Source organism: Hemiscyllium ocellatum, chromosome 8 (assembly GCF_020745735.1).
Source record: "Hemiscyllium ocellatum isolate sHemOce1 chromosome 8, sHemOce1.pat.X.cur, whole genome shotgun sequence".
Taxonomy (NCBI): Eukaryota; Metazoa; Chordata; class Chondrichthyes; order Orectolobiformes; family Hemiscylliidae; genus Hemiscyllium; species Hemiscyllium ocellatum.
Window position 1 is genome coordinate 88,607,015 of NC_083408.1, and position 144,179 is coordinate 88,751,193.

Genomic DNA, 144,179 nt, shown 5'->3' on the forward strand with positions numbered 1-144,179 from the left:
TTAGGCAAGAATTGGGGCATCTAAATTGGGATCAGAAGTTCTCAGGGAAATGCACGACAGAAATGTGGAGATTGTTTAGGGAGCACTTGCTGATAATGCAGGATAGGTTTGTCCCACTGAAGCAAGGAAGGGATGGTAGGGTGAAAGAACCTTGGGTGACAAGGGATGTGGAACATCTAGTCAAGAGGAAGAAGGAAGCTTACTTAAGGTTGGGGAGGCAAGGATCAGATAGGACTCTGGAGGGTTACAAGATAGCCAGGAAGGAACTGAAGAATGAATTTAGGAGAGTTGGAAAGGGGGCATGAAAAAGCTTTTAGCAGCTAGGATTAAGGAAAACCCTAAGTCATTCTACACTTCTGTGAGGAACAAGAAGATGGCCAGAGTGAGGATAGGACTGATCAGGGATAGTGGAGGGAACTTCTGCCTGGAGTTAGAGAAAATAATGGAGATCCATAATGAATACTTTGCTTCAGTATTGACTACTGAGAAGGACCTTGAACTTTCTGAGGACACCGTGAAACAGACCAATATGCTAGAACAGTTTGATGTTAGGAAGGAGGATGTACTGAAAATTTTGAAAAACATAAGGATAGATAAATCCCCTGGGCCGGACGGGATAAACCCTAGGTTACTCCAGGAAGCAAGGAAAGAGATTGCTATGCCTTTGGTGATGATCTTTGCATCCCCATTGTCCACTGGAGTGGTACCAGACGATTGGAGGGTGGCAAATGTTATTCCCTTGTTCAAGAAAGGGAATAGGGATAATCCTGGGAATTACAGACCAGTCAATTTTATAGCAATTGTGAACAAAGTACTGAAGAGCATTCTGAGAGACAGGGTTTATGATTATTTGGAAAAACATAGTTTGATTAGAGATAGTCAGCATGAATTTGTGAGAGGCAAGTCATACCTCACAAACCTTTTGAATTCTTTGAGAATGTGACAAAACACTTTGAAGGTAAAGCAGTGGGTGTGGTTTACGTGGCTGTTAGCAGGGTGTTTGATAAGGTTCCCTATTGTAGTCTCTTTCAGAAAGTAAGGAGGCATGGAATACAGGAAAACCTGTCTGTCTGGATTCAAAATTGTCTGGCCCATAGAAGACAGAGAGTGGTGGTCAATGGAAAGTATTCAGCCTGGAGCTCGGTGATCTTTGGTGTTCCGGAGGGATTGGTTCTGGGACCTCTGCTCTTTGTGATTCTTATAAATGACTTGGATGAGGAAGTGAAAGGGTGGGTCAATAAGTCTGCTCTTGACACAAAGGTTAGTGGAGTTGTGGATAGTGTGAAGGGCTGTTGTAGGTTGCAACGAGACATTGACAGGATGCAGAACTGGGCTGATAACTGGCAGATGGACTTCAACCTGGAAAAGTGTGAAGTCATTCACTCTGGTAGGTCGAATTTGAATGCAGAATATAGAGTTAAAGGTAGGATTTTTGGCAGTATGGAGGAACAGAGGGATCTTAGGATCCATGTCCATAGATTCTTCAAAGTTGCCACCCAGGTTGATAGGGATGTTAAGAAGACATATGGTGTGTTGGCTTTTATTAACGAGTTTAAGAGCTGTGAGGTTTTGCTACAGCTCTATAGAGTCCTGGTTAGATCACACTTGGAATATTATGTTCGGTTCTGGTCACCTCATTATAGGAAAGATGTAGATGCTTTAAAGACGTACAGAGGAGATTTGCACCCAAAGGATGCTGCCTGGACTGGAGAGCATGTCTTATGAAGAAAGGTTGAGGGAGCTAGGACTTTCTCATTGTAGCGAAGAAGGATGAGAGGTGACTTGATAGAGATGTATAAGATGTTGAGAGGCTTAGATAGAGTGGATAGAGATTTTTTTCCCCTGGCGAAAATGAGGGGACATAATTTTAAACTAATTGGAGGAAGACTTGGGGAGATATCAAAGGTAGGTTCTTTACTCAGAGTGGTGGGTCCGTGGAATGTCCTGCCAGGGACATTAGGGACATTTAAATGACTCTTGGATAGGCACATGGAAATTAATACAATGAAGGGAGGTTAGTCTGGTCTTAGAGTAGGATAAAAGGCCAGCACAATATCGAGGGCTGAAGGGCCTGTAGGGCTGTACTGTCCTATGTTCTGGATGTAGCAATAAAATAATTGCGTAGCTTAAGTCTCTTGTCCTTTCTCTAACTCTCCTGCAGGCAAAGGCTGAATGAAATGTGGAAAGCTTGTTGATCACACATTAGTTTATTGACTTTTGAAAGAAAAACAAAGAACATTCACTGATACCCTCGAGGCTTCCAAAAATACTGTATTGCTAAAATATCAGGTTTCCAGCATAGCAAAAATATGGGACTGCTGTCAATGTTATTAAACGTTCAATAGTAAGAGCATTATCTATGTTAATCAATACAAGAAATATTTTTCCTTATTCTTCCATGTTGCATAAAATTCACAGCTCCATGGAAAAGCAAAAAAAAATTGATGTACTTGAATAATTGATTAAATATTATTTTGCTTTTAAAAAAAAGTGCAAAAGAGATAGTTGACCTTCACGTAGCGAAGTTCAACAATATAGCCGACAGCCAAATCAGATGAATCACCACTTAGCCTGTTTTTGTGTTCACTGAGGGATAAATATTAGCCTGGCCACCTGCTGCTTGTAATGTGCTGTGAGATCTTTAACACCCTTATGAATTGGCAAACAGGGTCATGGTTTATTTCTCATTCAATAAGATTGAGGTTGAGTACTACACAGGAGGGTCCAACTAGTTTATATGCCCACGCCCAGCAGTGAGTCTCGAATTCTCAACCTTCAGAAACCCAGACAAGAGCACAAGCAAAACGTCCAGCACGGATTAATATAAATTCGTCATTAGTTTGACATTTGCACAACAGAAGCCTTTAACATTGTACACTATTTCCTTGTGGCTTTATCAGTTATCTAATGACATGAAAATAGATTTGATGGCAAAACATCTTTTGAGCCTTCATAATCGTTGTCATAGATTATGATCCTGAACCTGTATATTGTCATGAACATGGAGCTCACCATTTCAACCATGTTGACACTATGGTCAAGAAAGCATAACAACATCTCTACTTCCTCAGGAGGTTAAGGAAATTTGGCATGTTCATAAAGACTCTTACAAATTTGTATAGATTCATCATAGAAAGCACTCTACTTGGATGCATCACTGAGTGGTATGGCAACTGCTCTTCCCAAAACCAAAAGAAACCACAGCCCAGTCCATCACACAAACCAGCCTCCCAACCACTGACTCCATCTGTATTTCCTGCTGCATCGAGAAAGTAGTCAATGTAACCAAAGATCTCTCCCATGTCAGTTATACTCTTCCACCTTCAGCGCAGGAGATATAAAAGTTTGTATACACATATGAACAGATTCAAGAACAGCTTCTTTTCTGCTGTTATTGGACTTTTGCATGGACATCTTTTATGTTAATTTTGATCTCTCTCTCCATCTTCTCGGTGGCTGTAGCTTTGTATCCTGTACTCCGTTCTGTTACCTGATGCACTTCTTTAGTACAATCTGCCAATAACAGAGTGTAAGACAACACTTTTTCACTGTACCTCAAACACATGACAGTAATAAATTAAATCAAATCATCAGTGTTACCAGGGAAGACCCTGTCAAAAGTGAGATGCTACTATATAGCAGTGGCTCTTTTCACTTTGAGTGTTTTTCACATAATCCATTGCAATGCAAAAGAAAGCCATTCAGCCCATTGAGTCCACACCTGTTCTCCAAATGGGCCTTGGCCACTTTTCCCTCGTACTATGCACTTCCTTTCTTTTCAGTTAATAATCCAACAGGCCTTACCCCTTCCAGGCTGATGGGAAGGAAGAAAATGAGTGGTGTGATTTTCCTGTCTTTAAATGTGGTCTGGTAGGTAGGATGGGAAAATATTTGGGTGCCTCAGGTCTTGGGCATGAATGCTGACTTTTACAACCCACTAACAATGAAGGCCCTTACGTCATCAATTAACAACTACTCCAAGACCTCATCTCATCTCATCACTGGCAAAATTCCCTTTTGTGAGTGGGTTGGAGTGAAAGCCACCCTCCAATTGGCCCTCACTGGTCCTGTCTTCATGGGTTTCTGCAGGCAGCAGTTCAGGACACTCTGAAGATCCCAGTGGCTGCTGGTCTCCATTGGGATGGGATGGGATGGGATGGGAACTCTCAGCTGTAGCTTGTGATAGGAGCAGGCTAACAGGCTTCTTACTGTAAGTGCGTGAATGACATTTGAATGGTATTTCCTCTGGTAGGAGCGGCTTGTGTCTTATTCTTAAAGACACCACACCACACTTTGGCTTACATTTTCCATTTTTTTCTTCAATGTGTGTATCCGTGAGAAAGTGTATGAAGAGAATAGAAGCAACCACACAATAAGATATCAGTCATTGGTTAATGTGTTATGCTCGTGGATTTGGCCACATCTCCTATCCTAAAAAGGATGAGGTCCAAACTATGCCCAGAGCTTTGAGCCAAATTGGTGCTGATTTCCCAATGCACCTTGGCACTGAGCACCATTGTATTTCTGGCAGGCTTCATAACACATTGAGTATATTGTTGCTCTATGGATCAGTCTTCTCCTGTACCTTGCCCAGTGAAGTGTTCACCAACTACTCGACAACAGAACATAATTCTCGAACACACCTTTTCCCAGGGTGCAGCGCATACATGCCCACTCTCTAAGAAACATGTAGTGCCCGTATCTGAGCTGGCAGCTGTGAGACTGGTATCAAGTGTAGATGTGTCTCCAGCATTACTGTCTTGGTGTTCCTCCACTGCCTGGCTACGGTCCACTTCTTGGGTATCTGAAAACGAAATGCACAGGGGTAATGGTGAGAAGAGGGTGAACATAAAATGGTGCAACCTTACATCATACGCAACTTGAAAGTGAGAAGAAAATGTAGGACGAGGGTGAAGTGGAGTGTGAGAAGGTGGATTACCAACCAGGATACTGGTCTATTATAGATTCTGCCCTGCTGGTCACCATGGCATAAGCTGCAAATGTTCTTACAACGGCCAACATCATCTCCTGCAGGAAGGTTTGGACATACAGGCATGCTGCCCCTTTTGCCTTAGGTTGTCACTGAGTCATAGTGGGGTACAGAAGGAAGCCATTGGGCCTGTCTAGCTCTCTGTCTGTCTATCAGTTACATTCCCCTGCTTTACCACTTTGGCCCTGCAAGTTTATTATAAATGCATATCCAATTACTTTTTAAAAATCATTCCTCATCTTGTTGCATCCTCGTGGGCAATGTTCCAGGTCATTCACTGTCATAGAATTAGAATCATACGGCACAGAAACAAACCCTTCCATCCAACTCATTCATGCCATCCAAGTTTCCCAAAATTAACTAGTCCTGTTTGCCTGCATGTGGCCCATAGCTCTCTAAACCTTTCCTATTCATGTACTTGTGCAAATGTCTTTTAAATATTGTAACTGTATTTGCATCTACCACTTCCCTCTGGCAGTTCATGCCACATACGGACCACCCTCTGCATAAAAAAGTTGCCCCTCAGGTCCCTTTTAAATTTTTCTCCTCTCATCTTAAAAGATATGCTCCCCTAGCTTTGAACTCCCCTACCAGAGGGAAAAGACCTTTGCTATTCATCTTATGACCTTATAAACTTCTATAAGGTCAAACTCTTATGCTGCAATCAAAAAGTCCCAGCCTATCAGGCCTCTCTTTATAATGCAAACCTTCCAGTCCCAACAACATCTTTGTAAATCTTTTCTGAACCTCTCCAATTTAATAATATCGTTCCTATAGCAGGGCGACTAGAACTGTATACAGTATTTCAAAAGTGGTCTCACTAATGTCCTATACAACCACAACATGATGTCCCAACTCCTATGCTCAGTCATCTGAACGATGAAGGCAAGTTTACTAAATACCTTCTTAACTGCCCTGTCTAGCTGTGATGCAACTTTCAAAGAACTGTGTGCCTGAACCCCCAGGTGTCTCTGTTCGACAACATGACCCAGGACTCTAAAAGTCTTGAAATCTGTGTACTCTAGACTTTGTACCATCAATTGATGGGAACAGTTTGCTCTTGTCTACTGTATCTAAACCTGTTATAATCCTGAACACCTCTATCAGATTTCCTCTTGGTCTCCTTTTCTCTAAAGAGAACAACCCCAATTTTTCTAACCCATATAGTATTTAAAAACCACTATCCTTCGAACTATTCTGGTGAATCCCTTCTGCACCCTCCTTAAGAACCCTCACTTCCTTCCTAGACCAGAACTGTTTGGGGTCTATTTGGGGTCTAATCAGTGCTTTATAGGCTCAGCATAACATCTGTGCTAATGTACACAATGGATGGACTTACAGAGCTGATATTCTCATGTGCCTTGCCAATGACTCTCTCAGAATATTGTTCTACCTTCAAAACGTGTTGTGCATGCCCCCCCCCCACCCCCACCAAAGTCTCTCACCTCCTACACCTCTTTCGAACTGTGCCAATAAATCTACATTGCCTCCTCTTCTTCCACTTCACATGGAATATTAGCTGGCATGCAACGCATAATGGTCAACTTTCCCAATCAATGGCCTATTGAAATCTTTTGGTACCACTTTATCTTGCAAGAGAGAGGGAAGTACAAGAATTAATGTGATGCAATATATTTGTATAATGTCAGTATAGCGTATAAGCAGTGTAAGTCTGTAAGGGTGGGGTAGAGTATATGAATGTTGGATTGAGTCCTGATTGTTACAGCTTGTTGGTAGATGAGTGATAGAGGTGTGTCGAATTCCAAAGGCTTGGTTGCTATCTTTGGTCAAGTTAAAGTTGCGTTCGCTGACCTTGTGCGTTGCCATTGTATCAAGCTCTGAGGATTAAACTCCTTGCAATGTATTCCACATTACCTGCTCCTGCTGCAGAACCTCATACACCTCCTAGATACAAAAAGTTTTCTGTCTTTTTCATTTCTTCCACTGTTATTCCCAGTGCAGTATGTAGATACTTTGGAGGGCACTACGTCTCATGTTGTGTTATTCTACATTGCTCCTCAGGTGAGATTCACATCTTGTTTGACTGTTAGCATGCACTGTCACCACAATCTACATCTCCTTTAGAAAGTGCAGGTTAGTTATGGTTTTTTTTCCCCCGTTGGTGTGTGCAAGCAATGAGAAACAAGTTCAGTGCTGCCTGCACAGAGCAAGCATGCTAGCGATCAGAGAGCACAAATTGCAAGACTTAAAAAAATGGGTATGGCTTGTGTACATAGCAACCACCCTGATATCTCAGGACATTTCATTGCTTGTTCAACATAATGAATAGGTAAGTTATATTCTTTTGATTCTGTCCCTTGTTTTCATTGGATTTTGCCTGTTTTCAATTAGCAGCAGAATAACTCTATGTTACATCTTTTACTCAGCTTTAATTGTCAAGCAAATTTATGAAACAGTAGAAGAATGAGGGAATATCTTCAAGAAAAAAATATTGTATTCCTTCAAAGATCTCAGGATGTCTGAAAAGATTTTGCAGCCTTTATGTACGTTGAAGTGCATTCAAAGTACCTTTTGTAATGCAAGATAATGTTAAGAGCTTCTTTTTTAATAAAACATTATAACAGGGTATTTTGATAAATCAGGCAAAGTCGGCCTAATTTTGTGAAATCATGTTTGACCAATCTGTTGAGGAGGTAATGTACTGTCGATAAAGGGGAACCAGCCAATGTAATGTATTTATATTTTTAGAATTTGATAAGATTGAAGGTTATCACAGGGAATAAAAGCTCATGTTGTAATAAATAGCACATTGGTATGGATAGAAGGTTTATTGGCTATTCGGGAGAAGAGAGTAGATGTCAATAGATCTTAACCAGGTTGGCAAGGTTTAAAGAGTGATATGCATAGGGATCAGTGTGGGAACCTCAACTGTTTCTAATTTATTTAAATGACTTGGATGAAGGGATGGATGGTATGGTTGTCAAAGTTGCTGATGACACAAAGACAGGTAGGAAGCAAGATTGAAGGGATCGCAAGGAGGCTACAAAAATATATTGATAAGTTAAGTGAGCGGGCAAAGATATGGCTAATGTGGCGAAATATGAAAATGTCCATTTTAGCAGAGAGAATGAAAAGAAATCATCTTATTTGAAAGATAAGGGATTATAAAGGTCTGAGATGCAGAGAGACCTGGATGTCATCTTGTATGAATCACAATGGATTAGTGTGCAGGTGCAGTAAATAATTATGGAAGCTAATAGAATGTCATTATTTATTGAGTGGAATTTGATATAAAAGTAGGGGGGTTATGCCCCAGTTATATTGGGCACTGGTGAAACCACATCTGAAGTACTGTGTAGAGTATTGCTAACCTTATTTAAGGAAGGATGTAAATGCATTAGAGCCAGTGAAGGTCTAACAGACTAAAATCTGGAATGGGTAGGGGATCTTACGGGAGGAGGTTGGATAGGCTAGATTTGTGTCTGCTGGAGTTTCGGAGAGTAAGAGGTGACAATCACAGAAGTGTTACAGCGCAGAAGGAGGTTATTTGACCCATTGTGCCTGCAATGGTCCATTAAATGAACACCATTATCTAGTGCCAATCTCCTGCTTTGTCTCTTCACCCTTGCACTTAATTTTAACCAGATAATCATGTAATGCCCTCTTGAATGTATACATGTTCTGATTGAAACATATAAAATCCAGAAGGGCCTTGACAGTGTAGGCGTAGAGAAGATGTTTCCTGTCCTGGGAGAATCTAGAACTAGGGATCATTGACTTCAAAATCAGGGGTCGCCGATTTAAAACAAAGACTTGGCAATTTGTTTTCCCCTCAGAGGGTTGTACGTCTTTGGACCTCTCTTCCTGAACAGGAGTTGGAAGCAGAATTTTGGAATATCTTGAAGACAGAAATAAATTGATTTGTGTTTAGGCAAGGGGCAGAATGGTGGACCAGGTTGAAGGGCTGAATGGCCTACTGCTGCCGATTCACATATCCATATTTAATAATGTGGTGATGATTGGCTGGGACATGGGACAGTTATACTGCTGACACTCAGCCGCTGTCTCTCTTCCTATTCCACTGATGCTAAAATTGTTGTTGCATATTCTGGCTGCATCTCTGATAACAACATCTGAATATGGCTGCCTATATTGGGATTGCATGATGCCTCACCACAAGGTTTGCCTCAAGTGGCGTATTCCTCCTGCTTAGGTAGCTTATGGATTGGTGTGATTTCTATTGTATATAAGATGGTTTCTCAGTGGCACGGTGGCACTGTTGCCTCACAGCACCAGCGTCCCAGATTCAATTCCAGCCTTGGATGTGGAGTTTGCACATTCTTCCCATGTCTGCATTGGTTTCCTCCCACAATCCAAGTGCAGGTCAGGTAAATTGGCCAGGCTAAATTGCCCGTAGTGTTAGCTGCATTAGTCAGAGGGAAATGGGTCAGGGTGGGTTACTTTTCAGAGGGTTGGTGTGGACTTGTTGGGCTGAAGGGCCTGTTTCCACACTGTAGGGAATCTAATCTAATTGAAAAAAGCACTGTAACTAGAGGGTGAATAGGGAGACAAAAAAACCAGAGGAAACTATGATGTGATTTCTAATCCAATGATCATCCCAAGAGATAAATAATTTCAAACACAAAACTATTGCAGCAGAAGATTTTTAAAAGTGTGTTTTTGGGATCTCTAATCTTTATTTGATTCTCTGGAATGGTAAAATGCATTTTAAAAATAGAGTATATTGAGTATTGCACTCTTAAGTCCTATATGGAAGGGATTGGTGGGATAATGAATTATTGCTCATGAATTATTATGACTTGTTAGTAATTGCTTTATCTTTGGGAAATGTCAGTCAGAGAGACCTGGCCCCACAGATAGTGGAGAGCCGAGGAGTAAGCTCGATGCACTGTTACGTATTTCTAACCAACTGACTTGTGAGACAGTAAACAGCTCAAAATCAGGTGACCTGCTACTCCATCCAGAGTATTGGACAGAGGGCAAGAGGAAAGAAGTAGCTGAGGAGAGAAAACAAGTAAAACAGCCAATTATCTGACTCACTAATGATTAGTTTCATTCTTGTTCTCTCTGTAGTCACACCTGAGGCCATTGGTTTTTTGTCAGCAGTTGGAGTCTTTGTTGTCTTGTTGGCACTGCTCTTCCTCTTCATCAACAAAAAACTGTGCTTTGAAAAAGTCGGTGGACTCCCGTGCCTTGAACTGAAGCGAAAAAGAAAACGAGTACGAGAAAAAGCTGGAATCCACAGAGGTCTTGGTGAGTCTCTTGCACTTTCAACAGTATGATGGTGAATATTTGTGGGCTTCCTTTTAAGGAATATTTCAAAATGTAATTTCACACTCAACTTCAAAGTCAGACAAAAGAATTCATATTAACTTTCTTTATGCATCAGTTTAGGTTTAACCTGGGGAACTGATTGAAGAAGATAATGACATAAGGGAACCACATCAGTGTTGGACAGTAATGCAGTGCTTGTTTCATCTCACTGCGTAGAGCATAATTTCTTAAACCACTAGACTCACAAGTGCCTCAAGCTCTGTTCCCTCAACACTGGCAGTGTTATTGAAACTGAGTTGACAAAAATCTAAGCAAAGCGGGGTGGTAAAGTTAATAGTTATGAATACAAAAACAAAGTGAATGGTTTGATATTTAGAAAAGTTACAGCATACAGGGAAGCCATTTGGCTGGTTCCATCAATGTCAGCTCTCTGCAAGAATGTCTCATTTATTCCATTCACTTGCCTATTCTCCATAGACTTACAATTTCCTTTCTTTCCAGATAATTATCTCATTCCCTTTGAAAGCTCCGATTGAATCTGCCTCCACTACATACTTTGCATTTTATTTCAAATTCTAAGAAATCTCTGCTTTAAAAAACGTTTCCATGATGATAAATCTTAAAAAGAAGCTGAGTTATAATGTTGTCTCCTATCTATGGATTTGAAAATATTTCCAATAATGTCAACAGGTAAACATTTAAGATTCTCAATTTGTTACTTTAATCCATTTATTTTAGAAATACCTCAGTTAATGTCTTGTTTAAATTCATTGTTAAGATAATAAGACAAGGGTATTATATGAAGGTCTTCAATACTCATCTGCTCACAAGTGTCTTCTGGCCGCATAATTATGAGTAAAGGAAGCCTGAAAAGGTAATTAGGGATTGGAACGTTCAACCATAACGAGGGTTTCAAGTGGAAGAACTGTTAACATATCTGATTGACACTTCACAAAGGAATTTAAAATAGGCAATTCATTTTAATTAGAAATCAGTCATTGATTTGTTTTGGGCTATGACTGCACACGTTGCATACAAGAATTAACACTAACTGCTGCAATGTTTTGTATTAAACAATACACATTGATTTCTGTTTATCCTTAGCAATGACAAATGTGTTTAGCTACAGGTTATACGTCCTAATTACTGATCAATTTTTAATTGTCTGAATCAGTCATTAATAAAACTTTTTTTTTGTTTGCCATTTAGAATTATTGGCATTGTGACAACCCTTGAATACTTGGCTAATTTTATGCCTGCAGCACCAGTGTACAATAACATAAGAATCAATAATAACGCTAATTTAGTGATGCAATAAAAATGTAGTTTAATATTTTTTCTATTGTAAAAGGCCGCCAGGGCAGGGTAATCATAGTAATTTGCCATCACGACCACTGCTAAGTTAAATGTTCTTTTTAAGTTAGTACACAACCTTGGGATCTGCATTGCTGAGAGCCCAAGTGAGCCAGCATATCACCACGGTTCGGTCCACTATCTAGAGTATTTAATCAAACAAGCAGAAAGCCCAGTGTATATATTAAACCTAAAAAAGGCTCAACCCTATTTGCCAGTTACTTGATTTGTTTTTATTCTTTAGTTCTTTTCTTTCTTTGCCCTTCCCTTCCTGGAGATGGTGACTCATACTTATCATTATGCTTCCATAGTTGCTGGCAGCTCTCCAGTACTCAACCAATCTGTCCACTTATTTAGATAAGCCCAGCAACATACAATAATTGGAAAAATCATAGTGCAGAAGGTATCCATTGTGCACATACCACAGTGCTGATTCCTCAACTGAAGCTGGCTTGAATACTTCCCCTTTATATTCTTCCTTTTCAAATACTTATTTAATTCCCTCATTAAGAATTTTACAGTTTTACAGTCCCTCCCTCAATAGTCATTTGTGGGGAAGCATTGCTTGTACTAATTGCTGTTTGCAGAAAACAATTTTACTAAATTGTCTTGTGTGCTAGTGATCGCCTCTGTTTCTCATTTTCTGGATTAGTGGTGCTGGAAGAGCACAGCAGTTCAGGCAGCATCCGAGGAGCAGCGAAATCGACGTTTCGGGCAAAAGCCCTTCATCAGGAAGGGCTGATGAAGGGGTTTTGCCCGAAACGTTGATTTCGCTGCTCCTCGGATGCTGCCTGAACTGCTGTGCTCTTCCAGCACCACTAATCCAGAATCTGGTTTCCAGCATCTGCAGTCATTGTTTTTACCTCTGTTTCTCATTTACCAACCAATAGAAATAGCTGTCAGTACATGCTCTCTCAAACTATTTCTTTAATATCGAAAGTCTCTTTTATTTTCCCCCTTATAGGATCATAGGAACATGAATAGGTCATTCAATACAATTGCGGCTGATTGAGCTTCAAAGCCTTTTATTCACCCTATCCCCATAACCTTGTAGTCACTGGTAATCAGAAATCTATCAAATACTGCGCATCTGGAGTCCTCTGAACTAGAGGATTCCAAAGGTTAACAACCCTCTGACTAACTCCTCTGCTCACTCCCCAGCTCAAATCTAAGTGGCATCCCCCTCACTTTTCAATTGAACCTCCTGGTTCTAGACATCCCCAGCCATAGATTCATAAAGCACAGAGAAAGCCTTTGGCCCATCAAGTCTGCACCAACATAACTGCCACTAAAAGTGCGCTCACCCCAACGCACTTATCCCATATCTTTGATTATTTGAAGTACTCATCCAAATATTTTTGAAAGGGTTACAAGGTTTCCAGCCTCCACTGCCTTCCCAGTGCTTTCCAGATTCTCACCACACACTGAGTGAAAAAGTTTTTTTTCCAAATCACTTCTGAATCTCTTGCCCCTTACCCAAAAACTGTGCCCTCTTGTGATTGACTCCTCAACCAAGGGGAACAGCTGCTCCCTAATCACCCTGACAACATCCTGGTGAACCTCCTCTATTGCTATTACACTCTTCCTGTCGTGAAGTATCTAGAAGTGCACACAGTATTCCAGTTGTGGCCTAATCAATGCCCTGTACAATTCCAGCATTACCTCCTTGTTCTTATACTCTATGTCAAAGCTGATGAAAGCAAGTATCCCATTTGTCTTCTTGACTATCCTATTGACATGCTGTGCTGACTCCAGGGATCTGCTAATAATTCTGTTCCTCTAAGCTACCCAGTGTCTTGCCATTCATTAAATACTCCCACATATTGTTTCTTCTTCCAATATGTCTCACCTTGCACTTATCTGGCCATCTGCCTACTAGTCTGCCCATCCGACTAACCCATCTATAAAAATCAGGGGAAACATCTTACCTCCCTGTATATCCCTTTAAGGATTTTATAAGTTTCAATAAAATCATCTCTCATTCTTTGACATTCTTTGAGGATACAGGCACAGATTGTCCAATGCCTCTCCCACCATCCCAGGGCAAAAACTGAGAGTGCTGATGAAGTTCTAAAGAAGGGTCATTGCGTTTGAAATGTAAACGCTCTTTTTCTCTTCACAGATGCTGCCAGACATGCTGAGTTCCTCTAGTTCTTTCTGTTTTGTTTTAGGTCCCCAGCATCTGTACTTCTTTGTTTTGTTTTACCAAGTCTGGTGAACTCTGTTGCACTCCCTCTATGGCAATAATTTTTTTTTGAGATAAAGAGATGAAAACTGAACAAAGTAGTCCAGGTGCAGTCTAACCAAGCTCCCATACAATTAAGGCGAGATTTCAGTACTCCTGTATTCAAATTGTTTTACACTAAAGGCTAATATTCCATTAGACTTCCTAATAGCTAGCTCCACCTACATGTTAGCCTTCAGTGACTCTCTGTTTTCAGAAGAAATGGCTAAAATTTTGCATCTTTCTCCATCCTGATATGATTCTCAAGAATCTTCACTGTATTTCTTCATGGTTTCAGTATCCTTCCTAGATTGGGATGTGCAGAGCTGGTTTCATTGCGCCTGCCATGATCTCACAGAAGTATAAATTCATTTCTTGCTTGTGATTAAAATGATTTTCTGTGAAAAGCTGGTAGCATTAATGTCAGCAGATGGACTAGCATTGAGAACATCGTAGCAGAGTCAGATCCTGACTTTGCTCAACCTTTTCACATGCACTTTCCATCAGGAATACTGGAAGTGAAGCCCTGATGGAATATTCCTCTCATCCCAGCAGCATCAATGCCATAAGTGGCTGGCATGAAGTTGTACTTGGTCATAGAGTCATACAACATGGAAACAGCATGGTCCAATCAGTCCATGCTGAACATAATCTAAGTTAGCTAGTTACACCTGCCTGCTCCTGGTCCATATCCCTCCAAACCTTTCCGAAACAGGCACTTATGCTGATGTGGAAAGAAGGTAAATGCCTTGTTTTCAGGGACGTGTGGGGCCTGGTGTTTCATGAGTCCTGAACAGCACTGTCGGATATATGGAAAATGCTGGTGTGTTTCCTGTTGATCCTCCTCTGACAGCCCCAGTCGAGAATGGCGCACAATGCCAAAGAAAACATAAACTATGAATATATGCATGATCACTGTTTTCCTGACACTTTATCAACAGCATGAAAACTGAGACTGTTTGCACTGCCATTGTGACTTAGTTAATAGAACAGATCAACTCTCACTTAAATTAAGGAGTATAACACTGCTACTTGAAGTGGGACACATTTTACTTCAGGAACTATATACTTAAACTTGAAATTCCTTGTTGACATTTTATTGAAAATACTTATGATTTGTATATTAGCAGCCCACTAATGCTGGACCTAAAATCTGAAACATTTTTATTAGATATTTGGAGCAGAACACTTGATTTTATTTAGTTGAGAACAATCACAGGAAAAGGAAGCAAGGAACAAGAAAGTAGCAAAATGCTTATGTGATTCAGCCTTTTCTCAGTAAAATGCTACTTAAATCTTCTTTGACAGACTTTGTTCCTGCTCTGAGTGCCCTGGTTGATTTTCTGCACTGGTGTTCCATTTCCTCTCCAACCTTCCAAGAAATAATGAGTTACCAAAGACATTGCATAGATTTCATGTACTTAAAAGTCTGTCTCTGAGGAATATGGACTTTTTTTTAGCTTTATTAAAATCCCATCGATGATATCCCCACCCCCGCTCATCTTGCCCTTTGCCATGACCCTCAATTCTTGCAACTGGGAAGTTAAGGATCGTCTAATCTCAATCAGCCATTTCAGGCAGTTTCTCCCAATGAAGACTTATATTTCTTACCATGCCAATAATTTAAATTGTATTAACATTTTGTTGGAGGAGAAAGTGAGGTCTGCAGATGCTGAAGTATCAGAGCTGAAAATGTGTTGCTGGAAAAGCGCACAGGTCAGGCAGCATCCAAGGAACAGGAAATTCGACGTTTCAGGCATAAGCCCTTCCGAAACGTCGAATTTCCTGTTCCTTGGATGCTGCCTGACCTGCTGCGCTTTTCCAGCAACACACTTTCAGCTTTAACATTTTGTTGGTCTTGCCAACCTCTGCTGTTGCCATTGAATTTGCCGGAGTGTTAAAATCACAACATTAAAAATTGTGCTTCACTCTTGTGGGACAGAAACACAAACCATTATAAGCTTATAATCAGGGATCAGATTTTGCAAGCAAATGAATTCATATGAGACGTGAGATCTTTAGATAAAAACTGGAGGCCTGTAGAGATTTCTTTGGCTATTCCTTTTGAAAACACAAGCTAAAAGTTGCTGATAGCAGTATTCAGATTCAGAACCTGCAAAGTTCTGTTACTTGATTTGTGGATAATATGACAGCCACCAGCACTCAGGCAGTGTATATCAAAGGGAGCATACACTTCCTGCTTTCCTTCTTTATTGAGACTGTCAGATTTGGAGGAGAAGTGAGGATGAACATTGCAATTAAGAATCATTTCTTCTAGGTTCTGGTACTTGAGTCATATATCCTTTGACCTGCGTGAACTAAAACTGCGGACGAGTTTTTAGAATCCAGTTGGACACATGGGCTATTTGACTCAACTGACCCATACTGATGTTATTGCTGCACTCACATTTCCTCCCACCCCACTTCATTGAAACCTATGATAGGAGCTTCTGTTCCTTTCTTCCCCCACATTTTCCTCTAGCATGTCTTTAAAAGGAGCCGTATGTTTCATGAGCTTTCTCTTTTATTCAAGGGAACCCCCATAACTGAATGGCCATTTTCTGTTTTTCCTCTTTTACAGGATTTAAGCAGTTAGCATTCAACTGGTTCCCAATGCCAGCATAATACAGTTTTGAACATATTCATTAATATTCTTGCATGCCTTTCTTATTGTAATGTATTACACTAAAAAAAAACAATTCTTTCCCTCGATTGCACAAGACTACCTAGTGAGAATGAATAGTTATATTTTTGTCTTTCTGTATTCGACAACAAAGAATGTTTTAAATTTGACCTTAATGTCCAAACTTTCTTTTGATGCCTGAATAAATTCATGTCTTTCTAAAACTGCAACACAGAAATCATGCAAAAGCAGCAATTTAAGTTCCAGTGAGCGCTCCATATTGTACAGCAACATATTTATTCATATTGAAATAAGTTAGGGAAGACTATTGGAGACACATTATAATTGATATAAACATTAATAAGAATGGGGATATAGCCAGAGCTCTATGGCACAGATAATGTCATTCCTTTATTTAAAGAAGGTGATAGAACAAGTCCCAGAAACTATAGACCATTAACATTGTAAGTAGGAAACATATTTGAATTTTTATTGTATGTTATATTAGAAAAACATATAAAAACTGAACATATGATCAAAACTGCCAGTGTAGAATTATAGAATCTCTGCAGTGTAGAAGCAGTCCATTCAGCTCATCTGAAGAGCTTCCCACCCACACCTACCTTTCCCTGTACCCCATCCCTGTAATTCTGCATTTCCCATGGCTAACCCACCTAGCCTACATATCCCTGGACACTATAGACAATTAGCTTGGACAACCCATCTAACCTGCACATCTTTTGGACTGTGGGAGGAAACTGTAGCACCCGGAATAAATTCACACAGACCTGGGGAGAATGTGCAATCTCCATACAGACAGTTGCCTGAGGGTGGAATTGAACCCACGTTGCTGGTGCTGTGAGGTGATCATGTTTCAGTGGATTTTAAAATGGATGGAAATGCTGACCAAACTTATTAAATATTTAGAAGAAATAATGGAAAGGGTAGACAGTGGTAATGCAGTAGGGATAATATATTTGTATTTTCACAAATGCTTTTGATAAAGTTAAAACGTAGAAGTTAGGGGATAGATAACCCGTTGAAAATCAAGCTGGCTACAACGCAGAAATTAAAGAGTCAGGGTTAAAGATAATTACTCAGATTAGCAAAAAGGTGGGAAGTTGCATTCCCCAAGGATCATTACAAGGGACCACCATTGTTCATATTTGGGAACTGGAAATCAAAACAGCTAGTGCAAAGTTAGTACACAACACCAGGTGTAGTTAATTCACAGGGGCTTATGACAAAATACAGGAATGTGAAGTGCTGCATTTTGAAAAGGCAAATCAGGGCAGACTTATACACTTAATGGGAAGGTCCTGAGGAGAGTAGCTGAACAAAGAGACCTTGGAGTGCAGGTTTATACTTCCTTAAAAATGGAGTCACAGCTAGATAGGATAATGAAGAAGGCATTTGGTATGCTTGCCTTTATTAGTCAGTGCAATGAGTATAGGAGTTGGGAGGTCATATTGCAGCTGTAGAAGACATGAGTTAGGCCACTATTGGAATACTGTGTACAATTCTGGCCTCCCTACTATAGGAAGGATGTTGTGAAACTTGAAAGAATTCAGAAAAGACTTATAAAGATGTTGCCAGGGTTGGAGGGTTTAAGCTATAGGGAAATGTTGAATAGGCTGGGGCTATTTTCCCTGGAGTGTTGGAGGATAAGAGGTGACCTGATAGAAGTTTATAAAATCATGAGGACATGGATACGATAAATAGACAAGGTCTTTTTCCCGGGGTGGGGAGGCAAGAACTATAATGCATAGGTTTAAAGGAGAGGGGAAGATTTAAAAGGAATCTAATGGACAGTTTATTCACACAGAAAGTGGTGTATGTATGGAATGAGCTGCCAGAGGAAGTCGTGGAGGCTGGTAAGTTACAACTTTTAAAAGGCATCTGGATGTGTATATGAATAGGAAGGGCTTAGAAGGATATGGGCCAAATGCTGGTAAATGGGACTAGATTAGGTTAGGATATGTTGTCGGCATGAACGATTTGGGGAGAAAGGATTTGGAGAAGCAAAAATTACTGAAAGTAGCCCAGGAAGTTAGTAAAGCTGTAAAGAAGCAAACAAAGTTGAATCCATTTGGAGAGGAATAGAAATGGAAAGGATAGAAGTTACAGTAAACGGATTCTGATACCTCGAGCTCACATTAAGTTGGATGTTGTTCAGGGAGCGCTGTGGACAAAAGCCTACCTGTTATCATAATGGCTTGCCCAGCAGCAGTTTAACGCCGGGAGCAGAATAAATCGCTTTAATGAAATTATCGATTGTCCGACCATTCCAAGAAGCCTTGGGTTCTGTGGTCTCAGTGAAGGGAGGCACAGAGAGTAAGGTAATGAAGCAAACAGGAGGGCTACACTGGGGAATAACTATTACAGGGGAGAGGTGCCTCTGATGGGCTTAAGGGTACTGAAAATCAGATTTCCTCACTCCTCTTGTCTAACAAGATCCTGTAGAGCAGGTACTGCGTGGCTTCCAGCACTGGCGTAGGCCTTCCCCTGCCACTGGTAAAATACAAGTGACAAGGTGGGGGGCCTTCAATAGGCATTAACTGGCCACTTATAGTGGTCTCAAGGCCTTGTGGGCTGTCATCACCTCACCCTGTTTGCTTTTTTTCATTCATTCACAGGATATGGGTATAGCTAGCTCAGGCAGCATTTATTACCCATCCCAGGTTGCTCAGAGGCAGTTAAGAGTCAACCACATTTCTGTGGGTTTGGAGTCACATGCACATCATGCAAAAATAACTCCAAGGATGCTGGTATCCCATCAACAAGTCACTCTTTATTTACTCATGGAGAGTCCTTGACACTGATCCAGCTCTGAGTGAGCAGGATGTCTGACACTCTTGTTCTTATCCCTGTCAGCCAGGGCTTCCTGATTGGGTCTATTAATTCGGTCATACTGTGGTTACTATCACTCCACAGACCAGGTAAGGATGGCAGCTTCCTTCCCTAAGGAATATTACTAAATCAGATGTCTTTTCTTAACAATAGACAACAGTTTCATGATCACCATTAGACCCTTAGTTCCATATTTATTGTTTATTGTATTCAAGTTCCACCATCTGTAATGGCGGGATTTAAAACCGTGTCCCCAGAATGTTACATGGGTTTATAGATTAATTGTTAAGCAATCATACTATAGGTCATGGCTACCATTCTGCAGTAGTTCTGACAGCTCTGGGGATGGATGGTGGCTGGATGTCTGCCTGTTGGATTATTCCTGTCATCATCTCCTCCCCAAGCTGTCAGGCTTTCTGTGAAGCATTCCATATCCTTGCATCAAGAATATAAACTCATTGAAGATGGTGGAAAGGTAATTTACCAGAATTTTATAAGAACTGAAAGCTCAAACTTACCTAGAAAGATAGACAGCCTGGGGCTCTTCTCACAAAGAGACAGGGTAGAGAGATGGTTTGACTGTGGCCTTTGGACTTTGACATAGAGGAGATGTTTCCACTTGTTGGGTTACCCCAACTGGAGACCATAAACACATTCAATATCAAATTCAGGAGTAACTTTTTCTCCTTAAGTTATGAGGTTTGTGAGTGTTGGACACATTTGAGAGGGAACGCGATAATGACCCGGAAGATAGAAGTATTATGCTGTGTTGAAAGGCCAAGTTTGCGAGGATCTGTATTAGCATTTGTACAGCATAAATTTTGTCAGTGGACCAGTTGGGCAGAATGGCCTCTTTCTGTGTACAATCATACATAATTGGATGTAGTTGTTTATTGTAGTTTATACTATCCAGCCATTACAGTAAATTGAAAGGTGCAGGGGAATGGATTGTGCAGGGAGACCCTGCAGGTAGGTGATGGTTGGTTTTGCTGTTCCCCATGTGGTGAATGATCTTAGCACTGCAATTAGAAAGAATGTTGGAGAATGATGGGCACTCCTTTTCTGGGTGGAAGGGCGGGGAAAATGAAAGAGCCAGTCAATTGAGTTTGACTTCATGCATATCTTTGACTTCTACTTTAGACTGGGACTGACAGAGGCCTGTGGAATGTGGTATGACTGTTCTCCTGACTGTGGGTAGTAGAATTGGTGAGACCAAAAGGCTAAAGACAAGAATGAGGCTCCTTAGTGCTGTTAGATGTTGTTTGGTGCAGAAAATGTTTCATTTATATTACTTCCTGTCAATGAAAAGTAATTTTAAATTGCAATAGTTCCAAAAATTAAAACGTATGTTTTTCCTAGTTCATAGGTACAATTTTACATAGAAAGTGGGTGTACAGGAATACACAATGGATTGAATTGTAACCTAAACCAAAACTAACGGGTTTGGTGGTATAGCTCAAAAAATTATGAAAGTGCATAACTTTTGCTGAGGCTGCCACTGACCTTGACACCTAGTATGTTAAAAATCTGGCAACAAAGTGATTTGAGATTACACACCTCAATATTCCTTCATGGCTGTCACTGTGAAATTGCAGCCACTTCTCTGGATGTCTTATAATGTAAGTAAAGAAAATGAAATGTGACTGAGGATAATTGTCAGATCTGCTGCTTGTCCTGTTCCGAATTTGAGTTAATAGGGAGCACACATGTCGCTGTGAGATGCTGGAGAATTACCACTAGCTGTGGAGCTGTAACTAGAATGCCAACACCTGCAGAAAAACAAAGACAAGAGCAAAAAGAACAAGAGAATTGTTGGGATATTATTGTTGGGACTCGATAAGCTCTCTGTAGAGAACTTAAAAGTCAGAATTGTTTCTAATACTTGTCTTTCACTATTTGGAATACAAAGCTGGGATTTGTATTGGGTCTCTAACTTAGAAAAGTCCTAGGCCGCTTTGTGGAAAGCTTTAGGAGTAGTCAGTATGGTCAATTGTTAGTTGCAATTTGAAGCTGGATGTTGTCTAGACTTTTCTGCATGTGGGCATGGAGCCAATCATAATTGAGTCCTACATCTATCACTGATGGATGGAAGGTTATTGATGAAGATGGATTGATGAAGGGCAGATTATTGAGGAGCTCATGCAGCATCTGGGAGAATTGACTTCTAATGATGCCAATTTCCTTTTCTTTGCCAAATTTTGAAGAATGACTTTGTCTTCTACTTTCAATGGGATCAAGATAAAACATTCAAATAGTCAGAGGGCGGTGGTGGTGGGTTGTTTTTCAGGCTGGAGGCCTGTGACCTGTGGAGTGCCACAAGAATCAGTGCTGGATCCACTACTTTTCATCATTCATATAAATGGTCTGGATGTGAGCATAAGAGATATAGTTAGTAAGCTTGCTAATGACACCAAAATTTGGAAGTGTAGTGGACAGCGAAGAAGGTTACCTCAGATTACAACAGGATCTTGATCAGATAGGTCGGTGGGCTGAGAAGTGGCAGATGGAGTTTAATTTAGATAAATACGAGATGCTGCATTTTGGGAAAGCAAATCTTAGCAGGGCTTATACACTTAATGGTAAAGTCCTAGGAAGTGTTGCTGAACAAAGAGACCTTGGAATGTAGGTTCATAATTCCTTGAAAATAGAGTCACAGGTAGGTAGGATTATGAAGAAGGCCTTTGGTCTGCTTTCCTTTATTGGTCAGAGAATTGAGTACAGGAGTTGGAAGGTCATGTTGTGGCTGTACAGGACATTGGTTAGGCCACTGTTGGAATATTGCATGGTCTCCTTCCTATCAGAAAGATGTTGTGAAACTTGAAGGGGTTCAGAAAAGATTTACAAGGATGTTGTGAGGGTTGGAGGATTTGTGCTATAGGGAGAGGTTAAATAGGCTGGGGCTGTTTTCCCTGATGCATCAGTGGCTGAGGGGTGACCTTATAGAGGTTTACAAAATTATGAGGGGCATGGATAGGGTAAATAGACAAAGTCTTTTCCCTGAGTCCAGATCTAGAGGGCATAGGTTTAGGGTGAAAGGGGAAAGATATTGTGGGTGGCACGGTGGCACAGTGGTTAGCACTGCTGCTTCACAGTGCCAGAGACCCGGTTTCATTTCCCGCCTCAGGCGACTGACTGTGTGGAGTTTGCACATTCCCCCCGTGTCTGTGTGGGTTTCCTCCGGTTTCCTTCCACAGTCCAAAAATGTGCAGGTTAGATGAATTGGCAATGCTAAATGGTCCATAGTGTTAGGTGAAGGGGTCAATGTAGGGGAATGGGCCTGGGTGGGTTGGGTTTTGGTGGGTCGGTGTGAACTTGTTGGGCCGAAGGGCCTGTTTCCACTCTGTAGGGAACCTAAGTAATATAATTAGTGGCCAGATGCTTAGTCAAGGAGTTGTGTTCTGAGCAGTAATCTCATGAAGGAGAGAGAAGTGTACACTAATAATATTGTATCAGTAAAATTCTGAATGGAGGTGTGGCCATAAATAGTGAGGAAAAGGATACCATTTTATTTGTTGCTCAGACAGCTTGCTTGGCTAGATAGCTGGTTAGCAATACAGAGTGATATGAACACTGCAGATTCAACCCCCTCACTTACTGGCAGAGGTCACCCTGAATTTTTCACCTTCTTAATCCTTAAATTAAACTCACCATTACTTATCTCTCATGAGATAGGAGCCCACAGTCCTCTGGAATTACGACAATGTTCACTTTTATGTTCCATTTCTTGTGATTGTTTAAGATTGTATAGAATTTGTTTGAGATGCTATAGAATTCATATTTTAGTCAACTTTCCAGAACATCCTGCTACTTTCTCTTTCATAAATAATGTGTGAATTGTGGAAAGCAACTTTCCTAAATTAATACATAGAACATAGAACAATACAGTGCAGAACAGGCCCGTTAGCCCTCAATGTTGCACCAACCTGTGAACTATTCTCAGCTCGTCCCCCTACACTATCCCATCATCCTCCATGTGCTTATCCAAGGATTGTTGAAATCTCCCTAATGTGGCTGAGTTGACTACATTAGCACACCCTTACCACTCTCTGAGTAAAGAACCTGCCTCTGACATCTGTCTTAAATCTATCACCCCTCAATTTGTAGTTATGCCCCCTTGTACAAGCTGACGTCATCATCCTACGAAAAAGACTTTCACTGTCTACCCTATCTAATCCTCTGATCATCTTGTATGTCTCTATCAAATCCCCTCTTAGCCTTCTTCTTTTCAATGAGAACAGGTTCAAGTCTCTCAGCCTTTACTCATAAGACCTTCCCTTCAGACCAGGCAACATCCTGGTAAATCTCCTCTGCACCTTTTCCAATGCTTCAACATCCTTCCCGAAATATGGCGACCAGGACTGTACACAATATTCCAAATGTGGCCGCACCAGCATTATGTACAGTTGCAGCATGATATTGCGGCTCCGGAACTCAATCCCTCTACGAATGAAACCTAACACACTGTATGCCTTCTTTACAGTACTATCCACCTGAGTGACAACTTTCAGGGATCGATGTACATGGATTCCAAGATCCCTCTGCACATCCACATTGCCAAGAATCTTTCCATTGACCCAGTACTCTGCCTTCCTGTTATTCTCCCCAAAGTGCATCACCTCACATTTAGTTTCATTGAACTCCATTCTATCTTACCTAGATAGATCTTAAGAGATGAGTAACTCCTCATTTCTGTATGTGTTTCTTTGACTGTGGATTGGCTTGTTTTTCCCTTGGTCTAGTACTCTGTCACAATGTCTTTTGCCACTTGCAGTGTCAGTGGCTGCTTCCTGGAAGTGAATGATTTTAATTGATTATAATCCTCATTCTGTAGCTCAGAACAAAGTAACTGGCATGTTGACAGATTAAAACGTCTGGATCTTAAGGCAATCAAGCATTCTGCAATCAATTAGTCATGGCTTCTGAAGAACTTCTGAGGAAGGGTCCATTCACGCAGTCCTTCTCTGATTGGATGTCGCAGATATCTGAATCATTCCAACAAGCTGGGAGTTCCATTTCCAACAGCTTTCTAAATCTTCGTCAAGGTGCATCCACTCAAACATCAAACTCTGTGGTTTCAAATCCCTCAACAAATGCAGAGCAAGAGGATCAGGAACAAGACCAAGCCCTGAAAACTGACTCCGTTTTAGACTCTGACGGTGGTTCCCCAGGCACAGAAATTGATCTACAGCCTGAAACTGTCACAGAGTTGGAATCTTCAGAATACCAAGCTGCTGAAATGGGATTGCATGATAACGAAAGTGCAATTGATAGACTTCAGCCAGATGCATATGATTTACAAGGTGAAGACATGGGACAAGTCACTTCAATTTCATACAATGGGATAGATTCAACAGATGTAACTGTTGTAAAGGCCAGTATGTATAGCAGTGCCGATTTTTATGACAACAAGCGCCTGAATTATCTGACTGTTATTCCAGAAGAAGCAGAAAACCTCAATCCTGAAGTCGGATCTGATCATAACTATGCCAATGTGAAGTGTGAAGCAGATTATAATGAAACTGATGTGAAGTTTCAGGCAGGTAAGAAGTAAAGGAAAAGCTCCCCAATAAGTATGGAGATAACTTTCACTTTTGTCCATCTTTACATCAATTATCAGTTCATACTGAGATCCTCGGGTATCATCTTCACTCATGTTTGAGTGAATGTTTGGGATGATTTTAGAAAGATGATACAATGTTTTTAAGAAGATTTTTCTTTTATTCTTTCTTGGAATTTTGGTGTTGCTGGCAAACTCAATGTTTGTTACCTGTCTTTAAATGCCCTAAGACTAAGTGGCTTGCTTATTATTTTAGAAGGCAATTAAGGGCATTGCCATGGGTCGCGTAGGCCAGGTAAGGACTGCCTAAGGAAATTTCCCATTTACGTTTCCGAAAAGAAAGTTATGGTCAAGGCGGGTTTTCATAGCAATTGGTACATGGTCACCATTCCTGTGATTAGCTTTTAACTCCAGATTTAATATCTGAATGTTAAATTGCACCAGCGGCCATAGTGGAATTTGAACTCGTGTCCTCAAACCATTATTTTGGACGTTTTGGATTCCCAGTCCAATAACATCGCCACTGTGACACCAGCTCCTCCTTTTTCAGTCAGATTGTACAGAATTGGATACTACTTTGTACAGATTTTAGTCTAGGTTAGGTGTTTAAAATATAATTAACATTAACATTAAATTGTAAGTGTAGTGAAGTGAAAGCTAATGAGTTGTAATGAGAATACTTTAAATCTGAATGCTGTTTAGCTGTATTGGGAGCTGGTGAAATCATTAAGAGTGTGAAAGTTTATGTGGGATGTGAAATTATGGATTAAAAATATGAAATTTCACAATCCTTGCTTCTTGTCCATCGCCCCAAAATTTTTCAATTTCTGTATCTAAAGTATTTGCCCAGTCTGACTAGGTTTTATAAATAGTTAAGAAAAACACATTCAATTATGGTCATAGGGCTTCTTAACACAGATAGGAAGTACCTGTCGCACATCCTCAGTTCCATTAGCACCTGCCAACAGATTTTAATATTACAGCTCCCTAATGTTTCCTGCATTAGGATCAAGGAGGAAGACTGGTCTGATAAAGCCCAGAGCAAACAAATCCAAAATATCAAACACAAAGATGAGTTGCTTTTTAGCTGAATTTGAATTTGGCTGTAAATGTTCTTTTAAAGTTAGAGGTGCTAATGGAAGTTGTCAAAGCTTCGGGTGGTGGCCAAGAAACAAGGACTGCAAAGTCTTATACTCTTATCCGTAACATTCACATCGTACATAAAATTTCAGACCCGTAATGATTTCACTGATTCCCACCACAGATTAACCCTTCCATAACAGTATGGGTTGATCAGTCCATTGTATAGTCCACCAGGACAATTCCTAACTCATGTCCCATCCACATAAGATTCTTGAGCTACTTTATAGTCAAGAGTGGCTAAAGTGATTTCCCATTGACTTGTTCAACTTATTTTTATATCTTAGAAACACCTTCTCCTCTGTCGGCTGTATCCAAGGCCAAAGAACCCAACCTGCCATTTATGTTTTATGTGATATTCATTTGGTACAAATATCTCCATTGTGCATCATTATTTAGAGAGGATGATAGTAAGGGCAGAATAGCCTTGTAGCAAATGGTCCTCCCTTTTCATACTGTAGCTGACTTATTTTTCCTGTTGACACCAATTCCCTCAACTCCCTTTGTATGATTGGATGGGACCAATTTTACTTAGCATTCTAGTCGATATTTGCAGTGGAGTTATAAAAATATTAAAAGCTTTCAAATTTCAGTTCTGTAGCAGAATTGGCACAACTGAGTCAATGGCTCACTTTCTTACACAAGTAATAAGGTTCTACTGCGTCTGGACCCTTCATATCCATTCAACATTACTTTAAAGTCAACTTTAAATGGGCTACCTGCTCACATTAGAATAATACCAATTAGAAAATCCAATCTAGTTTTGTCACCTTTGTTTTGTGCAACTAATATGCTATTTGATTCTTTAAAAAATGTTATTTCTAAGAGTTGGGACTTTCAAACAAAGAGTTACTGGAAATCAGATTATCCTGAAGTTGTTGCTGGGTTTCTCTGTTAATACAGTGCAGCTAATCCATGCTTTATTGTCCGTAGTCCGTTTCCACTTATGTTTTCTGGATGCAAATGTTGCCTCCCTTTTGCGAATTACATTTGTGTGCTGAACTTTAATGATGCTTAATTTTTTCATTGACTTTTTACAATGGAAAACACATTCAGGTACTGCAAGTTCTAAAGGGAAATTAATCAATGGAATCACAGTGAGTGAACATGTAAGGATCAGATTTCTGAAAGCTGTGCTGTTGCCTCATAATATCTATGTTTAGTGGGTTGAAATCTTAATGAACAATATAAGCTTCTAGTTTGTTCAAATCTGTTAGCTTGGTCTAATTTTTTTTTAAGATTAGATTCCCTATGGTGCAGAAACAGGTCCTTTTGGCCCAACAAGTCCACACCGACCCTCCGAAGACCAACCCACCCACATCCCTCTGACTAATGTACTAATGCACTAATGCACTATGGGCAATTTAGATTGCCCATAGTGCTTAGTTTGTGGGAGGAAACTGGAGCACCTGGAGGAAACCCACACAGACACTGGGAGAATGTGCAAACTCCACACAGACAGTTGCCTGAGGCTGGAATCGAACCTGGGTCCCTGGCGTTGTGAGGCTGCAATGCTAACCACTGAGCCACTGTGCCACCCTTTTGAGAGCTCAGATTTATTTACATATTATGAATGAGCTCTTTGCCCCTATTTGTCTAGGTGTTAGGAGCTCAGCATAGTGGGGCTCATTGATAGGGTGATTGCCTATGACCAGTTGTTAATAGTGAGTCAAAATAAATTGATGCTGTAGGGCTCAGTATGTTTGGTAAACCTAACAGATGGATGATAAAGACTGTCTACTGTCAAGAGATGTAGAGAGGTACACTTTAATCCTGCTGATATGAAGACCAGAAAATTGAATATGATGGAGAGGAAACTGGCACTATTTGATGTTTCATGCTTATTGAATGTCATTCTGGAGGGATGTAGAGGAAGAGAATTGAGGATTAAGGATAAGCATATTTATTAGTAGTTCGACAGCAAAGATATTTAACAACTTGGAGCTTTCAATCAAATTGTGAACTGACAGACACCCCACTGGTAAAGAGAGGCTGTGAAATGAGTCACAGCCCTAACTGTGTTAGCTCACACTTATATCAACAGATGGGGTGATATATCAAGTAATTATTCTTTCTTAAATACCTCATCCAAAAACATCCTAAAGCATCCATTACCTCTTGAAAGAACTCCACAAATGGAGCTATCTCTGAAAAGTATAAAGGCCATGAGACATATTTCAGAAAGCTGGGGTGATGAAAATTGGATTTGACTGAAGGCAGGCACACGTTTGCATTTCCTCATTCCCCACTGGCAAAAATGCTGGGTGCCATGTTCAGACGAGAACTTGTGGAATTGGCTAAGCTGGAGGCCATGCTCATGAAAATTCACTTGCCCTGCTATCTTCTGCCTTCAGGGAATGCATTCTAAATAGTATAAAATTGCTAACTAAGAACATCTATTCCTCCATAGTTTGTACTATTTAGATTGTAGTCCTTGTATCCCTTGATTTCCTTCCACAAATGTACTCTCCCTCACTGTTCTCTGGATTGAAGTGCATTTGCCACTTCTTTGTTCACATTTTCTTGTAGTTGGCAATTTTCTTTCTCATTGCAGCCAATTTTTGAATCATTTGCAAACTTCTTAATTGTGTCTCCTGCACTTCACTTCAAATTATTGAAATATAGTACAAGAAGTGGGGAACCCAATATAGAACCGTGCAGAATTCCATGGAACCAGCCTTCCAGTCACAAAAAGAACCTGCTGAATGTCACACTTTGCTTCCTGTCACTAACCCAGTCTTGTATCCATTTTATCCTCTCCCTGCCCCTTTTCAGAGGCTATCTTCTGATATTCTTCGTTAGGATTGAAGGTACCAAACAAAGTTCCGTGGCCAGAACTACAGGGCAAAATCAGAAAGACCACTTGGAAGTGACTGCACTTCTGAATGATGATGACAAGTTTCTTTCAGACTATGAGGCCTTTCTGAAAAATTCATACATTTAATGGATGTCTTTAACATGTGAATCTTTAATTTTTATCTGATTCGGTAATGGATTGGTGCATCACTTGCACATTTCACGTTTTCAAGTGAGTGGATAAATGGCACTTGAAGAAACCTGGGGATTATTGTCTCAGGAAATGCTCACTGAATTGAAATACTGCTGGTAAAGGAATTGAAGCCAGCTAGATAATACTGGGAAACTTAGAAATAAATTAGAGTGCAACAAAGTGAAACAGACTTGGGAAATAGTGGTAGCATTTCAGGGCTTAAGAATTGATTGAAATGAATTAAAATTGGGATAGGAAGACCCAACTGAGAAACAAAAGTACCAAAACAGTAAAATAAAGAAAGAATCAGGTAGAAAGGCATGAAATACCATCTCAAATAAGAAATTGAAACTACGGTAAAGGAAAGAAATCAACTTCATGAAATCTAGACATAAGTTATTAACTTCAATATCTGAAAGCATCAGAAGTGGAATGCCGTACTTCAGACACTGACTGGAGTTTATGTGTTAAACTCCAACTATAACATGGAAGCCATTATTATGGAAAAGTAATTATTTTGAATTCAAATTTGCTTTTGCTGTCGAGAAAGAAAATTAGTTGTCACATATTCACCAGCGCAGATTTTGGCAGTTGTTTTCATTTCTCCTCAAAGGCATGTTTTAAATTAAAATTTGTCAGAAGATAACGATGTTATGGGACCTCAATGGTCCATAAATAATTTAAATTCTTTGTCTGACCCTGTCACAATCTCAACATCGCTCAGCTCCACCATCCCGAGACAAAAGTTGAGTCAGAAACTCTGAACATTTAAGGAGCATTTCGATATTCATTTGTGATGCAGTAACCTCCCAGGCTATTGACCAAGACTCAGAAAATGGGATTAGTTTAGTCAGATCTTTGGTGCAGACATGATGGCCTGAATGACCTCCTTTGGAACTGTCAATGTCTATGAATCCTTTTGTGATTGTTTTTGTTTGCATTGGCAAAGTACATGCAGAGTTTTGATTTCATGTGAAGTTGCCAAATACATTGCTGCAATGTCTTTGACGAATTTCCCAATGAGGTTTTAGTTTTGTAATTGTCCAAGCAAACTCCTGTTCCAAGACATAGCAGACCAAATGCAGGCTATTGCCATCTGGACTTCCTCATGCTTTTATATCTAGAATAAAATGGATTAAAAATGGGATATTTGCAGGTACATGAAGCAACAGGTGTACCAGTAAACAAATCATTGCTATTTACTGTATAATTGAAAGCCTGGTCACTTGGGTTACAGAGGAAATGACAGGAATTTCAAGACAGGATTACTATGGATGTTGTGAACTCATTTTATTCTCTAAAGCTGAAAAGGGTCTTGGTTTTTGCTGAGAGCAGCATAAGAGGAATAAGAGAGGAATAAATCAATTCAAAGGAACAGTTGCAGGAAACCAATAGGGATTCATTACAAGAGAATGTTGGTTGTATGAAAACTAATGAGCAGGAAAAACAAGATCAGGGTTTGGTAAGAATTGCTGTCTCATGAGGCAGAGATAAATGTGTAATTTTAAAAACTATTAGATTAAACGAGGAGGCCAAGTGTGCATTCAATTTGATTTAGGCTTTGTGTTCAACAGGAAATATTTCTAAAACTATTGGTGTTATTTATGTCCTCTGCATGGTTCCTGTCTATGATGTGGCCTAGACATCCGTCACTCAGGTGGACATTGGACACTTGAAGCAACATCGAGCTGGGTGGAGGTGTTTAGCTTAGTCTGGGGCCATGAAGTGAACTTTTGGAAACTGACTTTCATGAGATTCCTTTGTGCACACAATGGTTCTAACACCTCTGGGGTACTGTGAGCCAGGAATCTCTAAAATGCTGGTCTGACTTTGTGAGATTTGCAAAGGGGTTGGATGTTCTTATCTGCTGGTTAGATTGGAGAACTGTGTGAATGTCTACAATCCAAATTAAACTACATCCTTTGTTTGCACTTCTGAAAACAGGAAAGCATGGGATTGAGATCCCAGAATTGGGACCCGTCGATATTTGTAAAAAGTTCTCAAATCATCCAAGTCTTATGTTTTATAGGATATAAATGCTGCAAGAAGTGACCCTTTATCCATTAGATCAACTCTGCAGTTCTCTTCAAAAGGCCTGCTTTAACATCAAATACGGTTCATAAATAACTTGGAAACTTATTTATTTAACAGTTTCTTGGGGTGTGAATGACATGGGCTGTGGTGAGAAATGTGAGAGAATAGTGGAAGAAGTCCAGCAAGGCCTATCTCATCATTTGGAGCAACTTTCAGCATCATTTAATGAAGTTCTAAGCATTGAGGCAAGATTCTCAAGAGATAGCTGCAAGTTTCCTATTCAGAGGAATTATTGCTGTTAATAACTATATTGACTGCACATCTCACTTCATTAAATTCAGCTTCCTATCCTCCCACCCACAGGAGTGAATTCTTGATGTCGAAGTCAAGGCAGGTACCAAGCAAGTTTACCTCACATTTGGTCCAAAGATGACCTGGGGTAGTGATACCAGTCAATTCCAGGATATCTTGATAGAGGCACGTTGTTCTGGGTACAGCAAGTCGTAGAATGGTCCTGGAATTGGATGAAAGGGATGCCATAGAGTAGTTAATGAGGCAGGTTTGGTAACATACGCAAAGAGGCCTTGTGGAGAGGGACCCTCAATGAAACTTAACGAAACAGACACTTAACTAAAAATCATAAGATGTAGCCCCTTTTTTTTAAAATAAGCCACTTGTATATACCAGTTGAGACTGCATGAGGAATTGGATCTCACTAAGTTATTATCCAAGACTATATTGTTAAGAGTTTGCAACAAAACTGCAAGAAACAAAATTCTGAAGAGCACATCTTATCTGTGAATGAATCCTGCTCGCCTTTCTCAAATAGTGTGCTGTTGGAGTTTGCTGCACCTTTAACTTCTGTCTATTTCAAAGTTCTCAGCAATATCTAGGTCAATATTTACCCTCAATCACACAGATTGTCTAACCTCTTATGCTATTGCTGTTTGTGGGAGCTTTTTGTCTGAAACATTGCTGCCACACTTGCTCACACTGAACTTGAATTAAAGTAGGGGGTTGAGGACTTGTAGTAGACACATTCTTAACAAAGTTATGTGATCATTTTCTGGCCTGTATTTTGCTTTAAACATATTAACACCTCCCTTAAAGCAGTGTAAGAGTGTTAAGATTATGTCAGCAATAGAGATTCCCAAGAGATCATAATCTCTGGCTAAGTGGGCAGACAATCAGAGAAACTTACAGGCCATTTTAAAACTGAACATTCAAATACTATATTTTAAAACCTCTAGTTGAGGAGAGTAAATCCAATTTGCTTGTTTTGTCAAATTCACTTTGAAGCAAATTCCATAAGATATTACTTAGCTGTAAAATTCTTTTGATTCTCATGTTAAAGGAGAAGTGTTGGATCAAATCTCCTGGGTGCCATTGTATTTCGTGAGTCAGCCACTGAAGAGTAAGATTTTATAAAAATCCATTTTAGTTGAAATCATCTGCGTACTTGGAATGCATGTAAAAACCTCTAAAGCAACAATAGTGCTTTGAAATGTTGCAACGATTGTGAGCAAACAATGAAGTGAGGGACAATGATAATATCTATTCAGTTGTTACCATAGCAACTACAAGACCAGCCTTTCTAGTGGTGTCTCAGGCATAGAGTCATGAGATGTATAGCTTGGAAACAGACCCTTCAGGCAACTCTATAGCAGACTTTAATGATATAAGAACAATTTTGCTTTATTTAAAGAATAATTGTGAAACAAGGTCTGAGCTCCAAGGGATTGAAGTGTTTCCAACAATATGAAAAAGCTCATAAAAAGCACTGTTCAAGTAATTTGTATACATAAACTCTGTCTAAGGGTACCAGCATCTCAGATACCTGTCTTTAGTTCATTCGATTCACTCCATGTGATGTCAAGAAATGGCTGAAGGCACTCGATGTGGCAAAAGCTATGGGCCCTGACAAAATTTCTACAAATGTTCTGAAGACTCCAGAATTATGCAATGCTAGCATCCTGACAGCTACACACAATGTGGAAAATTGCCTAGGTTTGCCTGTAATGAAAAAATCTAATCCACCCAGTTACCACGTTATCAAAAATTATCATCAACAATGCAATCAAGCAGCACTTGTTTAGCAATAACGTGCTCACTAATGCTCAGTTTGGGTTCTACCAGGGCAACTCAGCTCCTGACTTCATTACAGCCTTAGTTGAAACATGGACAAAAGAGCAGAACTGTAGAGGTGAAGCGAAAATGACTGCTCTTGACATTACGGCAGCATTTGACCGAGTATGGCATGAAGGAACCATAGCAAAAGTAAAGTGGATGAGATTTGAGAGCTGTGCTCTCCACTGGTTAGATTCATACCTTTCACAAAGGAAGATAGCTGTGGTTGTTGGAGGTCAGACATCTTAGCTCTGGAACATCTCTGCAGGAGTTCCTCAGGGTAACATCTTAGGTCCAACCATCTTCGGCTGCATGATCAATGACATTTCCACATTATACAATCAGAAGTGAAGATATTCATTGACAATTGTACAGTGCTCAGTGCCATTCGTGACTCCTCAGATACAGAAGTAGTCTATGTCCAAATGCCGCAATATAATATTCAAGTTTGTGCAAAGTCTCAAGGAATATTTGTGCCGCATTGATGTCAGGTAAAAGCCATTTTCAACCAGGGACAATCTAAACATTGTCCTCTGATATTTAATGGCATTACTATTGCTGAATCCTCCTCTATCAACATTTTGGTGGGTGTCATTGATGAGAAACTGAAGTGGACTAGCTGCATAAATACTGTGACTGTAAGAGCAGGTTGGATGCTAGGAATCTTGAGATGGGTAACTGAACTCTTGACTCCTCAATAACTCTACCAGGTATAAGGCACAAGGCTGTGGAATGCTATTCACTTGTCTGGATAAATGCACTTCCAACAACACTCATGATACCATTCAGTTCAAAGCAGCCTATTTGTTTGTCTCCATCACTGAAGCACACTGGCAGCAGTGTATGCTGTGTACAAGATGCATTCCAACTAACCAAGGCTCCTTAGACAGCACCTTCCAAATCCACGAACATGCTAACTAGAAAAGTAAGGGCTGCAAAATTAATGAGAGCAACACTGCCTGCACCTTTCTCCTCCAGGATTAGCTGAGTTTTACTAAAAAAGACTATACACTATTCACTACTCCAGTTGAAGCAGTGGACAAGCCGGTAAAGTACTTTTTTTTGCTTAGAGAGGTGAAATTTTCTGTGTGGCACAATTTTGAAAGTATGTCCCAAACTATGGCCAGTCGTGTCCCTGTTTTTTCTGGTATCAATTTCTACTGAAATCTTCTAACCTCAGTGGCATGCAGTAGGGCATAAATTATAAATTTTGTGAGTTGAAGCTTACATGAGAACAAGTGAATCAATAAATCAGGAAGGTATAATGAAAGGAACAATTGTGTCCTCAAACTCCGACTTTCAATGTAATTTTGGTCAGTTTGTGGCCAATGGAAAGCAAAACTGCTTCTGTTTCCCATGAAGAAAGCATTGCTGAGAGGTCCAGTGATATCTGTGGTGAGAACATTATCATCGACTGGCTGTGAAGGAGAGACATATGTTTCCTGGGAATACCAAGTATGTAGTAGCAATTATGTCTTTGAAGCTGCCACAATACACAATCACCTTAAAGAATTCTCACACACAGCCAACCAAGAAATGAAAAATATCAAAATCAAATCACTTATTAAAAACTTTGCATGGAGTGAAATATAAATTGGGATACACACACAGGGGTGAAGGCAAATGCTGCTGTATCATGAAAGAAATCTTTTTCCCAAAAATATCACAGAAAAACTCTTTGTAAACTTTGGTAGTTAGTCATGAATACATTTCGAATACTCCACTACTCCACAAATGCAAAATTATATTTTTCAGGCCTGGATCAGGTGTTTAGCATTAGTTATTACTTATGTCACTCTAAAATTTAATTATCTCCAACTGAAGGTGGTGTAACCTTTTTGTCAGTATGCAACTGTAATGAAAGAGTGGAAAAGCAAAAGTTTTAGGCATATCAATTGATTTCAGTGATAACTGGCTCTGGGTATGGCATGTTGGGGATATTGCAGCCTGTGGTGGTACAGTAACAGATCATATTTCTGAATTTCCATATTAATGTTTATAGAACATCGAACATTACAGTGCAGTACAGGCCCTTCGGCCCTCGATGTTGCGCTGACCTGACATACCAATCTGAAGCCCACCTAACCTACAGTATTCCATGTACGTCCATATTCTTGTTCAATGATGACTTAAATGTACTTAAAGTTGGCGAATTTCCTACTGTTGCAGGCAAAGCGTTCCATACCCTTACTACTCTCTGAGTAAAGAAACTACCTCTGACATCTGTCCTATATCTATCATCCCTCAATTTAAAGCTTTACTCCCTTGTGCTCACTGTCACCATACTTGGAAAAAGGTTCTCCCTGTCCACCCTATCTAACCCTCTGATTATCTTAAGTGTCTCTATTAAGTCACCTCTCAACCTTCTTCTCTCTAATGAAAACAGCGTCAAGTCCCTCAGTCTTTCCTCATAAGACATTCCCTCCATACCAGGCAACATCCTAATAAATCTCCCCTGCACCCTTGCCAAAGCTTCCACATCCTTCTTATAATGCGATGACCAGAACTGTACACAATACTCCAAGTGCGGCCGCACCAGAGTTTTGTACAGCTGCAGCATAACCTCATTGTTCCGGAACACGATCCCTCTACGAATGTTTCCTGATGTTATGGTCAGATTTGGAAGCGTAGCGATGGACAAATGCTGACAGTTTGCCATCACACAGCTTCACAAAGTCCAAGCCAAAATTAATAGAAGTAGAATAAAACCTATTTAATTTTTGTAATATGACGAAGACGTTAAGGAAAACCCCTCAGTCTGTTCAAGAACTAGTATCAGATGAAAGCTAAGAAAGGAGAAATGGAGCAGTTAAAAACATTAGAATGTGGGGCTGCAAAAAAAGGCCCAATTAACACATTACACCAGTAAATATAAAACGCAGTCCTTGCAACTTTCAAGTCTTTCAGATGCAAATAAAGTGAGGAATTAGGTTATAACTTTGCAATAATGTTCACTGAAGAAATGAGGAAACTATCTGATTGGGAAGTATGTTTTCAGAGTTTTGTATGTACAAAAGAGCAAACATGACTTAGATCACAGATTAGTCAGGCACTTGGCATCAGAACTCTTCCCTGTTGGGAATTGCAGAAAGTGGATAGCTAATTGATTGTGGTTCCCATTAAGTACTTTCCATCACTCAATGGATGCAGGACAACTCTCGTAGCACTGAAACATCGCAAATGTAACTCCCGTCTTCACAAATGGAAAACTGGAGATAATTGATGTGAAAGTCTCACATTGACTTGGGGAGACTGATTTGAGATGGGGATGAGAATTGACTGTAGCGCATCGATTAGTTGGAGACCCATGAGTATGAGGATTGACTGCTCTTTGAAGTTGTATTGGATGCATCTGTCGACCCATTGGATAAGGGTAAAAGAGGAAATATTGAGCTGGATTTTAAGAAAGAGTTTCACATAGTTGCATAGGCAGAATTAATGGACAAGACCAAAATTATGGGGTAGCTGGAATCACAATGACAGTTAAAACGATGAGCAGCTGAAAACACTATGCAGAGTAATCAGAAAGATGTGATAAATTGTTCTTTTAATTAGTAACACAGATGATTTGGTGGTGCTAAAGAAAATGTGTAGAGTTGAATGATAGCATCTCTGAATGGAAAATAAAAGTAAAAGGAAGAGGTGTCACTGGGAGTTGGCTGTTTTGAGATATACTGCAGTCAGTGGGGATGGGACTGAGACCACTTCAGCTTAGCTGTGTAAAAAAGAGTAACTACTGGGGGGGGGACAGTTTCCAAACAGTATCATTGTCTCATTGTATGGAACAGAAAATGCCTAAAGCAAGAAAGCACAGATTATAGATTAAAACTCATTCCGAAATGTTCAGTCAAATCAAAGCTGCTTTAAGTTTACAAATATTGTCAGACAGGAGCAACAGCAAATGTAAAAGCATCAGTGTGCAAATTCAGAAAGACTTGAAGACAGAGGTTATGGTTGGAACCATTTGAAAGTATAATACCGGACATGAGCAGAGTAAGAACCCACCACAAGAGAGAGATTTCAGAATATTGGTAGGAAAACACTTACCCATCAGTCCAATATTCTCAAGTAATAAGAAAATAAACAAATTATTTTGCTGTTTTTCAGAAGGCGTGACACAGAAAGGTGTCATGTTAGCCAGTTTTGATTATCCTGTGCTATCTTAGTCCCTCAATTCTACATCTTTAGAAAAGATTTGTGGTCAACAATGTAAAAGAACTGCCGGGACAGGTGTTAGCATAGACAGCTATACCATGTTTCAAAAAGGAACAAGACATTTGTCTGGAAGTGTACATGGATATTTAGTTTTGGGAATTTAGTTATAGTTGTATAGATTCCTTGCAGGGAAGAGAGGTATTAAGTAAATATGGAGTGGCATAATTATCACTTGGGGGCACCTCCCTCAAACACATTGAGGGCCATTTCAAGTCATGCCCACAATAGGACAGAGCAGCTGTGATGCCCACAGTGTAAACCCCAAGCCATTTTGAAGCCAAAACTGGTTAGCCCATCTTCTTAGACAGTGAGAACAATAAACAAAACATTTATCTTCTCTGATAAACAGCTGATGTAGAAAGGGAAAAAATGTAATCCTCCATAATCTTCAGGTTGACCTGGAGGAAAAGGTAGTATTGCTGCTCATGCTATTTTGACTCACTGATGTTGTAGCTGCTGAATCTGTAACTTGTGGCACTTTTCAATGCACTTCACTTTAATCAACCTGGTTGAATGTATTATAGAACTCCTCTGGACTAGCAGGATTCTGGCCAAAGGGTTCATAGCTCATAGTCTCTGATGTTAATCTGTGCCTCTGCACCACAAGGCATTCTTGATCTTCAATGATAAAATTGAACAAAGTGCCACCTGTCCCCAGGTAATTAACAAAAAACTGTATTGTGCCCTTAAAAGAAGCATTTAAGGGAGGGAATTTGTCCCAAGTGATATCATTTTGCTGTTAATCTTTTGAAAAAAAAACCCAGCATCCTGTAAAGTTCTAACAATGCGTTCCACTAACAACTCAACTGAAAAACAGCTTCCTTTTCAGTCTGATATGCATCGTTCTATAAACAAGTAAGTTGCCAAAAATATTATATGGTCCATCAAACAAAAACTCTTTTGAGACTGCAGTCGTATAGATCTTTGTTCCCGTCAAAGAACTGTCTGTTCATCTGAAAAATGTCCACGGCCTATATTCTGTTTCTCTCCCCAGTGAACAGTTATGGGGATGATGAGGAGTTGACCACATCTACAGACAGCGATGAGGAAGTGATCAAACAGTTTGAATTCTCTGTGTCGAGGTCCCAGAGTTTCCGCTCTACAGTGTCAGAAAAGGTGACGCAGGCGGGTTTAGAGCGTAGGCAGAAATTTAATCGTTTACCTTCGAATCACGAAGAGTACAGCACAGAGGCCTCTGAAGTCGAAGGTACCATGCATGGCTTGTAGGATTACTAGACAGTCTAAACCATTTTCTGGTTTCCTTTGCAGCTTGCAACCTTGAATGTGTTTTCCTTTTTATTCTCATATTTGTCTCATTCCTGCAATTTGCCTTTCTAGCTTCAGACGCATATTGCATAAGGGCAGTGAAAAATAAGCCTGGGCTGCATGAAATCGTTGCTAATATTAATAAAAGCAATAGCAATTCTATCATGTTTGCATGAGTTAACCAGTCCCTTTTTATGTTGCGGTTTAGTTCTAACTGAATCGGAACCTACGAAACTGAGAAATACTTCATGTATATGGTTTAAGCATGTATTTAATTATTATGTTCCATATTGTGAGCTAATACTGATTGAAAGGTGATGCAACAGACTCCTACCCATATTGTTATATTCATTGCGCTTTGCTTTTTGTTTCATGATGCTTTAAAAATGTCTCACATTTGCCTGTTTAGATACAGATAAACAGCATCAGTTTAGCATCCAAGGTAATTGTTCTGATCAAGAAGATCAGTTATCCATGGGTTCAGGCACTGCGTCTGAGGGTGGAACAGGTCATCCAAGGGCTTCAGATGAAACAGCTGGAACTCCGGATAAGAATCACGGGAAACAGCAAACTGAAGAGGGAAGTCTCGATCAAGAGACCAACTTTGACAATCAGGCCTATGAAGGAAATGACCAAACAGACAGTTCATCAGCATGGAGTCCAGAGGTAATACATTATGAGTTCAGTTCATTCCAAAGCTACATGTCAAATGTTACCTTTATCACAGATTTTAATGTTTAGGCAAAAAAAATCTACAGCATAGAATTAACTTCTGTAATTCAGTATAAATCACCTTTCTCTTATTCCAACTTAGTTGCCCTTTGTCTTATTCAGCTAGGAGAAAGTGAGGACTGCAGATGCTGGAGATCAGAGTTGAAAAATGTGTTGCTGGAAAAGCGCGGCAGGTCAGGCAGCATCCAAGGAGCAGGAGGCTTTCCTGAAGAAGGGCTTATGCCCGAAACGTAGATTCTCCTGCTCCTTGGATGCTGCCTGACCTGCTGCGCTTTTCCAGCAACATATTTTTCAGCTCTGTCTTATTCACCCTGAACATAAAAAGTAAATAGTTGGACATAGTGTCTGCTTAAATTGTACAGATTGCCTTATAAAAGTTTTAAATGAGAGAGAAAATTAAATTTGATAATTATTCACTTTGAGGTAATACATGCATTTTGAAACTGCACTAGAATTTAAATTATAAACATATCCAATAATTTTTTTCATAGTTTCAAATTGTGCCTGAGAAAGGTTGTATTGTTTTCTTTCAACACTTGAACAAATTTTTTGCTAAAGCTGTGCATCATGGTAAATGTCATTTGTATCTTGTAATTGTGGCCCTCCAAATGGAAACACATAAATAGCAACCCTTGAACCATTTCTAGATGCCGAAATGTGTGTCAGTGTGGGATCAAGTCTAGATAATGGTGTTTTTAAAGGAATGGAAAATCGAAGAGTTTTTCTTTTGAAAGCGTACCCTCTGTTGTCCCACATGAAAGTTCAAGAAAGTGGTCACTACTACCTTCTCCAGGCCAGTTAAAGATGGGCCTAATTGCTTGCCCAGCCAGTGTCGTCAATATTCCATGAATGAAGCGAAGGACATTAATTTCAGCTTGCGAGTCTCAACTCATCTCAGTCACAGTCTCTAACTTCAGGTTACTTAATCTTTATCCTGAAGTTAGAGACTGGAAAAACTAACAGAGATTCCTACTCTTGAATGCAAACTCGCCTACACAGATTAAGAAAGCTTCCTCTGTTGCACCCTATATTCAAATATTTAAGTTTGAATTTGATGAATGATGACTCTCTATGCAACCAGTTACAGCATGGGAATCGGGGGATCGTTCTCCACTGGTTACACTCAGCCAGCATATGGTGGTTGCAGTGATTGGTTTAGTCGTCTCAGCTCAAGGACAACGTTTAAAGTACTCCTGGTGTTATCCTCGGCCTGATCATCTTTAGCTGCTGCTTCAACCACCTTCCCTCCATCATAAGGTCAAGATGGGAATGTTTGCCAATGATTGCGCAATGATCACCATTCTTGACTCCTCAGATACTGAAACAGTCCACATCCAAATGCAACATGACATGAACAATATCCAGGGAGAGGGTGAGGACTGCAGATGCTGGAGATCAGAGTTGATAGTGTGGTGCTGGAAAAGCACAGCCAGTCAGGCAGCATCTGAAGAGCAGGAAGATCAATGTTTCAAACACAAGCCCTTCATTAGGAATGAGGCTAGTGGGCCAAGGGGGCTGAGAGATAAATGGGAGGGGGTGGGGCCAGGGGGAAGGTAGCTGAAAATGTGATAGGTAGATGAAGGTAGGGGTGAAGGTGATAGGTCAGAGACAAGGGTGGAGCAAATTGGTGTGAAGGAAGATTGACAGGTATGTCAAATGAAGAGGGCTGTGCTTAGTTGGAAGGTTGGCTCTGGGATAAGGTGGAGGGATGGGAAATGAGGAAACTGGTGAAATCCACATTGATCCCGTATGTTTGGATCGTCCCAAGGCAGAAGATGTCAGTTGTTAAGGGTTTGGCAATGGAGGAGGCTCAGGACCTGCATGCCCTTGGGGGAGTTTGGCTGAGGGGTGGTGGGGTTGTCCAGTGCGTGTGTCCCAGAAATGTTCTCTGAAACGTTCCACAAGTAGGCATCCTGTTTCCCCAGTGTAGAGAAGACCACATCGGGAACAGCGGACTCAACAGTAATGATGTGTGTGTGGAAATGCAGGTAAATCTCTGACAGATGTAGAAGGCTCCTTTGGGCCTTGGACGGAGGTGAGGGGGGAGGTTTGGCACAGGTTTTGCAATTCCTGTGTGGTGGCAAGGGAAGGTACCGGGAGTGGGGTGTGGTTGGTGGAGGGGCATGGACCTGACAAGAGAGTCGCCGAAAGTGGATAGCGGTGGGGAGGGAAATATATCCCTGTGGTGGGGTCTGTTCGTAGGTGGTGGAAATGGTGGAGGATGATACGATGCATCCAGAGGTTGGTAGGATGGAAGGTGAGGACAGATGAGTTCTGTCCTTCTTGCAGTTGGAGGGATGGGTTTGAGGGCAGAGGTGCAGGAAGTGGAGGAGACATACTGGAGGGCATCATCGACCACATGGGAGGAGAAAGAAGGAGGCCATCTGGTTGTTCTGTGGTGGAATTGGTCGTTCTGGGAGCAGATGTGGCAGAGGCAGAGGAATTCAGAATAAGAAATAGCATTTATACAGGAGACTGGGTGGGAAGAGATGTAGTCCAGGTAGCAGTGGGAGCTGTTGGGTTTGTAGTAGATGTCCATGTTGAGTCAGTTACAGTTAATGGATATGGAGAGATCCAGGAAGGGGAGGGAGATGTCCAAGATGGTCCAGGTGGACTCAAGGTTGGGGTGAAACGTCTTAGTGAAATTGATAAACTGCTCAACCTCCTTGTGGGAGCATGAGATGGCGCCAATACATCATCAATGTAGCAGAAGAAAGGGTGGGGAATGGTGCCGGTGTAGCTGTGGAAGATGGGATTGTTCCATGTACCCGACGATGAGACAGGCATAGCTGAGGTCCATGCGAGTGCCCACAGATACCCCTTTGGTCTGGAGGAAGTGGGAGGATTCAAAGGAGAAATTATTGATGGTGAGGACGAGTTCAGCCAAACAAATGAGAATGTCAGTGGAAAGGTATTGTTGGGATGTTGGGAGAGGAAGAAACAGAGGGCTTGGAGGCCCTTGTCATGGCGGATAGACGTGTATACGGACTGGATGTCCATGGTGAAGATGAGGCATTGGGGACCTGGGAAACGAAAGTCATGGAGGAGCTGAAGGGCATGGGTGGTGTCCCAAACATATGTGGGGAGTTCCTGGACCAGGGGTAATAGGGCGGTGTCAAGGTATGTCGAGATGAGTTCAGTATCCAGGCTTGGGCTGACAAATGGTAAGTAAGATTCTTGCCACACAAATGCCAGGCAATGGCTATCTCCAACAATAGAGAATCTAACCATCAGCCCTTGACATTCAATGGCATCACCATCACTGAATCCTCCACTGTCAAATTCCTGGGAGTTAAAGTTGACCAGAGCTGAACTGGACTAGCCATATAAATACTGTGGCTACAACATGGATCATAGGCTAGGAATTTTAGTATGTAACTCACCTCTTAACCTCCAATGCCTACCATTCATGAGGCACAGTTAGGAGTGTGATGGAACACTCCCCATTTGCCTGGATGAATGTAGCTTCAGTCGCACTGAAAAAACTTGACACCAATCAGGGCAAAGCAGCACACTTGATTGGCACCATATCCACAAACATCCATCCCGTCCACCACTCATACTTAGTAGAAGCAATGTGTACCATCCACAAGATAAACTACAGAAACTCACCAAGGCTGTTCCGACAGCACTTTCCAAATCCCCACAATCACTTTCACTGGAAGGACAAGGGCAGCTGATACATGGGAGCACCAACATCTGCAAGTTCCCTGCAAACCACTTGCCATCGTGATTTGGAAACATAGACTTTTGACACTGTGTTGGAGGTAGTATATTGGCACAGATAGTGAATTGGCTAATGGGCAGGAAACAGCACATAGGGATAAGGGTTCTTTTTCCGGTTGGTGACCTGTAATCAGTGTTTCACAAGGATTGGTGCTGGGACCATAACTGTTTCTATATTAATGACTTAGAGGAAGGAAATGAATGTACTGCAGCAGATTTGTAGACAGCACAAAAATAGGTGGAAAGGCCGATTGTGAGAGGGATACAAACAGTTTGCAGAGAGATGTTTATTGGTTAAGTGGGCAAAAAAGTTGGCAAATGGAGTATAATGTGCAAAAATGTGAAGTTGTTTATTTTGCAAGGGAGAGAAAAAGAACAATATTATTTAAATGGAGAAATACTGCAGAAAGCTGCAACACAAAGAGATGCTTGTACATGAAACATGGAAAGCTAGCACACAGGTGCAGCAGGTAATCAGGAAGGCTAATGAAATGGTGGCCTTTATTTCAAGGGAGTTGGATTATAAGAGTAGAGAAGTCTTACTGCAACTCTGCAGGTTGTTGATGCGATCACATCTGGAGACTGTGAGCAGTTTTGGTTCCCTTATTTAAGGAAAGACATTAGTTTATTGGAGGCAGTTCAGCAAAGGTTCACTAGGATGATCTTTATGGAAAGATTGTCTTGTGAGCACAGATTAAACATGTTGAGACTACTCAGTGGAGTTTAGATAAATGAGAAGTGACCTCATTGAAACATATAGGATTCTTAAGGGGCTTGACAGGGAAATGCTGGCAGGATGTTTCCCCTCATGGGAGAGTCTAGGATCAGAGGGTATAGTCTCAGAATAAAGGTGTACCAATTTAAGACTAAGACGAGGAGAATTTTCTTATTTCAGGATTGAGAATCTTTGAATTCCTTGCCAGAGAGAGCTGTGGGGGCAGAATCTCTGAGTATATTTAAGCTGAGATAGATGGCTTTTTGATTAGTGGGGGAATCAAGAGTGATAGGAGTGTGGACATGAGGAGTGCCAGATCAACCATGATCCTGTTGAATGGTAGAGCAGGCCAGAATGGTCTACTCCTGTTCCTATATCTTTATGGTCTTGTTATGACCATACCACTGTTCCTTCAGTGTTTCTGGGTCAAAATACTTGATCTCCTTCCCTGTAGTATTGTGAATGTGCTTATACCAAATGGACTGCAGTGGTTCAAAAGGGCAGCTTGCCACCACCTCCTCAAAATTGGCTAGGGATAGGTAATAAATGCTGCCCCAGCTGGCAATGCCCATAGCCCATGAATGAGTAAGGAAAAATCATATACCGCAGAAGAAACTCTTTTTTTAAAAGAGCTATCCAATTAAATTCCCCTGTTCAGGAAATTGCAAATTTAAATGTAATTCAGTTTCATGGTGTGTTGCGTTAAAAAGGAAAGCTCTGCAACTCTTGTTCCATACAGTGGATTCTTGCTAGCCTCAGTGTAGACAGAGGCGGAGTGTTCCTGCCCACCCACAGCAGGTTGTCCATGGCTTGTTGACTAGCCAGTGTCCTATTACTGACTTAGAAATCAGGGCCAGTAGGTAAAGGCCATTCCAGAACTTCTAAATCCTCATACAACACGGAAATATGGTTATTGTACACCCTCTGTTTAAAAATTACGAGTGCAAAGAAACATCTCCTTTATTTGCTTGAATTATATTACAATACTGCTTCGTGTTTTTCTTAGTTTCAAAGAAAGAAGGGAATGAATCTGTGTGAGAACTGGTGAACAAAGTATTGCTAAATCTAACAGCTCTACAATGTTTGGGGAGGCTATGTAACCTCATACACTGGATTAGCTGTTCTGAGTTTCTGGTGTTATTTGATCACATTTTTGTCCCCCCCTCTGTCAAGCTGTCTTCACATTTTTGATGTTTCAGTCCAGTAACTGGATGCCTGTCTGATGCATGGTTTCAAGGCTCTTGATCTAATTACTTCTATAAACCTATTTATAGGGATAGAACCTTGATCATTGTCGTAGAAGCAATAGTTTTTAAAAAAAGTACAAAGGGTGAATTCTTCATCTTTTAATTCCAAATGCAGCCTTGATCTTGTGCCAAGATGCTGAACAATAGCAATTTGGAGCACACAAGAAAAATACCATTCTGTGATTGAGGTATTAAGTGCAGTAAATTGGGGGAGGAGGACGAAGCTAATGTTGAGTAGTGATTTAAAACAGTGCACTCATACTTCATCTCTTGATTCCTTGGTTTTTGAATCAAAGCCAGAAGAAAATGAAATGAAGGCTTCCTCTTACTGACTGCTACAAAGGGTCATAGGAACAATGTGTTCCAGCACTTTAATTCCAGTTTTTAACTCTCTTCCAGGTCACTGTATGCATTATTGAAGTAGGTTGTTTTTCAACATGTTCTCAGTTCATTACTTCCTGAGTAGCAGTTATGTTTGTTTCCACCCCCTCCTATTTGATTTGCTTTGCATTATTAAGTCGTACATCATTTGTGGATGGACATCCACTTCTAATGCAATAGCTCTGTCCTTCTATGGGCACACATGCTCATGTTTTCGGCTGGAGTCTGAGGGCCACTTGTTTAATCCTCTGCTTAGGAGGCCATTTGCAGCATCTCCACTGTCACATTGACTGAAATTGGCTAATCCAGCATTGATTCATTGAAACGTTGAACTTTCCTCAGTACTTCCTAACTTTGTGTATTTATAGAACTGCATTTTTAATGCATCTAAAAAAGGAGTTCAAATTATATTTAATGGTTATATTGTATATAGTGTGATAAAGACCAGAGGTTAAATGTTGCTTAGTCAGTGATCAATAATGTAGTTTTCTCATCAGAATCTTAATTCTACTCCATGTTCACAAATCCATATCCCACTAATTTGTTGTTTCCAGTTTTAATCCTTTAATTAACCTATGAACATCCCCTGCTCAATTGTTCCATTGGATCTTGGACATCTCCGCTAGAAATGTAATGATTATAACAAAATGACTACAAGTAATTTATGTTGAAACAATTTCACAGCATGATGGAATGTTTTCTACTTAAGACAAATATTAACCACAAGACTTTGATCATTTTTAGGAGACAGAGGGAAAGCCAACAGTTCCTCAGCAACAGGACCCACCTGAGCCAATTTCCAAATGTGGAGACCTCTACCTCACATTCAATTACAAACCCTCCAACCACAAACTGGCTGTTACAATAGTTACAGCTAAAAACATCCCAGATAAGGACCGCAGTGGGGCAAATTTTTGGCAAGTTCATACGGTCCTCTTACCGGGCAAGAAGCAGCGTTCCAAAACCAATGTACAGCGGGGACCTATGCCAGTCTTCAATGAGACTTTTAGGTTTAATAAGGTGGAGCCAGAGGACCTGCATAATCATGCTCTCCGCTTTCGCCTGTACGCAGTGAGGAAGATGAATCGAGTGAAAATGATGGGGGAGAAGTTGTTTTACCTCAGGAATCTAAACCAGGAGGGAGAAATGGAAGTTTCACTAGTTCTAGAGCCAAGGAGTAACATAACAGTAAGTACGATGATGAGAAACAAATTAAACATCCATTTTGCTGAAACATAATTATAGTAGTGGGAGATGGCAGCATTGACCAAACAACATAAAAGTAGGCCGTCCTGCCCATAGTGTTGATGCTAACTCCTGTAAAGAGTTGTCCTTCCAGTTCCACTCCCTTGCACTTTCCTCATGATGCTTTTCATCTTCAGCTATTCAAAGGAAACATCTTTGTCTCACCCCGCTTTTATTTTAGATGACTCTAAATGGATAAATTCAATAGTTGTAGTAAACTTGTTCCATCTAAAATGTCAACTTTCAGAAAAATCCTCTCTTTTTCAAAAGCATGCAGGTTAATAAAAATGAGTGACCTGTTAACCATTGAAGGGTTATTGCTGGTATATCTGAAATTTTCTTACTGTTTTCCTCTGAGATTGTAATTGTCCAGTCTGATTGAAGGGCCTTTAATTACACTATAGTCAGCAAATATAAATTGAATGATTTAATAGTTCCAAAGTTGCTGATTGGACAGAATTGACAGTTCATAAAGATATTAGCGAGAAGTTTAGTTAATTATTAGTAAAGTTATGGTAGAACAACTTTTCATTCCTACATTGCTTGCATGGGCATCATTCAGAATGGTTATTTAAATGATTGTGAAGATCTCAATTAACCTTTCACTATTGCCTTTAACATGGAGTTGTATTGTTTTCCTGCTACACCAATGGGTGGCACCCTAACTTCTAATGTGGACTTTTGACTTGCTCCATTACATCATAACATAGGGTCGTCTATTTTCCCCCCAAGTTCAACCGTCCCACCAAATGTTTTCAGAAAAAAAAATCCACCCTTTATTTCTTAGCAATTGAAAGTTTGAAAGCCTGAAATAACAATCTAACCAAAAAAGAAATGAGACAATATATGTATCACAATGATAAAATTTGAGCTTTTTACAGAATTAAGTAAGCCCTACAGAGCAGAAAGAAGCTGTTCAACCTACTGAGTTTGCACTAACTCTCCACAGAGCATCCTACCCATTCCCAGCCACCTACGCTTTCTCTGTAACCCTGCATTTATCATAGTTAACCCACCTAGTTTCGGCAATTTAGCGTGGCCAATTAACCTAACCTGCACATCTTTGAACTGTGGGAGGAAACTGGAGCACCCAGCGGAAACACAGACACAGAGAGAAAGTGCAAACTCCACACAGTTACCCGAGACTGGAAGAGAGTCTAGGTCCCTGGTGCTGTAAGGCAGCAGTGTCATAACTATGACACCGTGCTGACCCATGGTGTTTTCTAAAGACATTGTTGAGGGTTTCATCGAATACACACTGAGTTAGTTTTAAAAATTCTAGGCTGTTCTTGCCTTTTTTAGTTGAACGATGCAGTCTTAGTGTGTATACATTAGCTAAGCTTCCATGATACATCGCTAATTATTGTAGAGATGTTGTCCTTTGGCCTTCACCATCAAGTCATAGAGTCATATAGCATGGAAACAGACGCTATGGTCCAGCTCTGACTTAGTCCCATTTGCCAGTATTTGGCCCATTTCCCTCTAAATCCTTCCTATTTCAAATACCCATGTCTTTTAAATGCTGTAATTGTACCTGCTTCCACCATTTCCTCTGGCAGATCATTCTATACATGCACCACCCTCTGTGTGGTAAAAGTTACCCTTCAGGTCCTTTAGCAACCTTTCCCTTCTCACTTTAAACCTATACCCTCTAATTTTGGACTCCCCCACCCTAGGTGCTCAATTGATTTAGAAGGAAAACTGGAAGTCAAATTTCAGAAGCCCTTTTTCCAGATGGAGTTCTCATTGAGTTTCTTTAACACAAGCTACATGTACATTTGTGTAAGTGAGAAGTTTTTACAGACTGTACTGATCACAAAACTGTTGCTTTTTTTGGTGCTCTATGAAAATCAGTAACCATTTTAAGCTGCGGTGTTGTCTTCTTAATTTGGTTCCATTTATCAATGTTCTTTTCAAGCAATGGAAATTATACACTTATCATACTTTTGGTGTGAAAAATGTACAGTTTCTACTGATTTGTCACCTGTGTGAGAGAAAGAAACACAGGGAGTGTCTAATCTCCTCTTACTTTGAGTTATTTTGAAAAAAAAAGCAATGTGTTTGGAAGCGCTTGGACTGAATGAAAAAGGTTAAGGTAATGATATCCCACCTCATTTGCTATTTGTCTCTTTGGGGGGATTGGAGAAAGGTGGACATAGAATGAACTCAGTGAATATAGAACGAGGTAGAAGGAAGATATAGCAAATATTTAGCAGTTTAGCAAATCAACCAAAGAGAGGTAGGATGAGTGATGAAAGTGATTGGGGTTGGCAATATGACTGGAGGACTGGCTTAAAAAGGACTGATTTAACTGAATATATGAAGGATGTGATGAGAGTGTACAAGGAGAGAGAATGAGAAGCGATCTGCTAGGTGCTGCAATTTCCACTTTGCCCATTGGAAAGTGGAGCCTGCAGCTGTCAGTGTCTGCTTTTCCAACCATTCCCATGATTATATACTTTGCAGCTGGATGGACAGACCAAAAGGCAGAAACAACAGTAAGACAGAGATAACAGAAAAGTATTTTTAAAAGAGAGGTCAGAACAGGCGAGGACATCCAGGGAAAAAAAACAGCAACACCAAGATAATAATGATAGTTCAGAGGACAACTGTGAGCCCTGCCACAGGATATTCAGTCGTTCTTGCTAACAGAATGATTTTGTTTTCGGGTAATCCTTCCTGAACATAACGGTGCTCTTTAAGGGAGATGGAAAATGACAGTCTGCACACCCACAATTTCCTGATACGTACTGCTGTGAGTGCCTTCTACTTAAAGACAGGAAACATATTAGTTAATTTAGATATTGCACCGATGAATCATGTCACCTCTGTTACTATCTTACGATCCACTGCAGACTGAACTGATGATATTTCTGACTACCTTTTAAAATGCTGAACCTGAGTATTTGGAGAAATGTTCATTGAGTATTTCAGGTTAAAGATAATGTTTTGCTGTCCGACAGAGCGGAGATTCACAGATCAGCCTGTCTGCCATCTCTCACAGTGACAGTGCTTCGTCTACACAGTCGCTTTCACATGGTGGAACACCGGAACTACTTGTTGGATTATCTTACAATGCCACGACAGGAAGACTTTCTGTTGAAGTAATCAAAGGCAGTCACTTCCGAAACTTGGCTCTGAACAGACCACCTGGTTAGTGAAATAAATCTTTATTACAACAGAACAGTTGTGGTATATTCAATGAAATGTTTGCTCATGTAGTCCCTTTCACAATTACTTTCACATTTCCCCATTCTCCCTTCAAGAATGCAAGCGCATACTTTCACCATGACTAAAATCTCATTCCAAGACCTTTAGAGTTTGGGTATATGTGAACCAATTAATATTGAAGATTAAGTCTACTCATTACCGGTCGTTCTGCTATAATGTTCTTTCATTAACTCAAATTCACTATAACGTGATTGACAGATTAGGTACACTGTTTCTAAAGTGCAAACTTTTAAAACATGTGTTGGCTGTAACGCGATTGCATTGCCAACACCTTAAGCACTGTTTCTAAAGCTTGATTTTTCTATAACGTGGATTTGCACAAGAACGCTTGCATCGCATTATAGAAGAACTACCTGTAGTCTTTCCTTCCTGTCCCACACAGTTGTAATGTCTGAGGCATGATAATACATGGAATGTGCACTGACAAGCCAGGTCAATTCGGGGAGAAAAATGGAAAATTCCTTTGTGTTTTCCCTCAACTTTCCTCTCCTTACCACGTAGGTTCTGTACTATAAATTGAATTGAATTGAATTGAATTTATTGTCATGTATACCGAGGCACAGTGAAAAGCTTAATAATGTGAGCAATACAGGCAGATCACATAGGTAAATAGCATAGATAAGTAAATAATAAGTAAACAGCAGCAAAACAAAAACACAGGTACAGGGGAATGTTAAGACTCTGTGAGTCCTTCAGTATTCTAACAACAGTGGGGTAGAAACGGTTCTGAAAGCGGCTGGTACATGTGTTCAGGTTTCTGTACCTTCTCCCCGATGGTAGAGGTTGTAGAAAAGCATTACCAGGGTGGAATGGGTCTTTGAGAATGCTGGCGGCCTTTCCTTGACAGTGGGCCTGGTAGATGGATTCTATAGATGGGAGATTGGCCTTTGTGTTTGTGGCCAAGTTACTCTCTGTAACCATCTCTGATCTTGAATGGTACAGTTGCCATACCAGGTAGTGATACATCCAGACAGGATGCTCTCAATGGCGCACCTATAAAAGTTGCCAAGGGTATTCACCATCATGTCAAATTTTCTCAGCTGCCTGAGGAAGAAGAAATGTTGTTGGGCCTTTGTAACCAGTGCGTCCACATGAAGAGTCCAAGAAAGCTTGTTGTGGATGACCACTCCCAGGAGCTTGACACTCTCCACTTGTTCTACCTCTGTGCCGTTGATGTGTAAGGGGGCATGAGTAACATCCCGGTGAAAGTCAATAAAGAGTTTCTTGATTTTGCCAGCACTGAGAGCTAGGTTGTTCTCAGTGCCACCATTTTTCCAGGTCTGTTTTGTTGCCATCTGAGATTTGACCGACTATGGTGGTGTCATCAGTGAAATTGCAAATGGCATTAGTCTGGTATTTCACAATGCAGCCATGGATATACAGCAAGTACAGTAGGGGACTGAGTACACACCCCTGTGGGGCTCCACTGTTGAGTGTTAGTGAGGATGAAATATTGTCCCCAATCTTCACTGATTGTGGCCTGTGGGTCAGGAAACTGAGGATCCAGTTGCAGAAAGTGGGGCTTAGTCCGGGATCACTAAGTTTAGTACTCAATATCAAGGGGATAACAGTGTTGAAGGCTGAACTGTAGTCAATGAATAGGATTCTTATGTAGCTGTTCTTGGTGTCAACATGTTCTAGGGAGGAGTGAAGGGCAAGTGTTATGGCATCTGACGTGGATCTGTTGGTCCAATAGGCAAATTGGAGTGGGTCAAGAGTACATAGAACATAGAACATAGAACAATACAGCACAGAACAGGCCCTTCGGCCCACGATGTTGTGCCGAACATCTATACTAGATTAAGCACCCATCCATGTACCTATCCAATTGCCGCTTAAAGGTCGCCAATTATTCTGACTCTACCACTACCACGGGCAGCGCATTCCATGCCCCCACCACTCCCTGGGTAAAGAACCCACCCCTGACATCTCCCCTATACCTTCCACCCTTCACCTTAAATTTATGTCCCCTTGTAACACTCTGTTGTACCCGGGGAAAAAGTTTCTGACTGTCTACTCTATCTATTCCTCTGATCATCTTATAAACCTCTATCAAGTCACCACTCATCCTTCGTCGTTCCAACGAGAAAAGGCCAAGAGCTCTCAACCTATCCTCGTACGACCTATTCTCCATTCCAGGCAACAGGAATAGTGGGGAGTCTGGAGTTGATTAATGCCATGACCAGCCTTTCAAAGCACTTCATGACCACCAACGTTCGGGCCACTGGGCAGTAGTCATTGAGACATGCTGCATGAGCCTTCTTAGGCACAGGGATGATAGTGGCCTCTTAAAACAAGCAGGAACAGTGGCCTGCTGCAGGGACATGTTGAAGATGTCCGAGAAGACCTCTGCCAGTTGATCTGTGCATGCTCTGAGTGCACGGCCTGGTATTCCATCTGGTCCCATCGCATTCCTTGGATTCACACGAAGGAAAATTGATCCGACCTCTGATACAGTGACTGTTGGGATAGGTTCGTCAGGACTTGTCGGAATAGGTGTTACCTCTCCGCCAAAGTTCTGTTCAAAGCGAGCATAGACGGCGTTGAGACGATCTGGGAGGGATGTGCTGGTCCTTGGCAGTAATTTAAGTAATCTCTGCAACAGCCACAAACAAGTCCATCTCTATTTTTGTGTGTGAATTAATTGACTCAATGTTTACTGCATAATTCAGAAACCTGTTTCATAACTCCATTCATCGCTGGGCAAAGAAGAACTGTTGTGGTTCTGTTCGCCGAGCTGGAAGTTTTTGCTGCAAACGTTTCGTTCCCTGGCTAGGGAACATCATCAGTGCTATTGGAGCCTCCTGTGAAGCGCTGCTTTGATGTTTCTTCCGGTATTTATAGTGGTTTGTTCTTGCCGCTTCCGGGTGTCAGTTTCAGCTGTAGTAGTTTGTATGTGGGGTCCAGGTCGATGTGTCTGTTGATGGATGTTCTTGCCACTTCCGGGTGTCAGTTTCAGCTGTAGTGGTTTGAATATGGGGTCCAGGTCCATGTGTCTGTTAATGGAGATAGACCACGGAACGAGGACATGCCACAACCAAAAGGACTAGCCACACTACCATACGTCAGGAGTGTCTTAGAACTGACAGCCAGACTACTGAGACCCTTAGGACTCATAACAGCCAGACTACTGAGACCCTTAGGACTCATAACAGCACACAAGCCAACTTCCACACTCAGACAACAACTCACTAGAACAAAGGACCCAACAGCCAGCACGAGCCAAACTAACGTAGTTTACAAAATACCATGCAAGGACTGCACAAAACACTATACAGGACAAACAGGAAGACAGCTAACAATCCGCATCCATGAACATCAGCTAGCCACAAAACGACACGACCAGCTATCCCTAGTAGCCATACACTCAGACAACCAGGAACATGAATTTGACTGGGAAAACACTACCATCATAGGACAAGCCAGACAGAGAACAGCCAGGGAATTCCTAGAGGCATGGCATTCATCCACAAACTCCATTAACAGACACATGGACCTGGACCCCATATACAAACCACTACAGCTGAAACTGACACCCGGAAGCGTCAAGAACATCCATCAACAGACACATCGACCTGGACCCCACATACAAACTACTACAGCTGAAACTGACACCCGGAAGCAGCAAGAACAAACCACTATAAATACCGGAAGAAACATCAAAGCAGTGCTTCACAGGAGGCTCCAATAGCACTGATGATGTTCCCTAGCCAGGGAACGAAACGTTTGCAGCAAAAACTTCCAGCTCGGCGAACAGAACCACAACAACGGACACCCGAGCTACAAATCTTCAACCAGACTTTAAACAAAGAAGAACTGTCTAACATCCAAATGATTAACAGTGAGCCCTTTTCCTCTATCACTTAACTAATTGGCCCATATAAACACATCTAGTCCCTTAAACATTAAACAAACCACTCATAAGTCTATAGTGCGTTTAAAATAGAGATAAAACTTATTGAGCCTATCTGGCTGAGTAAGATGTTTTGAACTTGGAATTTGTTGAGTAGACCTCTTCTGCACTCTTTCCGAAAGCTCAATATTCCCAGGTTATTAGAGGCCAAATTTTGACAAAAGGTTTACCAAATTGGGCTCACCAAGGTCTTGCACACAAGGGCATGATGACATGTTTTGCCTTATGGTGAATAACCTTGCAGAATACACCCTACAACATTATTTGATTTAAATCTAGCCTCACAGCATTTACCATAGATTAGCTGTTGGGCACCAAAACACCCAGTGACTTTAATTCTCCTCACTATAGATTATTTGCATGTTTGACTTTCCCACACGCATGTTGCTGCACCTTTTTATATTGAACATTGTTCACCAAATACAAGTAGACCTTGATCTACTTGTAGTGGTCAAGCATCCCAAAGTCCAACTTTTGCATAAATCTTGGTACTGTTTCAAGCTTTCAGATTATTATCCACTGCCATTTAGATAATTAAAAAAAAAAGTAAATAACTAAAGTCCTAACACTGGCCACTTGCAATTAATCTCCAATTGCATCCAAATCTGTCCTCAGCAATTTTCACTCTATGGATGTTCAGCCAGTTTTCAGTTTACCATGATAGGGTGTCCATAAGAAGTTTCAACTTTATAATTTCTAGGTATCTGCTATTTGGATATAATTGTCTGAATTAAAACTGTCAGATCCAAACCTAGAAGTAACATGTTTTCTAAAAGCTAAATTGTGCAGATTATTCTACAATATTTGATAATGTTAAAATTAGGGTGCTTGCTTTGTTTTATTTCAAAAATATGCTTTATTCATAAGAAACCTTTCTATATAAATACGTATGTATGTATGTGTATATATAAACACACATAATTATAACAACAGTTTGGTTCTGTACAATAGCATATGAAGAAAATGAACTATGAAGAACTTTGACTCTAACCAACAAACAAACCAAAGATCTCTTACTTGTACATTAATCTATTTACATGCATTTGAGCACCAGGAGGATCCAATAACTGAATGGACCCCCAGTTAACTTCAGCAGGAAGACCCCAGACAGTAACTGCTGGTTTAATGAAGGTTCACTGCAAATTAATCTGCTTCCTTTACAGTGGAAGACACTTTATTATTGAAGGTATTACACCCCTCCCTCCTTTTATAGGAATAAATTATATTTGAAATCTCTTTATAGTTTTTCCTAAAAATGTCAATCTTGTAGATCTAGGGAATTCTCAGGAACATTAATTAGGTGCAGCATCCCAACAGCTCTTGTAAAGCCTGTAGTTTCAAGTTGCCTCTTGAGCCATTCATATTCTGTCCTACTCTGAGTGTCACTGTAGATTGTAGATTTTCAGAGCTGGTTACGAGATGGCGTGAAGCTCAAACCCCAATTGTTTGCAATAGTCTTTCATAGAAAATTCCCCAGAATTACTGTCACTGTGCAAGCCCCTCAGGAATGGAAACACTGCTTTAGGGAGTAGTTTTATTTATTTCTGTAAAGGAGAATAAATGTCTAGTGGAGTAATCTAAATGTAAAGTACACCTGATGGAATTTCTATCTCATTTAATTTGGGATAGAAAATTATAGAAAGGGAAAATGATATAGCTATAAATCAACTTTTTCAAATTTTTTTCTGTTGCTGCCTGGAAGAAATCAATACTTGCATGAGATGACAGTCCAGGTTGCAGGTGTTAATTTGATCAAACAATGCTAGACTGATAAAGAAATAAGTGAGAAATGATCCACAGAAATGACTGTCATTGCAAAGTCTGTAGAGCTTTTACCACTGCATTCACTTTACACTTAAGTGTTTGCCTGAGGGTAATTAGAATCATAAAGCTGGAGAATATGGAAGCAGACCCTTCGGCCCAACGCATCCATACCAACCAGATATCCTAAATCATTCTAGTTCCATTTGTCAGCATTTGATCCATACCCTCTAAACCCTTCCTATTCATATAACCATCCAGATGCCTTTTGAACGTTGTAATTGTACCAGCTTCCACCGCTTCCTCTGGCGTTCATTCCATACATGCATTACCGTCTGTGTGAAAACATTGTCCCTTAGGCCCCTTTTAAATCTTTCCCTTCTCACCTTAAACCTTTGCCCTCTAGTTTTGGACTCCGTTACCCCAGAGAAAAGATCTTGACTATCCATTATATCCATGCCCCTCATGATTTTGTAAATTTCTAAAAGGTTACTCCTTAGCCTCTGAAGCTCCAGGGAAAATAACCCCAGCCTGTTCATCCTCTCCCTCTAGCTCAAATCCTGCAACCCTGGCAACATCCATGTAAATCTTTTCTGAACCCTTTCAAGTTTAACAACATTGTTGCTATAGCAGGGAAACCAGAAATTAATGCAGCATTTCAAAAGTGGCCTATCCAATGTCCTGTAAAGCAGCAACATGACTTCCCAACCCATAAAGTCAATACACTGACCAATAAATGCAACAATATCAAATGCCTTCTTGAACAATTCTACCATTTGCTGTATAATTTCCACCTGTACTTGACTTTCCATTTTTCTGCACATCCTCCTGTATCCTCTAACAATCCTCCTCACTATCCACAACTCCATCAACAGTATTGTCAACAGACTTTATAAATTAGACCAGCCACGTTTTCTCCAAATCATTTATATAGACGATGAACAGCAGATGTTCCAGGATCAGCGCATGCCACATCCCCTCTGACCTACACATCCTGTGAATACACGATCAACGATGGACAATTTCATGGTCAATCCCATGCCTTCCACCATCTTGTGATGTTTGCCAGAGCCTCTATCACCTGTCCTTGGGGACTTATGATACAACTTATTGATCACATTCCAATACTGACCATTATTTCCCTTCCCAGACATTTGCCAGCTGCATTGTATCTTTGCTTATTACTGATTACTTTTCAAATTCTGTTATGCAGTTTATATTGCTTGCTAATCTTGGTACAGAAGATTAGAAAGGATGTTAATTTCTACCATTTGTAACCTCTGCCAATTGACATAATAACCTACCTGATTCAACTATATCCTTTAGAGAAAGAAATCTGCTATCCTTACCTGGTCTGACCTACATGCGAATCCAGACCCACAGCAAAAGTAGTGTCTGGGAAATTAAGGATAGGCAATAATTGTTGGCCCAGTCAATGATACCCACATCCCATGAACAAAGTAAAATCCTGTATGGGGATGTGGGAACAAAATTCCATCTTAGTTTGATTGACACAAAACCTGGTCGGTGGTATAGTGACTACTCGTGTTTTGTTCCCATGATGTCAACATCAGTTGCTTCTCAGCTTTCCTAAACATATTAGCTAAAATAGCCTGGTCTCACCCCAAGCCTGCCTGTATCCCAGTCTACTCTCAAAATAGCAGAGTTCAGACTCTGACCACTTCCATGGGTTTCCTAGATATCTTGTAAGAGGAGGAGAAATCCTCGTATCTGAGGTTGTGCCTGGGGTAAAAGCTCCTTTGACTAAGGGTTCCTGGAAGCCTTCAGAAAACTGAATGTGGGTCTCACTGGGTCCCCTCAAAGAAAGAGGTTCTGTAAAACATTGATTACATGTACAAGAGAGTTGACAGGTACTTGGTCTGTGTTAGGGCCTGGGCAATCTCTGGCTGTATTGCAGGGAAGGGTGAGTGCTAGGTGCAGGTGGCTGAAAGTTGAGATGAGCTTGCGTATACTGGTCCCATGTAAATGAATGGTCCTTTCATTAATCATTTAGTGAGGTCAGACCTGGAGGGCAACATTGAATATATTCCCAGCATAAAAACTGGAATTGTTAGCTAACATTAACCTGACTATGATGAGACATTTTAATGGTGGCTGATTCAGGTGTCATGCCTTTAGGAGCAGGAAGCTAAGGTTCCCATTTGCTACAGTGAAAGAGATGCTGCATATTGTTATTGAGCAGCTTCTGTCCTAACTTGACAACACAAAGAGACACCTTCAATTTAAAATGTCAGTAATTTGATGCTTCTGGACAGATTATTTTCAGAACAAAGGTTTATTCTTTCAAGAGGTACAGTGACATTGGGCTCCATGGTTTCTGCAGTCGCTAAGAAAAGGTCTCTAATTACCACACTACATAAAATCTCTTAATGCAGTCAAGGTTCACCCACCATACCTGACTTCGGGTGCAACTTGTTGCATTTAGAAATTGAACCAAAAACCCTTAGGCGCCTTTTGATGGAGTTGATGGAGTGTGTTGGTGCTCAATGTTGCCTCTGTAAGGTAGGCCTATTGGATTAAGTGCAACCAGAAGTTGTCAGTGTTGATAAATGGCAGTGCAATGCTGGAGGGGAACTTGCAGGTGATCGTTTTCCCAGACATGTGTCACCCCATTGTTTTTCAGAGTGGAGGCAGAAATTCTTTTCAGCAACTAAAGTCCTGCCCACCTGTTTTGACTTCATTTGGACCCCTAGGCTGACACCTTACTCAGGTCTAAAACAAAACTCTCACCTACAGCAAGCATGGGATCTGCTTAGATTGACAGGCAATGAGCTGAGGTTTTCCACTGGAATTTGTAGGGCTGCCTCCAAGAACAGTCCATAATCTGGATGTGGTGCTTGGCAGGAAATTCATCCAATACCCACAGTTTGAATTTTTGATCCTGCCTCCTTTGCAGAGGGTGTGTGTCCTTATTTTGGCTCAGTGGTATAGTGGGCTTCACAAGGGCTGGATTCTGTACTTCATCCCAACTTAAAATAATAAATTATTTGGGATTTGGAGATGCCAGTGTTGGACTGGGGTGTACAAAGTTAAAAATCACACAACACCAGGTTATAGCCCAACAGGTTTAATTGGAAGCACACTAGCTTTTGGAGCGACGCTCCTTCATCAAATGGTTGTCAGGACAACCACTTGATGAAGGAGCGCTGCTCTGAAAGCTAGCGTGCTTCCAATTAAACCTGTTGGACTATAACCTGGTGTTGTGTGATTTTTAAAATTATTTGGGAGCCTTCCCATCAACTGGCCTGCTGTTCAGCAGCCATTTTCCTTTTGGAGGGGCATTGATTGGCTCAAGATAGGTCTTCTCGCAATCTCAGTGTGTCAGATTTGAGAGCTAGTCACTAGTGGGACAACAAACAGTCCCCAAAAAAAGAAGTGGTTTTGGAGCTGGTCTCCAAGCAACATTAGGGTATTAATGGAGGCCAGCCAGTGGACATGGGGTTGGACTTGGGCCTGGGTTTGGTAGGCTAATGTGGGGGAAGAGAGAGAATTAAAAGAGGTTGGGATATAACCTTGCTGGGGGTGCCTCCAATGATCAGGAGACCCCCCTCCCGGAATTGGAGTCAGGCTGTCCAGTACTTGACACCAGCTTCAACAATGAAAACTGCTGGCTTTTCTATTGGGTATGCATCTCTGCCTGTTGCAGGTAAAATAATGGTAGGAGTGCCATGAGATCCAAAACATCTCCACTGCTCCACCTCTTATTGCTCAATGTGCTTTGTACTTAGTGTATGCATTATATTTTATCTGTGAGCTCTTCCCATCAGACTCCACTAGCAAGCTTACAATTCTTTGTCACTCACTATCCACTTCAGTGTTCCTGATTTCATCGAATCCCTACACTGCAGAAAGAGGCCATTCAGTCCCTCGCGTCTACTAAAACCCTCTCGCTAATTTACCTTGCCTGCACATCCCTGGGCACTAAGTGGCAATTTAGCGTGGCCAGTTCACCTAACCTGTACTTCTCTGGACTGTGAGAAAAAAACAGAGCACTTGGAGGGGACCCATGTAGACTTGGGAAAACATGCAAACTTCACATAGACAATTACCCAAGGCTGGAATAGAACCTGAATCCCTGGCGCTGTGAAGCAACAGTGCTAACCACTGAGCGGTTTTCCAATTTATAGGACTTTTGCTGCCCTGTGTCACATGTGACTGATTATAAATTCTTATGATTTTGCCAATGCTAAGCCAGTTGAAATATGCATTTCTGTTCCATAGTAAGTGAAAATAGTCAGATGTTAATAACTTTTCTACAAATTTGGAAAAATGGGTCTCCCTTTAAGATTTTAATAGCCCTGACAAAGGAACATGTTCAGTTTTCAATTCCTGCACAAAGCATCTTTCAAAACATTGTCATGCATAGGACTGGAGAAAGTAATCATTTGCTGTAAATTTTGCTGTCTGAATATCTTAGTCAATAAAATCAACTAATTAAATCAGTGAAGAACTTTTCAAAATCCAGGAGTTCTTGTGACATCTTTGTGGAATATAAGTGCGCATTCTCTCTGAATTAGGGAAGGACAGTACAGACTATCTTGAACATCTGAGAAGTTGTCCAGTTTGAAAACCTGACAGCATTTTCCCTAAGTGAAATGCAATATTGTTTTCGCCATACCGATAGGAAATTAAAGAAAAGTAAACAATGATGTGGAAAGTTAGCTTAGCAGTGTAGCTTTAAAAAGAAATTGCCTTCTCAGAGTTGGGTGGAACGAGATGTTGTAAATAAATATGAAAGTATGAATGCCAACAATCGGCTGACCAAATTGGACATCTTGTACCTCTGGTTGTTTGTAGCATTCAGAATCCAGACCATTCTCAACCAGACAAAACTTGTAGAACTCGCACCAATTTGTTTGCTGCACATGTGATTCGGTAATTGGGTAGCACTTGCTAAATGATTCCAAATGTGCTGGGCACAGTGGTTAGCATTGCTGCCCCACAGTGCCAGAGACCCAGGTTCAATTCCCGCCTCAGGCAACTGTAATTGTAGGAGAATGGGTCTGGGTGAGCTGCTGTTCAGAGGGGCGGTGTGGATTTGTTGGGCCGAAGGGCCTGTTTCCACACTGTTTGGGAGATAGAGCTCACTATTGAGAGTAAAGTTACAAGAATTGAAATCCTCTAGAAGAAGACCACTAGAAAACACACATGATATAAGCTATGTGACTTTCACACAGTGTCAGTGGATGAGCTATATGTATATCATATTATAATATTGTTAAGCTTGAAAAACTCTGAAGTAAACACAACAGCAAACCTTAAAGTGTTGTTTTGAGTGATGGGACAGAGTCTCTCTATGCTCTGAATCACTGCAATTTTCTTTCACTTTTTTTATTTCTCTATGAATAGTTCCCTCAAGTTTGGGGGTGGCTTATGTTTCCAGTATCAGGATGTTTTATCTGATAGAGCAGTGACCTCCGCAGTCCCTCCGCTGTTCTACGCTGGCTTGAACTGTTGCATCAGATTATTGTCCTGTGGTGAAGAGGATAGTTAACCTCCCTACCCTCACAACTGCCATTAACTCTGTGACAATTGCTCAAGCTTCGTTTTGACAATGTGTAGATGACGTTTGCATCTTTTTACATTAACGTGAGGCAACTTTTTGTAAAATTGCTTCCAAATAAATAATAAGGTTTTTTTTAGTCTCCTGCTTCTATCTACCTGGTTTGCTGGATTGCAATTATTCTAAATGAGAAGCTGAATCTGCTGTTGATTCAAGCTATTGTTAGTTCAATCCCTAGAACCTGGCTCTTGGTCATATTCAGTTTGTCAGTCATGGGCATAACATTCTACCAATAGAAGCATCTAAGCTTAAGCAGCACTCATAAATATTGTCTAAAACAAATTATTTAATGTGAATAAAAACCAAAAGATCTGTGGAAGCTGGAAATCAGAAAGGAAATCAGAAATTGATGAAAGAGCTCAGCAGGTCTGGCAGCATCAATGGAGAGAAATCTGAGTTCTGAGGAAATGTCACTGGACCTAAAACCTTAATTCTGATTTCTCTCCACAGATGCTGCCAGACCTGCTGAGCTCTTTCATCAATTTCTATTTTTGTTTGTCATTTGTTTATTGTCATTAATCAATGTAAAACTGACAGATAAAGGCATCCTAATCTTGCTTTGTATTGTGCCTGTTTCAAAATTAAATAATTTCTTTTAGATTTTTACAACATGCTACTACAAGTGACCTTGAAAATAGGTGCTGCCTGAATTCCTAAATTCAATGTAAAACTAAGATCTCCTCTTTTTGGTTAAAATTCTACAGACACCTATGCGAAGCTCTCTCTCCTTAACTCAGTCGGACAGGAAATGTCTCGGTGCAAGACTTCCATTCGGCGTGGTCAGCCCAACCCAGTTTACAAGGAGACTTTCATCTTTCAGGTGGCTCTTTTCCAGCTCTCTGAAGTCACATTAATGATCTCAATATACAACCGACGTAGTATGAAGCGCAAGGAAATGATCGGATGGATCTCCATGGGTCAAAACAGCAGTGGCAATGAGGAGCAAAATCACTGGCTGGAGATGAAGGAATCCAAAAGCCATCAAGTTTGCAGATGGCACACATTACTGGAATCATAAACACAGTATAGCTAATTAAAGACAGCTTAGTGGCCTTTTATCCAGACATCCTGAACATTTTCACCTGTGCAACAGGCTTCTATTGTACTACAACATTCATGCCCTTCCTTAAAATCTCAAAATAGCGAAATCATTAAAGAATATCTTTAGTGAACAGCAAATTGCTTAGCCAACATAAGGAATTCTTTCAGGGATTTAAAAGCTATTTACATTAGCTCAGTGCCTGTGGAGGTGCATTATTGTGTCACTTTGATATGACATCAACAATGACAACAAATCAGTATTGAGGATGAGCAGATAGTACAAAGGAATCACTGTTGCCATAGCTATAAATGCATGTCATTTAAATCTTTAAATGGTCAATACTTATTGCAGCACTGTGCATGCAGAAATGAATTGGCTTTTCAAACATTGTCTTCGTACAGAACAGCTTTCTTCAGTCTATAATTTACTGACAACTAAAGCTACAAACTAATGCTGCTTAAAAACAAGTTTAGTAACCAATAAATCCAGAGTGAAGAAAATGAACAGCATCATTCAAAGTGAATCAGTAAGTAAAATGGCTTAATAAAATGTTTCTTCCCCAGCATATTCCAAGTGGGCATTCTCAAAAGGAGCCTTGAACTAGCTGTGAATTATTACAAAGTTCTCATTACAGGGATGAGTACATCAATACACATCATCTAGGGCATTTTCCACAAATTGTATGCTATTTGTGGTTGCCCCTGTCAGTAAACATTTTGAACTTTTTATTCTTAAATCTTCAGAACCAGGTAAGGGTTAACAGAGCACCGAAAGTGGAGCAGATGAGGAGCTACAGAAGTGTAGAGAATGGAGTGCCAAAGGCCCATGTACATTGGGACATTTGTGGTATTTTGTGGAGAGATTTTGCTCAGGGTACAGACAGAAGTAGATGGGTTCATGTATAGGAAGGTCAAGAATAGATGGACAGCAAGCAAAAAAGTTATCCAGATTATTTATAATTGGCACAAGAGGAGTACTGCGGTTATGTGCCATGGCAAAGAACCAAAACCTGAAAATACCCCTCAAGCCACTCACTATCTTAAGAACAAAAGGGTAACTAGGGAGAGAGGAGGCCTTTGTGTGGAGCTGCAGAAAATGGGAGAGATAGAAAATGAGTATTTTGCATCAGTATTTACTGTGGAAAAGGAGATGAAAGATATAGACTGTAGGGAAATAAATGGTGACATCTTGCAAAATGTCCATATTACAGAGGAGGAAGTGCTGGATTTCTTGAAACGGGTAAATGTGAATAAATCGCCAGGACATGATCAGGTGTACCCTAGAACTCTGTGGGAAGCTAGAAAAGTGTTGCTGGGCCTCTTGCTGAGATATTTGTATCATCAATAGTCACAGATGAGGTGCCAGAAGACTGGAGCTTGGCTAATGTGGTGACACTGTTTAAGAAGGGTGGTAAGGACAAGCCAGGGAACTATAGACCAGTGAGCCTGACGTCGGTGGTGGGCAAGTTGTTTGAGGGAATCCTGAGGGACAGGATGTACATGTATTTGGAAAGGCAAGGACTGATCCGGGATAGTCAACATGACTTTATGCGTGGGAAATCATGTCTCACAAATTTGACTGAGTTTTTTGAGGAAAGATGATTGATGAGGGCAGAGCAGTAGATGTGATCAATATGGACTTCAGTAAGGCATTCGACAAGGTTCCCCATGGGAGACTGATTAGCAAGGTTGGATCTCACGGAATACAGGGAGAACTAGCCATTTGGATACAGAACTGGCTCAAAGGTAGAAGACAGAGGGTGGTGGTGGAGGGTTGTTTTTCAGACTGGAGGCCTGTGACCAGTGGAGTGCCACAAGGATCGGTGCTGGCCCCTCTACTTTTTGTCGTTTACATAAATTATTTGGATGTGAGCATAAAAGGTAAAGTTAGTAAGTTTGCAGATGACACCAAAATTGAAGGTGTAGTGGACAGCGAAGAAGGTTACCTCCAATTACAACAGGATCTTAATCAGATGGGCCAATGGGCTGAGAAGTGACAGATGGAGTTTAATTCAGATAAATGCAAGGTGCTGCATTTTGGGAAAGCAAATCTTAGCAGGACTTATACTTAATGGTAAGGTCCTAGGGAGTGTTGCTGAACAAAGAGACCTTGGAGTGCAGGTTCACAGCTCCTTGAAAGTGGAGTCGCAGGTAGATAGGATAGTGAAGAAGGCGTTTGGGATGCTTTCCTTTGTTGGTCAGAGTATTGAGTACAGGAGTTGGGAGGTCATGTTGTGGCTATACCCAGGATATTAGTTTGGCCACTTTTGGAATATTGTGTGCAATTCTGGTCTCCTTCCTATTGGAAAGTTGTTGTGAAACTTGAAAGGGTTCAGAAAAGATTTACAAGGATATTGCCAAGGTTGGAGAATTTGAGCTATAGGGAGATGCTGAACAGACTGGGGCTGTTTTCCCTGGAGTGTGGGAGGCTGAGGAGTGACCTTTTATAGGTTTATCAAATTATGAGGAGCATGGAGAAGGTAAATGGACAGTCTTTTCCCAGGGGTCGGGGAATCCAGAACTAGAGGGCATAGGTTTCGGGTGAGAGGGGAAAGATATAAAAGAGACCTAAGGGGCAACGTTTTTACACAGAGGGTGGTACGTGTATGGAATGAGCTACCAGAGGAAATGGTGGAGGCTGGTACAATTGCAACATTTAAGAGGCATTTGGATGGGTATATGAATAGGAAGGGTTTGGAAGGATATGGGCCGGGTGCTGGCAGATGGGACTTGATTGGGTTGTGATATCAGGTCGGCATGGACGAGTTGGACCGAAGGGTCTGTTTCCATACTGTACATCTCTATGACTCTATGACTGATGCACTTGGCATCATGATTCAGTTGAAAATAAAATGTGACTGTTTCTCCGCTTGGTCATCTAAAAATAAGAATTGCAAATAGGGTTGCATTGGATAGAACATAGAACATAGAACAGTACAGCACAGAATAGGCCCTTCAACCTACAATGTTGTGCCAACCATTGATTCTCATGTATGCACCCTCAAATTTCTGTGACCATATGCATGTCCAGCGGTCTCTTAAATGTCCCCAAATACCTCGCTTCCACAACTGCTGCTAGCAATGCATTCCATGCTCTCACAACTCTCTGTGTAAAGAACCTGCCTCTGACACCCCCTCTATACTTTCCTCCAACCAGCTTAAAACTATGACCCCTTGTGTTCGCCATTTCTGCCCTGGGAAATAGTCTCTGGCTATTGACTCTATCTATGCCTCTCATTATCTGAGAGTTTGCAACTGGCAACTTTTAAAATTATCCTTGTACACTGCATTCTTTTCCTTACGTCATCTGGATAGGGCACATTGATTTGTATAAAGCAAGAAACCAACTGTGGAAATGTTTAAATTCAGAGGGGCAATCACAATCCATTTTAGATAGCTCAGTGTCATGGCTGCATCCATCTTGGCTCTACACAAGTCAGTTAAATATGAAATGTATTGAGGTTAATTTTTGTACTAAAAGATTTTTTTTTCAAACTGTTTCATATTTGGTAAATTAATGAGGAAATGTCACAAGATACCCAGTTTCTCAGAGCTTGTAGAAGGTTGCAGCAGAGAAACAGACCATGCCATTTTCCACCTGTGCATCAGGCCTTTTCCTGATAGAACTCCTATTCCAAACAGTCTTTTGTGAACTCCCCATTTGTTATTTTCCTGTATTACTTATTATAGGGACCAATTAGTTGGAGAGCTGGTTTGCTGTGCAGCATGACACCAATAGCATGGGTTCAGTTCCCACACAGCTAAGGTTTCCATGCGGAGCTCTCCTTCCCAACCTCTCCCCTCGCCTGAGGATTGGTGACCCTCAGGTTAAATCATTACCAGCTCTTTCTCTCTCTTTTTTTGCGCTCTCTCTCTTTCTCTCTCTCTCTCTCTCTCTAATGAGAGCAGTCCTATGTAAGACTACAGTGACTTTACCTTTTTCTAATATCCCCTCTTTAAGAAATGTTTGTATTCCTTTTTTTAAGAGAATTATGAAGTTTGCTACAAAATAATTCATGGATTAATATTCAAGGTGCTTGTACAATTGCAACAGTGAACCACTAGAATCCTTATGCTTATTGACCCCATGTTTTTCTGTTTCAATTTCCTCTATTTTCTTTTACCTCCTGCACACAAAAGCATGTTGTGAGAGGTTTTTAATTTATTAATTCCTCTTGCTGGTTGAGCCTGTGATGCCTGTATACTAAATCAAATTGTGCATCTGCTATGTAGGGCTGGTTATAGCTCAATTGGTTGTTCTCTTGCCTCAGAGTCAAATGATTGTCAGTTCCCAACTTGCTCCAAGACATGAGGTGATAAGGAAGCTGAAGGCTGATGTTCCTGTGTAGTACTGAGGGAGAGCAATGGTAGGGTAATCTATCAAATCTAAAATCCCTCTACCCCTCTCCAGTGGATGTAACAGATCCCAAACCACTATTTCAATAAAAAAGGAAAGGAATTATGTCCAGTATTTATCCCTCAATCATGTCAAAAGCAGATTATTTAAGCATTATTAAATTGTTCTTTGTGGGAGTTTGATTTGTGGACACTGCCTGCCTGCCCCTCTAACCGTTCAAAAGTGCCTCCTTGCTGTAAAGAGCTATTGGACGTTAAAAGGCCATGAAATGTGTTGTGTAAATGCAAGGCTGCCTTTTCTTTGTGCTGCAGCCTTTGCTGCTTTTCGATTGCATTATTTTTCAACCTCATTTTCCCTTTTTGTTTTTCCTGTCAGCTTTCTTCTCTGTGCTGCTGTCCTTGCCTTTTTCTGTGTTAATTATGCAGTTTCTCTTAAGGGCTTCTTATTACTTTGCCTTGCCTTTTTGTAAAGCGAAAGTTGTCACGTTGGATGTGGAATTGCAGAACTGGCAATTTGTACGCACATACAGTACCTGCGAGCAGCTGCAGTTGGCATGGATTCAGGGAAACCTTGATCCTTTGGAGATTGCAGGTGGCTGGAGCTTGCACCTGAGCAGAGAGTTGATGAGGGTAGAGCTGTATGGCAGCTGCTACCTGTTACTGTGGTCACTTCCACTTTGAGCCATGCTATGTTTTATTTACTTTTTGTTGCCAGTTGGGGCTGTTTCCTGGCTCTATGGTTGGGGCTGCAGAACAGAATGGATGGGAGCATCAGAATCAGTTAACAGGAGTCAATCAACTGTGACTACCATGAACCAATTGTTCATGAAATTGTTAACAGAATCAATGCATCAAAGGGTAACGGATGGGTTTATGTGTTTGTGATGAGGCATTACTCCCTGAGGGATATGATGGACATATATGTCAGGACTTTCAGGATGGTGGCCTTTCTATACCTGGCACCTGAAGAGACGATGGAGAAATGCATTGGTGCTTGTATGAGCTGGCCTGCAGCCACTTGTTGCCTTGAGAATCATTACTTACACAGAAGTGGAATTTTAAGTCCTCACTAGGAAAGAAGTTGTACTTCAGAGATTGGCTCCCAGCAGTACCAGGAGGTGCAGAAGGCAGGACTGTAATTGAAATCAGTCCCCAGAGTCTAGGTCTAAGGAGTCTAGGGCCTGTTGTAGTTGGGCAGCTCTAGGCAGCGAGAGGAGGTGGGGCCCGGGGCAGTGAGCTGTTGGCTGGTGAGGCCCCAAGCGTGGAGGATGGTAGAGAACGAGCATCTGCCCAGGGCAGGGCTGGTAGGAGCAAAGGCAGCTTTCAATGTTGAAAAGAAATAATTGATGAATACCAACCATACACACCCCCGCCTGACCTCAAGCCTGAAAAGTGTCACTTTGTAAGCTTCTTACATGAAGCTGAAAATTGAGGGTGTGTGGGAAATATATTTTATGTGGTAATTAATTGGCAACTAATGCTTCAATTGTGTTTTTTTAGAAAGATGGGCCAGTCTAGGCCTCGACTGTCCATTATGAAATTGCAACAAAGTAGAGGCTAGTATGAAGACCATCCAAAGAATTTGATTAGATAGATTACCCACAATGTGGAAACAGACCCTTCGGCCCAACAAGTCCACACTGACCCTCTGAAGAGTAACTCATCCAGACCCTTCCCCTACGCTACATTTTCCCCTGGCTAACGCACCTGAAACTATGGGCAACTTAGCGTAGCCAATTCTCCTAGCCTGTACATCTTTGGATTGTGGGAGGAAACCGGAGCACCCAAATGAAACCCACACAGACACAGGGAGAATGTGCAATTTCCACGCAGACAGTCGCCCGAGGTGGGAATTGAACCCAGGTCCCAGGCAGTCACCCCTAATTCTTGGCTTGCAAACCAGCGAGTGAGAACTGTAAAATTGTGCTTGTGAGGTGAATGGACACTGCAGAAGTTCTTCTGATTGCTGAGCCATTCAACTTAATTGCAATTCAAATCTTCTTCAAAACATTCAAGGGGTTGAGGTAGAGGGTGGTGGTAAGAAAATTAATGAACAAAACATCCTTTTTAAATAGAAAGATCAAAAAGAATATTGTACTCAGCTATGCTTGAAATATATATGGGTGACAGTGGGAAATAATTTTCACGCCATGGAAATATTTTGTTTTTAGATATTTATCTCTAGTGAAACCTCTTACTATCAAGCTATTCATCCGGAATCTGAATTTGAGAAGTTGCCTAACATTTTTTAACTAACCTAATATCAAATTTTATTTTGTTATTTTTACTTGCAATTCATACATATCTGTGCATATTTGTACAAGACAGTTGGAGAGAGGGTAATTGTGCCATTAACATTTTGACCTGTTATTTTTCCTATCTTTCTCCTTCAGCCATCCTTACAATTGCCTGAATACGCAATCGTGTTTGCATTGGGCTCAAACATTTTTGCTAAATTGAAATGTGATGGCCTGTTAAAAAGAAAAGCCAACAATGGTATAACAGCATGTTTAAATTTATTGTGATTTGTGACCCTGCTTTGTTTCTACTTGTCAATAAAGTTGCTGGGTTGCAAGGTGATGTAAACATCATCTATTACTAATCACCTGCTATCTACTCAGCAGTAATATTTCAGATCAATGCTGCTTATTTTTTTCTTAGAATCAATAATTAATAATTCTGAGCTTGTAAATTGTGCTTCTTTGTTATGATAGATTGAAAAGTTCAAAACTGACAATGAACATTTAAATGTACACTGAAAATCCATAGAGCGAGCAGACTACATATTCTATATGTTGAAGCCAGGCTCGTGTCTTACATTAAAAAGAGAACAGACTCAAACCAGGTTCAAATTACACGCAAGTCATCTGGAAACCTAGTTAATCTGATGGTAACCAGGAAATCATTGTCAATTTTTGTTAAAATCCATTTGGTTCACTAATCTCCTTCAGGGAACAAAATCTGCCATCCTCATCTGATGTGGCCTACATGTGACTGCAGACCCACAGACTTAATTGCCGTCAGAAATGGTTTGGCAAATCATTCGGTTCAAGGGCAATCAGAAACAGACAAGAAGTGCTGGTCTAACTAGCAACACCCATATCCAATGAAAGAAATAAAAATAGGACATACGTTCAGATTTAATTAATCTAGTGATTGATTAAGCTATTTCACAGAATGAGACAATGAGGCTATTTAGCCCACTGTGTCTGTGCTGATTGTTTAGAAAAACTAGCCAATTGGAAACTCTCTTCTGCCTCTATTGTTTCCCTCCAGTACTTCTCCAATTCACTTTGGAAGTTCTGGAAGAATCTACTTCCATCACCCTTTCAGTCAGTGCATTCCAGATCAATGTATCTCATTGCACAACTTGTCATTCCTGTGGTCTTTGCTTCATCTGCCAGTTATCCTAAATCTGTATCCTCAGCTTATTGACTCTTCTGCCACTAAAAATAATTTTTCATCATTGACCTTCTGAAAATGCTTCATAATCTTATGGACCTCAATTAAGCCTCCCATTAATCTTCTCTGCTCTGATGTCATACATATTAAATCTTGGATCTGTATGTCCTTGCTAACTGCAATCTGCCTGTACTGCTCGCAATCAAAGCTTTTCACTGTACTTAAGTACACATGACTACAATAAATCAAATCAAATCAAATCTATGATTTCAACAGATTTTATTTACAGTGCTTTAAAATGTCTATCATACATTTGGGGTCTGGCTTCATCAATTATTTCTTTTCAACATTGAAGTCCATACCCAGGCTTAACTAACGAAGCACAGAGAACATCAATAATAACCAGACTTGCTTAATCAAACACGACAATTCAACACAACTAGAACAACCACAGCTTCTCTATTCAATCCATGAACCAGAACTTCTGTATCCTCGGTACAATTATAGTAAACCTCCTCCCAAACCTAAATAAACTGTTTAAAAGGAAACTATTGGTACTTGTGGGAGGTAATTTCTGTACTTTGAGTACCTTCCATGTGAATTGAATTTTCAAATGGCGTATTTTAATATTTTACAGTGACTTATAGCGTTCCAAATGTTGACAACGCCACTTTAAAATTATTGGTACAATCGACTGCTGTGCTTCAAATGAAGTAATCTTTCTTCACTCAACAACAAAGCCTTTTTTAAGTTTACAATGCCAGGCACCACTTTGGCCAAAACAGCCTATACATGATCCTTGCTGGTAGTGCTTTGAAACAGGCATGTCAAACGGTGCCAACTGATTCATTCTAGAAAACATTTATGCTTGTCAAACTGAGATAATAGTACTGAAGGAAGTGAAACACTTTCTTTATCAAGTAACTGAGGTGAAGTTAGGTACTGCACAACTGGAAGCAAATTATCCTTTTGCTGTGCCCTACCAATATAAATGATGAGCTACTGGCTTCCACACTACACTTACTTTCCATTTCGTATGCAATTCTCCTTTGGCCTGTATAAGGACAATTACAAATTAATATTGAATTTGAAGTTGTGCTAGAGGGCCAGGGACTGACTAAAATTATTTTATAGAGAATGTCATACAGCCAGCAAAAGAAATTTTCAATCCATCATTTCAGGATGCATTTCATAGTTCGTCCAAGAATTTGAAGGTCAGAGTCTAATACACTGTGCCACTAAGCTATTATTATATGACCCACTGTGGTATATGCTTGTTTTTTCCCTCCCTCCCTCTAGGGAAATACTTTACCATCTTATCTTAAGCACAGAGTCAACCAGTCATTGCTGCAGCTTGTCCAGTTACAAACCAATGGGTCAGTTCTTAGTTAGGACTGTTTACTGTGAGCCCACTTAACTGATTTTTGTTGAAGGGATGCTCTCTTGGATTGTGGCCATTGTTGTTGCACAATAAGGGAAATGAAATGCAGCTGAGATTCAATTAAGTAGTTAAGCACATTTACTTTTCCCGTGAAAGCATTAATCATTAGCGAATTTCAGAGCTCCATAAATAAGGCTTGATTTATTTCATTACGTCATGATAAGGAATGAAATAAATTCAAGCTAAGATATATTTGCATTTTAATGTAGTTCACTTTGAGATTCTTTGGCAGCATTCTTGTTTTGTCATTGTATCTTTGTAATAATGAACAAACATGCCCTATACATTGTACGTTCTGTATGGCTTGTGTTTATTTTCTATTCCACAGCCTTCATACTGCTTGTCATTAGTACAGGTTAAAAGACAAAGACATTATCAAACCAGAGCTTATTATTTTCCTTTTATTTTGTTTTTATATCCAATTGTTGTCCTTCAGTTCATCATTAATGTGTGGTATTAGGGTAAATATAAAAACGGAATTAATGCCAAAATGAATAGGAATTTAAAGTTATGTTCTGTATTTCCTGATGATATTTATTACTTGCTATTATTTTGAGTGTTGATCTTGGTAATACCAATGGTATGATCACCTGTCTTTTCATACAGAAGAAAAAACAAACTGCCTCAAATATTCAAGTATCATTGAGTCACCTTGGCCATTTCTGATTTGTTAATTGATTGTTTAGTTGCACCACTTGACCATTTACTTAGGCAATGATTAACAAACATATTGTCCACAGTCCTTTTCACAAAGCCAAGTGGTGTGATGTAAGTTAGAGAAAAAAATAAGTTAATTACAATCTGCTTTAATTAAACAGGCTGATAAATGTGTCATGCACTTTTGTCCACAGCAAAACCTTTTATTCAGATCAGGTATGTCTTCTGACACAGTGAGATTATGAAAGATGTTTGCTCTGCCCTGCTAAATTATTGCTGAAGGAGTGTTATTTTGTTTCAAAATTATATTGTTCTGAAATATCCTAAAATCAATGACATTTTATAAAGTTCTGCTGCCATTGTGAGATCATAAGAGCAATACTTTCACTTCAGTGAGAATATTGTTGATCTGTGCACTGTGAGCATTTTAGTGTCAGTCACATATAACGTAACAATGAACCTATCAATTCCGATCTCTTGGCTAATTCAGCATGCTCTAGTCTCTTCAGGGAGACTAAATGGCTTTTAAAATTCCTGTTCTGAAATATGAAACCAGTCAATAGGTCAAATACAGATCTGATCGATTTTTCCCATTTAGTGAACAAGAATCCATAGTACTTCTTACAGGTGTATGCAGTTAATGGTCTTGAAAACAGATTTCGATGCAGTTTGCATGTATATTAATCTTTATGCATAACCTGGTTTGGAAAATACCTATATTGCATGCTTATTGTAAATCACATGTATTTACTTTTATATATTACAATAAAGGAAGATACTTGAATTGCAGTTATGTTGTCAACTTTTCAAAAATCCAATCATATTTTGTAGAACTACAAAAGAAGATATCTCTTCACTTTTAATAAAAAACCCTGCTTGAAAGTAACATTTGTATCTCCTATTACCGTGTGGAACACTGTGTCTATATGAATATGTTGCTTTTTACAAAACATATACCTATTAGAACATAGAACATTACAGCGCAGTACAGACCGTTCGGCCCTCGATGTTGCAGCAACCTGTGGAACTAATCTGAAGCCTATCTATCCTACACTATTCCATTTTCATCCATATATTAATTCAATGATCATTTAAATGCCCTTAAAGTTGGCAAGTGTACTACTGTTGCAGGCGGTGTGCTCCATGCCCCTCCTACTCTGAGTAAAGAAACTACCTCTGACATCTGTCCTATATCTATTGCCCTTCAATTTAAAGCTATGTCTCCTCATGTTAGTCATCACCATACTTGGAAAAAGGCTCTCCTTGTCCACCCTATCTAACCCTCTGATTATCTTATATGTCTCTATTAAGTCACCGCTCACCTTCTTCTCTCCAACAAAAACAGCTTCAACACCCCCAGCCTTTCCTCATAAGACCTTCCCCCCGTACCAGGCAGCATCCCAGTAAATCACTTCTGAACCCTTTCCAAAGCTTCCACATCCTTCCTATAATGCGGTGACCAGAACAGCATGCAATACTCCAAGTGCAGCTGCACCAGAGTTTTGTAGAGCTGAAACATGGCTCCGAAACACAATCCATCTACCAATAAAAGCTAACACACTGTATGCCTTAACAACCTATTAACCTGGATAGCAACTTTCAGGGATCTATGAACATGGACACCAAGTTCTTTCTGCTCATCTACACTGCAAAGAATCTTACTATTAGCCGAGCACTCTTTATTCCTGTTGCTCCTTCCAAAGTGAATCACCTCACACTTTTTCACACATTGAACTTGATATGCCACCGCTCAGTCCAGCTCTGCAACTTATAGAACATAGAACAATACAGCGCAGAACAGGCCCTTTGGCCCTGGATGTTGTGCCGACCTGTGAATTATTCTCAGCTCGTCCCCCTGCACTATCTCAAAATCATCCCTGTGCTTATCTAAGGATTGTTTAAATCTCCCTACTGTGGCTGAGTTGACTACATTAGCAGGCAATGCATTCCATGCCCTTACCATTCTCTGCCTCTGACATCTGTCTTAAATCTATCACCCCTCAATTTGCAGTTATGCCCCCTCGTACAAGCTGACGTCTCATCCTACGAAAAAGACTTTCACTGTCTACTCGATCTAATCCTCTGACCATCTTGTATGTCTCTATCAAATCCCCTCTTAGCCTTCTTGCCAATGAGAACAGGTTCAAGTCTCTCAGCCTTTACTCCTAAGACCTTCCCTTCAGACCAGGCAACATCCCGGTAAATCTCCTCTGCACCTTTTCCATTGCTTCCACATCCTTCCCGAAATATGGCGACCAGGACTGTACACAATATTCCAAGTGTGACCGCACCAACGTTTTATATAGTTGCAGCATGATATTGCGGCTCCGGAACTCAATCCCTCTACGAATGAAACCTAACACACTGTCTGCCTTCTTAACAGCAATGTCCACCTGGGTGGCAACTTTTAGGGATCTATGTACATAGACTCCAAGATCCCTCTGCACATGCACACTACCAAGAATCTTTCCATTGACCCAGTACTCTGCCTTCTTCCCAAAGTGCATCACCTCACATTTAGCTGCATTGAACTCCATTTGCCATCTCTCAGCCCAATTCTGCAGTTTATCCAAGTCCCCTGCAACCTGTAACACTTTTCCACACTGTCCACTACTCCACCGACTTTAGTGTCGTCTGCAATGTCCATCTGTAACCTGCAACATTCTTCAGCCCCATCCATAACTCCACCGACCCTAGTGTCATCTGCAAATTTACTAACTCATCCTTCTTTGCCATCATCCAGATCATTTAAAAAACATTACGAACAGCAGTCGCCCCAAAACAGATTCTTGCGGTACACCACTAGTAACTGAACTCCAGAATGAATATTTCCCATCAACCATCACCCTCTATCTTCTTTCAGCTAGCCTATTTCTGATCCAAACCGCTAAATCACCCCCAATCCCATGCTTCTGTATTTTGTGCAATAGTCTATCATGGGGAACCTTATCAAACACTTATATACACCACATCAACTGCTTTATCCTCATCCACCTCTTTGGCCACCTTCTCAAAGAATTCAATAATGTTTGTGACGTGCGACCTACCCTTCACAAAAACTGAGTTGACTATCCCTAATCAATTTATTCCTCTCTAGATGGTTAAAAATCCTACCTCTTATCACCTTTTCCAACACTTTACCCACAACTGAAGTAAGGCTCACTGGTCCATAATTACCAGGATTGTCTCTACTCTCCTTGCACAAGAGAACAACATTTGCTATCCTCCAGTCTTCTGGCACTATTTCTGTAGACAATGACGACGTAATGATCAAAACCAAAGGCTCTGCAATCTCCTCCCTGGCTTCCCAGATAATTATAGGATAAATCCCATCTGGCCCAGGGGATTTATTTATTTTCACACTTTCCAGAATTGCTAACACCTCCATCCTGATAAACCTCAATCCCGTCTAGTGCAGTAACCTATATCTCAGTATTCTCCTCGATAACATCGTTTTTTTCCAGTGTGAATACTGACGAAAAATATTCATTTAGCGCCTCCCCTATCTCCTTGGACTCTATTCTGGATTAGAGTGGTGCTGGAAGAGCACAGCAGTGCAGGCAGCATCCGAGGAGCAGTAAAATCAACGTTTCGGGCAAAAGCCCTTCATCAGGAATAAAGGCAGAGAGCCTGAAGTGTGGAGAGCTAGAGGAGGGTGGGGAGAAAGTAGCATAGAGTACAATAGGTGAGTGGGGGAGGGGATGAAGGTGATTGGTCAGGGAGGAGGGTGGAGTGGATAGGTGGAAAAGAAGATAGGCAAGTAGGACAAGTCATGGGGACAGTGCTGAGCTGGAAGTTTGGAACTAGGGTGAGGTGGGGGAAGGGGAAATGAGGAAACTGTTGAAGTCCACATTAATGCCCTGGGGGTGAAGTGTTCCGGGACGGAAGATGAGGCGTTCTTCCTCCAGGCGTCTGGTGGTGAGGGAGCGGCGGCGAAGGAGACCCAGGACCTCCACGTCCTCGGCAGAGTGGGAGAGGGAGTTGAAATGTTGGGCCACAGGGCAGTGTGGTTGATTGGTGCGGTTGTCCCGGAGATGTTCCCTAAAGCGCTCTGCTAGGAGGCGTCCAGTCTCCCCAATGTAGAGGAGACCGCATCGGGAGCAACAGATACAATAAATGATATTAGTGGATGTGCAGGTAAAACTTTGATGGATGTGGAAGGCTCCTTTAGGGCCTTGGATAGAGGTGAGGGAGGAGGTGTGGCCACAGGTTTTGCAGTTCCTGCGGTGGCAGGGAAAGGTGCCAGGATGGGAGGGTGGGTCGTAGGGGGTCGTGGACCTGACTAGGTAGTCACAGAGGGAACGGTCTTTGCGGAAGGTGGAAAGGGGTGGGGAGGGAAATATATCCCTGGTGGTGGGGTCTTTTTGGAGATGGCAGAAATGTCGACAGATGATGCAAAGGTTTGTAGGGTGGAAGGTGAGCACCAGGAGGGTTCTGTCCTTGTTACAGTTGGAGGGGTGGGGTCTGAGGCCGGAGGTGCAGGATGTGGATGAGATGCATTGGAGGCATCTGTAACCACGTGGGAAGGGAAATTGCGGTCTCTAAAGAAGGACGCCATCTGGTGTGTGGTGGAACTGGTCCTCCTGGGAGCAGATACGGCAGAGGCGGAGGAATTGGGAATACGGGATGGCATTTTTGCAAGAGGTAGGGTGGGAAGAGGTGTAATCCAGGTAGCTGTGGGAGTCGGTGGGTCTGTAAAAGATGTCAGTGTCAAGTCGGTCATCATTAATGGAGATGGAGAAGTCCAGGAAGGGGAGGGAGGTGTCAGAGATGGTCCAGATAAATTTAAGGTCAGGATGGAATGTGTTGGTGAAGTTGATGAATTGCTCAACCTCCTCGCGGGAGCATGAGGTGGCGCCAATGCAGTCATCAATGTAGGAAGAGGTCAGGTCCACGCCCCCCAACAACCCACCCTCCCATCCTGGCACCTTCCCCTGCAAACCCTGCCCTCACACTTCCTCCCTCATCTCCATCCAAGGCCCTAAAGGAGCCTTCCACATCCATCAAAGTTTTACCCTCCCCCACTCACCTATTGTACTCTATGCTACTTTCTCCCTACCCCCACCCTCCTCTAGCTTATCTCTCCACACTTCAGGCTCTCTGCCTTTATTCCTGATGAAGAGCTTTTGCCCAAAACGTCGATTTTACTGCTCCTCGGATGCTGCCTGAACTGCTGTGCTCTTCCAGCACCACTAACCCAGAATCTGGTTTCCAACATTTGCAGTCATTGTTTTTACCTCCTTGGACTCTATGCTCATCTTCCCACTACTATCCTTGATTGGCCCTAATCTTTCTCTAAATACTCTTTTATAGAAAGCTTTAGGGTTTTCCTTGATCCTATCTGCCAACAATTTCTCATGTCTCCCCCTGGCTCTTCTTAGCTCATTCTTTAGGTCTTTCCTGGCTAACTTTGTAACTCTCAGGCACCCTAATTGAGCCTTCACATCTCATTCTAACATAAGCTGCAGCTTCCTCTTGACAAGAGATTCAGCTTCTTCAGTAACCCACGGCTCCCTTGCTCAACTACTACTCAGGGTGGGTTACTCTTCGGTAGGTCGGTGTGGACTTGTTGGGCCAAATGGCCTATTTCCACACTGTAGGGATTCTATGATTCAATTTATTTGACACAATTTCCAGTTGATCTTTGATTCCATATGATACAGATGCCTTGTTGATTGGCTGATAATTTCAAACACTCTTGTTGCTGGCAATGGCAGCTTTCATAGATACCCAGTGCCACTTTTCATCTTGATAGTGCCAGATACCAATACAGACTAAAAATACTGCTTCAGGACTAAATGCAGATTTCTGGCCATTTGCCTGATACTATACTCGCCCTTGTCAATTTTGAAATGTTAGACAAATGGCTCATTCTCCAAAGTGAAGGTTTTAACCAAAAGATCATATTTTAAAACTGTGGACATGATACAAGTTGATGTAGCTACCCATGTTAAACTATCCACTAATCAATGTCTTCTGTGGTTGCCTGGTGTAAATGGATCCGAAGTGTTTAATAACCGAGCAGTGTCCATTGTAGCTATGTGATGAGCACTTGGTGAGAGAGTAACTAAGAACATGTAGGAGACAAACATAAGATTAAACTTCTCAACAGTCTTTGCAGTTAAGTACAGCATATTGTCATTATTTGCAGAAATGTAATAAGTTGCATATATTTCCAAGATTCTCCCTATTTGACCAGAAGGTGGTTACCCTCTCAAACAAAAGACTGTGTAAGCCCCAAAAGAACCATTGCAGTGGAAGATATGGATGGCAATGCACACAAATGCTGATCAGCATAGAATCTGAAGAATTAATTTAGCAAGATTAATGCCAACAAAACACGTGCTGCTAACAAAGAACCCCAAAAAATTTTGTAGTAACATTTAACACTGAAGAATACTTCAACAGAAGGACAGAAAGCATGGCAGGAGAATGGGGCTAAGCAAAATGGAGGACAGAGTTCACAATCTGAGGTTGTTGAATTCAATGTTGTATCCAGAGACTGTGATATGTTGAATTGGAAAAGGGTGTGAGATTATTCCAGCTTGTTGGGTTTCACTGGAGGACTGCAGTATGCCTAGGACAGAAAAGCATAGCATAGCATGACAGTTTATTGAAATGGAAAGCAACTGGAGGGATTGGGATGTTCTTGTCTACAGAGTGGAGATGTTCTGCAAAGCCAATCTATGTTTGCTTTGCCAATGTAGTGGTGACTGCAATATGAGTGGATAATACAGTAAATTCCAAAGAAAGATGTACAAGAAATTGCTTTCCCTGAAAATGTGTTTGGGGTCTGGGAGGGTGGAGTTAAAGAGGCAAATGTTGAATGAAACCTGAGCAACCTGTTGCACCAGTCACTGAAAGTTAGTGCGTAGGTGCAGCAAGAAGTAAAGAAGGCAAACTGTATTTTTGCCTTTATAGTGACAGAGTACAAGCACGGGAAGAAGGACATCTTGCTGCAGTTGTACAGGGCATTGGTGAGGCCACATCAAGAAAATTGTATGCAGTTTGGTCTCCTTACCTGAGGAAGGATATTCTTGCTATAGAGGAAGAGCAGTGCAGGTTTACCAAATTGATTCCGAGGATGGCAGGACTGACATATGAAGAGACATTGAGTTGATTAGGATTTTATTCACTGGTATTTAGAAGAATGGTGATGGGGGGAGGGGGTCACATAGAAACTTATAAAATTCTAATAGAATTAAACAGGTTAGATACAGGAAGGATGATCTCAATGGTCTGGATGTCCAGAACCAAAGGGTTATAGTTTAAGGATGAGGGTTAAAGCTTTTAGGGTTGAGATGAGGAAATCTTCATGCACAGACTGGCAAACCTGTGGAATTCACGACCACAGAAAATGGATGCAGCAAAACATTGTGTTTTCAAGAAGGAGGTAGATATAGCTTTTGTGGCTAAAGAGTTTAAGGGATATGGGGATATATTCTGTCAATAAAATATTGAGCTTCATAATCAGCCATAACTATTTCGAATGGCAGAGCAGGCTCAAGGGGCTGAATGACTTGCTCCTGTTCTTAGCTTCTATGTTTCTGTGTCTATGTTTCGATGAAGACAAAGAGGGAGGGAAAGGTGCAAGGCCAGAAGTGCGCTAAATGGGCCAGATGTGCTGAGGGCTTTGTCAACCATAGTCTTGGTTGAGGAAAATGGAGGACATGACAGCAATATTGCTGTGGAAATTAGTATTATCAAATTAGATTGGATGGAGAAACTGGAAGAATGGAATGGAGTCACTGCAGGAAACAATGTGTGAGGAAGCTTTGTCATAGTAACTGTGGGAGTAGGTTTGTAATGGATATTGGTGCACAGCCTATCTCCAGATTTGGAAACACAAGGATTAAGGAAAGGATGGAAATAGTCAGAGATGGACCAAGTGAATGTAAGAGAAAGATGGAAGTTGGAAGCAAAACTGATTAATTTTTCCAATTCTGGACAAGAGCAAGAAGCAGCACCAATGTAGTCAACAATGTGAAAGAAAGAGTTGTGGGAGGGAGTCTGATTATGAATGGAACAAAGAACGTTTCACCTTTAAAGAGATGGGCAAAATTTAGGGTCTGTACTCATAGCCACACTTGGAAAAAGTGAGATGACACAGGAGAAATTGTTCAAAATTAAAATGAGTTCAACCAGGTGGAGGAGGGTGTTGGTGGATTAAAACTTTTCAGGTGTCCTTTCAAGGAAGAACCAGGAAACCTCCATACCATCCTGGTGGTGAGGGATTACATATCCATGATGGACAGGAGATGGCTGGGGCCAGACAGTTAGAAATTATGGAAGGATCACAAATGAAGATGAGAAGTGGCTTAATGAATGGGAGAAAAATAGAAACAAAATAGGAAGCAGTAAGTTCTATGGGGCAGGATCAGACTGAATCGATGGGTCTGCTAGAGCTATGTTGTTTGTGGATTTTGGCAAGAGGGTAGAAGAGGGCTGTACAAGGCTGGGGTGATGAGGAGGGAAGCTGTGGAGTTAAAGTTTTAAGAGAATCAGCAGGTGCCTATCCCTGCATATATAAGACCAGGTAAGCCACTAAAGCCTCAACATACCTAGAAGATATAGGTGGCAATGCGCACAACATTTCCTGTTGTTATAAATGCAATGGGACTAACCTAGCACTGATACATCACTCAGGATCCAGCTGCTGTTTTCTGTTATTTTTGTTCCAGTGCTGGCTCAGCTGCAAGCACACTTAGCTCTGTCAGGAGGTTTTGCATTCAAGTCCCAGTGCCAAGATTTGAGCACAAACGTCTAGGTTGATGCTCCAGTGCAGTACTATTAGAGGTGCTGCCTTTTGGTTGACAGGAAGTTTCCTTTGTTCTCTAAGGTAGCAAAATCTTATTACTTTAGAACAACATTTTAATGAAGAACAAGTTATCTTCAGTATGAGCAAAATAATCTGGCTACTTAGAAATCTAAAATAAATATATAAAAGACTGGAGATAACCAGCAGGTCTGGCAGTATATGTGGAGAGAAAAAACAAAGTTAGCATTTATCTGAAAGTGATTGTGAGCACTCATTACTGCAACAACATCATTCATTGGAATACTGTAAAGGCCATTGAAATTTTGGTTGGTGGATAGTCATTTTTAGCTTTTTGAAAAGCAAAAAATTGCAGTACAATCAAATTTTGTGGAAAGAAATGCAAAACATGAAGGTTGTCTAAGATTACAAAGAGATCTTGATTAACTGGTCCAGTGGGCTGAGGAGTGACAGATAGAGTTTAGTTTGGATAAATGTAAGGCATTTTGGTAAAACAACTTGGGCAGGCCATTTACAATGAATGGTACAGCTCCAGGTAATGTTGTCGAACAGAGACCGCGAGCTTTCGGTACATAATGCTTTGAAATTTGCAACACATATAGACAGGATGGTTACCACACTTACCTTCATTGCTCAGACCCTTGAGTGTAGGAGTTGGGACATCATCTTCAGGTTGTAAAGGATATTGATGAGGTCTCTTCTGGAATATTGTGTGCAGGGCTGCTATAGGAAGGATATTATTAAGCTGGAGAGGATACAGAAAAGATTTACCAGGATTATGCCAGGAATGGAAGGTTTGAGTATAACAATAGGCTGGACAGGCTGGGATTTCTTTCATGGAGTATAGTAGGCTGAGGGCTGATCTTATAGAGATTTATTAAATCATGAGGGCATTGATAAGGTGAATAGCAAGGGTCTTTTCCCTACGGTTGAGGAGTTCAAAACTAGAGGGCGCATTTTTAAGGTGAAGGGAGAAATATTTAAAAATGACATGGGGGCAAACATTTTATACATAGAGAGGTTTGTATGTGGAATGAACTGCCGGAGGAAATAAGATACAGTTACAACACTTAAAAAACTTTTGGATAAGTACATGAATAGGAAAGGTTTGGAGAGATATGGGCCAAATGCAGGAAAGTGGGACTGGTTTGGTTTGGGAAAATGATTGGCATGGACTAGTTTGACTGGAGGGTCTGACCCTATATATGACTATGACTCTATGGCTTTATTGGAAAGATGAACATTGCAATTGGATACTGAAGAGACATCTGGGGCCAGATTTTCATCGTGGAGGGAATGTCTCGGCTTGTTATGCCTACTTTGAGAGAATGCAAAGGCAGGATTTTCATTATGACAATAGGAGATACAATTGGATGATTGCTGGAGTTATGTGTTCACCACCCCTGGGTGTCTGCGTGGGTTTCCTCCGGGTACTCCGGTTTCCTCTCACAGTCCAAAGATGTGCAGGTCAGGTGAATTGGCCATGCTAAATTGCCCATAGTGTTAGGTAAGGGATAAATGTAGGGGTATGGGTGGGTTGCGCTTCGGCGGGTTGGTGTGGACTTGTTGGGCCGAAGGACCTGTTTCCACACTGTAAGTAATCTAATTCAAGAAAGAAACAGTTCATGAGAAAATAAGAACTAGGAGTAAGTTTAGGGAATTCAGTCCCTTGAGTCTCCTCTGTCATTTGCTACGATGATGGCTGATCTCATTTCGATCTCACTTCCATGTTCCTGCCCACTCTCCATAACCCTTCAACCCATTACTCATTAAAAATCTATCTCCTCCTTAAATTTATTCAATGGCTCAGTAGCCAGCATGCTCTGGGATAATGATTTCCACAAATTTATGAACAGAGAAGTACGTTTGGCAGCCAATTGCCATTGCAGACTGCATGAAAGGCCCACATCAATGCTCTGGGAGTTATCCCAGGTGTTTTATTTAATATTAGGCCCTTGCCATGCATCCTTTTCCCTTCCATCATTCCCATGGCCACACATTCCAAACCAAACTGTGTCATCCAACAATACATTCGCTATACAGAGCTACTTAATATGCTAGTAACAATGCCTTCTGTGAAAAAAGCTTAAAAAACACAATAATTCATGCAAACCTTTAAAAATTCCCTTCACTATAACTTTAGAAAATTGTCAATCACTAGATCTTCAAAATTTTAATAGCAGAAATTGCAAGCACTTCATACCTCTTTACCTTGCACAAATAAAATTTGTGTGTTTGAGAAATAGACTTAATGTAAATAAAGACTAAGCAACTTTTCCCTTGGGCACAGATATTTCAACAGACTAAAGGATGAGAAGCTATGGAAAAGACAGCATGGTATGAAATGCATAACAATAGACAATAGGTGCAGGAGTCGGCCATTCTGCCCTTCGAGCCTGCACCACCATTCAATGTGATCATGGCTGATCATCCTTAATCAGTATTCTGTTCCTGCCTTATCTCCATAACCCTTGATTCCACTATTCTTGAGAGCTCTATCCAACTCTTTCTTAAATGAATCCAGAGACTGGGCTTCCACTGCCCTCTGGGACAGAGCATTCCACACAGCCACCACTCTCTGGGTGAAGAAGTTTTTCCTCATCTCTGTCCTAAATGGTCTACCCCGTATTTTTAAGCTGTGTCCTCTGGTTCGGCACTCACCCATCAGCAGAAACATGTTTCCTGCCTCCAGAGTGTCCAATCCTTTAATAATCTTATATGTCTCAATCAGATCCCCTCTCAGTGTTCTAAACTCAAGGGTATACAAGCCCAGTCGCTCCAGTCTTTCAGAGTAAGGTAGTCCCGCCAATCCAGGAATTGACTTTGTGAACCTTGGCTGCAAGCCCTCAATAGCCAGAATGTCTTTTCTCAAATTTGGAGACCAGAACCGCACACAGTACTCCAGGTGTGGTCTCACCAGGGCCCTGTAAAGCTGAAGAACTTCTTCGCTTCTATTCTCAATCCCTCTTGTTATGAAGGCCAACATGCTGTTAGCCTTCTTCACTACCTGCTGTACCTGCATGCTTACTTTCATTGACTGGTGCACAAGAACACCCAGATCTCTTTGTACTACCCCTTTACCTAAATTGATTCCATTTAGGTAGTAATCTGTCTTCCTGTTCTTGCCACCAAAGTGGATAACCATACATTTATCTACATTAAACTGCATCTGCCATGCATCTGACCACTCACCTAACCTATCCAGGTCACCCTGTAATCTCCTAACATCCTCCTCACATTTCACCCTGCCACCCAGCTTAGTATCAACAGCAAATTTGCTAATGATCTTCTATATCATTAATATATATTGTAAAAAGCTGCGGTTCCAGCACTGATCCCTGCGGTACCCCACTGGTCACTGCCTGCCATTCTGAAATGGAACTGTTTATCACTACTGTTTGTTTCCTATCAGCCAACCAACTTTCAATCCAAGTTAGTACTTTGCCCCCAATACCATGCGCCCTAATTTTGCTCACTAACCTCCTATGTGGGACTTTATCAAAAGCTTTCTGAAAGTCCAGGTACACTACATCTACTGGATCTCCCTCGTCCATCTTCAGAGTTACAATCTCAAAACATTCCAGAAGATTAGTCAAGCATGATTTCCCCTTCATAAATCCGTGCTGACTCTGACCTATCCTGTTACTACTATCCAGATGTGTCATAATTTCATTCTTTGTAATAGACTCCAGCATCTTTTCCACCACTGAGGTCAGACTAACTGGTCTATAATTTCCTGCTTTCTCTCTCCCACCTTTCTTAAAAAGCGGTCCAACATTAGCCACCCTCCAATCCACAGGAACTGATCCCGAATCTATCAAACTCTGGAAAATAATTACCAACACATCCACGATTTCTCGAGCCACCTCCTTCAGTACCCTGGGATGTAGACCTTCAGGTCCCGGGGACTTATCAGCCTTCAGACCTAACAGTCTCTCCAACACTAATTCCTGGCAAATATTAATTCCCTTAAGTGCAGCTCCTTCAGCCACTATTACCTCAGGGAGATTACTTGTGTCTTCCCCAGTGAACACAGATCTGAAGTAACAATCCAATTCTTCTGCCATTTCTTTGTTCCCCTGTTTCTGTCTTCAAGGACCCAATTTTAGTCTTAACCATTTTTTTGCCTTTCACATCCCTAAAAAAGCTTTTACTGTCCTCCTTTATATTTTTGGCCAGTTTACCTTCATAACTCATTTTTTCTCTGTGTATTTCCTTCTTAGTAATCCTCTGTTGTTCTTTAAAAGCTTCTCAATCCTCTGTTTTCCCACTTACCTTTGCTATGTTATACTTTTTCTCTTTTAACTTTATATTTTTCTTAATTTCCCTCGTCAGCCACGGCATCCCATGGCTCCTCCTAGGATCTTTCTTCCTTTTTGGAATGAACTGATCCTGCCTCTTCTGCATTATACACAGAAATATCCGCCATTGTTCCTCCACTGTCATCCCTGCTAAGGTATTGCACCATTGAACTTTGGCCAGCTCCTCCCTCATAGCTCCATTGTTCCCTTTATTCAACAGAAATATTGTCACTTCCGATTGTACCCTCTCCCTCTCAAATTGCAGATTGAAGCTTATTGTATTGTGGTCACTACTTCCCAATGGCTCCTTCACTTCGAGGTCCCTGATCAATTCTGGTTCGTTGCACAATACCAGATCCAGAATTGCCTTCTCCCTGGTAGGTTCCAGCACCAGCTGTTCTAAGAATCCATCTCAGAGGCACTCCACAAAGTCTCTTTCTTGATCTCCAATACCATCCTGATTCTCCCAGTCTACCTGCATGTTGAAATCCCCCATAACAACTGTAGTAACATCTTTGCGACAGGCCAATTTCAGCTCCTGATTCAATTTACATCCGACATCCAGACTACTGTTTGGGGGCCTGTAGATAACTACCAAGAGGGTCTTTTTACCCTTAGAATTTCTCAGCTCTATCCATACTGACTCTACATCTGCTGATTCTAGGTCCCCCGCGCAAGGGACTGAATATCATCCATTACCAACATGGCCACCCCACCCCCTCTGCCCATCAGTCTGTCCTTACGAAAGCACGTGTAGCCTTGAATATTCATTTCCCAGACCCTGTCCACTTGAAGCCACGTCTCAGTTATCCCCACAATATCGTATCTGCCAATTTCCAAATGAGCCTCAAGCTCATCCATCTTATTTCTAAGCAACATTCAAGCTTGGACTGATAAGTGTTAAGTGTCAAGGCCGTACAAATGCCAAGTAATGACCATCTGCATTGACAGAGAGAGTGTTGAACCACCTTCCTTTGACATTCATCAGCAATAGACAAAAGTGGGTACTGCAGATTCTGGAGATTAGAGTCAAGATTAGAGTAGTATTAGAAAAGTACACTAGGTCAGACAGCATCGTAGGTGCAGGAAAATCAACGCTTCGGGCAAAAGCCCTTCATCAGGAATTCCTGAAATGCCGATTTTTCTGAACCATTGGTTGAAGTACTGTTGCAGATTGTAGCACACTATACAGGACATTTGTCTCTGAGTGTAGTGCAGCTAGCATAGAAGTTGTGCGTGTCCTTGTCTAAAAAGTCGATTTTCCTGCTCCTCAGATGCTGCCTGACCTGCTGTGCTTTTCCAGCTCTACTCGATTCAACAGCAATATTTCACTGAATCCCTCTATCAACATCCAAGGAGTCACCATTGATCAGAAACTTAACTGGATCAATTATATACATTCTCCAGTTACCCGAGAATTTTTAAAATGTGCATTCAGTGTGAATATGTGTGTGGAGACTACATGTTGGGGGCCAGTTTCTTCCGACTTTGGACTGAGATATGATGACAAACCTGGACTGTAACATTTATTTGTCGAAATGGAATTAGAGATGAAGTGTCAAGACTGATGTCAGAAGATTTCAACTGGAACAGAGTTTTCTGTCTTCATGTGGTGCATACATTCGAAGACAGCTGTTAGTGTCCATCCACGCCAAGTTACATGAAATGCTCACAAGTGAGTGATGTGATGGTAAAAACTGGTGTGTAAATGATGACATTTTATGGCCTGGCATAACAGGGTACTTTACTCACTACCCACTCACTAAATTCCATAAAATGTTTCCATTACTTCATAATAATGTCGTAACCAGATATTTTTGACTTCCCTTCACTATAACCCTGGATTCAATTTACTTATGTTTTTAAAAATGTCCTCTCCAAATGTTGCTTTTTTAAAATGTTTTAGACTGTGTTATTCCCATGATAACTATTAAATAATCCTCCTATTACCTCGAGAGGTGTACTCCTGGGAATCACAAATTAACTTGCCAGCTTTCTTTCTCCTGAAGGGAAGTGTCATCATTCTATGTAATATTCCAAATGGAAATTAGATCAAGTCTGCTGAAGCTGATTGAGATTTCATATCATTTCTAATTCCTTCCAGAAATCCTCAGGTTGCAGTTTGGAATGGCATATATTTTGCATTCTCTCATGTTCAAATAATATGCTTCCATTTTCAAGGACCTAAGTCCCTCTCCAACTTTTACAGATGCACCATAGAAAGCATTCTATCTGTTTGGCAACTGCTCTGCCCAGGACTGTAAGAAATTACAGAAAGTTGTGTGCACAGCCCAGACTATCACAGAAGCCAACTTCCTGTCCATGGACTCCACTTACATTTCTTGTTGCAATGGGACGGCTGCCAGCATCATCAAAGACCCCCCCCACCCTGATAATGCTCTCTTCCAACCTCTTCTGTTAGGCAGAAGATACAGAAGCTTAACACACACACACTAACAGATTCAAGAACAGCAGCTTCCCTGCTATTGGTACACTGCGAAATTAACCTAATTTCAAATAATGTTGATCTTGCTTTGTGCACCTCCTATGCCGTTGTAACTCTGTATACCTTACTCTGTCTAAGCATCCTATGATCTTTATGTCCTTGTTTGATATGATTTGTCTGCACTGCACAAAACAAAGCTTTTCACTGTACTTAAGTATATGTGACCACAATAAATTAAACAAAATCGTATCAAATTTATGGTTGTTATTAGTTGAAATTGCATTGAAGGCAGTAGATTCTACTCATTTGGATGAATTATTTTGGTGGTTCTAAGACGATGACCACAATAGTCTCCTGAAGACAGCTTGATTGTTTACAGGAATTGGGCAATAAAAGATAGAATTCTCAAAATATCTCCAGAATTGACCTCAATTTGTTATCCAGCTGATTGCATTTCTGGGACAGGAATGGTTTTAATGGTGGGAGGTACTGGTGTTGTGTGATTTTTAACTTTGTACTTCCCAGTCCAACACCAGCATCTCCAATGAGCTAGTTATCATTGTTCTTTCTACTCAGCCTTGTATGAGTGTGAGTATACAATTTACATCCTTTGTTTTTGGCTCTTGATGTTCATATGAAATGTAATTAAGTTGCTTTCAGAGAGACGATACAGTTCTGATGAGTCGAAGGGGTTCTTCCTGTGCTGCTAAATTCTACATTTATGGCACATGTTGTGCCCAAAATGACTAGGTGATTACCAACAGCAGTACAAAATATAGTACTTATAGAGGGAGCTGATAGTCTAATGGTACTATTGCTGAACTGTTAATTCAGAAATGCAAGTAATGTTCTGTGGTCAAAAGTTCATATCCACTCCCCACCCACGGCAGATGGTTAAATTTGAATTCCATGGCCATTAAATGATTGTTGGAAAAACCTACCTGGTTCACTGATGACCTTTAAGGAAGGAAATGCATCCTTACTTGGTCTGGACTACATGTGACTCCACACCCACAGCAATGTGGTTGATTCTTCCCTGCCATCTGGGGTGGGTGATAAATGCTGGTGTTGCCTTCATCCAGTAAATCAAATTTTTAAAGCAACTATATGCAGGTTAGGGTTGAGTGGCAATGAGATGAGAAAAAGTTGTGGAAAGATTTTTACCTCTTGTCTCACACATCCAAAAATGGTTGCACTTTCAGAAATTAGAAAAAGGCTTGCTATTCATTTTGCAGTTTTTAGAAAATTTACAAGGACACACACACAACCTCTATACTAGCTGCATTACACTCAGAGATTAATTAACTGTATAGTGTGCTACAATCTGTAACTGTACTACAGCCAATGAATTGGCAATGGTTCAGTGTGTTTGGCAGTGAAAGCAAGAATATGCAAGGAAAATTGTATCCTTGGGTCAGGGTTGCAAACTTAAATGTTACAGCTGAATTAGCAATTATATGTAAGTGCAGAAAATGGGAAGTAATTTGGTTTACTTGAATTCTACACACAAATGCATTTACATCAAGCTGAGTGTATTTAGAAAATCCATAATTTTCTATTTGTTCAAATGTGAGTCATCCTTGGTATGATAACAGAATTTCTATTTGTAGCAAATGCTTACATTGTAGCTATGGTAAAATCTATCAACCTTGTTATCACCTAGTGTGTCTCATCTCAGGTACAACACAGACTATCCAACTATGTACAGTTCTGAAGAGCATTTTAACTATGAAAAGGAGAACGGTTATGATTTTGTTTTAGGTGAACTAATGATTGCATCTGGCTTTATGAGGAGATATCATTCGGCAACATTGCACTTTCAAAGCTGCAGCCATGAAATGTGCTAGACATTCGGTGAACAATGAGAAATGATTTAATGGACAACATGCCAACAGGAACATTTTTAACTGGTTGGTTTAGGTTTTTGCAATGGAAGTCTTCTCTACCAAAGTCAGGATTTTCCAATTCTCACTTTGCAGAAAAGTGTTTGTCATTATTATAAGCTCAATCACTGAAATTGTTATTTGTTCAACTGTTGATGTTTTGATTGGCTTATGTGATCTATCATCACAGTTGTGATATACTTGAGCCATTTTTGAAATGTCTTGTTTGAATACAAATATTAGGTTTGAATGAGAAATCATTTCATCTAAAATCTTTCAAGAAACTAGAAACAAATATGAAGCAGTAAATTAAAATGGAGAACAGCCATTTATCCAAGACCGACTCACATTCCAGGTTGTTTTAAGAAGATAGGGCAGTAGGGATGCTGCGACTTAGTTATTGAATGTCACTTAGAAGCAATAATGGGTTCAAACCTGCCATTGACCAGCTTGAGCAAGACCTTACAGTTAGCTACTATCCAGTAAATTGTGATTGGTTTAATGGAAATTGAGCATGTTTTATCATGCAAAGTTCTGTGTTTCCACTCTTAATCTTCCTTTTTCAGCTATTTGCTGCATTATTTTCAGTGAATACTAATAGGTAGAAAAGGAGAAAAATATACAGCTTCATATTAAAGAATTAATGGCTTTTCTATAGAACACTAGTCTGTCCGTTTATCGTCTTGAGCATTATTTTAGGTACTGGAGACATTGAAAGGAATTGGTGCCTTTATTTGATGAATTCTTTTATTAGCAGTCCTCGTACTTTTTTTTACTTCATTTGACATTTTTGCTGTTTTACTACTAGTGATAAAACTACAGATCATAAAGCTCAATCCTATCTTAACAATTAAGCAAGATGTACAAAGAAATGGACACCACCATTCAAACTAATAAGGATAGTCAAAAAAGAGATCAGAAGGTAAGAATAATAATGAGAAGCTGGCCACAGCACAATAGAAAGCAACAGGAGGAAAGGCAAGTTAGTAGAGTACTGAGGTGGGGAAAAGCATTGGAGAGACAGAAGATACAGTTATTTAATACTGAAGTTCTGGCCTGAATAATAATTGAAAATGTTCTATGATGCTTAAAAAACTGACAAAATACAATGACTGTCAGTGGCAGCGGGAATGTTGGTTGATAAGGGATTAGAATTCCTGTTATCTCACTTGGATGGGTTCTTCACAAAAACTATATGCAGAAAGAGGCTGGCCATGTTACCCACTGCCTTCCTCTTCCTCCAACTTCTGCTCCTGTTCTTCAACTGGTTGCCACATAGCTAGAGGCAAGGCATAGCATGGCAGAGTTGAGCAACATATAGGCGATCACAAATTTTGATATCTGTCTATTGAGCACTGCAAGACTCCTCCAAAATGGTCCAAGCAGTGAAGTCATTGCTCTTGCAAATCAATGGTCTGCTCTATTGCATTTTATGCAACTTGACTATTATTGGACACTTGCTGGGTGTGGGCATACAGTTGTCACTGAGGGGAAACAGTCATGTCATTGACGACCATCCCTTGTTGTTCAGAAGCCAGCCAAAATGAATGCATCTTGACTACTATCAGGACCCTGGGCATGGCCTGCATGATTTAATACCTATGGTCCTGCATCATCTGAAATCCCTTTTAGATCTGGTGTTGAGTAGAGTTGATATGTAACACTCAATCAGCAATACATATATAATCACCTACCACTACAGGAAAACTTGAAATCTAAGTGAAGTCACATGCTCACTCCACTTGCTTCTCTCTGGCAGTAGAACATATAAGCATATGTATAAATTAGGAGAAGGTGCAAGCCATTTGGCTTCTCAAGCTTCCTCCCCCATTCAATTATCTCATGGCTAATTTGATTGTGGTGTCAACTTCACATTTCCACTTACTTCCAATCACCTTTGAGTCCCTTGTTAGTCAAAAAACTACCTATCTCTGCCTTAAAATATTCAATGAATCTGCCTCCACAGCTCTCTGGGGAAATAAATAAAACTACCTTGATTTGAATAAACTTAAAAGTCATACAACACCAGGTTATAGTCTAACAGGTTTAATTTGAAGCACTAGCTTTCGGAGCCTTGTTCCTTCATCAGGTGGTTGTCACCACTCACAACCACCTGATGAAGGAGAGGCACTTCGAAAGCTACTGTGCTTCAAATTAAACCTGTTAGGCTATAACCTGGTGTTGTGTGATTTTTAACTTTGTACACCCCAGTCCAACACCAGCATCTCTAAATCTTGATTTGAATAGACTGTCTCAGTGACCTACCTCCCTTACACAAAAGTAAATGCTAAGTTGTACGTTAATGCAAATATCTCAAACTTCAGTCTAGAAGGAGCTCGATGCCTGAGGTTTCATTTTTATGGACATTTTCACAATAATGACCATGTGATTCACATTCCCTGCACTGATGGTACAGTTGTGGCTGCAGAAGGTAACAGTTTTCAGTTGCAGAATCTTTAATGAAACATAAATAGTTCACATATTGTTTTTCACCGAGGTTTAGTTGTGAGAGTTGTTTCCTGAACAACAGGAATGTGTGTGGCTTCTACTGAGAATCCTACTTCTTCCTCTCTCCTCCACATGTCCTGTCCCTGGAAGATTCCCTCCAAAAACTTGCCCACCACTGATGTTAGGTGCACTGTTCTAGTGTTCTCTGATTTCTTATTACTACCCTTTTTAAACAGTGGCAACACATTAGCCAACTCCAATCTTCCGGCACCTCATCTGTGACTATTAATGATGTAAATATCTTAGCATGAGGCCCAGCAATCACTTCACTGCTTCCTACAGAGTTCTGGAGAACACCTGATCAGGTCCTGGGGGTTTATCTACTTTTATGCGTTTCAAAACATCCAGCACTTCCTCCTCTATAATATGGACACTTTTCAAGATGTCACCATTTATTTCCTACATTCTTTTGAGCTGCCAGAGGATGTGGTGGAGGCTGGTACAATTGCAACATTTAAGAGGCATTTAGATGGGTATATGAATAGGAAAGGTTTGGAGGGATATGTGCCAGGTGCTGGCAGGTGGGACTAGATTGGGTTGGGATATCTGGTCGGCATGGACGGGTTGGACCGAAGAGTCTGTTTCCATGCTGTACATCTCTATGACTCTATGACTCTTACGCAAGTCAAACAGTCAGGGCAGACACAGATAAAGCAGAGAACAAGGTAAGGACTGATAAATTAAACTGCATTTATTTCAATGCAAGAGGCCTAACAGGGAAGGCAGATGAACTCAGGGCATGGTTAGGAACATGGGACTGGGATATCATAGCAATTACAGAAACATGGCTCAGGAATGGGCAGGACTGACAGCTTAATGTTCCAGAAAACAAACGCTATAGGAGGGATAGAAAAGAAGCAGGCCAAGCAGCATCCGAGGAGCAGGAGAATTCTGATTCCTGAAGAAGGGCTTATGCCCGAAATGTCAATTCTCCTGCTCCTCGGATGCTGCTGGGCCTGCTGTGGTTTTCCAGCACCAATTTTTCAACTCTGGTCTCCAGCATCTGCAATCCTGACTTTCTCCCAGGAAAGAAAAGAAGTCAAGAGAGGAGGGGGAGTGGCATTTTTGATAAGGGACAGTATTACATCTGTACTGAGGGAGGATATTCCCGGAAATACATCCAGGGAGGTTACTTGGGTGGAACTGAGGAATAAGTAAGGGATGATTACCTTATTGGGATTGTACTATAGACCCCTAATAGTCAGCAGGAAATTGAGTTATGTGTAAGAATAACAGGGTGGATATGGTAGGGGATTTTAACTTGCCAAACATAAACTGGGACTGCCATAATGTTAAGGGTTTTAAATGGAGAGGAATTTTCTGAGTCAGTATGTTAATGTTCCTTTGAGAACTCTGTGGGAAACTAGGGAAGTGATTGCTGGGCCCCTTGCTGAGATATTTGTATCATTGATAGTTGCTGGTGAGGTGCCACAAGACTGCAGGTTGGCTCATGTGGTGCCTCTGTTTAAGAAAGGTGGTAAAAACAAGCCAGGGAACTATAGACTGGCGAGTCTGATGTCAGTAGTGAACAAGTTGTTGGAGGGAATCCTGAGGGACAGGATGAATATGTATTTGGAAAGGCAAGGACTGATTAGGGATAGTCAACATGGCTTTGTGTGTGGGAAATCATGTCTCAAAAACTTGATTGAGTTTTTTGAAGAAGTAACAAAGAGGATTGATGAGGGCAGAGTGGTAGATGTGATCTATATGGAATTCAGTATGGTGTTCGACAAGATTCCCCATGGGAGACTGGCTAGCAAGGTTAGAGCTCATGGAATACAGGGAGAACTAACCATTTGGATACAGAACTGGCTCATAGGTATAAGACAGAGGGTGATGGTGGACGATTGTTTTTCAGACTGGAGGCCTGTGACCAGTGGAGTGCCACAAGAATCGATGCTGGGTCCACTACTTTTCGTCATTTATATAAATGATTTGGATGAGAACGCAAGAGGTATAGTTAGTAAGTTTGCAGATAACACCAAAATTAGAGATGTAGTGGACAGTGAAGAAGGCTATCTCAGATTAAAACAGGATCTTGATCATAGGCCAATGGGCTGAGGAGTAGCAGATGGAGTTTAAGTTAGATAAATGCAAGGTGTTGCATTTGGGAAAGCAAATCTTAGCAGAACTTTGACACTTAATGACCCTTGACAAGGTTTATGTGCCACAGATACCAACTTGAAACTGGAAGAGAACTAACTGATAATGCAAAATAAAAGTCAATGAACTGAACTTCTCGCCCTCAGGATAAAAGCAAAATACTGTGAATACTGGAAATCTGAAATTAAAAAAAACAAAGTGCTGGAGAAACTCAGTTGGTCTGGCAGTATCTTTCTTTTATCATGTCCTCTCCTGCCCCATCACAGTTACTGTCCTAGGGAGTGTTGCTAAACCAAGAGATCTTGAAGTGCAGGTTCATAGCTCCTTGAAAGTAGAGTCGCAGGTAGATAGGATAGTGAAGAAGGTATTTGGTATGCTTTCCTTTATTGGTCAGAGTATTGAGTACAGGAGTTTGGAGTTTATGTAGCGGCTATACCCAGGATATTGGTTAGGCCACTTTTGGAATATTGTGTGCAATTCTAGTCTCCTTCCTATTGGAAGGATGGTGTGACACTTGAAAGGGTTCAGAAAAGATTTACAAGGATGTTGCCAGGTTTGAATGATTTGAGCTAAAGGGAGAGCTGGGGCTGTTTTCTCTGGAGCATCGGAAACTGAGGGGTGACCTTACAGAGGTTTATAAAATCATGAAAGGCATGGAGAGGATAAATAGACAAAATCTCTTCCCTGGGATGGGGAGTCCAGAACTAGAAAGCATAGGTTTATGGTGAGAGGGGAAAGATATGGAAGAGACCGAAGGGGCAACTTTTTCACACAGAGCTGCCAGGGGAAGTGGTGGAGGCTAGTACAATTGCAACATTTAAAAAGAAACTGGATGGGTATATGAATAGAAATGTTTGGAAGGATATGGGCCGGATGCTGGCAAGTGGGACTAGATTAGGCTGGGATATCTGGTCGGCATGGACAAGTTGGACTGAAGGGTCTGTTTCTGTGCTGTACATCTCTATGACTATGTATTTCGCAGTGCAGAGTTAAGAGAGGGATTTGTTTGGATATTGAGTTTTTAAATTGCATCTTTGCTGTTGAATTAGTGTGACATGCTGTTTCATGTCATGAATGTCAGGAATGCCCTGATGAACATCATGTCATGACGACCCTACTCTGTATTGTTCTGATGGATGCTCACTGTACACATGGTAAAACCAGCAAAAATCTGGCATTCAACCGTTCTGACCCTTGACAAGGTTTATGTGCCACAGATACCAACTTGAAACTGGAAGAGAACTAACTGATAATGCAAAATAAAAGCCAATGAACTGAACTTCTCGCCCTCAGGATAAAAGCAAAATACTGTGAATACTGGAAATCTGAAATTAAAAAAAACAAAGTGCTGGAGAAACTCAGTTGGTCTGGCAGTATCTTTATCATGTCCTCTCCTGCCCCATCACAGTTACTGTCCTTTTAAGTCTGGCAGGAGACACACCATTGTTCTGACATACTCACATTCCGGTCTGAACTAATCATATCTTTTTTCTGTCAGCAGCCTACACCTACTATTCCCACCCCAGACCCCCCACCCCGCAAATAATAGCAAAAATGTTGTCCCTTTCACACTTCAGCTCTGATGAAGAGTCATCTCGACGAAACATTAGCTTGCTCTCTCTCTCCATGGATGGTGTCTGACGCGCTGTGATCTCCAGCATTTGTTGTTCTCTGCATGGAAATAAACTGAGTCAACACCTCGAGTCCAATCTGACTTTTCTTCTGAGTTCATGTATTCTCACCCCCAGGGTTTTAATTTTAGTGCCCAGCTTTGCCAAAGTGTGTGTGTGTGTGTGTGTGTGTGGGGGTGGGGGGGGGGGGGTTATTTAGCCTGTTTGCCCCCAGTGCGTGAAGAATCCTACCCTTGCCACGAAAGCTCCTGCTGCAGCTTCAGGGAAGTGCAAGATGGTCAAGGAAAGATCAGGCTACTGCAGTGACAAGGTGAAAGCACCGTGGGGCTGATGGCGAGTCTTTGTAGCTGACATTTACTTTAAGAAAAAATCGGCGATCCAAATCATACACTCCACGTCTGCCCTTTCTGGAGTTGAAGTTACAGGTGACAACTGGAACGGGCTCAGATAGTTCCAGTGGATCTTCATTACTTGCTTGCAGCGGGAGAATATATACAGAGAGAGAGAGAGATTGAAACATCAAGTCAGGAGGTGAATGTATTCTTTCCTTTGATTGAAAACGAACCCGTCGAAAACAAACAAAGGAAAACAGACCCAACGGGTCAGCTGCACCCCCGGATTGAAGCTGCAGAAGGGTCTGAGCCCGGGTCAGTTGGTGTGGTGGAGGCTCAGGGTGAAGGTCAACCTCCTGAGGCTCCCCCGCGAGCGTCAAGCGGGCGCCATAGCAACGCGCCCTGGAAACCAGGCAAAACCCTGCGCTCGCGCTCACCCGGGGGGCCAATCGGCGGGGCGGCCGCGGTGTCAGGTGGGGAGGGCCGGCGGTTACTGACGGTGTGTGTGTGAGCGAGAGAGATGGGGGGGGGGGGGTGCAGGGCGGTTAGTGGGGGAGGGGTATGCTGACCCGGCTCTCTGCCCGGGAGCGGCCTCCTGGACTAACTCCCCCCCCACTACAAGCGGCAGCAACATTGGTAGCCGGGACGGCAATAGAAAACAGTGGGATCCCATCCCCAACACCATCCAACCGTCCCATCAACCACTCTCCCGCTCCCACCGTCCGATCCCGAACTTTAGTTTCTGTTTTGTTTTGGAGGAAGGTGTGTGGGTGGGGGATGTTGTTGTGTCTGCTCCAACCCTGCCTCCCCAGACCCCTCTCTCCCTCCCCAAGATCGAGTGTCGTTCACAACGAGATTATGGAGGGAAGGGGGGAGGAGGTGGGTGTGATGGAGGGAGAGGGAGATGATGGAGCGAGATGATAGGGGGAGGGGAGAGGGAGATGGTGGAGGGAGAGAGGGAGATGATGGAGAGGGAGATGGTGGAAGGGGAGGGAGGGAGATGATGGAGGGAGAGAGGGAGATGATGGAGAGGGAGATGGTGGAGGGAGAGAGGGAGATGATGGAGGGAGAGATTGAGATGATGGGGAGAGGGGGATGATGGAGGGAGAGGGAGATGAGGGCGGGAGAGAGGGATATGATGGAGGGGAGAGGGAGATGAGGGCGGGAGAGAGGGATATGATGGAGGGGAGAGGGAGATGATGGAGGGAGAGGGAGATGAGAGAGGGAGATGGTGAAGGGGGAGAGGGAGATGATGGAGGGAGAGAGGGAGATAATGAAGGGGAGGGAGAGATTGGGGAGAGGAGATTATGGAGGGGGAGGGAGATTATGGGGTGACAGGGAGATGAAAGAGGGGAGGGAGATTATGGGAGGTGTGGAATGATGGGTGGGGGTGGGGATGATGGCGAGGGGAGGGGAGGGATGATGCCTGCTCAAAATAATTAACTCGACTGATTGAGTGAAGAGGTGAAGGGAAAGCGGGTAGGTTGGAAAACTCCGGAAAGTTGCCCAATTTGCTGCACTTGAATTGGACTTCGGGTGCTGAAGCCTTCTGGTCTGGTCCGTGATCTACTACACGGGCTTAATTTATTCACAAATAGCAGTGTTGTTTGTTTTTATGGTGTGTGTGTGTGTCTATTATTGGGACTTGGGCCACGTATTGGAGTGAGATTGTGATTGTGAGGCTTTGATTTAGTATTTTAGTTCCCTCCCTGGGCTGTCGATCTGGGTCTTGACGACTCGTCAAACGCACTCCCTGGCATCGTTTCCAGCCCCGGACTAATTTCCAGATCTGCTCGTTCATGTTGTCAGCTGGATCTTTCGGTTCTCGTAAGGTAAGTGGTGTTTATCTTGGGCGGACAAAGAAAGGACATGACTGTAACAGAGGGTTTTGTTTTCTATTTGTAAACCGGTGGCTACCTTATCTTAGTTAGCCCAAACGCGCGTTTTATTCCAGTTGCAAAGATAACTGCAAATTGTCTGACAACTGTATCGGCTTAAAAAAAATCAATTCGAGCCTCGGTGCGTTCTCAAGCGGCTTTTTGATCAAAGCGGGAGTGCAGTACAATCCACACACTTTCAGTTAATTTGAATGAGTGAATCGAATATTTCTGCTACGTTATATTCTATTCACTTTTCTCCTACTCGCGGTTTTATGGCTTTCTTTTTAAGAACGAGTCATTTTGATCTATTTTATTTTTTGCATATGATTCCAATTTATTAATTTAACTTTCTGCAACTTTTAAAATATGAATTGGCGTTGAAAGTCTTGTACTATCGACATTACAACTTGTTTTCAAAATGCGCTTTTCTTTGCATTTAGCTATTTTACAAATGAGTCTATCCATTAATACAAAATAGGAACGTGAAAAGTGATCGATGCAGTTGCATACAAGCTGGCGGCTAGATAATCGAATCATGTCAACCCAAAGTCAGCTTTGAGCTTTAAGATTCACTAATACTGTTCTTTCAGCCACGCTATATCTGACAGCTTGGGAGCTGGGAAGCCAGTTATTGCTCATATAGTGTCGCCCGATATCCAGTACTCTCCAACTGGAGAGATCGAATTGTAGGGCTCACGATGGTAACTTCGTTGTGTTGGCGTCACTAACGTCTATATTTCTGTCAACCTTTTTTAATTGCGAAAATGGTTGACACTGTGATAATGACCAGATAATTTGTTTTTGTGATGTTGATTGAGGAATATATTTGGGGGATGCATGCGGGATAACTGTAGTGCTGTTTGAAATAGCACCATGGGATCATTTATGCCGACTTGAACAGGCGGATAGAATATTGGTTTAATGGTACTGCATCAGGTTATGGTAGGAGACACCAGGCAAACTGTTTCCAGTGACCTGAAGATCAAATATTGGAAGTAATCCCACATTGCAGCCTCTCGTTGTTGACAGGCTTCTAATATAAGCTATCGGCTTTTGGTATAACGTATTCATTATTTTGTCAAATGGTTGCTGTGAGTTTGGAGGTGAGCTGATGACTTCATCTTGGGGTAAAGTGAGGCAAGTATTGCACCAGAGAAACAAGACAAGAATTTAGGTTTGGAGTTTTGTATTTGTATCAGTGGCTACCATATTTAATTTGCCAAAGAGGACTGAGAAAATAGCAATCTCAAGCAGAAGAAGATAGGAAATAGTAATTTCTTCATCTTGAAATATGTGAAAGAATGCAGGAAAACAAGAATCCCCATATCTAAAGTGGCCTATATTTGTATCACCTGCATGAGTTCCAGGCCAAAGGAGCAGTTAAACCACAAGGTGAGGTGTTTTCTTTCAGTGGTTGTGCTCCATTCTCACAAAATCCTGGAGGCTCACTTTCATCAGTGGCATAGCAGGACTTAGCTGATTGTATTTTTAAGGTCACTGATTCCTCATTGATGGCTATGTAGCATCAACATGGCCAACAATCACACATTATATGTAGTAGCCACTGATTGCACATAAAGCAAATATGTTTGGATTATTATTATTTAGAAGAATGCCATGGCTTTCTGGGGAGATGGACCACAGTTGTTAAGATTTTGGGCCAGTAAGCCAGGGTCTGGGTGATGTATGCTCAAATACCAGCATGGCACTTTTTTGAATTATGAAGTTGCCAGTAGCAATGGAGACCATGAAACCACCAGCTAGTCAAAAACAATCTACTTCATTGTGTCTTTTAGAGAAGTAAATATGCCATCCTTAGACAGTCTGGCTTTCATGTGACTCCAGTGTTTGAAACTGAAATGGCCAAGCAAACCATTCAGCTGGATTCAAGCATCACCACATTCGAAAGGGCATTTAAGGATGGACAATAAGTACTGGCCTTTCCAGTGATACCCATACCTTGTGAATGAATAACTAAAGCCTCTAAGTAATCCTTGCAGGATGGGTTCTGTTGAACATGGAATCCAAATGGTAGATCTTTGAAGGAAGTACTGCATTGCAACTCATCAAGACGTAACTCACAGCTTACTGTGAAATTCTTACTAAAGTTTGCTGTCATTAGTTGGACTGTTCACTTGTCCTTCGAAAGTCTGATAACCAATAATAGGTGGTCTGGTAGAAATTTATGTTAGAATTAAAGGTGACATTCAATAAAATTTATTTGAATATTGATGTTTCTTAATTTTGGCACTTAGTTGCATGTATATTCTTTTAATTAGTATTATACTGCTGTATTACTGTAAATGATTGAAATATGATGATGCATTGTGTTAAACTCCAGTGGGCTATCGTTAAGAAGGCTCTGTCACCTATCTGCTGCTCAACCAGTTGTTTATTTCAGATTTAGTTATGAGTGAAGCTCACTGGTGTTAACTCTGATATGTGATGGTCTTTTGATCTGGAAGCTCTACTGATAGGAAAATGTATAATTTATTTAAAATAGCTGTGGAATCTGTAACTATTTATGGGATTATTTGAAAAAAGGATTTAAGAGTTTTCTTCAAAAGTAAAAGGATCAATTATCTTTTCCTTGGGTGCAAACTCTTGACCTGGAAGCACTGCTAGTGGAAAAGAAAGGTAAAAAGCTACGTAAACAGAACACAAAAACATTCTGCAGGAGGGTCAAAGAAAACATAAACAAAGAATCTATTCCTGTAAAGAACAAAAGACAGCTGGAAGCAGAAGGCAGTCGCTTTACAGATGCACATACATAGAAAGCAGAGACAGACAGGAAAGTGAACCCACATTCATGTCTTCAGCCATAATTAAGATACCATAATTGTCTTTTGGTAGGGTCATCTGTTGCACTGTTGGACTTTATCTCTCAGTTCATATGTACAGCAGAACTTTGTAGGCAGTCAGAAGGTTGACTAAAACATCTTACCCTTTATGGCTTGGGCCTTTCTTCACTGCAAACTCTAGGATGCCTTCAGGTTGTCTTTTAAAGACGTGTGTTCTTTGTACTGTTCATAAATGGAAGGGATATTGTTTCCATCGAGAGTTACTTTTGAGTAAATCCAATGGGCAATGTATCACTCTGCCTGTTTCTCTAGTAACTTTAGCTGGTGGTGTCTGTTCACTTTTACATTTGACAAAGCAGTTTGAATATATCTCTTCGGGGACTGCTAATCTCACTGGCATTGCTATTTTACAATAGCTGCATTGTGTGCATGCTAAGGAACCTATAGTTGTGAGTTTTCCATGTTTTCTAATGTATGAGTTAAACCTGTTAATCTTCATTAAAAACTGCATGGATTTTGTATTGGGCTTGCATGAGAGCAAAGAGGTTCTTGTGCAGCTGTACAGGGCCCTGGTGAGACCACATCTGGAGTACTGTGTGCAGTTCTGGTCTCCAAATTTGAGGAAAGACATTCTGGCTATTGAGGAAGTGCAGCGTAGATTCACGAGGTCAATTCCTGGAATGGCAGGACTATCTTATGCTGAAAGACTGGAGCAACTGGGCTTATATATCCTTGAGTTTAGAAGACTGAGAGGGGATCTGATTGAGACATATAAGATTATTAAAGGATTGGACACTCTGGAGGCAGGAAACATGTTTCTGCTGATGGGTGCGTGCCGAACCAGAGGACACAGCTTAAAAATACAGGGTAGACCATTTAGGACAGAGATGAGGAGAAACTTCTTCATAAGACCATAAGATCATAAGACATAGGAGTGGAAGTAAGGCCATTCGGCCCATTGATTTCGTTCCGCCATTCAATCATGGCTGATGGGCATTTCAACTCCACTTACCAGCATTCTCCCCGTAGCCCTTAATTCCTTGTGACATCAAGAATTTATCAATATCTCTGCCTTGAAGACATTTAGCGTCCCGGCCTCCACTGCAGTCTGAGGCAATGAATTCCACAGGCCCACCACTCTCTGGCTGAAGAAATGTCTCTGCATTTCTGTTCTGAATTTACCCCCTCTAATTCTAAGGCTGTGTCCACGGGTCCTAGTCTCCTCGCCTAACGGAAACAATTTCCTAGCGTCCACCCTTTCCAAGCCATGTATTATCTTGTAAGTTTCTATTAAATCTCCCCTTAATCTTCTAAACTCCAATGAATACAATCCCAGGATCCTCAGCCATTCCTCGTATGTTAGACCAACCATTCCAGGCATCATCTGTGTGAATCTTCGTTGGACACGCTCCAGTGCCAGTATGTCCTTCCTGAGGTGTGGGGACCAAAACTGGACACAGTACTCCAAATGGGGCCTAACCAGAGCTTTATAAAGTCTCAGTAGCACAACGGTGCTTTTATATTCCAACCCTCTTGAGATAAATGACAACATTGCATTCGCTTTCTTAATCACAAACTCAACCTGCATGTTTACCTTTAGAGAATCTTGGACTAGCACTCCCAGATCCCTTTGTACTTTAGCTTTACGAATTTTTTCACCGTTTAGAAAGTAGTCCATGCTTGTATTCTTTTGTCCAAAGTGCAAGACCTCGCATTTGCTCACGTTGAATTCCATCAGCCATTTCCTGGACCACTCTCCCAAACTGTCTAGATCCTTCTGCAGCCTCCCCAATTCCTCAGTACTACCAGCCTGTCCACCTAACTTCATATCTTCGGTAAACTTTGCTAGAATGCCCCTAGTCCCTTCATCCAGATCATTAATATAGAATGTGAACAGCTGCAGCCCCAACACTGAACCCTGTGGGACACCACTTGTCACCGGCTGCCATTCCGAAAAAGAATCTTTTATCTCAACTCTCTGCCTTCTGTCAGACAGCCAATCCCCAATCCATGCCAGTAGCTCATCTCGAACACCATGGGCCCTCACCTTGCTCAGCAGCCTCCCGTGTGGCACCTTATCAAAGGCCTTTTGGAAGTCTAGATAGACCACAATTACTGGTTTCCCTGGTCTAACCTACTTGTCACCTCTTCAAAGAATTCCAACAGGTTTGTCAGACACGACTTCCGCTTACTAAATCCATGTTTACTTGTTCTAATCAGACTCTGCTCTTCCAAGAATTTAGAAACCTCATCCTTAATGATGGATTCTAGAATTTTACCAACAACCGAGGTTAGGCTAATTGGCCTATAATTTTCCATCTTTTGTCTTAATCCTTTCTTGAACAAGGGAATTACAACAGCGATCTTCCAATCATCCGGGACTTTCCCTGACTCCAGTGACTTTTGAAAGATCTCAACCAATGCCTTCGCTATTTCCTCAGCCACCTCTCTCAGAACTCTAGGATGTATCCCATCGGGGCCAGGAGATTTGTTAATTTTAAGACCTTTTAGCTTTTCTAGCACTTTCTCTTTTGTAATGGCAACCATACTCAACTCAGCCCCCTGACTCCCTTTAATTGTTGGGATATTACTCATGTCTTCCACTGTGAAGACTGACACAAAGTTCTCCTGCTATTTCCTTATCTCCCATCACTAGGCTTTCAGCATCAGTTTGAAGTGGCCCAGTGTCTACTTTTGCCTGTCGTTTGTTTCTTATGTATTGAAAGAAACGTTTACTATCATTTCTAATATTACTGGCTAGCCTACCTTCATATTTGATCCTCTCCTTCCTTATTTCTCTCTTTGTTATCCTCTGTTTGTTTTTGTAGCCTTCTCAATCTTTCAATTTCCCACTGCTCTTGGCCACTTTATAAGATTTCTCTTTTTCTTTAATACATTTCCTGACTTCCTTTGTCAGCCATGGCTGTCTAATCCCTCCCCGGATAATCTTTCTTTTCTTGGGGATGAACCTCTGTACAGTGTCCTCAATTATACCCACAAACTCCTGCCAGTTTTGCTCTACTGTCTTCCCTACTAGGCTCTGTTTCCAGTCTATTTTCGTCAGTTCCTCTCTCATGCCCTCATAATTACATCCGATTTTGCCTTCTCTCTTTCAAACTGCAGACTGAACTCTACCATATTATGATCGCTGCTTCCTAAGTGTTCCCTTACTTTAAGATCTTTTATAAAGTCTGGTTCATTACATATTACTAGGTCCAGAATAGCCTGCTCCCTTGTGGGCTCCATGACAAGCTGTGCCAAAAAGCCATCCTGTAAGCATTCCATGAATTCCCATTCTTTGGCAACATTATTTACCCAGTCCACCTGCATATTGAAGTCTCCCATGATCACCGTGACCTTGCCTTTTTGACATGCCTTCTCTATTTCCTGGTACACGTTGCGACCCTGGTCCTGACCACTGTTAGGAGGTCTGCACATAACTCCCATTATGGTTTTTTTGCCTTTGTGGTTCCTCAATTCCACCCACACAGTCTCCACATCATCCGATGCTATGTCATTCAGTGCCATAGATTTAATTTTGTTCTTAACTGCCAGTCCTGGCCCCCCTGTAACTATGTCTCTGTGATGCCACATCATAATCATTCACTCTGATCTGTGCCATTAGTTCATCTGCTTTGTTACGAATGCTACGAGCATTCAGGTAGTGCCTTAATGCAAAATTTATCATTAGAGATAGTGGAAGTCATAAGATGTCCTAAGTTATCCTTCCTTTTTGCTGCATTCCCAGTCTGCCTCGAGTTTAAATCCGCCTGCACATATGCTGTCCTGTTGCTTATCTTTCCATTTAACTCCATACTCCCTGACGCTTTCACTTTCCCTTCCCCCCAACTCAGAAGTTTAAAGTCCTACTGACCACCCTATTTATCCTCTTCGCTAGGACATTGGTACCTGATCGGTTCAGGTGGAGACCATCCCAACGGTACAGATCCCCCCGTTCCAAAACTGATGCCAATGCCCCATAAAGTGGAATCCCTCTTTCCCACACCAATCCCTTAGCCACGTGTTTACTTCCCTAATTTTCTTATCCCTATGCCAGGGATAAGAAGAGAGTGTGGAATGCTCTGTCCCAGAGGGCAGTGGAGGCCCAGTCTTTGGATTCATTTAAGAAAGAGTTGGATAAGCTCTCAAGGATAGTGGAATCAAGGGTTATGGAGATAAGGCAGGAGCAGGATACTGATTAAGGATGATCAGCCATGATCATATTGAATGGTAGTGCAGGCTCGAAGGGCAGAATGGCCTACTCCTGGAACCTATTGTCTATTGTCTATTGTAAATTTGAGTTCAGTGGGTAATCTTCATGTGAATTCTTTACACTCATCTGCTCAGTAATCTGTCTGTGAAACAAGCACAGGGATCCTACTAAGCACAGACAGTTGTGAAATTGTTAACTTTGTGTCATTGTTCCATCATTGCTTTGAAAGTTATCAACCATGATCCAAAAATTAATTTGCAACATGAAGTAATCACATGACCAACTGAAGGATTTTATTTATCTGATGCATTACATTGCAAGATAATATACCAGGTGATTATTTGTTTAAGTTGTAGGATGCAGTTCCCAGTAATATGTTGCAAATCTGTGGTTCCGCACCTGTTGACAAGAGCTAGAGAATGTCACAAATGGAACATGTAACATCTCTGAAACAATTTATATGGATTGCTCAACTGAAATTGGGACTGCTCTATTCAGAGTGATAGCCTTGTGTAACTCCAATAATTAATAATCTGAATAATTCTGACAAGATTAGTGTGCTTTATTAATCTTAACTGTGAATTGCTTGCAGATGCTTCACTGGATTTGGATCTGTATCAATTGATTTGCTGCCACCTACAGTGACTTGTCTTGATTGCTTATTCATTCAAGCATATTACCTGTTTGTTTTGACTGTAGAAAATAATACATAGTCCAAACACAAACTGCAGGTAAATTAAGAATAAAAACAAAGAAGTTCAAATGCTGGAAATCTGATACCTATACGGACAGCGCTGGAACAGAGTACAGGTTTTGCATCAGTGACCTTCTTCAGAACAGAGACTCTGTGCTAATGGGTCACTGGAAATGTTTGATCTGATTTGTGTCTTTTTTTTAGTAATTTTTAGTAATTTTTTTTGTAAATTAGGTAGATGTGGATTATGTCATGCATTAGCTGTGTCTTTTCTGGTATTGTCCTTAACATCCTTGTAAAGAATTAAGAAGATAATCGTAAGTTAATTGTAATATTGACCCAACTTCTACTCCTGATTCTCAGGTTAGCTGATATTATTGGTGGTTCTCCACAGGTTATGTGCCCCTCTCCTTCACACCCATCATTGCTCTTCTCAAAAAGGAACCTTTGACCTCACCATTCTGCCAAACTACACCTCCATCTCTAAATTCTCTTTCCCCTCCATAGTTCACAAGCATGTTGCCACTTCCTGTCTTTGTGCAAATCGTACTTGAACTTGACATCTGTGTCCCACCAATCTGGTTTATGCCCCTGTCATAATATCAAAACTGCTGTTATCAAAGTCACAAGTAGCTTCCTCAGTGACTGACAAAAATAAAATTTTAAATCACACAACACCAGGTTATAGTCCAACAGGTTTATTTGGAAGCACTAGCTTTCAGAGTGCTGCTTCTTCAACAGGTGGTTGATGACAAAAGTAACCTATTGCTTAAATAGACACACAGAGTTGCAAATCTGAGACAAAAACTGAGAATTCTGGAGAAGCATAGCAGGTCTGGCAGCCTCTGTTGACAGAAAAATAGTTTATGTTTTGAGTCCAGTGACCATTCTTCAGAAGTATTGCTTATAGCCCTTCACGACCTGTCTGTGATTGGTTATATCGTTCTCCTCCAGCACCTCAGGTAGGGACTGCATTTGCTTGGTTCCACTTTCATTGTTTTAAAATTCTCATCCTTGCCCTAGTCTTCCCAATCTGTGTTATCTCTTCCAGTCCCAGAACCTACCAAGATATCTGTACTCCTCTAACTTTGAGCGTCTCTGATTTTAATTACTGCTCCAAACATGACCGTTCCTTCAGCAGATTCTGCCCTAATCTCTGGAATTTCCTTCCTAAAACTTTCCACTTTTCTACCTCACTTTCCTTCTTTTATGATACTCCTTAAAACTTAGTCTTTTGACAAAGCTTTTGGTGATCTATTCTAATATCTCCTTTATGTAGTTCAGTATCACAGATCTGAGCCAAAAAGTTTGGCACTGGAAAAGCACAGCAAGTCAGGCAGATCTAAGGAGCAGGAGAGTCGATGTTTTGGGCATAAGTCCTTCACCAGGACTCGTCAATTCCCCTCCTCCTCAGATGCTGCCTGACCTGCTGAGCTTTTCCAGAGCCTATTTTTCGAATCTGATCTCCAGCATTTGCAGTCCTCACAATACTGAGCATTGACTATCCAAATATTAGAAATTGGAAGCTATCTTCATCTTTCCACAGTAACCAAGAAACTGCATCAAGCACCTGACCATACGAAGGTGGTGGGAGATTTAGACTGGACAGTCAAATAGCTTATTAGTCAAGTGGAAGACTGAATGGGATTGAGTGAAGAAGCTATTAAGGTTAGTGTTTGGGCTCAGCCTTTTACATGACCAAGAAGTTCAATATGTCTTAGATACACCTTTCTATATTACACGGAATAACTGAAAATTAATTTTGAGTCTCATTCTTCCAACAGCCTGATTTTTGAAATTCATCGGGCATTTCTTTTATTTTGCTGTATCTCAGCATATCTGCCCATGTTTTGATGTGGGTAATGTGGTTAATCATCACCCTTACACTCTGCAACAAATAATTAGAATAATATTTGCTTCAATCAAATTAAAAATGTATTTCAATACTGTGGCCTAGCCTAGCTAGTATTTTATTCAGTTGCAGTATTTCACCCAACTCTATGCTTCAACTAATACAGGCAAGGATCCTGCATGTCTTATTGACCAGCTTCTCTACCTGTACAGTTGTCATCGAGGATTTCACATCCTACCATTTGTTGTTTATTCCCTTGCCTTGTTAGTGTCCTCCAAATTACTTACAGTGCTTCACATTTGTTCTTATTGAACTCCTTTTGCTAACCTTCAACCTACTGGACTGATCCATCGATATCGTCCTGCAGTAATCTGTATTATCATAGGTCATGGATATTTTTCCCAGCCCCTCAGTGATGTAAATAATCATTTATTTATATCAATATAAGTAAAATAATGGGACAACCAAAACTGTTGCCACCAAATCCTGTACCACAGAAGAACTGGCGAGGTGTATCATTTATCTTGCATAAACATCTATGTAGGAAGTAGTTGCAGTTGCTTGAACTCAATTCTGGGCTTGCACAATGCAGAATCATTGCAAGATATATGAGAGATTGAGAATGTTCTGGATTGTAGATTCCAGGATTTGGTTACCCTGGATCTGTAGCAGGTTCAGGGTGATAGCAGCCATTTGAAAGGGCAGGAAGAGACAGGCAGTGAAGGAATTCTTTGGGTGTTCTCAAACTGATTTGAATACAGTGTTTTATACCAAGGAAGGTGAAGATACCTCAGAAAGTAGACATTGACACATATCCTGGCACCATGGGGAAAATGGCTCTGCACAGAAACAGGTATAAACACAGTGGTAATAGGAGATAGAATGACATTCTTGAAGCCATTGACACGAATCCCACATAGTCACTTGTCTCCCTAAAGGTAGTTCTGAACATTTTCAGCAGGAAAAGGGAACAGCCAGACATCATAGCCCATATGAGAACCAATTTTTAAAAATTTCAAAATATACTTTATTCTTAAAAAATACCTTTATATACAGTACATACATAGTCACAAATACAGTTTGGTTCTGAACATTGGCATATCAAAGAAACGAACAAGCATTTGAGTTTCACTCTATCGAAACAAACTAAAGCAACTCTTACTTGAATAAGACTCTATTTACATGTATTTAAGGCACTGAGAGGGTTTGATAACTGAATGGACCCCAATTTAATTTCAGTAGAAGACCTCAGACAGCAGTCTTTCCCCACTGCGCCTTAGTGGCAGCTGCCCAAGCTTTTGTGCATCCCTCAGCACAAAGTCCTGGGCCTTGAAATGTTCCAGTTTGCAACACTTGTTCGAGGTCAACTCCTTGTCTGGAAGACAGACAAGCTTTGGGCAGACTAAAGATCATCTTTTATCGAGTTGATGGCCCAGACACAGTCGGTGTTTGTCTCGGTGTGCATCCAGAAAACAGACAGTAGAGCATAGAATCCTGCCTGCCGGAGTTGCTTGGGATGAGGCACACTCCAGAAAGAGGTGTGTGACAGTCTCAACACCCCCAGCTGCTTTGGGGTCAGCATACGGTGATGCTGACCAATCGGGCCTACAAGAAAGATCTGACAGGTAGAGCCCTCCTCACCAACAGCCAAGTGATGTCTTGGTGCTTGTTGGGAAGTTCTGGTGATGAGGCGTTCTGCCAGATGACTTTGACAGTCTGCTCAGAGAACCGTATGACACGATCAACCCTCTCCTTTTCCTGAGGGTGTTGAAGATACTACGTGCTGACCATTTCCTGATGGATTTGTGGTCAAAGGTATTTTTCTTTGCAAATTTCTCCATGATGGATAGGTAATAAGGAATGGTCCAACTACTTGGAGTGTTCGGCAGCATCAAGGCTAGTCCCATCCTTCACAACACCGAGGACAGGTAGAACCTCAGTATGTAGTGACATTTGGTGTTTGCAAACCGAGGGTCTTCACACGGCTTGATGCAGCCATACACAAAGTTAGCCATCAGAATGTGGGCAGCATTGGGTGTTTTCTTCCCCACCCTTATCCAGAGTTATTTCCATGGTGTCCCTGTGGACGTGATCCATCTTAGACCTCCAGGTGAAGTGGAAGATAACTCTGGTGACTCCAGTGACGCAGTTTAGAGGAATGAGCCAGATCTGCACCACATAAAGCAACCAACAGTAATCATCTTTAATATTGCCTGCTGGTGATTTTTCAAGCCAAGGTTCCAGGTCTAGCCTGTCCTGAATGCTTCCATCAAAGAAAGCCAGGGAGTGGATTCAATGGATAGGATGCTAGGTGGTTGAGGGAGGTAGAATTAGAATTAGATTTATTATGTTACATGTAACCAAGTACTGGAAAATAGTGAAAAGTTGCTATTCTGAGCACCATTTCAGGTAGACAGGTACCTAGGTACGCTATCTTAGATACAAAATAGAGCAATAAAGAAATAAGTTAAAAGTTCAACATTACAGTCTTTCTATAGCCAAGGATCTGCAGTCATCACACTGGGCTTTCCCATCAAGGGCTGACTACCCCCAGCACTGGGCACACGCTTCCCATGAGGGCACCCTCTGCCTGCATGATAGGGTGCCAGGGAACTGAATGCGATCTAAGGGTCGATGACAAGGTTAGGTTGGGGGGGGGGGGGGTGGTCATTTTGGAGGTTTATTGGTGGTAGAGGGTGTTGCTGTGAGGAAAGGGGGGAAGGGACATGTGCATACATTGAATCTGGCACAGTCATGTTGAGCGGGATGTCAGGTTTGGTGAGGTGGGTTATGGACACAGTGTAGGTTCCAACAAGATTGCATCAGAGGGATGTGTGAATCAAGTATGAGGGAGGGCTGCATGGTTTGGGTGTAAGTGGGAGAGTAAGTGGTGTGTTGGGGATTCAGTTTCCTCATTACCTAAAATGTTAAGCAGGTTTTTAATATTCTAACTGTTCAGGGGCAACTATCAACCTTAAGAGAGTCAGAACCTTCCTGCTCAAGTTCTCTGTTTTTCAAGGGAGAGTTCCAGATCAATGGAATTGCTGATTGGAGTTTCACCTTCCTGGGCAAGTCCTATAAAGTTAGCCCCGTTGGAGAGCTTGCAAGATCCCAATGCACAACCCAAGTCTATGCTGCTCCAACCAGCTATCTGGCCATTGAAACATTTTGGCCTTGAATAAATAATGAGTGACTGCTTTTGGAAGTAGTAGGATTAATAATCAGAGGACACACTTTGAAGCACTTGCCTAAAAAAAAAGCAGAATTGGCAAGATAATACTTATCTTCCCCTGAGCAAGTTGTTGTGACATGGAAATGTTGGTGATAGCAAATTCAAATGTGAAGCAGACGAAGATTGAATTAGAGTACATGTGTATTGATGCATGATTAATAAACAATTTTCAAAAGAAACTTGAGTAAATATTTGAAAGAAAAAGTTAAAATTACCAGGTTATAGAGAGAAAGAAGTGAAGTAGAATTAGTTGGAAAGCTCAACCAATGATCCAAGCACAAAAGAAAAGGCTCCCTCTGTGCTGTACTATTAGGGTTCTCAAGATCCAACTAATAAGTTGTTTTTCTACTGAGAACTAACACAATTCACTCTAAGTACCCACATTATTTTTTGCTCTTTGAATCTTTGCACTGCATAAAAATGCTTGCAAATAAGATGAACATGCAATATTCCAAATTATTCCTTATCAATAAATAATATTTTAAAATGTTGGCTAGATTTGAGGCTGAAATGTTCCTATTTTCAGTTTTGCTGAGTGAGATTTATAACACCTAGTCTGTCTCGAATAGCAATTTTGCTCGCGCAATATCTTGTTCTTTACCTTATTAATTATTCAGTTGGGTGGTGGGTGCATTTTCCAGGTATAGTATTGCTGCAGAGGTGGAAATGCCCAGTATGTAGGATTCTGGTGCTGTATTTAGACTACAGAATCACAGCTGTACAATGGCATAGAAGGAGGCCATTTGACCCATTGTCTGCATCAACTCTCAAATGGGCATCATGACTTAGTTCCGTTCTCATATCTTTTTCACATATCTTTGCATGCTGCTTCTATTTAAATAATGAAACAATGACCTCTTGAATGTCTCATTTGAACCTGCCTCCATCACACCTCTAGACCAGTGCCTTCCAGACCTGAACTAGTTATTGTGTGAAAAAACGTTTTCTCATTCATGTTTGTATCCTTTACAAATCACTTTAAATCTGTGTTTTCTCATTCTTTATCCTTTATGTGGTGCAGAAGCTGCTTTAAAGTCTGCAAGCCAGGAACAAATTTTTACACTGTGGTGCTCGAGTCTCAACATTCAGGATGTGGGTAATAGGAAAGGAAAACTCACTTCCCACTTTGTGAACTTGGACAGGAGATCCTGGTGGATGCGGTAGTGAAGAGGAATGTAATCTTTTTTCTTGCTGAATGCCCTAGTTAGATGCACTAACAGACACAGCCAGCCTGGACTCAGATTACTGGATTAATAGTGTGTCATGTGTAAAGCGGGAAGATAATTGATCTGCTGAGCTCTGCAACCTCATACCTATGGGCCAGCACTCTGCTACTGCGCACACATACCATTAAGCTTTTTGGATGCAGAAATGGCTCAAAGGTAGAAGACAGAGGGTGGTGGTGGAGGGCTGTTTTTCAGATTGGAGGCCTGTGACCAATGGAGTGCCACGAGGATTGGTGCTGGATCCACTACTTTTTGTCATTTATTTAAATGATTAGGATGTAAACATAAGAACTATAGTTAGTACGTTTGTAGATGACACCAAAATTGGAGGTGTAATGGACAGAGAAGAAGGTTACCTCAGATTATAACGGAATCTTGATCAGGTGGGCTAATGGGCTGAGAAGTGGCAGATGGAGTTTAATTTAGATAAATGTGAGGTGCTGCATTTTGGGGAAGCAAATCTTAGCAGGACTTATACACTTAATGGTAAGGTCCTAGGGTGTGTTGCTGAACAAAAAGACCTTGCAGTGCAGGTTCATAGCTCCTTGAAAGTAGAGTTGCAGGTAGATGGGATAGTGAAGAAGGTGTTTGGTATGCTTTCCTTTATTGAGTACAGGAGTTGGGAAGTCATGTTGGGCTGTACAGGACATTGTTTAGGCCACTTTTGGAATATTGCATGCAATTTTGGTCTCCTTCCTATCAGAAAGATGTTGTGAAACTTGAAAGGGTTCAGAAAAGATTTACAAGAATGTTGCCAGGGTTGCAGGATTTGAACTATAGGGAGAGGTTGAATAGGCTAGAGCTGTTTTCCCTTGAGCGTTGGAGGCTGCGGGGTTACCTTATAGAGGTTTGTAAAATCATGAAGGGCATGGATAGGATAGATAGACAAAATCTTTTCCCTGGGGTGGGTGAGTCCAAAAATAGAAGGCATAGGTTTAGGGTGAGAGGGGAACGATATAAAAGAAATATAATATAAATGGTGGTACGTGCATGGAATGAGCTGCCAGAAGAAGTGGTGGAGGCTGGTACAGTTGCAACATTTAAGAGGCATCTGGATGGGTATATGAATAGGAAGGGTTTGAAGGGATTCGGTGTGATGAGATTGGATTGGCATATCTGGTCAGTATAGACGAGTTGGATCGAAGGGTCTGTGTCCGTGCTGTGCATCTGTATTACTCTATGACTTTATAACTGTCAGTAATGCTTGCATTCTGACCATTGAACAGCCTTAGCAACTCCATCCCCCCAACTACTAACTCACCCTGCCCTTATGTTGTTAGCCTTTTCACTGGGGACACCTTATCACCTCTTCTACTCATGGATCATCACTAACTGCTCGTCCATTCACTTCCATCATATTCAGTCTCTCTCTTTATGTCATTACATAAAAATGTGGCCAATCCCCAGACTGATGTCTTCATCAGAGCACCTTGATTCAACTACCTGTAATCCCTGGACTGTTTGCACTGTAACCTGCAGAACCCACTATGGCCCAGCCCCTGAACAGTGAAGACTCTGTCAGGATAAGTGCCTGATTGACTGTGGCCAACCCCTTCGACTGGAATTGGACGAGCCTCTTGACTGAATGTGACAGTAACCCATGACTAACCACAGTCCTTCTTTACCCAGCTAAGTCAAACATGGCCATTTTCTTGAAGCATATGCAATAGGTTTACTGCAAAAATTATTGGCACATGCTGTAGGTGTGATGTTGGCTTAGCACCCTGGCACACAGCAACATGTGCACTCCGTTGACTGTTCAATGCTCTCCATTATGACAAGCTGCCTGTCTCTTACTTTGGGTTAAGAAGAGCAAGACTACTCCGGCAGTCTGTAATAGAGCAATAAAGACACTATGTGCTAAGAAAGCGTTACAAGTTACACAGAAGGTGGTAGCCATAAGTCAGTCCAGAGGTCAGTTTAGAAAAGAATACCAAATAGACAGAGACTGGCAACCTCTAAATTGCAAAGTGAGTGAGCACTAAGAAAACAAGCTAAGAACCATAAGATGCATCCTGTGTAGGTACACGTATGTCCCTGTGCACGAAGTGACCTGGCAAATGCATCCAAGTCATAGATGTCCTTGAACTCCAAACAAAATGTTAAAGGGCTTAAATGGTGAGAAAGTTGGTTTGAGAGCAGGCATGATGATATGAGGTTTGTAGTTTGCCAATGCTGACCTGAGTGAATGAAGTGTTGAGGAGGATGATGGCCATGAAATATGCAGGAATAATGTGAAGAAGCAGTTACTTGATTGGGAGAAGCACTTGGTGAGTTGCAACTACTAGCTACCCACTCCGATTTGCATGTTGGGAACTTGTGCAGTTTACTTTCTTAGTAGAGGAGAGGAGAATTGAAAATGGTATTTAAACAGCATTGAAGTTTAATGGGGCGGCACAGTGGCTCAGTGGTTAGCACTGCTGCTTCACAGCGCTAGGTATCTGGGTTCAATTCCAGCCTTGGGCAACTGTCTGTGTGGAGTTTGCACATTCTCCTCGTGTCTGTGTGGGTTTCCTCCAGGTACTCCAGTTTCAGTCCAAAGATGTGCAGGTTAGGCGAATTGGCCATGCTAAATTGCCTGTAATGTTAGATGCACCACCGAGGTGCATTAGTCAGGGGTGAATGTAGGGGAATGGGTCTGGGTGGGTTGCTCTTTGGAGGATCGGTGTGGACTTGTTGGGCCGCAGGACCTGTTTCCACACTGTGGTGAATCTAATCTAATCTAAATAAGGTTAAGTTGAGGCTTTCATGAGACCCTAAAGGTAAATTGCACCACTCAATGGTGAGATTCTCAAGTTGCATTTCAGATTTGAGGTGCAAATTGGAAGATCTTCCTTATGTTGAGATTCAGATCTTTTCGTTCTGTCCGTATTTTCCCACCATTCTCGTCATGCTTATTCTGCTCAATGGAGGGGAAATTTGCCATTAAAATACATCTTTTGCCTTCATTATACTTTGTGATAAGGCCTATATAATACAGAATACTTCTAAACCATGTACAAATATCTTTCTATCTTAGCATTTGTTAAGGAAACCTTGTCATGACTAATTTTTATTTCCTGTACTAGTGAAGCTTATTTTATATTTTTGCTTAAAAACATTCGCAAAACATTCTTCAAACTATTTTGTGCTGTTCATTTGCTGATATCTTGTTTGATGATGTTGGCAAATTTGCTGATACTGTTAAAGTCTTGAAAGATGAGATCAATATTATGTTTTTGATTCATTGAATTAGGCAAATAAAATAGAAAGCCAAAGAGCAATTTTGAAACATCATTGCTCTGGTCAAGGTGGCCAGAAGATTATTATCTAATTAATAAAATAAATAAATGGTTTTATGTGCTAGAAGTTAATTATGCTTCTGTAAATAAAAACAGATAGACTAAGACCTAACCTATAATATAGACTACCGATTAAAACAGAATAACCGGTCCACTAAGTAATAGAATTAAAAATAAGTCATTGATCTGTGTGTAAGATTTTTGAGGAATTAATTTGATAGCTAGAAAGGAAACAAATACTTATGTCAGGTTTTCAAATATAGCTATGTCGTGAATGTTAATGGGTAAGTTCAAAGTTTCACAATCACATAGTCATTCTCCTCCTCCACTTATATAATTGCAGAGTGTTAGTTTCATATTGGTCATCTTATACCCCTTGCTATGCACCAATCCAAGAAACCATGTATATGTTCTAACATAGAAGAGAATGCAGAATATAGCGATACAGTTACAGAGAAAGTACAGAGAAATATCAACTCTAGTATATGAGTGGTGATAAACATCTCAAAGTGAGATGAGGAGCCTGATACTGTCTACGAGAAGAAAGGTTGAAACACATGGGAGGTCTTCTAACCTCAAATGTACACAAGAATGGCCAAAGGCATATAATATTCAATAAGATCCTGAAATTTGTTCTTATTTATTATTTGTTTTTATTTATTATTAATAACAAAAGTACTCGTTTGTCTATACCAAATTTTGAAGGTTTGTTTTGAAGTTGTATAAACTGCATTAAGGGATAACTGGGATATCACTTAATGGACTGAATTTGTTGGGGCAAAGATTGCCCTGAGGCAGACTCAACCTCAGCTGCTTCTGGGACCTTTCTGTTACATTCAAGCAATTAACTGTCTAGTGTTGATACTCCTGTACCATTTCCAAGAGCTGCTAACCAATTGGAGGGGTTGGTCATTGCGCCTAGCCTGAAACAGCGTGGACCCTCTACTTGAAAACCAAGGTAAGTGAAGTCACTAGTGCCAGATAATCAGGAAAGGGTCCATGAGGGGAGACTTAGGCAGAGGCTAGTTGATGATAGCAGTGGGGTGTTTCTCTGGGGGCAGCTGATTACAGAGGGCCATGATCAGAGGGCCTCCCAGTTGAGCCCACTGAAGGTCTGCTCCATAGCTGGTCAAATGCAAGCAAAAGCACAAAGAGGCCGTTAATTTGCCATATAATGATGCTTGTGAAGACTGTTCTGAAACCCTTATGTCAATGTATGGAATTGGGAAGGTGATAGGGAGCTTGCCCTCTACCTTCAAAATTCCCCTCTCTCCCGTCTCTAAAATCACTCTGAGGATCACAGTAAATTCCACCTTGTATTTCTCAATATTTCTGAAAACATATCAGCAAAATTCCAACATGTTAAGTATAATGTTCTTTCCGTGCGAGCTTGACAATAGAATGTTCCAGGTGTCAAGGAAGGAAAAATAACTTGCATTTATCTCATATCTTATCAACCCTGAGAAATTCTAAATTTATTTGAAATAATTGATTATTCTATGTTGGGTGGTTCTGGCTGAGAGAAAATTGTTGTTTGGGAGAAACTGTTTGTCCTTCTTTAACTTATAGCTTGGAAATTTTTACATCCAGTTGAAAAAGCGTGGACTGAATTTTCAAACCTTGCTGGGTGCCTGATGTCAGCATAATTTCTGGGCCAGACCCCATGCCACAACTGCATCACTTGTGGTACTATCATGGAATAGAAAAGCTTAATTGGACCAAAGGCAAGCTTGGCATCAATGTAATGACAATGAGTATGACCAAGAGGTGGGAGATGCCTGAGAGCACAATTGATTTGATCTGATTTGATTTGATTTATTATTTTCATATACAGAATATGATGAAAAGTTTTGTTTTGCGTGCTAACCAGACAAATGAGTCCTTACATAAGTACATTAGGATAATAGATGAGAATGCAGAATATAGTGGTACAGTTACAGAGAAAGTACAGAGAAAGATCAACTCTAATATATGAGAGGTGATAAACACTTCAAAGTGAAATGAGGAGCTTGATACTGTCTACGAGAAGAAAGGATGCAGCACATGGGAGGTCTTCTAACTTCAAACATACACAAGAATGGCCAAAGTGTACAATATTCAATAAGATCTTGAAATTTGTCAATATCAAACAATAATTTGACTTCTGCTTGAAACTGAACTGAAAACTTATGACAGCACACAAACCAACAGCCACCCTCAGACAACAACTCACCAGGACAAAGGACCCGATACCCAGCATGAGCAAAACTAACATAGTGTACAAAATCCCATGCAAGGACTGCACAAAACACTACATAGGACAAACAGGAAGACAGCTAACAACCCGCATCCATGAACACCAACTAGCCACGAAACGAGCTATCCCTAGTAGCCATGCACTCAGATGACAAACAACACGAATTCGATTGGGACAACACCACTATTATAGGGCAGGCCAAACAGAGAACAGCCAGGGAATTCCTAGAGGCATGGCACTCATCCACAAATTCTATCAACAGACACATCGACCTAGACCCTATGTACTGGCCACTGCAGCGGACAGCGGCTGACAACCGGAAGCGGCAGATTCAAACCACTATAAAGGCCGGAGGAATCAGCACAGAAGCGCTTCACAGGAGGCTCCCAAGCACTGAAGATGTCACCTAGAAAGGGGACGAAACGTTTGCAACAAAAACTCCCAGCTCGGCGAACAGAACCACAACAACCATGTCCCTGTATTTCCGATAGCTATTACACCTAGTCTGTATATCCCTGGACACTACGGACAAACTAGCACGCCAATCCACCCGACATTGCACATCTTTAGAATGTGGGAGGAAACCAGAGCATCTGGAGCAAACTCATGCAGACATAGGATGAATGTACAAAATCCACACAGTCACCCAAGGCTGAAATTGAACCCAGGTCCCTGGCGCTATGAGGCAGGAGTGCAAACCACTGAGCCACCATGCCATCCCACGAACTGGTGGGATCCACTGACAATATTTGGGGAAATGGTTGTTAAAATATGCAGGCATACTTTCACAACCTGAAAAGAAACCTGATTTGATGTTGCAATGAAAGTAAGTCATCTCCAGTAATGTAGCCTTTCCTCCATACTACTTTGACATGCCACTCTGAATGAAGTAAGTGTTGTTAATGGTGCTTAATCTGATGACGTACATGAATTTGATTACAAGTTGTGTTTGGCCATCGTCAGAGGTTTCTCTTACTTCATGAAGTGCTATTTTTTGGAACTGTTTCATGAAAGGCATGTCATCTACTCTCTTTGTTTCAGGATCTGCAGAAGTGTTCACAAGCCACCTGGTCGCAAATCAAAGGTAGGCCCAAGCCTAAGGTAGTGATTTAATAATTGTCTGTCAGGAGGTATTACAGTCACCGGTTGGCCAAGACACACTCTGACTGCTTGAGGAGTAAGACTTCCTCAGATATAAATTGATAGGTCATATCTGGAAGTCAGTAGTTGATCTTCGTATTTAAGAGCTGCAAAGCCATTTTATTTAAAATATTTGGCCTATTATAACCCCTCCCCTCTAAGGAATGGCAGAAAGAATTTACAGTATGTGCATTTCAATTTAAAAGTATATGTTTATAGCAAAAGTAACTTGTGTCTTTGTTTTTATATCAAAGAATGAAACTTGTTTTTTTTTGTTCCATCCACCTTTTCTTTCATTCATGGGATGTGGGTGTCACCGGCTAGGCCAGCATTTATTGCCCATTCCTAATTTGACCAGAAGGGCAGTTAAGAGTCAACCACATTTCTGTGGGACTAGAGTCACATGTAAGCCAGACTAGGTGAGGATGGCAGATTTCCTTCCCTAACCGACATTGGTGAACCAGATGGTTTTTTTAGCAATTGACAATGCTTGCATGGTCATCATTAGACTCTTATTTCCATATTCCAACATCTGCCATGGGTTTCAGGATTAATATTCTAGTGATAGTACCACTAGGCCATCAGCTTTTGCCCGAAACATCGATTCTCTTGCTCCTCTGATGCTGCCTGACCTGCTGTGCTTTTCCAGCACCATACTCTCGACTCCACTAGGTCATTGCCTACCTTATCCATGTTGCTTTAACGTCTGTGCTTTATACATTTGAAGAAAGAAACCACATGTTGATGGGTGATATATTTCAGTAACTGATGTAAAAATTAAGTCTTTTGCCACGATTGCTGCTAGATGTTAGGTAGAAGAAAGTGCACTGCAGATTATAGAGGGTGTGAGACCTATTTATGGAGTCACTGGCACAGCTGGTGCTTACATAATAGTGAGTGTAATAAAGTTCATAATTCAGTCTTAAACTTACGGTTATTTTCTAAGGTTTCTATTTATTCTTTCATTAAGGATGTTTTCTTTATCGTTCTCATGCAGAAGATTGACAGAAGATTTGTTCAAATACATTAACAACGTCGAAAGTAGCGTACTTCAAGAGAAAATATGCAGAAGAAGAAGATTTGCATAAAGTTTACAATGGGTACTTTCCAAAAGTAAGCATTTTTTGACATTAGAAAAAAAATTGGACACTTTTGCACTGTTACTTTAAACACCTGAGTGTTCTTTCTTTTTAAGAACCTGATCTTTCCAGAAGATCGAACATGTATTCTAAGGCTTTCACTAGAAAAACTAAGGATTCTTGAAGACCCTGAAATCTATCTTCGAAGGGCTGTTTTAATTAACAATTTATTGAGGAAAATCCACATTGAAACAGAGAAAGAAGTGTATGACTATGCTGAACAGTTTAATAAGGCTTCAAAGCATCTCTATTCTGATGCACAGAAAAGAGTGAAGTATATGATCAAGGATTGTAATGAATGTTCCGAATCTTTGTATTATGACGAGATTGGTTCATATTCCATTGTGCCTTTTTCTTCAAATAATGTCATCTATGGACTTGGTTATCCAAATGGCTATTTGGGAAAAAGTACTTTCTAAAATGGAATTCCAAAGAGGATGATGACTCGTTAGATTTATACCTCTGTCATTCTGTGCTTGGCAGAGATGAAGCTTTGGAAACCAACATATTCATTCACTGAAAAATAACGGTGAATCTGCGCACAAGATCTAATGGATATGGTCTAGTTGGAAAATTGGTGACTTTATAAATCAGTAAAGTGAGAGCACTTATGTTAATCTTTGTTTTTGATCAGATCTGTTTGGAGCATCATGTATTAATGTGCAGTTTTTTTATTACTAAGTATGGACTATGTAGAGATTATCTTAATAGAACCAGTACAAAATGGTGATTTATTGATTTTACTCTCTATTTTTATTTTGTCATCTCATTTCTTCATTATTTCCACTATTTCACCCCTTTTTTTGGTTGGGTAAGAGGATGAAATGGAAGCTTCACTGCCATTATTAATGCTGCTTCCTGGAAGCTGGGTTCTGCCAGCTTTTTCTTGTTGCTGGTGATGCAGTACCCAGTCATATGACTAGAAACTAATCTTACCCAAGTAGAGGTAGGCACACTTAGGTAACCATTGAGGCTGCCATTTTGAACAATAACCTCCAAAGGAGGTTTAGATGCTCCACTTCTGGGGCTTTTTGGGTCAACATAAAAATAGTGCTATGGTGAGTGTTTCTCAGTTAATACTCCACATAGCTAATCTTTTCAGTAAGGGAGATTGCTTCAAAGCTGTATCTGTGTAGAAATTGTGACGTACATTATAATATTAATTTATCAGTACACAATAGATTATTTTGTTTAGATAAAATCTCCAAAACAGAGTTATGAAAAAAGCTTCTTGAATTAAAAGTGAATTAAAATCCAAAGGCAGGGTAGTGTAAAATGAAGATAAATAATCAATTGTGCAGGAACTTTACAGACTGAAACAACTGGATTTGATTCCAAAATCCTTTTTGAATGGAGTACAATCATCATTTATTAGTCACTGCTAAGACTGCTTAGTGAGTTGTCATTTTTAGCCATCCAATAACAACTTCAATAGACTTTTATACCTTTATCATCTTTTCAGTTGTGATCCCTTATGGAATTGTTATCAACAAATGTATTTGATGTATTGTACCTTTAAAGATAATAAGAACTAAAACTTGTACCATGGACCAGCTTGAGTCCTTTACTATATCTGCTGCAATTTGGAACAGAACCAAGCTCCTGAAGTATCGGATATGGTATAGAAACAATAGTGGTTGGATAATATTTGTGTGTCACAGAAGGTTACTGCCAGAGACTTAATTGAATTTAAAAGAAAATCACAATTAAATTTGTTAAACTATGCCTTTTATGCAAAATAGAAACTTAAATGGTGGATTGAGTGGCAGTATTATAACTGTAGTACGTATAGCTATGGCTGAGTTGAGTAATACATTCAAACTGGTACATCATTAAGTATCTTAGGCACAAATTAGCACCCAAATTTGCTGATGGCATTGTTATTACTAAAGAAAACTCTATTAGCCAAATTAAATTGCCAATTTCACCTGCAACTTTCCCAAGATGTTGCAGTGAAATTTCCACGACTCATCACAAAGTATGTCTCTGAACATGTCCACATGTTTTCTCCGTTGTGCAATCTGGAAAAGATTGCAAATTAATTAGATACCAATTTTATAAACATTTTATATTTACTCATCATATCAATTACTTCATTTTCTGGTTAACTGGACACTAAAGTTAACTAATTCCACTGCACTTGTCCTTAGCACAAGCCAGAGGTAAATGTGGCACAGCTAAGACCTCTAAGACCATGCTTTTCCATTCAGTACAGTTAATAGTGGGTTGGGAATGAACAACTTTGCAATTGGCACTCATGAGCCAAGGATTGATCAAGCAGAATTTGCACCCTAAGGTTCTCCATTCATTTGCAACTTCTGAATTTTCATTTTGCAATTGGACAGTGTTCTGTGAACTTTATTGTGAATCTCCCAATTTTGTATCCTTTTGTGTCTGTTATACTGTTTTCTCTCCTCCCATGTCCTATAATTGTTGGGTTCCACGGTACTCATAGTCCTCTGCTATTTCACCAAGTTTGATATTATTCATGTGGGGGTCTGTAGTGACAATGGGCAGAATCACATTTCAATCCAATCCTTGTCGTGACTCATGGTGTAATTTCCAGCAGAAGTCATTAGTTAGCAGTCAGGACCAGGAATCCGAGTTGATTTTCTTTCTTTGTTCTAGGGATGAAGGTAGCATGGCCAGTTGTGGTGCTTGAATTGAAGTCCAGAAAAAGCTGTTTCTTAACAGCCTGCATTTATTGTCATCATTTAGTGAATGTCAATGGATAATAGGGTCAGAAGGAACCTATGTTTTACACATTGCTTGTATAAAACCGTATGATACTAGAGGATGCAAGGTTTTTCTAGGTCCTCTCCCTCCTCGATGCAACCAATGATTTCCCATTAATAAAGTAAAAAGCCTCCATTTACAGTATCTTGTGCTTTTCTGGGCGTCAAAAAGTCTCAAAGCACTTTACAGCCAATTAAGTACCTTTTCAATTGTTTTGATGCTGCAAATTACAATTAAAACTACTTTAGACTTTTAAAAAACTAGTTTAATATAGTTAAATTTCATGCAATGAAGTGTGCTCAAGTTAAAATTAACCACATATAAATAATTTGGGACATAGGAAATATGGCAGGAGAAATTAAAGTCATGGCCATCCTCTGCATCTGAAAATCAGACATCTGAAAGTCAGGAGGTGGATGTCGAAAGAGTGGAGGTGCATCTGATGCCACATGCAGCTTAAACTGTATATAGGAAATCATCATTTTCATAATGCAGGTTATAGGGTCATGATGAAAATAATCATGAATAAATAAGTATTCATTCAGGCTGTTCCTAGTTGCACAATGTCTTGGATAGCCTAACCAATTGATTGGCAATAGGATACCATTTGCTGCCTCAGCCTGCTGTTTCTGCTCAGAGAGGGCTTACACCCTTTGGTTCAGTCCTGAGGCAAGACTGGACCAAAATGCCCAGTTTGGATGCAAGTTGAATTTCTACTTGCAATGCTTTTAATTAACATTTAAGGTTGCGTTTAAAAGGTACCAAATTTACATTTTGAGGATTATAACAACATCTTGAACCATTTTCTTTAACACTCATCAATTTTTGCATTTCTTCAAATAAATTTTGTACTGCAGAAATCATTAGTATTTGTGACATGCTATATGCATTTTAAATTCTTGTTGTCTTCTCAAAAGATTAATGATCTGGCCAGAACTAAATATACAGCTGAATCACCATGGTAGTTGCATTGAGAATCTGTTCATGTTTTATTTTTGTTTCATCATTGTCTAAGTCTCAGGTCTGACATGTACTCATGTCTGAAGCCAAAAAGTTTCTTTTTCATTTCCAGGAATTTTCTTTCAAAGAAAAGTAGAAAATCTGCAGGCACTTTGTGGCTTGGACTCAGCTCTGAAGTTTTTCAAAGTGTAGTTACTTTTGCACTAGCTTTACATTGCTATCTTAACATAAAACTTACATTTATTCTCAATTCTGATTTCTCATTTTGTAAGTAATTATTGCAACATTATGCAATGTTTATGCAAATTTTATGATAAAGAATCAAGATTTAAGATGCTGATTTACAAGACTGCCAGCCAAGTAAGCTGCCTTTGGACTTTCTCGACTGTACACCTCTACACTGTTAGTAGAACCACCACATACTCATTTGTACTGCTAAATTTAATGTAAACCTATTACCAACATCATATGATGAACTAAAGGAATTATTACTTTGCTGAAAACTCTGTAACTTGGTCTTTTTTCATTATAATAAATATTCTTATCTTCCACTGTAATCCAGCAGTGTGGTTCTCATAACAGTAGTCAAATAGTTCTAGTAATTCTTCACACACTCCTATTGATCTAATGAGCCTGCTTGGATTATAGGCATCAGTTTGCCATATCATTGTAAGTCTCTGAGTTGGCTCCAAACTTGTATGGCCAGAAGACTCAAAATTCTTGAGATGAAGAGACTTTTTTTACAAATGCTACTTATATATTTAGTGATAGGATACTTAACTCAAAGCTTTAAAAAAATTGGGGTTCTTCAAGTTTGCTCCATGATAGTTGTGGTTATTTTAGTCAAAAGGAAGCAAATAGTTTGATACAATCTCCTTAAATTGAGTTGGGAAACCATCATTATATAAACTTAGGAGTTCAAATGCAAAACTCTCTGAAGTGGATAAAGTCATAAAAAAGCAGAGATAATAAACTTTCAAGTTAATGATTAGACCATTCTTGTAGTATTTTAGCTATTCCATCAAAATAAAACTGCAATAAAGAGTGCACAGTGTATATGCACCAAGATAGTCTCAGAAATGGGAAATTATATATATTGGGACAGATTCTAATGTAGCAGAGAAATTGAATAGGTTTAAGTGTGTTTTTTTGTAAATTGTGAGAAATTTTGGGGAAAAAACTAAGATTATATTATTTTCTGTAGTTTATGGATCAGTGATGTGGGGTTTATCTTCAAATTTATAATGCGTCGTGATAAAGTTTGTATTTACAGTCATCAAATCATTACTTACAGATTAGATTACTTACAGTGTGGAAACAGGCCCTTCGGTCCAACAAGTCCACACTGACTCTCTGAAGAGCAACCCACCCATACCCATTCCCCTACATTTATCCCTTCATCTAACACTACGAGCAATTTAGCGTGGCCAATTCAGCTAACCTGCACATCTTCGGACTGTGAGAGGAAACCGGAACACCCGGTGGAAACCCATACAGACACGGGGAGAATGTGCAAACTCCATGCAGTTGCCTGAGGCGGAAATTGAACCCGGGTCTCTGGCGCTATGAGGCATCAGTGCTAACCACTGTGCCACCATGCTGCCCACATCATGGATTGTTTTGCCACAGAAAATAGTTGAGCAAGAGAGCATTGTATCTAACAAAAGAAATGATAACTATATAAAGTAATGAAAATAGGAAGGAGCGAAGCAATAATATTAATTTTAAATCAATCCAGCTGGCATAGACTCCATGACTGTCTGTCTCCTGTGCTGTATGCTTCAGTAGTTTAGATTCTATTATTTCTGGAGTAAAATCTAAAATGTATCTGGACCATTAGTCTTCATTATTGCTTCAGGTTGGTACAACCACTTCATTTAGCCATTTGTGATTTGGGATCTGCCTTCTTTTAGATCATTTTTTCAGGGTCCAGGTTCTAATGTGGTCCTCATTTTAAACGTTGAACTGGTAGTTTTCTGCACTCTGAAAATAAATTATGCAAATTTCACTTTCTGGTTTGGAATCATATGAAGAGAAACAGACAAATATAGATGAGGAAGTCTATTCAGCCACCACAGAAAAATCTAACAGCTATCTCAATTTGTTATTGATGTTTGTAGGTTTTTTTTGCATCTACCATCCTACCATTTTATCTGTTCCATGTGTTGCTTACACTTTGTGTCAAGAACATTCTTACATTAGTCCCAAGTTTACATTTTGTCATGTTAAACCCTGTACTCTATTATTCCTGATCTTGTTTAAATTGAGTTAGCGCAGTGGGTCTACCTTTTAGCTTCCTTTCTTATGCCATGGCAATCTGATAATGGCATTGATAGTTACTACAGGATTATCTGCATCTTAGACAATGGGGAAATTGAAGTGTCAATTGTGAAGATCGATAATGGGAAATGGGATGAGTAGGAATAAAATAACACAAATCAGCCATTTTTAAACAAGTGTTTTTTTATAAAATGGTAATTTGGATTCTTAGGCCTTTAAGATTTCACTGAATTCAGGTAGTTTTATCTTTTGCTTGAAAGGGAGCACTTGATCTCAGCTTAAATATTTTAAAGATCCAAAGTAAAACATTACAATTAATGCAATTTCTTCAGAATAGTTTTAAAATTGTAAAACCAGTGTGAAAAGCATTTCAACTCATGAATATAATGTGATGTATTGGGGATCTGCATAAGGTGCTACCCCTTCTTGTGTTGCCTCTTCATTGAAATTTACATATTCTTAGAATTATTTGTATGTATGCAAGCAATGTGTGCATTACCACATTAAGTGCTGAATAATATTGTTTCATGATGAAAAGTTTTCTGTAAGCTTTTATTATGGCCAGCGTGCTTTCTGTAACTGATGTGCACGACCTGTGTTGCATATGTTCTTCAGGTATGGTAATGTTCAGTACTTTGCTAAAGTAAATGTGCCTTAATGTAATGAATGTGATCAGAATTTCTTTTGTGTAAAATGTGCACAGTGGCATAACTATGTGATGAGAACATATATAAACCATGTTTTGTTAGTTTCTCCTGTGTTAGTTGTTATTTTCACATATTGTGAAGTGTTATCAAGATAACTATTCCTAGAGTAATTGTAGTATTTGATGTTCTAAATAATGTGTTCTTTAATGAAAACTTACCACATCAAAAAATAAAATATATTTTTGTTCACCGTTAGAGTCTATTCTGGAACTGGAATCATATTTTCCTATCTATATTAAACTTGGTTAATAGCTCAGGGACAAATATATTGGAAGAAGTACAAGTGTCCTCAATGTTCTTGCTGTTGTGTACCAGTACAGGATACTGTTTGAAGGGAAAGTGTAGAGTTGAGGCAACTTTAAAAGGGGTATTTATCTCAGCTTTTCTTGCTATAAGAATAGGAGGATAGAGAAGACGAATACGGGGCTGAGGAGCTGGTGTATGGGAGAAGGATTCACATTTTTGGATCATTGGAATCTTCTGGGGTAGAAGTAACCTGTACAAGAAGGATAGATTGCACCTGAATTGGAAGGGGATTAATATACTGGCAGGGAAATTTGCTAGAGTTGCTTGGGAGGCGTGGTGGGACCCAGGAAGATACTGAGGAAAGAGATTAATCTGAGACTGGTACAGCTGAGAAAAGAAGTGAGTAAAACAGTCAGGACCGGCAGGAACAAAGCAGAGAATAAGGTAGGACTGATATATTAAACTGCATTTATTTCAGTGCAGGAGGCCTAACAGGGAAGGCAGATGAATTCAGGGCATGGTAAGGATTTTAGGATTGGGATATCATAGCAATTACAGAAATATGGCTCAGGACTAACAGCTTAATGTTCCAGGATACAAATGCTATAGGAAGGACAGAAAGGGAGGCAACAGAGGAGGGGGAGTAGCGTTATTGAGAAGGGATAGCATTACAGCTATATTCAAGGAGGATATTCCTAGAAATACATCCAGGGAAATTATTTGGATGGAACTGAGAAATAAGAAAGGGATCATCACCTTATTGGGATTGTATTATAAACCCCCTTATAGTCAGCGGGAAATTGAGAAACAAATTTGTTAGGAGATCTCAGTTATTTGTAAGAATAATAGTGTGGTTATAGTCAGGGATTTTAACTTTCCAAACATAGACTGAGTCAGTATGTGGATGAATCTACTAGAGAAAGTGCAAAACTTGACCTACTCTTGGGAAATAAGGCAGGGCAGTGTGACTGAGGTGTCAATGGGAGAGCACTTTGGGGCTAGCGACCATAATTCTATTAGTTTTAAAATAGTGATGGAAGATGATAGACCAGATCTAAGAGTTGAAGTTCTAAATTGGAGGAAGGCCAATTTTGACAGTATTAGGCAAGAACTTTCAAAAGCTGATTAGGGGCAGATGTTCGCAGATAAAGGGATGGCTGGAAAATGGGAAGCCTTCGGAAATGAGGTAATGAGAATCCAGAGACAGTATGTTCCTGTTAAGATGCAAAGAAAGGCTGGTAGATATAGGGAATGCTGGATGTCTCGAGGAATTGAGGGTTTGGTTAAAAAAAAGGAAGCATATGTCATGTATAGACAGGAGAGATCGAGTATACAAGCAGTAGGAGTATACTTAAGATGGAAATCAAGAGGGCAAAAAGGGTACATGAGATAGCTTGGAAAATAGGAGAATCCAAAGGGTTTTTACAATTACATTAAGGGCAAAAGGGTAATTTGGGAGAGAATAGGGCCCCTCAAAGATCAGCAAGGCTGCCTTTGTGTGGAGCCACAGCAAATGGGGGAGGTACTAAATGAGTATTTTGCATCAATTTTACCATGGAAAAGGACATGGAAGATATAGAATGTGAGGAAATAGATGGTGTAGGAAATGATTGCTGGGCCCCTTACTGAGATATTTGTCTCATTCGTAGTGACAGGTGAGGTGCCAGAAGACTGGAAGTTGGCTAACGTATCATTATTTAAGAAAGGTGGTAAGGAGGAGCCAGGGAACTATAGATAGGTGAGCCAGACATTGGCGGTGAGCTAATTGTTGGAGGCAATCCTGAGGGACAGGATTTCCACATATTTGGAAAGTCAAGGACTGTTTAGATATAGGCACAAGTGAGGACTGCAGATGCTGTAAACCAGAGTTTAGATTAGAGTGGTGCTGGAAAAGCACAGCAGGTCAGGCAGCATCCGAGGAGCAGGAAAATCAACGTTTTGGGCAAAAGCCCTTCATCAGGAAAGATTAAGTCTTTCAACATGGCTTTGTGCCTGGGAAATCATGTCTCATGAACTTGATTGCGTTTTTTGAAATAGTAAAAAAGAGGATTGATGAGGGTTGAATGGTGGACGTGATTTATATGGACTTCAGTAAGGCCTTCGACAAGGTTCCCCATGGGAAATTGGTTTACAAGGTCAGATCTCATGGAATACAGAGAGAACTAGCCATTTGGATACAGAATTGGCTCAAAGGTAGAAGACAGAGGTGGTGGTGGAGGGTTGTTTTTCAGTCTGGAGTACCACAAGGTTTGGTGAAGGGGCCATCACTTTTTGTCATTTATATAAATGATTTGGATGTGAGCATAAGAGGTATAGTTAATAAGTTTGCAGATGACACCAAAATTGGAGGTGTAGTGGACAACGAAGAAGGTTACCTCAGATTACAATGCGATCTTGATCTGATGGGCTAATGGGCTGAGAAGTGGTAGATTGAGTTTAATTCAGATAAATGTGAGGTGCTGCATTTTGGGAAAGCAAATTTTAGCAGGACTTATACACTTAATGGTAAGGGAGTGTTGCTGAACAAAGAGACCTTGGAGTGCAGGTTCATAGCTCCTTGAAAGTGGAGTTGCAGGGAGATAGGACAGTGCTTTCCTTTCTTGGTCAGAGTATTGACTGTAGGATTTGGGAGGTCATGTTGCGGCTGTACAGGACATTCTTAAGGCCAATTTTGGAATATTATGTGCAATTCTGGTCTCCTTCCTATTGGATGGATGTTGTGAAACTTGAAAGGGTTCAGAAAAGATTTACAAGGATGTTGCCAGGGTGGGAGGATTTGAGCTATAGGGAGAGGCTGAATAGACTGGAGCTATTTTCCCTGGAGCATCCAAAGGCTGAGGGGTGACCTTATAGAGGTTTATAAAATTATGAGGGGCAAGGATCAGAAAATAAACAAAGTTTTTTCCCTGGGGTGTGTGTGTCCAGAATTAGAGGGTATAGGTTTAGGATGAGAGGGGAAAGATATAAAAGGGACCTAAGGGCAATGTTTTCAGCGGAGTGTGGTGCAAGCATGGAATGAGCTGCCAGAGGAAATGATGGAGGCTGGTACAACTACAACATTTAAAAGGCATCTGGATGGGTATATGAATAGGAAAGGTTTAGAGGGATATGGGTCAAGTGCTGTCAAATGGGACTAGATTGGTTTGGGATATCTGGTCAGCCTGGATAAGTTGAACCAAAGGGTTTGTTTCCGTGCTGTGCGTCTCTATAATTCTATGTGAAGGTGCTGATGAGTTATTGCTCATTTGTGTTCTCTTTCCTTTTGGTTGATAAGAACCATGGGGAGTTGAAGTCCATCTGTTGCTATGCTGCAGCATAAGATGTTGGAGACATAATACACCTTGTGTGCTTGAAGCCTGATGTGGTGATTCCATAGTCTTAGTTAGAAGTCAGAGATGAGCACCATGTGAATGAATGGCTTTCACTGCGAATATTCAATGGTTGATGACCCTTGGTCAGGGATGTATATTCACTTCTCACGATGATGAAGTCCTGCCTTTCGTCCTAGTCATGTGCCTGTGATTGTTGCCACTGCTGATCTGTGGCAAGACTGAGAGGGAGGTGTTCAGAATTGGAGCTGTGGTGTCAGTGGCTTCTGGGCTTTCATCTGGGTCAGGCTGTCAAGTCTCAGTGATGGGTTTAGTTGTTTGGGGTTTATGGAGGGATGTGGAGGGAGTTGGTTCCCTTTTGGGGGGACTTCCGATGGCCATGCTTCACCCATCAAATTGGCACCACTTCCGCACAGTACCTCGAAGCCTGGTGACCACATGTTGTTTCTTCTTGTTGTGGGTAAAATCCCCATGGTAGTAGGAAGCGGCCTTCAAATAGCTGTTAATTGACTGTTTGGGCCTTAATTGCGCCACAAGCAGCCCAATGCCTCCCTTAATGCTGTGCTATGGGCAGGCAGTAGCATGGTGCTGCTGGCTCGATGACCAATTTTCTGTTCCCTTATCACCTAATGATAAATGGGGAAGGTCTCAGGAGAGGTTGTTGAAATTCCAGAGCAAGCAATAGGACAGAGAGCATAGAAAGGGTAAGGAATCTAACTTTAGGCACAGCAGATAAGGAGACAACTATGAGAAGGGGGGTAGGCAGTCAATGCAGGACTGATGGCCTTGTACTTAAATAAATGCAGTATTCAAAACAAGGTAAATGAGCTTGTAGTGCGATTTGAAATTGATAGGTATGATGTGGGTATCACAGAAACATGGCTAGGGGGGATCAGGACTGGGAACTCAAATATCCAAGGATACATGTCCTACCAAAAGGACAGGCAGACGCAGAGGGGGTGTGGCTGCTGTGTCAGTATGAAATGTGATTAAATTGATATTAAGAACTGATTAGAGTGTCACAAAGTGTAGAATCTGTGGAGGAATTGCAAAGGAGAAAAGACTCTGATAGGGTTAAGTACAGGCCCCTTAGCATTGGTCAAAAAATAAATCAGGAGGTAGCGTCTGTCTTATATTGTCATTTCTATTACAATAATCATGGGGGACATCAAAGTGCATGTGGACTGGGAAAATCAAGTTGATAGAAGATCCCAAGAAAAGAATTTGGTGGAATATCTGCAAAATTATTTTTTGGAGCAGTTTTGGAGTTGGTGATGTGTAATGAGGCAGACTTGATGAGGAAACTTGAGGTAAAGGAATGTGTAGGGCTGTGACTATAATATGAAATCATATGAGAGGGAGAAGGTTGAATCAGATGTAACTGTAATATAATTGAGCAAAGGTTACCATGAAGACATGATGGACGAGCTGGCCAGAGTTGATTGGAGGAGGTGTTTAGCAGGGAAGATGGTGGTCTGCAAAGGCAGGAGTTTCTGGGGTAATTCAGGAGGCACAGCAGAAATTCATCTGAAGGAGAAAGAATCATACTAAGGGGAGGACAAGGCAATCATAGCTGACAAGGGAAGTTAGAGACAGCATAAAAGCAAAAAGAGCAAGCAAACAATGTGGTGAAGATTCATGGGAAGTCAAAGGACTTTGGGAGCCTTTAAAACTAGCAGAAGACAACATTTTGGGAAAAAAAATCAATAAAAGGAGAAAAGATGAAATACGAGGGAATGCTAACTAGTAATACAAAAGAATATTACAAGAGTTTATGTGGATCTTAAAGATAAGAGAGAGGCAAGGGTGGACATTGGTGACCGTAGTGTTTGGCACTAAAGAGAAGGTGCAAGGGAAGCTGAAAGGTTTGAGTTGGATAAATCATCCAGACTAGATTGACTTCACCCCTGAAGGAGAAGCTGAGGAAATTGTAGAGGCATTGGTGGTTATCTTTTTAAGAATAACTGGTGTCAGACAGGACTGGAAAATGGCAAATGTATTATACCTACTTAAGAAGGGAGGAAGACAGAGGACACAAAAATAAAGGCCCGTTAGCCTGACCCTGATTGTTGATAAGATTTTAGAGTCCATTATTAAAGGGTCCATGATATTGTGGAGTATTTGGAAATACATGGCAAAATAGGGATGAGGTAGCATGGATTACATCAAGGGGAGGTCATGCCTGACAACTCTGTTAGATTTTGAGGTAATGAGCAGTTTAGACAATGGATGTCAGACAGGAAACTCCTCAATTAGATGAGAGTCCATCGTGTTAGGGAGAAGGTACTGGCATAGGTAGAGGATTGGCTAACTGACAGAAGACAGAAATGGGATAAATGTGTGTTTTTCAGGATGGCAGCTGGTGACATAGAGTTTTGTGGAGGGTGTCGTTGCTAAGTTTGCAGATGCCACAGAGATAAGTGGAGAGACAGAGGAAATGGGGAGGCTGCAGGAGGACTTGGACAGGCTGGGAGAGTAGGCAAAGAAGTGGCAGATGGAAAACAATGTAGGAAATTGTGAGGTCATACACTTTGGTAGGAAGAATGGATACATTGACCATTTTCTAAATGGGGAAAGACGTCTGAAATCTGAAGCACAAAGGGACTCCGAAGTCTTAGTTTAGGATTCTGTTAAGGTTAACATGTAGGTTCAGTTGGCAGGAAGGCAAATGTTAGCATTTATTTCGAGAGGGCAAGATTACAAAAGTAAATGTATACAGCTGAGGCGGTATGAGATTCTGGTTGGGCAGCATTTGGAATATTGTGAGCAGTTAGATCTGGGTCCAGTATGTGGAGTGTGCTGGTGGTGGAGGGGATCCAGAGGAAGTTCACAGAATGATCCCAGAAATGAAGAACTCTGAGTCTGAACTTGACGGAGATTAAAAGGATTGGGGGTTGGCGGGGGTGTGAGGGACTTGAGATCTCATTAAAGTTTACAGAATACTGAGATGTTTGGATAAAATGGATGTGGAGAAGATTGTTTCCATTAGGACCCGAGGGCACAGCCTCAGAGTGAATGTATGACCTTTTAGAACCGAGATGAGGAGGAATTTCTTCACCCAGAGGGTGATGAAAATACCCATTGCCATGGAAAGTTGTGGAAGCCAAATCAGTGAGTGTCTTTAAGACAGAGATGGATAGGTGCTTGATTATTAAGGGGAGGAGGTGGGAGAATGAGGTTGAGAAACATAACAGCCATGATTGACTGGTGGAGCAGACTTGATGGGCTAGATGGCCGAAGTCTGTTCCTATATTTTATGGTCTGTTTCACACCTGGGAGAGAGTAAAATTTAGCCCCTGGGGTGGAACCAATGGCCTTTGTGACTCACAGCTAAATCACAAAGAATTGTGTCATGGCTGACATTTACTTTGAGATATTGGAATTACTCTCCTTCGAGCAGGGGAGACGGATAAACCTCTTTATAATCACAAAGGGTTTTGATGGTATAAATGAGGAGAAACTGCTTCCAGTGGCAATACAATCAATTTATGTGTTTTGTATTTTCATGCATTTTCTTCTCCTTTTGGCTGCAGTGGGGAAGATTTGCGAGGGTTAGTAGGCTGATTACTAACTTGCCCATGACCAACAAGTCCTAAAGTGGAACCTGAACATTAAGGCAAGTATGCCACCTATTTAGCCACAAGACTTCCAGAAAGTATCAGAAACTAGAGACGGAAAATTAAGATGATTGTCTCTGGTTCCATTCCAACGTGCAGAATAAAAGAGTAGAATTTTCTGCTCCCTTGAGCACATGGGAATAGCAAGATAGTTGAGAAAACAACAAAAATTGAAAATTCAGGTTCCTGTCATTGAGAAAAATGTTCTCATTTTCCCCTTAGCATTTAAACAGCAAGCTCTGAATCTTGCTAATGAGCCTCTCTTAACGCTCTTTGGAAGGTTAATGGATGCTCTGATCAAAGCCTTCAAGATATTACTGGGAAAAGGCTGGGAAAATGAAGATAAACTGTTTGAGGATTTTGGAACTGGGGGCATAGTCTGAGCATTAGAGCCAGACCGCTCAGGAATGATGTCAGGAAGCACTTCCCCACACAAAGGTTGGTAAATGTTTGGATCTCTCTTTCACAAACAGCAGTATGTGCTAGATCAGTTTTTAATTTTAAAGCAGAGATAGATAGGTTTTTGTTAAGCAGCATTATTAAGGGATATGGGTCAAAGGCATGGAGTTTGGACACAGATCAGCCATGACCTGATTGAATGGTAGAACAGGTTTGAGGTGCAGAATACCCTACTCCTATTCCTAATGCTGTTGTCTCATTATTAGGTAAACTCACTTAATTTCTGTGCAGTTCCCTGACAACAGCAATTCCCAATGGGAAAGTCAGAGCAGTCACCTAGTTGCAGCAACCTGCTGTTTGCTTTGCCAGGCCTTTTGACAGCCAAAATATTCCAGAATGCTCCATGGACACTGTCTTTCTTCACCTTTGTCCACACAAGTGGGCCTTGACAAAACACCAGTTTCAGCATATCATCATGGTTGCTTTGCAAACTGATCAGACAGCACTTCAGGATTTCATATCGGAGCTCAGGTACGCTTATGACTTGCATTGGTATGGCATGCTTTGGATTGCAGGGGCAGACACACATATACCTCATGCATCTCTGCTGGAGGCATCTAATGGACTTAGCACTAGTAATTTTTGCCTTACTTGGAGGTTTCCAGCCGATACAGCTTGTTATTTTTTAGTGCAGAAAGAGAGGAAGGCAGCTTGCTGTGGTTTGGAGCACTGAACAGTCAAATGGATGGAAATATGTTACTGCACTGTGCTACATGTTCCTTTTATATCTTTTCCCTCTCACCCTAAACCTGTTCCCTCTAGTTCTGGACTCCCCCATCCCAGGGAAAAGACATTGTCTATTTATCTTATCCATGCTCCTCATGATTTTATAAACCTCTATGAGATCACCCCTCAGCCTCCGACGTTCCAGGGAAAACAACCCCAGCCTATTCAGCCTGTAGCTCAAATCTTACAACCCTGGCAACATCCCTGTAAATCATTTCTGAATCCTTTCAAGTTTCACAACATCCTACCGATAGGAAGGAGACCAGTCCTCTCAAAATAATTGCCATCATTGTATTTGCCTTCCTAATTACTGACTCAGCCTGCAAGTTTACCTTGAGAGAATCCTGGGCCAGATCCCTCAAGTCTCTTTGCACTTCAGACTTCTGAATTTTCTCCCCATTTGTAAAATAGTCCATGCCTCTATTTTTTCGGCCGAAGTGCATGACCTCACACTTTCCCACATTGTACTCCATATGCCACTTCTTTGCCCACTCTCCAAATGTGTCCAAATTCTTCTGCAACCCCTCTGCCTCCTCAATGCTACCTGTCCCTGTACCTATCTTTGTATTGTCTACAAACTTAGCTAGAATGCCCTCAGTTCCTTTATCAAGATTGTTAATGTATAAAGTGAAAGTTATGATCCCAAGACTGAGTCTTGCGGAACACCACTTGTTACCAGCTGTCATCCTGAGAAGGACCCTTTTTATCCCTGCTCTCTGCTTTCTGCCAGACAGCCAAGCATCTATCCATGCTTGCACCTTGCCTCTGACACCATGGACCCTTATCTTACTCAGTAACCTCCTGCTCGCCATCTTGTCAAAGGCCTTCTTGAAGTGCAGGTAGATAACATCCATTGGCTCTCTATATTCTTATGAGACATTATACTGAGAAGCCAGAAAGTCTCATTGTTGAGCAGACTTGTATGGACTTGTCTAGGACTCTTAGAGAGGATAGATACAATACTTCAGAATGTAGATTGGATAGAATTTCAGGAAGAATTCCCAAAACTATTCAAAGGTTTAGGTAAACCTAAGTAGGAGTATCTAATCACTCTGCAAGAAGATATTATACCCATGTGTTTATCTATTCTCAGTCAATTCTTCATCCTTTGATGGGAAAGTAGAATTTCAAACAGCAGAATTGAAAGGATGGTCATATCAACAATCTCAGAACAAACACAGTGGTGTTCAGAGCTTTTCCAAGAAAAATGGAGAACTAAGATTGTCTGTTGACTTTACTCATTAAAACAAAAGAGTTAAGAGGGACGTCCATCTCATTTCGTCAATCAACAATAGCTTGACAAAATTGGTAACCAACATGTTCTTCACAAAATTGCATGTCAATGGGTTCTGGCAGATATCTGTAGAGTATGTGTCAAAATTGCTGATGACACTTATTACGCCATTTAGGCTATATTGCATTATTACCATGTATAAATCTCCTCTGCACCAGAGATTTTCCAAGGAGCGATGCTAGAAATGCTGAGAAGGAATCATTTGGCATATGCATGATATCCTCACATGGAGTCATACAGTTATAGAGTCATACAGCATGGAAACAGACCCCTCTGTCCAACTAGTCCACGCTGACCATTTTCCCAAACTAAACTAGTCCCACCAGCCTGCATTGGCCTATTTCCCTTCAAGCCTTTCCTATCCATATAGTTATCCAAATGTCTTTTAAACATTGTACCTGCATCCACCACTTCCTCTGGAAATTCATTCCACACACAAAATATCCTAATTTAAAAAGTCTTACTTAAATCTTTTCTCCTCTCACCTTAATAAATGTGTACCCTAGTCTTGAAATCCTAGGATAAAGACACCTGACTTTCACCTTATCTAAGCCCTTCATGATTTTATAAACTTCTGTAAGGTCACCATTCAACCTCCTATGCTCCAACGAAAGAAGCCCCAACCTCTCCTTATAACTCAAACTGTCCATTCCTAGCAACACCCTGATAAATCTTTTCTGAGCCCTCTCCAGCTTAATAACATCCTTCCTATAGTAGGATGACCAGTACTCCAGAAGATGCCTCATCAACATCCTGCACAATCTCCACATGATGCCTCAACTCCTATACTCAAAAGTCTGAGCTTTTGAGGCAAGAATGCTAAACACCTTCTTACACACCCTGTCTACCTGTGATGCAAATTTCAAAGAATTATGCACCTGAACCCTTAGGATTCTCTGTTCTACACTGATAATAATATGTTTTGTTATGACTCCCCATGTCTTTCAAAAAAAAAACAGAGAAAAGGCACAGGCATGTTATCATAAGGAGAAAGTGCAGATTATAGGGAAAGTTGCCTATAAATTGTCAAAACATTGTTGGCAGAGACATGTCTGTCCTCTTGCATGAAAGAGTAATAAAAATAACAATAAATCTTCAGGTCAGGCATTATTGTAATGATGTGTATTGAATAAAATGTTCTATCTTATGACGTTTTGAAAATATTCCTAATTAAATGCTATCAATACTCCAATAATAGGGATAACCTGTCTCCAGAAATGCTCTTCAGACAAACTTCTTGTGGCATTACAATGTCTGAAAATGTTGAATGTCATAAGAATTGAAAGAAATTTTCCTTGTTTCTTCTAACCTGTCTTTTGCCTGTCATGTAATGTATTGGCATTATTGATACAAAACTTGATTTTTTTTTGTGTCAAGAATGCACAATCAAAATTCACATTATTTCCTGAGCAAGAATGAGACATTTCCAAATATTGCTCACTTAGCACAAGAAAAGAGTGAGTTATTACCTAGCAGTGGAATTCAAGGATTTGGGCAATGTGATGAGGTACTCAATATTGTTCACATAATGCTTCACATAATTCAAATTGCAATTATATTGTTATTTTGTAGCTCCTCTGTATTAATTTATTCGTTTTTCTTTTCAGTAGTGGCACAAGTCTTCAAGTATTATACATGCTGCATTTTTCATAATCAATTTCTATTTTTGTGATTTGCAATTCTGTTTCACATTACACAATTTTGTGCCACTTGGGTTTTATATATAATAAAATTTTACTGCCATTCACTGAGATTTATCTGCAATGTTGACATTGACACTTAATATGAAACTTAAATCATCATTATTGCAAACACGGATTATCAATTTTATGAATTGAACCTTTCACAATTTTACAATTTTGGAAGGAAATCAAAAACTGTCTGTCAGGATTGTGGTGTGCCAGTGAAGCTAGCTATGATTTATTTGCAAAATGTACTTCATAGAATGGAATGGTTTCAGATGTCAAACTTTAGCTGTCCAAACAGAAATCAATTCCAACGAATCACAAAGAAAAATCATATTGGATTGGTCGTTAGTATTCATATTGACTGATTATTGTTGAATAGAGTTTAACTGATGTTACCATTCGAGCTAAGTACCATGAACTTTCCATTTAATATAAAATACAGTTTATGTAATCTTTGTAATCTGCTGCTTGAGGGGCAAGTTTTAACCTTTTGTTTTGCCAGTGCTTCATTCAGGAGGCAGTGGAATTCTGTTCCATCAAATAAGTGAAATTGTTTGTCTCAATTAGAGTATTGGTTTGACATAGTTAAAAATCACACAACACCAGGTTATAGTCCAACAGGTTTAATTGGAAGCGCACTAGCTTTCGGAGCGACGCTCCTTCATCAGGTGATAGTGGAGGGCTCGACCGTAACACAGAATTTATAGCAAAAATTTGCAGTGTGATGTAACTGAAATTATACATTGAAAAATTGATTGCCTGTTAAGCCTTTCATCTGTTAGAATACAGTGATAGTTTCACTTCTTTCATGTGTATCACACAACCCTTTTTTTAAAAGTTGCATTCTCGGGTTAGCTGTTAACAATGGTGATAGCTAGACAGTATGTTGAAGGTGTTAGCCCCCTGTGTTCTCTGTCTATGCCATGATGTTTAGATTGATTCTAATCTAAAAAGCGAGAAAACAGAGTTTTACATAAATTCATGCAGTTTTTGAGCTCAGAGTTCTACATGAATGTATGCAGTTTTTGAGCAAAGTGCAATGTAACTCTGCAAATACAAGTTCACCGCACAAAATATATATGTGCATGTGGATCTTTGTCTGTGTGTGTGTGTGTGTGTGTGTGTGTGTCGGGGAAATGAGACCTTTGTACACCTCATGTTCGTCCATGCACTGGAAGGCCTCATCCAAACTGCCAATGAAGGAATCCTCCAGATCTCCGTGTAGCATCTTCCTCGTGGCCATGTATGGACAGCCCATGAATCCCAGGATCCTCCAATCATCAGAACAAAGCCCAAGCCTTCAGAAATCACTGATCAGCCACACATCCACTAGACAAATTGCCGAAACAGGCTCTGAGAATGGGAAGAAGCCAGGTCACATCACCTCCAGTTGGGGACTCGAGTTGAAAGCTGTAAGGAAAGGATTGGGAAACCCTCAGGAGTTTACAGATATCCCCGCAGTATCTACTTGCTTACTATGATCTGCCTGTACTACTCACAAACAAAGCTTTTCACTGTACTTAGCTAGATGTGACTGCAATAAATCAAATCAAACTGGACCCACATCCATCACTTCCTCTGGATGTTCATTCCACACATGAACCACTACCTGTATAAAACAATTGACCCTCATATCTCTTTTAAATCCTTCTCCTCTCATCTTAAAAATATGCCCCCAAGGTTTGAAATCCCTGAATTTAGGAAAATGATATTAGCTATATGCCTCATGATTTAATAAATCTCTATAAGGTAATCCCTCAATCTCCTAGGCTCAAGTGTAAAAAGTCCCAGCCTATAACTCCAGCCCTCCACTCCCGGCAACATCCTGATAAATCATTTCTGAACCCTCTCCAGCTTAATAATATCCTTCTATAACAGGCTGACCTGAACTGTACATGATACTTCCAGATAAGGCCTCACCAACATCCTGGACAACCACCTCAACATAACATCCCAACTCCTATACCCAAAGGTCTGAGTAATGAAGACAAGCGTCAAGTGCCTTTTTAATCACCCTGTCTGCATGGGACGCAAACTTCAAAGAATTATATACATGAATCCTTAGGTGCTCTGTTTGCCGACACTACCCAAGGCACTACTTTTAATTGTATAAGTCCTGACCTTGTTTGTTTTATCAAACTGCATTACCTCACATTTATCCAAATTAAACTTCAACAGCCACTCCTCCACCCTCAACCCATTTGATCAAGATCTTTTTGTAACCTTAGATAATCTTCTTCACTGTCCATGATACCACCAATTTTGGTGTCATCTACAAGCTTACTAACCATGCCTTCAATATTTCATCTAAACCATTCATATAAATGACAAACAAAAGTGGACCCAGCACTGATCCCCTGTGGAACACCACTGGTAATAAGCTTCCAGTCCATAAAACAAACCTCCACTCTCTCTCTCCTGCCATTAAGCAGATTTTGTAACCAATTAGCAAGATCACCCTGAATCCCTTGTGATCTAACTTTACTAATTAGTCTGCCATGTGAAACCTTGTCCAAGGCTTTACTACAGTCCACATAAACAATGTCTACTGCTCTGCCTTCATCAATCTTCTTGGTTACTTTCTCAAAAAACTCAATCAAGTTTGAGACATAATTTCCCTCACATAAAAACCATGCTGACTATCCCTAATAATTATTTGCCATTCCAAATACGTCTAAATCACATTTTTCAGAATCAAACAACTTACCCAGCACCGAAGTCAGACTCACAGATCTATAGTTCCCAGGCTTCTCCTTAAAGGGCACACTAGTCACTCTCCAGTCACCCACAGTTTAGATGGTAAAAATATTTTCACGAGGAGCACCCACAGTTTCCTCCCTGACTTCCCACAACTTCCCAGGTAACACTGGATCAGGTCCTGGAGATTTATTCACCTTTACATTTCTAAAATCTCCAGCACTTTCTCTTCTGTAATGTGAACTATTTTTAAAGATTTAATACATATTTCCCTGAGTTTTCTAGCTTCAATTCTTTCTCCACAGTAAAACTGACACAAAATATTCATTTAACATCACTCCCATCTCCTTAGGTTCAGCAGAGATGACCTCTTTGATCTTTAAAAGGCCCTACTTCTCTTCAGAGTTATTCTCTTGCTCTGAGCATACTTGTAGACTCTGTTTGGCTTATCCTTAACCTTACCTGCCAAGGCTATCTCATGTGCCCTTTTTGTCTTCCTGATCTTCCTCATTAGAATGCCCCGACATTCTTTGTACTATTCAAGAAATTCATTTTAAACCAAGTTGTCTATATTTAATGCATTATTCTTTTTTATTCTTGACAAGAACCTTAATTCTTTTCTTTCATCCATTGTTCTTTAATCCCACAAGCTTTACCTTTCATTCCAACTCTTACCTCTCATTATCACACTTTTAAAAGCCTCCCATTTATCAGACATCCTTTTATATGTGAACAGTCTACTCCAATCAACCTTTGAAAGTTCTTGTCTCATACCATTAAAATTTGCCTTACTCCAATGGAAAACTTTAACTTTTATGGAAGGTGTACACTTTCGCATAACTATTTAAAAACTAACAGAATTATGATCATTAGTCTCAATGTGTTGCCCTCCTATGACTTCAGTCACCTACCCTGTCTTATTACCCAAGAGAAGGTCAAGTTTTGCTCCTTCTCCAGTTGGAACATTTACACATTGATAAAGAAAATTTTCTTGAACATATTTAACAAATTCCTCACCATCCAATCCTTTAGCACTATGGTAGCCCCAGTCAATGTTTGGAAAATTAAAATCACCTGCTTTTACAACCTTATTATTCTAACATATATCTGAGATCTCTCTCCATATTTGTTTATCTGTTTCCCTCTGAATATTGGGTGGTCTAGAGTACAATCCCATCAATGTGATCAATCCTTTCTTATTTCTAATTTCAACCCATAAAGTTTTCATGGATAATTTTTCAGAAATATCTCCTCTAGGTACAGCAGTAATGTTTAAAATGTTAAAAAAATGCCTAGCCCTCTCCTCTTTTGTCTCCCTTTCTATCCTTCCTACAGCATCTGAAATTTGGAACATTGAGCTACCAGTCCTGTCCATCCCTCAGCTGAGTTTCTGTAATAGCTATGATGTCCCAATCCCATGTTCCCAAACATACCTTAAGTCATCAGTCTTACCTGTGAGACTCCTTGCATTGAAAGGGATGCAGTTTAATTCTTCAGAGTTACTTCATTCTCTAACTTGCTCGTCTTTTTTTTCTCTAATTAGTTATTCTTTTTAAGTTCAAAAACATCCTCATCTATGTTTCTTTTTAGTCTGCTACTTAGGATCCCTCCACCCACCCCTCTAAGAATTTACAGTCTCCCTCAATAGAATTAGCAAACCTCCTTGGTCCCTTTCTAGTACAGGGGAAACTCATCCTTTTTGAACAGGTCTTTTCAATGATCCAAGAACCTAAATCCCCAAACATTACATCACTCGTTTGGTCATTGATTTATAGCATTTATCCTTTATCCTTGTATTCCTTCTCTCATTCGAGCCTGGAAGTAAACCAGAGATTACCATTTTTGAGGTTCTGTTTTTGAACCTCTTATGTTCACTCTGTGAAGCCTTAATTGTTTCCTTAACTATGTCATTCCTACCAATGTGTACAATAACATCCGGCTTCTCACTCTCACTTTTGACAATGCAGGTCATTGTGGTATAACATGCATTTCGTCAAGGTGAATTGGCTATAACGTGATTGATGAACTGTGGACGTTGTTTGACAACGTGAACTTTCTACTGAATGGGTATGGCGGTTTTCTATAGCAAACGTCTATAGTGTGATTTTCTATAATGGTTTTCCATATCCTGATTTTCTATAGAGCGAAGTTGTAGAGAAATGCAACTGTCATGTTATAGCAGAATGACCTATAAGGTTCAAACATTTTGAGACGTCTCTAATCCTGGCACCAGGAAAGCAACATATTATCCTCAATTCACACAGAATCTCCTATCTGTACCCCTGACAGGAGCATCCCAATCATAATTATTCTTTTAAATTTTGTCAAACACTGTCAAACATAAAATTCATTCATAGTGCCAAAAGTCTGACTGCCTCTTCTATTTTCCTGAGAGACTGTCCTTTTCAACAGTACCTAAAACTAAATATCTGAGAGAGGAAAACTACAGGAGAATTCTGAACTACCTTCTTACCTTTCCTGACAGTCACCCATCTATCTGACTGATCCTGTTGGGTAATCAGGGTTTGTTTATAATCTTCATTATTTCGCCATGGACATTATTGAAGCCTCTGAGTAAATATCCATTTGTTGTATGTCCCCTTTTCTGGCAAGTGTCCATTGCTTTGGTTCTGCTGTAATATTATAAGGAATGCCTTTTTGATATCTTCGTGTAAGTTTGAAACTCTATGTTATTTAAAGTTAAAAATCACACAACACCAGGTTATAATCCAACAGGTTTAATTGGAAGCACTAGCTTTCGGAGCGCTGCTCCTTCATCAGGTGGTTGTGGTGAAGGAGCGGCGCTCTGAAAGCTAGTGCTTCCAATTAAACCTGTTGGATTATAACCTGGTGTTGTGTGATTTTTAATTTTATACACCCCAGTCCAACACTGGCATCTCCAAACTATATCGTTTAGTCACTGAAATTCAGAGGAAACTATTGTCCAACACTGCCATCAAGTGACTCTGTGAGGAAAGTTTGCTTCAGGTCCACATCTCGGGTGAAGAATTCGGAAAGCATTGTAACCAGGCTTGCTTGTTCCAGAGGAATATATTTTAAACTCGAGTGTATGCCTGGTGTTTATTAGCCTGGAGGTTGTAGTCAGCACTGCAGCAACATCAAGAGGAAGGGGTGGCAGGCTCTGGTCCCTTGAATTTCCTTTCTGGCTGCATGGACTTCTCGGATCTAGAACCAGCTTGCTGATACCAATCACCATGTCCAGATCCTTAGAGCAGCTGTAACGGCACTAAGGCTGGTAATAGGTCTGCAACAGCAGAAGATAATCCCTGTGTGGATGGAAGAACAACAATGGCCATCAGAGGGCCTAGAGAAATTTCTGGAGGCCAGTGGAGTGTTCTCAACTCACCTTGACCCACAGAAATGACTGTAATTAGGATTTTGGGTTGTTTTCTAAGCAGTCACTGGCAGGTATACCATATTACTATTGAGTAGAATTTAAAGCATAAAAAAAATCACACTATACGGTATTGTTAGTTAACAGAACTTAAAGCTTTGTTGGAAGAACTTCGTACAGAATTGCTTTAGTACAGAGTCTTAAAGTGTAAGGAAACATTCATGGGATATGGGCATCACTGGCTGGGCCTGCATTCCTAGCACATTTCTGATTGCCCTTTAGAAGGAGGTGGTGACTTGCCTTCCTGAACTGCTGCAGTCTGTTTGCTGTAGATCGACACACAATGCTGTTAGGG

General features: G+C 40.7%; 1 protein-coding gene and 1 long non-coding RNA gene across 3 annotated transcripts; both read left to right on the forward strand.

Annotated features, from left to right (window-relative positions):
* Positions 1–10,181: 10,181 nt before the first annotated feature.
* syt16 (synaptotagmin XVI) lies at positions 10,182–86,492 on the forward strand. 2 transcript variants are annotated; one of them, XM_060828542.1, is made up of 6 exons: positions 10,182–10,225; positions 24,128–24,836; positions 39,034–39,290; positions 46,170–46,613; positions 49,634–49,823; positions 86,408–86,492. In XM_060828542.1, exons 2-6 carry the CDS (start codon positions 24,209–24,211, stop codon positions 86,416–86,418), a joined length of 1,530 nt encoding a protein of 509 aa, XP_060684525.1. In that variant the 5' UTR covers positions 10,182–10,225; positions 24,128–24,208; the 3' UTR covers positions 86,419–86,492. The 2 variants fall into 2 exon arrangements, with proteins under 2 accessions (XP_060684525.1, XP_060684524.1); XM_060828541.1 differs by lacking the exon at positions 86,408–86,492 and adding an exon at positions 61,864–62,621.
* An 11,131-nt stretch (positions 86,493–97,623) lies between these two features.
* Positions 97,624–119,845, forward strand: LOC132817971 (uncharacterized). The gene is made up of 5 exons (XR_009644942.1): positions 97,624–97,868; positions 107,171–107,292; positions 118,493–118,535; positions 119,589–119,704; positions 119,787–119,845. It is a non-coding gene; the product is annotated as an uncharacterized LOC132817971 (long non-coding RNA).
* The last annotated feature ends 24,334 nt before the right edge of the window (positions 119,846–144,179 follow it).

Excerpts from the sequence above, each read along its gene's own strand:
- syt16 (XM_060828541.1), top strand. The coding sequence starts at position 24,209 with ATGGCTTCTGAAGAACTTCTGAGGAAGGGTCCATTCACGCAGTCCTTC. Across the intron at positions 39,291-46,169 it reads CATCAGCATGGAGTCCAGAG|GAGACAGAGGGAAAGCCAAC; the intron begins GTAATACATTAT and ends GATCATTTTTAG. Across the intron at positions 49,824-61,863 it reads GGCTCTGAACAGACCACCTG|ACACCTATGCGAAGCTCTCT; the intron begins GTTAGTGAAATA and ends AAAATTCTACAG.